The sequence below is a fragment of the Rhipicephalus sanguineus genome, unplaced genomic scaffold, assembly GCF_013339695.2.
Source record: "Rhipicephalus sanguineus isolate Rsan-2018 unplaced genomic scaffold, BIME_Rsan_1.4 Seq965, whole genome shotgun sequence".
Lineage (NCBI taxonomy): Eukaryota > Metazoa > Arthropoda > Arachnida > Ixodida > Ixodidae > Rhipicephalus > Rhipicephalus sanguineus.
In genome coordinates this window covers 82,527-226,705 of record NW_023616392.1, presented here as the reverse complement: position 1 = coordinate 226,705, position 144,179 = coordinate 82,527, and the positions used below count along the sequence as shown (strand labels likewise).

The following is a 144,179-nucleotide window of genomic DNA, read 5'->3' as shown; positions in this document are numbered from 1 at the left end:
ATTCGACATCACATGTATAAATGGCGACGCGCTTCACCGCTTGTCAGTTTTATCGACAGTCGACGCCCTGTTCGCCGCTATCATTGTACAGCGTGTATTGCTGTAGCTTGAGTTTTCATTTCCCGGGCACATGTTTCGCCAAATAACGAGTTTCATCTTGAACACGACGACTACTGTCTTCGTCGACGTCACGACCACGTGACAATATAAACTGTGATTCTGGTTCAGGCATCTCGTTTCTTACCTCCTGTGGCATAAGTCTACAACAGCGAACGCGTTCCCGCTAGCTCGCGCCACCAAGAGCCACAGGACGGTCTTCTTTTTCCCTGGCCGACTGGCCACGAGTGACGCGGCGATAGATGCCCAAAATGGAAAACTAGCATGGGTCGCCAGCGATACGACGCAAACGCAACGTGGGCAACAATGAAACATGGCCCGCACCTCTTCTAATTTATTTTGCCACGTGTGGCGTCCCGTGCGTTTCACCCAACGCTGCGTGCGTTTGTATTGTGCCGTTAGCTGCGGAGTGAGGGGCCCCAGGTTTGAAACACCGGTAGAGCGCTACGCATTTTTTTCTTCTCTATAATCTTTATTTCCAGATTTTTTTTACATTGTAAGGAACCGACACAGAGACAGCACCCTTGCTGTAGGCCGGCTGTTCTATTCCTTCCCTCTTCTTTCTCTACTTCGATCAGCTCCCCGCGCGCCCGAAGCCCGGTGTCTTTCTTCGTCATCACAATATATACATATATGTACATATCCGGGACGTGACGGCGACTGCAAAATCCGCCGAGAGTGTCCATAGAAATGCAAATCGAAATAATATCTAAAAAAAACCAGCGTCACACAAAAACCTATTCAGATTCGTTGCCATTGAAGGAAGGGCCTTTCGTCAAACACAATAAAATACACCTTTCGTCAAGCATATAAAAAAGGCTAGAAGCTTGTCATGCGGCGCAGAATAATACAGATCATCAACATCCACCGTGAAAGCACTCACGTCGCTAGCGCCGCCATGTTGAATTTCGGCAGTGACCTTTCCTTTGTAAATAGCGTCGTACATTGGAGTCTGCACAGTGCGCCACGTCAAGAAAAGCACCAACCAACAGCGTGTTTTTTTTTTTGTTTCCTCTCCCGCTGATTTAACGACCAGCGCCCCTTTTTTCTTTTCTCACCCTATCCTTTTTATTCCCGCGCACATTTTAGAAAGCGGAGCTAATCGCGGAGGCAATGAGCCACCAGAAGAACTTATCCGTGTGTCGCCGGCGCAACTTCTTACTGAAAGGGGTCCTTCAGAGCAACAAAAGGGGCTGACTGCACAGCACCGTACTTTTGCACTTAGTCTGGGGTAGTAGGTAAAAACGCGGCTGTCGCTGTTGAAAACGTCTCGCAGCAGCCTGAACAGAGACAAGAGAAGAAAACGTTCCTGGCCAGCTGTCAGTGATCACCACCTCGTATGTCGCCCTCCACTGCAAGATATATTACTTTCATGTTAAAAAAGTATCTTCTGCAAAGCTGTAATCACAATACTTTCTCTACAACTTAAACTTGAGCGTCCCGTTGGTCAGCAATAGTAACTCCTTCGGAGTAGCAGGGCTCAGCTTGGGAGAGCGGAGCCCGTTAATTAGCGTGTCGGCGCGTCGCAAAATGTACGCCACAACCGCTGTAAGACGCCAAAGCCGTTCGTGCACATGTGGTCTGGGATGTAGTCCTTTTTGTGCAGCTTCAGAGATTGTATGGGTGCTTCCAGCGCACCACGAACTCGCCCTTCTTAAAAATCTGGTGCTTTTCGAGAGAAAAAAAAAACTGGGAAACAAAAATTCGGCAGATCCCACGTACCGTGGGAGTCGATGTTATGCGAAGCATGTGGCGGGTAGATGACTGTGGCGTAAGTGTTTTTACTGAGCGACACGTTACAAAATGACGCTAAAGATTTGTATAAATTTTAGACGCACACATATATATGTTGCAGAGCCGCATATGTGTAATATAACCAGTTGTTTACAGTTGGGTAACGCTGCCAATGACAACGTGGGTATTACCAACACCAGAAGCGGTATGCTGATATGTAGTGCTTATACGTGTCCCAAGAACGCACGCACGTTTCACGAACCCGTGTGCATGTGTGCAAGACGTTCTTGACAGTTCTTGAACAAGGGCATCATCACCGTGATCAGTGAGCACCAGCAGCTGGTCATGACTTGTTATAGGATCCGGTCGTGATGGTGGTGACGAGCGGTCCATGTGTGGTGAAGTATGTGGTATAGTAGAGCTTTGGGAATTCGTGGATGCCTCGGTCATTTCGTCGACAAATTATTTGTCGACAGAGCCGGCGACATGTCGGAACCTGAAGCCACCCTTCGCGTTGATGAGGTATAAGCCGTCGTAGGTGAGGTATAGGTCAGCATGAGGCCATCGCCCAGCCTCGTAAGAAATGAAGTGGACGCTGCGTCGTTCTGGTGGACGAAGTGCACTTTACGGTGCGGTGATGTGGATATCATATGTAACTTTCGTTAATGCATTCCTCCGGGGTCGAGCAATGCTTCAATATAGCTTGCTGAATCGTAGGAATACAAACGTAATGTTTATTAGACTGCTATAAAAGCGGAGCCAACACTGGAACCACAGACGTTAATCTGATATGACGCCTGTATCGTAGAGTACACATCGTAGGAGTATCATGTAGTGTTCATTGCTTTAAGAAACTTAGATAGCCAGCACCACAACGACAATTGACGTGGCACTGATATTACGCCTGCGTAGGCTGTTTTTCCAAACCAATTTATAGACCTGGCGTGGCTCAGTGGTAGAATACCTGATTGCCACGCAGAATGTTTGGGTTCGACTCCTGCTGGGATCGTAATTTTCATTCTTTCCATTCGTTGAGTCAACGCTGCCGAAGTTGGTTTTCCTTAACGCTCTAGCATTTAGGTTACCAATGTTTGTTCTCGCCGTTCCCGGGTAGATATAAACTGTCAATCACCTGTGGCACATACCCGTACACCGCGGCCCGTGGTAAACGGGTATGTGCCTCACGTGTCTAGTGGAAAGGGTTTGACGACGTACGCCACAGGATTTTAACGTTATTCATGTTATGACCCGGCAGTCATGTTCGTCAAATCCTCTTACCCGCCCATGCAAATTTTGGTCTACACCAATTTAAGGAGGAGGTCATGAGAGCACCCAGACGTAGGCGGCTAGATAGATAGATAGATAGATAGATACGTAGATAGAAACGCTCAAAGTGCCAGAGGTTCGCTAAGAAATGCTTCGCATTTAAAAAGGAGCCTAAATCAAAAAGAAGTTCGACAGCAGAAGGAGCATTGGCCTGCCGGGCATACAACGTGGAGAATACATTCTAGTGCGGGAAGGGAGTTCCAATAATAAGTTTTGTGGGCCCTTTCAAGTGATGGCTTGGCAACATGGCCTCTTCGAAATCATCGCGTACCTGGGAGCCTCTCAGCTGACAAAATGCGCCTCGATCAGCGATATCTTTGCCAGGAGGTGTGAACAATAAAGTCCGGGAGAGTGAAACGGTCTGTGCCAGAAGCGTCAAGGGAGCAAGATCACGGTGCAGAAGAAGAAGAGGCCGTGTTTTGGAACAGGAATAATAAATGGCGGACAGTAAGCTCAATAACCGAGTAAAGTGCTTTAGTGGCACGCTACATACCATGAAAAGCAATCTTAAAGGGTACCCACTGTTTCCAAGCTTTTCCGTCGTGTCAGCCAATGAATGAATGTCGTCCCCGCCCAGAAATCTCATGCACATAAGAGCACGCAAACGAATGGGTAGCCCGCCATCTATTCCAACATAATTTTTTATTAAGCATAGCGCAACGATTTACACTTGTGAGCCGTTGCACGTGGGGACTCTGCAGGCTGACACGACGTAACAGATTGAGGGGCCAGGCCGCATGCGTACTGATGTCAGTCCCATTCAAGTGATCTCTAATCCAGCTGCTATCGCTATGCAGCGCTGGCGCAGTGCGCCGACGGCTGCTTGACCACTCTATGCAGAGATGATTTAGTTAGCACTTTATTACAGGGCTCTCGCCCAATGCATCGCTTCAAATGGTAGCTCTGGTGCTGTAAGCCGCCTCTGCCCATGTCACGTTCGAAAGGTGTGCGACGGCTTCACACAAGCGACCGGTCTGATTTGGACGTCCCACACACGTCCCTGCCAGTTTCTACTGCTTAATTAGGAACAAATATTGTTCATAATTGTTGCAACACTTCACAATATGTTGTAAATGAAAATAACAAAAATAATACACAATCACCGTTTACAGCCAGCCTTGACAACTTACGGCGTACAGCGAACTTCTGCTCATTTTGAAGGTGTTTCGTGGTGACATGCATCAGTATGACCTTGTTGATCAGGAATCTTTCTTTTCTGACGCATAAATCGCTCCTGCTGCACATGCCATCAATCTAGTGATTGATGGCATGTGAAGCTGCAGCATTGTGTCCCCGTGCAAGGCAACTGTCTAGCGGAGTCTGTTGAGCGCATCGTAACTGTGAGTGTCGGGCTCTCGTTACCCGATCAATGCCAGAATACACCCGTCTGCGGCTGTATCTTGACCCTGAAAGACACTGCCACAATTACCGTGTTTGCAGTTATCGGTGATCGCTTTACGATAATTTAGTTGGTCTACATACTTGGCGTTTACGCGTTGTCGACGTACTCCAAAATGAAACGGAAGGTACCGGTATCCTCGCGGCACCTGATAGCGCAGAAGACGACCATGCGCTAGAGGGAAGTGTAGCTCAACTCGTCGAGAGCGCTTCCTTTGCCAGCGATAGATGCACGCTTGACAAATAATAAAGGACAAGAGTTGCTGAGGACATTTGTCCGTAGGTACCTTCTTATAAGAAAGTGTGTCGTTTAATTTATGTTGCCAATGATGTCATAGTGCTTCGACCTAAACTCAGAAAATTTTATGGTATTCTTTAGGAAATATCACATTGACAACTGCTGTAGGATTTGGTACATTTTGCGGACCTATATCACCGATAAGAACTTCTTATGGTGAGAACAATTTCTGAAGATATAGGATTTCAGAAAAATTTTGCCGAGACCATTCACATTAAAAGAGTGTGGTCAGATAGTGAAGAAACATATTAATTACTTCTCCGTGGAGTAATACAGACGCTTTGGAATGTTTGCACTTTTCTCAGTTCTAAACAGGACTGCCGCTGAAAAATGCGCATTGCAACATTTAAATAGGGCTGGCATACATGCCATACATTAAGAACAGAGCTTTTCTGCGTATTACTGCTGCTAATATACATTAATAATCTAATGGTATATAATCCTTTATATGCAATATATTCAGTCTGCGAACTTCAATTATGATCTGCTGTATATATTGCCACAAGTTGTTCGACATCCGCAGAAGACGCGTGTCGCACACTGCATTTATAAAAGCCGCCACACAACTGGCAGGCAAAGCACGCGATGAACCGTCGGCCTGCGCGCGCCACCACGCTACGCAGCAGGACCGGCACGAGACTCCAGGTGTGTGAAAGGAGAGACCGACGAAGTTCGGGACAGCGAGCAAGGGACATTCTTGCCGAGGATTCAACTCTTGAGTTTACGGGCACAGGTTCGCCCTAAATAAATAGTTTTTATAGTAGCAGGCGCTGTATTTATTGGTTACTTTCTGGTGGAGGTGCTGGGTATGATTCCAAGCCCACCACAGGCTAGGGAGCGTAGCCCAGATCCCAGAAGAATAGAGCCAGCAGAATTAACGCCTGTCCACCAACGCACGAGTCGTCGCTTACGTGGTGAGCAGCCCGAGTTTGCCCCCCTCTTCGATTCGTCGAGACAAGGGGAGACCGTAAGCACAGACACCACTACGATGGCCGCCCAATCGATGCCACCTCCATCTCACATCGTCGTGGATTCACCCCGGACACCAGAGGTCTTCCACGGAGACACTTTCGAAGATGCCGAAGACTGGCTCGATGGCTTCGAGCGCGTTGCCAGTTTGAATGGTTGGGACGAAGCCCGGAAACATCGTTACGTTTACGTGGCACTGCAAGATTCTGCACGTACGTGGTTTGAAAACCACGAAGCGTCCTTGTCATCGTGGGAGGACTTTCGACGAGAGCTAATTGCTAGCTTCCCGAACACGGATCGCAGAGAGAAGGCAGAGGCCGCTCTTCAAGCGAGGAACCAACGGAACAACGAGAGCGTGGCCATGTACATTGAAGACATGTGGCGGCTCTTCCGCCGAGCCGATTCAAACATGGCCGAGGACAAGAAGTTGCGGCACCTAATGCGCGGAGTGAAGATGAGATTTTTGCGGGCCTGGTGCGTAATCTGCCGCGCACTGTAGCAGAATCCAGGTCAGAGGCAATGACCATGGAGAAGGCACTGCAGCAACGTGTACGACAGTACAACAGGGACCTAAGCGTCTCTTCAGCTAGCGCGGTGTCAGCAACCCTCACCAGCAACATCGACGTTCTGAGGGAAGTGGTGAGGGCTGTCGTAAGGGAGGAGCTGCAGAAACTGCAACTGACTCAAGGTCCTCCAGCGATGCCTTCGCTCGCAGACTTTGTGCGTGAAGAAGTGCGGCAAGCAATTCTTCAACCACAGCCTCAGGTGATGCACTGCTCACAACCGGAACATCAACCACAGTTGTCGTACGCGCAAGTTGTACGACAAGACCTTCGACGCACGAACTATGCTCAGGCTGCCGTTATGCCCCCGACATTTTCTCGCAGTACGCCACCACCCGCGCCGGAAGCAAGACCCCGTAAAAGCGATGTATGGCGCACTGCAGATCGGCGGCCCCTCTGCTACCACTGTGGGGAGGCAGGCCACCTTTATCGGGCATGCCAGTATCGTCGGGTCGGACTACGTGGCTTCCCAGTGAACGCACCCTGCCCTCGGAACGGTGAGCGCCCCTACGAAATTGAAGAGTTTTTAACTCCGCGCTATGCCTATCAGAATAGTCAGTAACGTGAATCACGGTCGACAGCACCAATGCGCAATCGGTCGCCGAGTCCACGTCCTTCATCTGTCTTCCCGAGGCGTCGTTCCCCAAGTCCGCGACGGGAAAACTAGAACCAGCGACCTGTGGAGGCAAGGCCGCTGATTCTCAGAAAACTGAAGACCCTCCATCGCTAAGCGGACCAGACGACGGCAGTGACGCAATAACGGATAAGTGCAGTAATGGTGACGTCACCTCCGAACTGCAAGTCACCATCGATGACTACGAGGCTATTGCTGAAGTAATACTGAAAGACGAGCTAGTTGGTATGAGTGCATCGTAACTTATTTTAGCGCACACTGACACACGGACACAGAAAAGAAGGGTACACCACAAGCGCTATTGCGTTAATAGACACCGGTGCAGACTACTCAGTAATAAGTAGCCTGCTCGCAAAGAAACTGAAGAAAGTGATCACTCATTGGAGCGGACCTCAGATACGTACCGCCGGAGGGCACTTAGTCAACCCTGTAGGACTGTGCACAGCGAGAATAGGAATAAGGGGCCTCGTGTACGTCAGCAGCTTTATTGTTCTCCCCGAGTGTTCCCATGAACTGATTCTAGGCATGGAGTTCTTGCAAGCAAACAGTGCAATCATCGACTTGCAAAAATCTCAAATTTCTTTTTCTACGGAGAATGCGGTCGCCATGTGTCCTACGAAGCAACCAATCGTTTCGCCTCTCCGTATTGTGGACGAAGGTGTGACCGTGCCGCCACGTAGCAGCGTGACAGTTGTTGTGGGAAGCGATGTTTTTCGTGACTATGCTGGACTAGCTGCCGGAAATATCGGACTTCTACTCGAAAAATGAATATGCGTGGCGAGAGGTCTAGTGAATCTGCGTGACGGATTTACGGATGTGCTATTGACCAACTTTAGCAACTAGGTACAGCATGTTGCAAAGGGAACAGCCATAGCATCCCTTCACGACTACGAACAAGTCTCGGATGTTTGCACTATAGATAAAGCACCTTCAGCTTCCTGGACAGTGGACCGTGTCCTTCAGTCAATAGACATTGACCGAGAGCTGTCATCCCCACAGAAAGACCAGATTGTGAATTTAATCAAGGAATTCGTAGATTGTTTTTCCACTTCGTCGAAAGTCAGACGTACTCCCGTCGCAAAGCACCGCATCGTAGTCGAAGGACATGTTAGACCTGTATGTCAACATCCATACCGAGTGGCTCCGAAAGAAAGGGAAGCGATAAAGAAGCAAGTACAAGAGATGCTCGAGGACGACGTGATACAGCCATCCAAAAGCCCGTGGGCATCACCGGTAGTACTTGTCAAGAAAAGGACAACACCCCTGCGGTTCTGTGTTGACATCCAGGAAACTGAACCTCGTCACGAAGCGGGATGTTTACCCACTTCCACGAGTCGACGATACATTGGATAAATTACGTAATGCCCACTTCTTTTCATCGTTGGATTTAAAAAGCGAATACTGGCAAATCGAAGTGGACGAACGAGATCGTGAGAAGACGGCGTTTGTGACACCCGACGGACTCTACGAGTTCAAAGTACTTCCTTTTGGTTGTGTTCTGCTCCCGCTACCTTTCAGAGGATGATGGACACTGTGTTGTCTGGACTCAAATGGCAGTCCTGCCTTGTCTATCTTGATGACGTAGTAGTTTTTTCAACTACTTTCGAGCAACACGTACAGAGATTGAGAACTGTACTGGATGCTATTCGCGCGGCAGCACTGACGATCAAACCCGAAAAATGCCACTTCGGATTTCGCGAGCTTCGGTTCCTCGGGCACATCGTTAGTTCTGAAGGTGTGCGCCCAGACCCCGAAAAGATCACTGCGGTTGAAAACTTCCCAAACCCACGGGACAAAAAGGCCATGAGACGTTTCCTTGGGCTTTGTGCTTACTACAGGCGCTTCGTCGAAAATTTCTCCAAGATCGCCGAACCACTGACACGGCTTACAAAGGAAGGTGTACCGTTCATCTGGCAGAAAGAGCAAGAAGATGCCTTCTCTGAGTTACGACGCCGTTTACAGTCGCCTCCTATACTTGCTCATTTTGGTGAAGACGCCAAAACAGGACATTCACACGGACGCCAGTAACGTAGCCCTCGGTGCTATTCTTATTCAGTGGCAGAACGGAGAAGAAAAAGTTATCGCTTACGCAAGCCCGCACTCTGCAGAAAGCTGAATCAAATTATTCAGCTACAGAAAAGGAATGTCTCGCTGTTATATGGGCCATCAGTAAGTTCCGGCCCTTATTTATACGGAAGACCATTCCGAGCAACTCAGCGACCGTCATTCATTGTGTTGGCTGGCGAATCTGAAGGACACCTTCTGGAAGACTTGCCAGATGGAGCCTGCGTCTGCAGGAATATGACATCACCGTCGTCTACAAGTCCGGCCACAAGCACAATGACGCGGATGCTTGGTCACGTGCACCAGTCGAGACCTCATCTCCTGAACATGAACAAGATTCAGCATTTCTTGGAGCTGTGAACGTGTCAGAGATGGCTCATGATCAGCGAAATGGACCAAGAATTACTCCTTCTCATCCAGTACTTAGAGGGGCAGCAGGTCAAAGTACCACGAGTTTTCGTCCGCGGATTACGTTCCTATGTTCTCCGGAACAACGTTCTCTACAAAGGAACTTTGAACGCAACTGGTGAGACCTTTCTGCTTCTCATTCCATCATCACTGCGAGCTTAGAAGCGTGTCACGATGACCCATCGGCAGGCCACTTGGGCATTAGTAGGACTTGGCAAGAATCCGCCAGAGATATTACTGACCGAAATTATTGGATTCTGTACAACCACTATGTCAGATCATGCGAGAATGCCAAAGGCCGCAAGATACCGCCACAGAACCAGCAGGTCTGTTGAAACCAATAGAGCCACCGAAAGGACCATTTGAACAGGTGGGAATGGACTTGCTAGGACCATTTCCTGTCTCATCGTTGGGAAATCGGTGGATAATCGTAGCAACAGACTACATGACCCGATATGCCAAGACGTCGTCTCTCATAAAAGGAACCGCGAATGAAGTGGCTCAGTTTTTCGTCACCCAGATAGTGCTGCGACATGGCGCTCCTAAGGTTGTCATAACAGACAAAGGAACAGCGTTCACTGCCAGGTTGATGCAGTCTGTCATGAAACTGACGCATACCGACCACAGAAGAACGACAGCGTACCATCCGCAAACAAATGGTTACTGAAAGACTCCACAGAACGCTCGCTGACATGATCGCAATGTACGTGGACGTCGAGCATCGGACATGGGACAGTATTCTACCGTATGCTACATTTGCGTACAATACTGCAGTACAGGAGACGACCCACTTCACACCATTTCAACCTTGTGTACGGTCGGATGGTAACAACGACTTAGACGCGATGTTGCCTGTGAACAATACGAATGAGGATGACCCTGACATCAGCGAATACATAGAATGGGCGGAAGAGGCACGACAGTTGGCAAGGCACCGTATCATTCAACAGCAGGACGTCGACGCACATCGTTATAATCTAAGACGAAGAGATGTACAGTACATACCCCGGAGACCAAGTGTGGGTGTGGACGCCTGTACGTGCACGTGGCCTAACCGAAAAGCTTATGCGGCGCTATTTTGGCCCTTACAGGGTTCTTCGCCGGACTAGGTACCTAAACTACGAGGTGATCCCTGAAAGTCAAGTGTGCTCAACACGACGCAGGAATCTCCCAGAAGTCGTTCATGTAGTACGAATGAAACCGTACTACGAAAGGAACTGAACAACCGAACTGGCACACGTTCTCAAACAACAAGAGCAGCCCTACACTTCGAAAACAGTCGGCCTTCTGTACGCATCGGGACGATGCGTGCTACGAGGGGGACAAATGCCACAAGTTGTTCGACATCCGCAGAAGACGCGTGTCGCACACTGCATTTATAAAAGCCGCCACACAACTGGCAGGCAAAGCACGCGATGAACCGTCGGGCCTGCGCGCGCCACCAGGCTACGCAGCGGGACCGGCACGAGACTCCAGGTGTGTGAAAGGAGAGACTGGACGAAGTTCGGGGACAGCGAGCAAGGGACATTCTTGCAGAGGACTCAACTCTTGAGTTTACGGGCACAGGCTCGCCCTAAATAAATAGTTTTTATAGTAGAAGGCGCTGTATTTATTGGTTACAATATCATACCAAATATCTTAAGGGTCTACCTGTGGAATAAACAGCTTGCCGTACAACAGTGAGGTAAGAACAACGAATGTTCTGTGTCGTCGTCACGTTTTCTGACAAATGTCCTGCGGGGAAACTAAATACATTTAGCCATATAAGCGTCGTCATCGTGCACCTGTCATTACAGAAACCACAACGCCCTCGATCTCACTGCGCATCACATGTAGATAAGTGGTCTAATGTCGTTGCAGCAGGCTTGCGAAGGCAAGAGAAGCCTTAGTCGAAGCGGCAGCGAACGAAAACTAGGAAACCAGCTGGAATTTTTTATCTTTGTAATCGACAGCAGAAACATGTTTGAGACCTGTGAAATCAGAATCGTCTTGCGTGCAATATAAGGAAAGTGAGTATGATATATGATAAAGACGATTCTGATTGCAAATGTTTGTAACAGCTTACATAGTTATGACAATTCAGTTCAGTTCCTGATCCGTGGCGAGGAGGTGTTCCGAGGCATTCCGTTCTAAAAAGAGAGAATAGAAAAAAAGCGAAAGCTAGTTAGAATGGTTGTCCATGTAAGCTAGTGGCTCGAGATTTTAAATGCTTCTGCGACTTTGAATCTATCTATCTATCTATCTATCTATCTATCTATCTATCTATCTATCTATCTATCTATCTATCTATCTATCTATCTATCTATCTATCTATCTATCTATCTATCTATCTATCTATCTATCTATCTATCTATCTATCTACTATCTATCTATCTATCTATCTATCTATCTATCTATCTAGGACTTTGAGCTCTCCTGGCCGTTTCGTTAATAGGATTATTCGAAATTAGTATGGCATAACAGGTTTGTATGACGGACGTCAGTGACAGGTCATAACACAAAATCATGACACGCATCTCATGAACGGCAATGATTTACGTGCCATGCCTTGGTGCTCTTGGGCCGTTTGGTTAACTTGATACATACCAAAATAATATGGCGATTGACAAGAGTGTATTACGACCATACGTAACATGTCGTAACGTGTATTCATGAAAAGCGTGTATGTACAGCATGATCTACATGACCTGGTCTCGCGGCGTCCTGGCTGTTATATAAATGGATATATACCAAAATTCGTATGTGAAAACATTTGTGTATGGCGAACATAACTGACAGGCGGCACAATGAAAATCATGACATGAATGTCATGTACGGCATGCTTTACATGCCACGCTCATGGTGCGCTCGCGGCCATTTCGCTAGCTTGACATGTACCAATTTTGACACTGTGTTACGTTGACTTCATGAACAACATAATTAAACAGGTGGTAACAATGATATGCATGTCATGTAGGGCATGATCTTACACGCCACGCTGTGGTGCGCTCGCGGTCGTTTTGCAAGCTTGGCATATATCCCAACTGGTATTGCGTGATGGGACTGTATGAAGAATGTTAATTACAGGTGGGTGCACCGAAAGTAATGACATGCATCTCATGTAGGACATGACTTACGCCCCACGCTCATGGTGCGCTCGTGGTAAGTTTGGTAGCTTGACATATACCACAATTGGTATTGCGTGACGTGACTGTAGGAAGAATGTAAATGACAGGTTGGTAACATGAAAATAAGGACATGTGTGTCACGTGCGGCATGATTACGCGCCATGGTCATGGTGCGCCTCGCCGCCGGTTCGCTAGCTTGATATGCTTCAAAACTGGTATTGCGTGACGTGACTGTACATCATCATAAAATGATGGTTGTAAGCATTACTATCAGTACACGCATTTCATGAAGAGCATGATTTACATGACCCTATCTTGGTGCTCTTCCGGATATTTTGATAACGGATACATACCCAAATTGGTATGGCTCATGACATGAATGCGTGACCAACGTAAATGAGAGGTCATGCATTGCATGTACCAGATGATACGTTTCATTAGCATGTTATATACCATATTGTTCATGCACGCATGTATGCATGACAAAACATTTGTCATATAGTGGACTAGATGTCATAACGTGAATGACTTTCATTTATTTCGAGAACAAGTCGAGGTATGCAGCTCTTTGCTTGCTGGCATCGCATTACATCAATTCCCACAGTGCGTGGGATCTGCCGGATTCTTAGGGTGACTTCTCGCTGTGAAATTGGCAGCTTTATTTCGCTGCAGCACTTCGCGCTTTCTAGTTAGCGAAAACATTTGAATTTGGCTCCTTCGCAGTGCTTTAAGTATATGAAGTACAAAGCTTGCAGCATTGCGACTGGTACAGGCAACAGACGCTCGTAAAATACCCTTTTCTGACGTTTGTTCCGTAAGCGTGTAGTACTTATTTGAAAGTTAGGTTGAAAATGTTCGGTGTTCTATCCCTTCAGTCAGAATTATGATGCGCTGTCTGCAAATGCATCAAATTTGCATGGCATCATTCCAATGCACTCAGTATTACATTTCAAGACATAAAATGAAGGAATGTTTTGTTTTGTGTGAGTTACAGTAATATGTTAATTAGCGTGTAATTCACCTGTCTATTTATTCTGCAATCAGTAAGCTTCAATCCTTGCATAAAACGAATCAACTATTAGACCCAAAATGCATGCCACAGTTTGTTTTTTGGTTGTATGCTTTTCGAGCGAAGAAAAAAAGTACTCTGATGTCGGTCCTAGAAGTCGCACGTTCGAAACGATCGTCTGAACATGGTAGTGGTATCCGCAAAGTAATCATTTGCAGCAACAAGCAACATAATGAAGTTAAATAACCGCTAGTTGTCACTCAGGAAGCCTGCGCGAATTGCACACTAAGTTCAGGTCATTTGGAAGAAACAGCGTGTGCGTGATGCGACTCCGAAGTTGATGTGTACAATTGTACACACCGTGACTGAAAGGGTTATAATTCAGCGATTATTTCGCTGAGTTCTACTGCATCAGGGAAAAGGGACGTACAATGACGCGGTGAAATGTTTTACAGGTTTTCCGTTGTTCCTTTCTATATAACAAATGTTAATGCTACATTGATAGATTGCTGCCTTTTGAATCGGTTGGCCGTATTCAAGTGTTCATACAGGGGTAGTTCACCATGCTAGCTTAAATAAAAAGTAGCTTTTGTAATAGGTAGTTTCATTGCAAGAAATGTTGCAAAACGTTTTTTTATGCACAGAGGCTAGTGTTACTAGAATACGCGAGAAAGTCGAAATTAGCATAGCAATGTAAATGCGCTGAATGAAGCCCAGACGAGAAACGTAACAAGGAGCAGAACAAGTGGTTACGTTTCTCGTCTGTGCTTCATTCAGCGCATTTACATTGCTATGCCGTACCAACTAGCCCAAATTGAAGCTTTGCCGAAAATTAGCAGTAAATTAAAGTGTCGCTTATTGAATGCGAACTTTTAGGGCGAAAGCACTTTAGGGTCTCGACATGCCGGCGTGCGTCGTCGTCATCGTCTGCTGTCGCGGCGTGCATCGTCATGTGCTTCCATTTTCCTTCAGCGCAAGAGGGCGCCACCGCCTCAGCGCTCGCCGTGTGGCGAGAGACAGCGAACGCCGCGCATTGACTACGAAAACGCTCTTTCGACGATCAACGCTGAGCAGCTCGCAAGGAACGAGAACGCCGCCCTTTTCCTCGAGAGACAACGCCGACGCAGGGTGCGTCTGCTTGCGAGTTTTTTTATTGAAAAAAACCGACTGGTTGCGCTGCACAACCATTCCCGGCCACCCAGTGTATATAGGCACTGGATCATGACCTGCAATGTAGTGCCAGTGGGAGATTTCTCTTGGTGCGTAGATTCGCAGCGTGCACGTTAGCTCAAAGCGGAGTGCGGGTCTCTGTTTCTAATCTGTCTTCTCTCTCTCATGGCCATTAGCAGTGATGTTGCTGCGGAAAACACGGCGCACACTGCATGCTTCGCCTCTTCACAGATTTCACGTAAGTGGAGCTGAACACCCTTCCCTACATGCTTCGCCGCTCCCCAATCTTTTTTTGAAGGCAGTCATTGCTGCAGCAGACGACGTGTTATGGTTTACTTTAAGAGCAACAATCACGTTCTGCACCGAAATATGTTCCTATTCTGTGCGTACCTAAAAAATACCTTTTTCGTATAACCCTTAAATCATGCGTTTTCATCGAAGTCCCGTTCATGGTAGGTCACTTGCTGGGTGCGACATTTGTGCTTTCACGCGAATGCTTCAACGTTAGCCAGCCCGATGAGTTACACTGCTGCGTCTCTGTATCATAGCCCGGCATATTCTAGATAACCAAGCTATGCGCGTTACGGCGTAAGCACGTGAGATAACGTGATCCCCCTTGATGATATCAGCGCAACACACCTGGAGGCGCCGTTCGCAAGCCACCATCGGTGGCGTACTAGGCCAATATCCTATGAGGAAAAAATTACGCACAAGTTCGACGGCCAAAGCCACCCGTTCATTAGGCCACTGTATCTCCCCGCCATCGAAGCATATTGGCTGAGCTAATTGAATATGGCTAGAGTCCCGTGTTTTCGGTTTTATCCGAAAAAAATCCAATAAACATTCGCCGGTAGAATTTTTTACAATTCGCATTCATGCGATAAACTTCGATTTCAAGGGCCAATATGACGTGGACCAACACTAACTCGCCCAACTTTTTTATTATTCTGGTTCCGTTCTTTTAATGAAAGGGCAGGTTCAGAGCGTTCATTGATACATCTTCTGGCTTAACCGATTTAAAGTTTACCGCGCGTATCTGTATTAGGCGACGTAGCTGTATTGTCTCCGACTCTGCTTCCTACATGCAGGAGCTTCACAAGGACTTGCAACTGTCCAACCCCGAATTGAAGGCGCTTCACTTCAAAGATCCGTGCCACCTACTCAACAATGCTCTGGAGGATGTAATCAGGACGAGCTCGTGTAACGTAGTTCAAGATTTTGTTGTGCACTTTCATGCCCTGTTTAAGTTGTGGCGGGAGCTGCGCCGTAAGTTTGGTATTGCGTGCTTGGCCATGGCCATGTCCTTGAAGTCGCTGAAACTGTGTGTCCGTCGAAGTGGTTCTCTTTTCATGAAGCTCTAGAAGGTATTTTGGACAACTGGCGCGCCATTTTTCTTTCTTGAGAAACGACAACGGCCAAGGGAACGAGGTGTGAGAAGCTCAAGAATCTTATTTCATCGCCTGAAGCTGTATATGACTTGCTTGTTAAGATGAGGTTTCTGAAGACCACTTCGTGTACCGTGCTCTCAATCATAGGGACCTTGAGGCAAGAGTACCCTGGCACTGTGGCACGCCAAGTTTTTCCCCTACTGGGGGTTCGTTTACACGCACTCATCAGTCAATGGCGTGATCCGACCGAGGTTTTCGCATGAGATGTCACAAGTCTGTCCGACCTCCTTGACGAGAGTGATCGCTTAATGACTGTCGCAGACATTCACGATACTACGCTGCTGTTGCCCGAAACGTGGAGACAGACATCTGAGAGAAACCTGTGCGAACAACTTCAGTACAGCAAAGAATCGTTTTGGTATGGTATGATTAACTTTATTCGGTTCCTGAAGATCAACCCTAGGTTGACGCAGGCGGCTCCCACGTCGTGGCAGTAAGGCTGTACTTTTGCGCCATAACCGTGGGCCTTCTGGACGGCCTGTACTTGATCTGAAAGAGCTCCACTGTGAAGGACTCTTTGCCACCAGCCTATTTCTTTGTCACAGTCTTTGAAAGCCACAGGACACTCACAAAGCATGTGATCCGGAGTAATGATGCCATTGCACTTCTCGCAATTGATTATAACTCTCTTTCTGGATATATGTTGCTAATAATTTTGGATTCGGGTAAGTGCCTGCCTGTAACAACCTCAAAACCACCGCTTGAGCTCTATTGAGCTTAGCGTGTGGCACTGGGAATTCTCTTCTGTTCATATATTAATGCATCGTCACTTCATTATATGTAAGTAATGGGTCCCTGTTCTCCTCCTGCATATTATCGGGATCCTGGTCCCGTAGTGCACGTATAGTAAGTCCTCGTGCAGCTGCGTTAGCCACCTCGTTTAAATTCCGAGAATCGTTTTGGTACTGTGCTCAAATTGTCAAACCAAATGTGAATCATGAGCTGCCCTGCGCGTTCCCAAACCTATGCGTCTATTTTTGAAGTATTGCTTCTTGAAACTGACCACATGAGCCAGCTCCTGAGTGCTTTGGCGAACTATCAGTCCTATGAAATATGTAACATTGTTGGACCCCTGTCGTTTTTGGAGACTTCACAATGTTCCAGTGGCGAGTGATTTCTCGCTGCGCTCTGCGTCTTCTCGCGCTTCCTGTTTCTAGCGCTAACGTTGAAAGGGCATTTTCAAATGCTGAGGACTCGTCAATCGAAAGGACGCGCGCTTCGATCACTGACAGCAGCCTCGCAAAGTATGCTGCGTGTTTTACAATGAGCTTTAAGCTCAGGTTGCTTACGCACAAATACAGGTGCATTGTGTTCAAGCATTTCGCTTATGCATATATGTTTCGTGCATTCAAACCTTCTAGAAAAAGTTAATAAATGTGCTTCGTGTGTTTGACGTTTTAGTATTCAGATATGAATGGTCTAAATTTCGGAGCTTTCAGAATAATGCAAAACTCCGAATTTCGGAGAATTGGGGATTTACGGGAAATAAACTTCGTTAAACGCCGAATTTCCGCCCAAAATATAAACTCCGATAAACACCCTCCGATTATCAAGAAATATAAGCAGCGAAAAACACGGTGCCCTAAATATAGTCGTTTAGACGAACGTTTCCTTTGAAACAGAGGACGCGCAAGCGGATAAAACAGTATTCGTCCATTAACGTGACAAACAAAGCTAGGCTGACTTTTTGTCCCTGTGATTTCATATTCGACTAAATAGTGCTGCCGTGATCTTCCCCAAAACAAAAATAAATGTCCCACCGATATTCATATTTTATTCTGGAACCCCTCAGGGATGGGCAGTGATACTAGGAAAAGTATTCCGGAATACAGATATCGAAATGCATGGTTTGCAAGCCTAAAATACAGATATTGAACATTTGCCGTTGACCGTAACGGGATATTCGGAGATACTTTTGCAAAAAGACGAAAAGTATTCTGGAAAACAGATACAGTGATACAGATCCTGAAATACTTCTCTGTATTTCGGGGTTGCTCATACTCCGAAAAGACATTATTAAGTGCAGCATAATTTGTAAATAAAGTTGCAGCGCATTCAAACTTGCAGTGTACTTATTCATTTATTACACTACCCTCAGCGCCATTAAGACATTGCAGAGGACGGGGGAGGATTACAAAGTACATAATTGGTGATAATGACATATAAACAGGTATCAATTTCCATAGAAATACATATTTTACCAGCAAACAGTAACAAGCATTGGACACACGAAATCGACATACTTGGTGAACACAAAAGAACTATGCTATAAATAGCATAGTTGAAGCAAATCGCTCGAATGACAAAACGAACACCACTGAATTGAGAAAAAAGTATACCTTCATTTTGCACATTACGATCTGTTTGCTATGAAGGTTGCTGTGTTAGTTGCACCTAAACAACAGGAGCTTCTCAAATAGGCTGTCTTCTAGACAGCGCAGGTTCGGCCTCAACGGAAGAGTTCCAAAAGAAAAAAAAAATCGGCAGATCCCACGTACCGTGGGAATCGATGTTATGCGAAGCATGCGCGGGAAGGAGGACTGAGTTGCAATTTTTCACATTCAGCGACACGTTACGGAATCACGCTAGAGAAATGGGCAAATGGTATACGCACACATATATTTTGAAGAGTCGCACATGTGTAATGGAACCAGTTGTTTACAGTTGCTTAAAGATGCCAACAGCCCATAGTTGTACAACACCAGACGCAGTGCGCTGATATGTAGTGCTTATATTCTTCAATACTGGATAGCCGCGAATTTGAATAGGACAATGAAGGACCCAGATGCACGAGGACAGGTGCTATTCGCACCTAAGCTTTATTCAGAAAAGTTTCCCAGATATATACACAGCCGAGTGTTACGCGCAGGCGCACTGCCCCGTACGTTACCGTCACACTTGCAGTTGTCTAGAGTTGCGTTACATTTGTCTATTATACTTATCCGTAATGCACGGAGAACGCACGCCGTTCACTAACCAGTGTGCATGTGTGTGTAAGGGTTCTTGGCAGTTCTTGAAAAGGTCATCGTCATCCGTGAACAGTGAGCACCAGCAGCTGGACAGGACTTGTTATCGGATCCGTTCGTGACCACGGCTACGAGTGGTGTAAGTGTAGTGAAGTGCAAGGTAGTAGAGTTGGTGGAAACCACGGATGGCTTTTACGAAGAAATAATCTATGATGCCTCCACTCCTGGACGTGGCACCGAGGTCTTGTGATGCCCTATCCACATCCATGCCGTCTTTCATGCTGTCTAAGAACCAGGCGTTGTTGGGTTTTGATAAATCAATGCTGAAGCCACCGGCAATCAAGAGGGATATGGTCCTCTCGGCTAAGTTATTGTAAGGAGCATTGACCCCGGCTTTTGTGTAATCCACGTGGTCGACATTGTGGACCACGTGTACGAGTGGATGGTAGCCCAGCGTCTTCCAGGGGCTGTGTCCTCAGCTCCCTAACTTTCCTTGCGTCGGCCGATGTGGTGTAGTGGTTACGGTGTTCGGCTGCTGACCAGAAGGTCGCGGATTCGATCTCGGCCGCGGCGGTCGCATTTCGATGGAGGCGAAATTCTAGAGGCCCGTGTACTGTGCGATGTCAGCGCACGTTAAAGAATACCAGATGGTCAAAATTTCCGAAGCCCATTATTACGGCGTCTTTTATAATCATATCATGGTTTTGGGACGTAAAACCACAACAATTACTATTACTATCACTATATTCCGTGTCAGTGTGTACGTTCGTGGTTACTGCGTTGATTGAGACCGTTATAACCTGTGGCACATACCTGCATAACATGAACTCTGGTATGCGGGGGAAAGGATTCCATGACGTGCGCGAGAGGTATTTTGCGTTATTCATGTCATCGTCAGTGAACCGTGTTCGTCATACACTCATCCTATGCTATGCAAATTTTGGTATATTACAACCTATGGAGACGGTCGGGAGAGCGCCCAGACGTAGGCGGCTAGATAGATAGATAGATAGATAGATAGATAGATAGATAGATATAGATAGATAGATAGATAGATAGATAGATAGATAGATAGATAGATAGATAGATAGATAGATATGTACTCACAGTGCCTTAGGTTCACTAAGAAATGCTTCGCATTTAAAAAGTCTGCTCTGCTGCAGAAAAGCACAAACTCTCGTTATAGTGAATAAATACCGCCTCATAGCGGGACAGTCCTGCAGCATGGCGATGTCGCTTCTTGCTTATCTAGGTACCGAAACACTTAGCTATCTAGGTACCAAACAAGCCGAAGTCGGTCCCCATCTTCGGAATGCTCAGCCGGCTGGCCCGGTTGGCGGCGCACCAGACAGCTGAGAATTCGCCTGCCTATATAGGATGGCCATAATAACCTACGCTCAATGAAGCCAAATATGCAAAAACCGCACGATTCAAACACCGGCTGCCTAAAATCACTTTATTTGAGGTAGAGAGGTCGCTCCTGTCTGCTCTTTACAAAGACGTGGAAACAGGGTCAGCTACTAACAGCGCATGATCAGATACCACAGCAAGCACTGGTCGCCTGCGCCGAAAGAGTTACTCTTCAATCAAGCTGTCACCACCATCGCCGCTACCACCACCCTTTCAGCAAGCCGTAACAGGCGAAGTCGGCTCAGGCGGTGGGGGTGCCTGGTACCACAAAAGACTGTTTCACGCTTTTAAATCAATTAGGAATTCATCCTGACACGCTGGAGGTGTGGCTGAAAGCGCGATAACGATAGCCATCTTCTACTGTAGTCACTTCCGCCGCGACTACGGGGACTGCTTTTGGAAGTGCCGCCGTTTTGGAGACGAACGCGCGCTAAGCGTTGGAAAGCCTCTGTTTCATGGTGGTATCCGCCGGGGGATCACGAAGCAATGACTTGCCACCCGAAAAACATCAGGCGTGCTGCACTGGCCTTCAGAGACAGCGACTTTCATCGGCAGACGCCGACAGCACTGCCTCCGCGATTCTGCCTTCAGCGGTGTCGCACGCTCTACCACATCGGTCATTTTGTGCTTTTGGGGAAACCATCGCCTTTGCTTATCCTGGTGAAAAAAGAAAAAAAAATAGAACCTTCATTCACCCTTTGGAAACACGCCTCAGCTTATTTCCGACAAAAAGAAAGTAATGAGATACTCGCGTTCTGCATAGTATCGCGTTAATATCGATACACCGTAAAAGTATTTCGCTACTGAGATACAAATAAATTCTTCGAATGTATCTCGATACAGAAATACAGATACTCAAAAGTATCTCCGAAATACTATCGCGATACTCTTGTATCTCGATACTGCCCAGCGCTGGAACCACTGAGACAAAGACAGATGGGTGCGGTGAAGTTATCCGTGCCATTTAAGCAAGAAAGGGCAAAACGCTTCTGACGAAGGTGAGCGACAGGAATCTGGCGGTGCATCTGCAGTTTTTTTATTTGGACGGCTGTACGTGTACCCCCGAGTTCCCAATTTGTCGCAGAACAAAGGTAGCTACTCTGTTAGGCAGCGGTTTTCAAAAAGCACGGCTGGGCATCTATTCCTAGAGTGTTAGAGTGTTAAGGGCCCTCACACTTTTCAAGCCGCTGTTTTTTTTTTCTTGCTGCTGATATAGACTAATATTTGGAGATACCTGTCGCGCAGAATAATTACATCACGGTCACGATGTTTTGTATTTTAATCACGCAGAGAAATCACTAGATTGTTGCTTAACGCATCAGTAGGTAGTGGCGCTCACCGGAAGCATTTCTAACCGACCATACGCTTTTTAAGAAAAGTTTAAGCTTTAATAAAGTGATTTTTAAGAAAAGTTGCAGATAATAATTGTACTGCCACATAAGTCAGTTCAGTTGGTTTCTTATCTTTCATATTAATGGATGCGTATACCGCCGTGAAAAGGAAACACAACATTTGAAGGTACTAGACACAGTAAGGCTGGCTGCTTTTTCAGGTGTGGCCTAGGAGCCTGGAGAACTGCTCAAACGAGGTTTGTTTGTGCGACAGCGTCCATTCTGGCTACCGTCCCGTGAACAACTTCGTTCTGTAGTGCTGTAAACTCGTGAATGCTATCACGCTATTCCGAGGTCATTGTTTCTTACCTCAGCGCATTGTTTCTGTTTCAGAATTTTTCAAGGGGAGCGGCGCCATGTTCTTTGTCAGTACGGTAATGGTATGATTGGTGTGCTGCATGCACCAGACAACGACGAGGTCTAACTTCGACTACGTAGTTGTTTCGAGCTCTTCCATTAGTTACGCTGCATTACGTGGCGGGCAAGTGAAGGCAGGACAGTAATTTCTTACATCGAAGCTTTATAAGGATAGAGTAAACCGTCTGTGCACGAGCGGAACCCTACGCTCCCGGCCGCTGCAAGCGTGGGAAAAGAAAAGCCTCCTTTTCCCCTACATGCTAGAATCCCTGCTATGCTCCCGCAGGGAGCAGAGTAGCGCGTTCAACGGCTGTGCGGTAAAGCCCTTCGGCACCCGCGCAGGAGGCAATGACGGCGCGATTTTCCATTCGCGTTTTTATCATCTGGCCGCGGGCGACATGCCGCGCACTTATTCGCACCCATTGTGCAAGATTGCACATCTACAGCGAAGCTGCATATGGCTATAGGTTCTAGCGGATCGCGCGCTCCCAGGGTCGGCGGAGAGCGTGCTTAGAGCGGGGGCTCATACGCACAAAAAAAAGCGCCAGTTCTAGAGCCCGTTATAAACTCTCTTGTTGCTACTAATACAAGTACACTAGCAACGTACCCACTACACCACAAATCATAATTTTTGTGAGTTCGGAAGAACCCATCACGACCTTATGCGTCATTCTGCGGAGTAGCGTGGTACCATCTGTAGGCAGTATGCGCACTTTGTTGATGCGGCGGCTGATGACGATGAAGAGTTATGGCTGAGCTCTTTGTAATGGGTGGAAGCTCTAAGCGATCCGAAATTTACGTAATTCGCATTCTGTGACGCCCGGTCGTTATTTTACACTCCCACCACGCTATATACATATGATGACCTTAGAAAGAGAGAGAGATATTGAAAGAACTTTATTAAGGCCAGAGGAAATGGATGATGAGGCCTTGTGGGCAACGTTACTAGAACAAACTCAGTTTCAAAGCTCCGTATCTCCGCCACGGGAGGGTGGTCCGAACGGCGGTCGCGAGAACTAGCGGCGCTGCAGTTCCGTCTTGCGCCACTATCGGCGCGTCGTCTGCTGCCACGGCATAACGCTGCGGTCTGCCGCGCAGTTGCTCGCGGCAACTGCTCGGCAACTTTCTTATTGTACTAGTTTGGTGGATACTTAGGTGGATATGCATAGGTTGTCTGTATGCATTGGCCCGCGTGCGTTGTTCATTGATTGGCTAAGAATCGATGTTCGGTCTATATTGCAACGTCCACTTCTTGTTTTATTTTGATGTATTCGGGTTTGACCAGCAAGTACGGTTATCAACGCTCGACGCTGTCCGCGAAGCAGTGTTCGAGAAGCTTCGCGATTGTAGTAGATCGTTTTGGTAAGATTGCGCGCTGCACGCGAATGTTCCAGCTTTGTCGAGAGATAACGCCGCCACCAGCGATATCGCTGGAAAGTTCGATAGCGCCTGTAAAAAGCCGACGCGCTTGACCGCTTGTCAGTTGATCGACGGCCGACGCTCTGTTCGCCGCTATCAGTGTATTGCTGTAGTTTGACTTTCAGTTTCCCGGCTACAAGTTCGGCCAAATAAAGAGTTTCATCTCGGACCTCCTGACTGCTGGCTTCGTCGACGTCACGACCCTGTGACAATATTTGAGCTGTCTACATTGCGCTTAACTTCCAAGCATAGGAGTTTCTAAGCGAATGAGGGTTTTCAGCGTAATTTTTATAACTACCAGCACAATTTTAGCCGCTGCCGTCTTATCTAGACCAAGAACAACCCAACACGTTTGTAAAAGCCTTTATAGTGTACAAAGAAGCGTACTTACTCGAGATACAAAAACGTTCACGAAAAACAGTACTCATGTTCTACAATTTATTAAAAAAAAAAATTCTCGAAAAACATCACCAATGCTTTGCAATGTTTACAAGACAAGTTTTCGCGACGGTTAAAGGGATACTGACCCAAACCGGAAAATTTTACGAGAACTCGCTAAATGAAATCTCACTGTGCGATTACATCGAATGATGTCGTCTCGCAATTTTTTCAGCGGATAGTTGTATTTTCGGTGTCTCATCTTTCTACATCGCATCCTTCTACGATGCCTTAAACAATTCGAAGAGATGGGCCGTGATGTGAGCACCGAGCAGTTATTCGCGAATAGATGTCGTCTCTGAGCAATTTTTTCAGCGGATAGTTGTATTTTCGGTGTCTCATCTTTCTACATCGCATCCTTCTACGATGCCTTAAACAATTCGAAGAGATCGGCCGTGATGTGAGCACCGAGCAGTTTATTCGCGCGTACTCTGTCGCTAGAAGGGTCGTCAGTATTCAACTTCAGTTTTTCAACTTCACCGAGCAGATGTTCCATGCCCGCAGCACTTCTTACACTGTACGACAGCCGTTTGCATTTCGTGCTGTAGCCGTTCACTACGCAGTTCAACTGCTCGTCAACTACAATATCTTTTGCACAAGTAAGCCTCCGTTCCCGAAGCAAAGTGTGGGATTGGGCTAGTTGGTATTCCAACATTAAACTGCTCAGCGCAAAAATTTGACACGGTACACATAGAAAAGAAGTGGACCAGTGCTGGTCCTCGTCTTTTCTATATGTATACCGTGTCAAATTTTTGCGCTGAGCAGCCCGTTCCCGAGCCGGCGTGTGAAATATTCCGCACATCTTGTTCAATACCTCGTCGTAAAATCTCTCGAAAATCCACTGCTTGAAGGCATAGCGACAGCTGACAACTGATCCAATGTCAGTGTGATGCAACTCTCAGTCTCGGTAGCGTATATAGGTAATCGCGTGCCTTCCGTTTTGCTGTTCTGTTTCTGGTAGCTCCTCCAAATCGGGCACTGCGCTTTCGCGGGACGCCGTGCGTTTTGGGGGGGATTTGCGCCTAAACCCCGAACATTTTTTGAAATGTGGCGTGGAAGTGGTGGAACAAGCCGGCACGGCACCGGGCGCGAGTTCCCACTTTCCACGTGGGATCAAAACTTCTTGTCCCGCCACGACACGACAATAGTGGTCTACAATGTCGTCACTCTCAAAATGAACGTCACAGACCTTGCATTGCACAGTAAGCTTTCTATCTTTGCGATGCAAAGCTTCAGGGCGTAGCCAAGGGGGGGGGGTTCATACCCCCCCCCCGAAATTTTTCAATTTTGCATGTGTATATATACACGCACACATACAACACACGCACGAGCATACATAATGTATGGTTGAACCCCCCTGAAAAAAATTTCTGGCTACGCCTCTGCAAAGCTTGAATAGCGTAGGGTCTTTTGGAGGACCGAAGAAGTGTCGTGAAGCGGAGTCGTCGTTGCGGTAGCCGCTCTTGCAGCCCGGCGCAAAGCAGTCGGCATACCGCACTGTGAATATGTTCGCCCTCGTTACGCTTCGTACATCATGCACGTGTCTTCGTACAAGACGCTGAGCCTGGCCAAGAAGTCGCAAAATGACTAGCTAACAAAGCGCAGCCGATGCTGTAACCCACGTGCGCTCGTACATCGGCGGCGCCGATCACAACAAGCGCCAGCCGCGGGAGCTAGACGTGACTGCAGCGCCACTAGTTCTCACGACCGCCACGCGGACCGCCTCTCCGGCGGAGCTATTAAACTGAGTTTGTTTAGTAACGTTGCTTGTGGGCTAATACAGATACACTGTGAGGCACCCACTGCGCTATATATCATCATCATTTTTGTGAAGTAGGGAGCAGCCACTATGCCATTTTTCGTCATTTTGCGGAGAATTGTAGCACCCGCAACACATCTGTAAGGCACTGTGTGCACTTTCTTGATGCTGTGCCCGATGACGATGAAGAAATATGGCTGAGCCCTTTTAATGGGTTGGAACCATTGAACGACCCACACGTCGGACAATTCGCATTCTGTGAGGCCTGGTTACAAAATTCGCGTTAACGACCCCCTCGTTGGGCAATTCGCATTCCGTGACGCCTGCTTAAAATATTCGCGTTGTGTGACACCTTGTTGTTATTTTGCTCTTCTACTACACTATATTATATATGATATGTGGTTCCTTGACATGAAGCCTGTATAGGGTCTTTTGCAAGGGAGGTTCAAGCACAGGCATGGCTCTGAGGTAAAATACTGGGCTCCCCCGCAGAGGGCTCAGGTTCAAAGCCCGTTCCATCCTAAATATTTTTTCGTATTTCGTTTTCTTTTTCTTGTTTCGCTCAATAGCGGTTAGGACACCGGCGGCGGCGGACAGCTAAGGCGCCAAAGCGGCTGTTGTTGCGATCTCATAGCAGCGTTTGCTGTTAAATGAAGAATGAAGAGTTAGCCCAACAAGCGGATATGTGCCACAGAAGTTGTGCGGCCTATCAGAAAACTGTCATGATCATGAACGGTATGTGCCACAGAAAAAGGATTAATCCCACTAATCACCACTGGTCCACTAAAATGGAGAAGGCAACAGTTAGCCCCATACTAGGAACGTGAAAGGCAACGGAGGCTGCGAGAAGAACCCAAGCGATGGAAGGCCTACACCAACGAGGACGCGCCCCTAGATGTATGATAGGTGCGAACGGTTGGTTTCAGCCCGAGTTTCTGTCTGGAATTTGGACATCTGTGTCCTGTCTGTGACTGTGTGTGGTTTAACTCGGGCATATCTGCAATGAGAATTAACGTAGAAATAACCTAGCATCGCCTAGCTAAAGCCTATCTACGACCTAAAAGCACCTAGAAACAATCCCCATCGCTACATAAGGCCTAAAACAACCTAGAAACAGCCATATTAGTTTTCAGATTCGTCCAGTTTCGCTGTTTTAAGGCTTGCGCGGCTTATCCCTTAGTGCAAGCTTCGTCAATTTTTTTTCTATGAACCTGCTCGCCCACTTTCGATGCAAATAAGCACAGCGCCGGCCAGTGGTGGCTCTCCATGGCGACCATGTCACCTTGCAATAAGGATAACTATAGTGCAGCAGTCTCTCTTAGCTCCATGTGAGCACACTGGGCGCCGACATTGCGCTGTGTCTGCTTGATTTTATGTCTTGTAGACTAATCCGAATATAATATTTTGTAGCGGTTTCAAGTGAATACACACGAAACGATATTCACCAAGGCGTCCAGCTCGCGACGCGCGTTTCTTTTTTGAAACTTGCTTTGGCGAACATGACGCTCATTTCGCAAACAACATGTGCATTAGAACAGCAGTCGTAGTGGTCTCGGTACCGCACCATGACTACAGCACAGGTTTAGTACGCCCGATGCCGTACGTGGTTCCGACATCGCTGTTGCATTCGAATGCTTAAGCATAACCTCTGTATCTTCACGTTGATGATGATCTCATGCTGTGGAATGTGTAAAATGTAGGTTCGACATTCCAATATCGGCTGTACAGGGCGCTTGCAGCGATACTTACATCATGAGAGCTGCGGCAACGAAAAACAGGACATGGACAGCAGCGAGACGTGACATTATGAGGTCGTGCCCTGCAATTTTCAAAGCGCCAGTAGCTTCCTAGCTAGCATATAACTTTCAACGGTCGCACATCTTATATATACATAATGGTAACGTATGCATTCGTGGCACTGTTTCAACAACACGATGCACAGTTGAGCATATATCAAAGACGCATTGTTTTGTCACGCGTAAATTTTAGTGCTGAGCTAATATTTTAGATACAATGACTCCCTATTTTGTGCTCAGAAGAATAGATATATTAAAAGCGCATGAGATAACAATAGGCTCTGAAAGCTAAATCGTAAGTTTTCACAACTTTTCGAGCTCTGAGAATATTCACCCAATGCGCAAATATGGGTGATATACGTAAGCATATCTACCCATTACTCTTCTATAGACAATTTTACGTAAGACACGTGGGCACCTCCATCTTGGGCTGTTAAACGAATGTTTTCTTAGTTTTGTATATTGCGACATGAATGAATAAGGTGATGACACGTGAAATCTACCAACCCAACCGTTTCATGCACAATCGTCTGCCGTAGCGTTGTTCATTTACTTGTTAAAGATACAAAGCGGCAAGGTCACCACCCAAAATGGCGTACCAAAACCCTCTGTAAAATAGTCTATATATTAAAGCCAAATGAGTCTCTTGCCACTGTGACCTCGAACGGAAAGCAGGCGTCATCGCGGAATTTTGTAGAAGGTCGCATGACGAACAGCACCGCCACGTGCACCGACGCGCACAAACTGGCGTTCACTTCGTCTTCGCTACGTTGGCGTGATAAAAAAGGAGAGAGAGAGAGACAAAAAAATTGCACCATCTTCCCGAGGGAACCATGGGGTGATGCGGAGCATCGCGGATCGTTATTAACGGGTTCGAAGCTCAGGATGCACTGCTGGATGTTGACGCTTCGAAGCTGCATCGCGCTGACGAAGTTCAGGGTCCGCCACTCGCTTCAAGCGTTTGCGTTCAGCGTCGCGTGTCCTTCGCTTCGCAGCTTTGTTTTGAGTAGACTTAATTGGGCTGATGCTGACGCGTGCTTGCGTCAGCCCACTCACTGACGGGACTGTTGCTTCCATCACACTTCATCGGAAGCATCAACGGAGTCAAGCGGAGTCAACCGAAGCAAGCGCTGCACTGAGCGCGCGCAGCGCTCTACTCGCTTAGAGGAGGAGGGTAGCGCATACGCCGCGAGCAGAAGCGAGAACGCTGGAGAACATGGAGGAAGGAATACTAAGGAGAGGCGCTGACGTCACATTCGTGAAGCCCCCACATCGCAAACACCCGCATCGCCTCCTAGCGAAGGCGCGAAACATTTCGCGATTTCCGTTGCGACGTTTGCAAGCGCATGCGCGCATCGCGAAACTTTGCAGCCTTTCTTTTGTTTGTTTTTCGCCGTGCCAGCGGCGTAGTCGATTCACGCATGCTGCTCTTTGTGTGTGTTCTTTAGGAAAGCTACGCAATGCCCAGCTGTTGCGTATACACGGTGCAAATCGCGTGCACTGCGGACAGTACCGGGTGTCACTTTTCATGTGTACGTATACGTTCGCTTCATTGCTGATCACTAAGGCACGGTATTTGCGTGCGAAGCTCTCGGATGTGCGCTCTGTTGCTTGCTACTCATTCTGTCAACTCAGAACTCACGTGAACTTTTGTTTTTGGCGTCTGACGAGCCGTACACACATGTGCTGAAGGCAGCGTACGTTTTAGAGGCTGTGTCGTTCAACGAAAGGGCAATAACTTTTGTTGTTATTATCAGACTACGTGATGTATGTATCGTGCGGTGTGCGCTCGCTGCGTGCTTTGTTGTGTGCGCACTGGAATTACAAACTTTACGTGCACGATCGCGTATACAATACAGCTGTGTCTTCTTTTCGACGTGAAGTTTGTTAACTATAGGTTGGCGTTGCGCCGAATTGCTACTGCGCTCACTCCATATACACGAGCAAAGAACCGCTAATCGGGCAATAGATCTGGAAATCGGGCTACAAGGAAGGACAAAAAGGCCTAACGCCCAGCAGAACGCGTAAGTCACTGCTAGGTGAGTTCGAATACGATGAGACAGGGGCTGAATGTTTTTGATTACAGCACGTACCGGTACTTTCTGTACTGTTGCACAAAAACGCTCCTCGAAGAACTTCATCACGCAACGCTCGGGCCTGCCGCGCACAAACAGCCTGGTAAACGTCTGCTTGCAACATTTTACTGCGTGCGAACCGCACAATACGCGCTAAGTTCACGCCGGGACTACAAATCCGAACAGAAGCGAACCACCGCAGAGAGCACGCCGCGGGGCGTCTGCTGTTTTGTTTGCCCCATATCGGCTTGTTTGCCCCATGAATCTCACGTCACTTCCGCCACACTTTTCGCATTGGGATACGATAGGGCCTCTCCTTAGTTTTTCCTTCCTCCATGCTGGAGAAGCGCAAGCAGGTGGTAGCAGAGAAGTGGAGAAAGTAACGCGGAGCTGTTGGAGAGAGGGAAGGAGGAGTTGCGCATGCGTAGTGTGAGTGCGGACGCCAAGGCCAATGCCGCGGGACATACCACCGAGCAAGAGATGGGCCGCATCTGAAACGGTGTCCTTCGCGTGACTCGGCCTAAAGTCCATGACCACCCGCGCATGACCACTGGCTCAAGCTGCGACAACGGTACGTGCATTTCATCTTCGGGGCGTTCGTGTGATTTAAAAAAATATAATAAAAAAGCGGTTTCCGTGCGAAAAAGAAGTATACGGTAAAAAAATTACAGCATATCCACGGTGAATGATGAAGCTTGGGCGACGCTCTTGAAGCAATTATGTTCTCGGGATCCACTTCGCTTCTCATTGAGCCTGTTTCGCAGCGGCGTCCTTGGCGCGCACCGACGCGGGATCCGCCTGGCTGCCGCCAAGCGAGGGTCAAGCAAGCGAGTCTCTCGGGATCGAGAGGCTGCCGCCAAGCGAGCGCGGCGCCAGGCGGTTCTCGAGGCGGTGCGCACCCGCGAAGCCACCGCCAAGCGCGCGCGGCGCCAGGCGGCAGCCTCTCGAGCTCGCACCTCGGGATCCTGCCGACGAGCACGAGACGCAGCGGCCTTCCGCACCCGGCGCTCCTCGCTTGCCGGATTGTGCCAAGCAGCACAATCCGGCAAGCGCACTCTTCCAAGTACGGCGACGATCAAGGAGAATAAGATAACGGGCGCAGCAGCCAATCTGAGAGGATGGATGGATGTTATGAGCGTCCCCTCTATAACGGGGCGGTGACAAGTGTGCCACCAGGCTCGACAAAAAAAAATTCTTTACTCTTTTTTTTCTTAGCGTTGGCCTAGTGTCTTTACTTCAATTAAAACTATTTTACTCCAGAAAAAAAAACAAGTTAAGTTTTGGATGGATGCTATGAGCGTCCCCTTTATAACGGGGCGGTGACATGTCTGCCACCAGGCTCGAAGGCGAAAAAAAGAGAAAGAAAAAAAGCTTCCTTGTTTCATGTTGTCCTAATCCTTATCTACATTGATTAAACTATGTTATTATACCAAAAAATATAATTCACGGTCCATCTCTCTGCCTCTTAAGGCAGAATGACCTTATTTTCCCCCATTATTTATTTTTGTACTTTATCTCTACTTTTCTGCCACCAATACTCTAACCGTCTCTTACTTATTTCTATCGCGGACGTGTTCAGCTTTCCATTGTTGTCCCTAAAACCCAAGGCTTCATGTAGACTCGTGCCCACACGTATACCTGGGTGAATATCGCCACATTCAATCAGTACATGTTCCATCGTTTCCTTAGTTCCCCCGCAGCATGTACATGTTCTTCTTCGTTACTGAATCTCGCTTTATAACTACGCGTTCTAAGGCAGCCCGACCTTGCTTCAAACAGTAAAGCGCTTCCCCTTGAATTATCATAAAACCTTTCCCTCCTTATTTCGTTTTTTCCTTTTCGGTAGTTACTCAGAGCCGGCTTCTTTTCCATCGCTGTCATCCAATAAGTCCTCTCCGCCTCTCTGACCTTCCGCTTAATGCTCCTTGTTGCCATATCGCCCTCACTGCCAGCCGTATATTTACTGGTGAGCCTCCTAGTTCTTTTTCTCCACTGCGTGTCAACGCTTTTTCTATACAAATACCTGAAAACCTTCTCTGCCCATCTACTCTCCTTCATTTTCCTCAGCCTCTCTTCGAATCTCATTTTGCTCTGCGCTTCCCTCACTTCAAAGCCTGTCCATCCCATATCACCCTTTACCGCCTCATTTGTCGTCTTCCCGTGAGCGCCCAACGCGAGGCGGCCCACCGTCCTTTGATTTACATCCATTCCTGATTGCACCTCTGACTTCATGCACACCACTGAGTTCCCAATGTAAGCCCCGGAACCATCACACCCTTCCACAGCCCTCGAAGCACCTCGTACCTATTGTATCCCCATAAAGCTCTGTGCTTCATAATTGCAGCATTCCTCTTTCCCTTTGCTACCGATGCTTTCTCTTGTACCTCCATATATCTATCCCCCTCATTTACCCATACTCCGAGGTACTTGTACTCGCTTACCCTCGGTATTTTTTGGCCCTGTATTAACCGTATGGTCTCCGTGATCATTGAATACCATCAATCCACATTTTGTTGCACTAATCCTAGTCCTAGAGCCTCACACTCCCTTCCGCATATATCTGCCAGTCGCTGTATATCATCTTGACTGTCCGCAAATAAGACAATATCATCAGCATAAAATAGACCTGGACTTCTGCTCAACCATCGTCCGACCTGTTTGTGTGACAAATTAAATCCAATGTTGCTACCTTCTAGCGCTTTTTCCATCCTCGCCATGTACAGCATGAATAACAGCGGGGACAAAGGGCATCCCTGTCTCAGCCCCTTGCTAATTTCAACGCTGTCCTTGCTACTTATTCCTTCCCATTCTATACAAACTGTATTTCTCGGTATATTTCCCTCAAAAGCTGTACACAGTCGTCACCTATGCCCACTTCCTTCAATATCCCCACAAAATTTCTGATTAACGTTGTCATACGCCCCGGTGATATCTAGATAAGCTACGTATAAGGGCCTGTTTTCTATTTTAGATATTTCTATACACTGGGTAAGAACAAACAGATTATCGTCTAACCGCCTGTCGATTCGAAATCCATTCTGAAGTTCTCCCAAAATATCATTTTGTTCTACCCACGCTTCTATTTTTAATTTTACTGCCTGCATCGCCAACCTGTATAGCACCGGTGTAATTGTTAGCGGTCTATACGAGCGAATGTTATCCTTTCTCCCTTGCCTTTATAGATTAAGTTCATTCTACTTTTTCGCCAACTGTCTGGTATTTCCCTCTCCTGTAAGCACTTTTCTACGGCTTTCAGCAGTGCTTCTTTAGTGTTATGTCCGAATTCGTTAATGAGGCTGACGGGAACCCCATCTAAGCCCGGAGTAGTGCGCTTAGGAATTTTTCCTTCGGCCTTCTTCCAATTGAAATTCTCTAGTACTACATCTTCATCGGTTGCACTCCTTTGCGTACTTTTACTCACCGGGGGAATCCCCTGGGGGACCTTTTTAAACGAATCGGCTGTTATCTTTCGGATGTAACCTAGCGCTTCATATCCTTCCAATTTATTTCCTCCTTCATCTACCATATGTTGTTGCATTGTGACAGACTTCCTACCCCGCTTTTAGGTGGCTCCAAAATATCCTAGGCGCGGCCTTCTTCTTTTCGCGAATCTCTGTCATCCAGCGTTCACTTTCACCTTTAATTTTTGCCTCGACTATTTCTGCACAATGGATTTTTGCTCTAAATATTTCCCATATTTGGTTGACTTCGTCCTGTGGTCGCTTCTCCTTTTTTGCCTGTCTGTGCTCCCGTGATGCCTGACGTCGCATCTCGATTGCTTCCCGGATTTCTTTGTTCCACCAACTTTTTGGCTTTTTCTTTCCTTTCCAACAAATAGTTTTTCTTCTCTATTTCCATTTCTTTCGTGATTACATGTAGCAGCTCACTATACTTCCAGTTCTTTGCCTGGTAGTTCGTCTACTTTTTCCTCGACTCTTGCGGCTATATTTGTTATTTGTTTGTCATTTAGATACGAGCTGCCAAACTTTGATTCTGTGTTCTTATTTTCAGTTTTATATCCCATTTGTAATATTATGCGTTTATGATCACTACCCAAGCTGTTAATGCCTTCTTCGTCTATTCTCATCTCTCTAAGTTTGTCATATATTCCTTCTGTCATGAGACAGTAATCAATGCTCGATTGCCTGTTTCTGACTTCCCACGTGATCTGCCCCTCACACTTAGGCCCCACGTTAACTATCTCAAGACTATGTTGCTCGCAGAGATCTAGCAATAACTTGCCATTGGTGTCTGAATATCCGTCAAGGTCATGAATGTGAGCGTTCATGTCCCCTAGAAGGATTATCTCGGCATCATGACCAAATTCTTTAATATCGGTGCTTATGCATTTCACTATCTCCAGATTCTTTTCTCTGCAGTTATTCCCTGTCCACAAGTAAGCTACACCTAGCCACGTTTTCTTTCCACCTACTGTGCCCGAAACCCACATGTGCTCTGAACACGTTTGTTTCACTCTCTCCCATTTTGTTCTGCTATGAATTAGCATTCCAACCCCCCCACCTCTCCTTTCTGATGTGATCCTGTTACATCCTTCCCAAACATAATTTTCAATATGTGGTGGCTCTTCCAAGTCTCTAAGGTGTGTTTCTGTAACCGCATAAACACCTATCTGTTCCTTGTTTAACTGTTCCTCAATCTCTAACCATTTTGCCTTTTTTCTGCCACCCTGCATGTTAATGTAACTAATTGCAACACGCGCCTTCTCCCTTCTTTTACCTTTTCTCTGTTTTTTCGCTATACTACCTGTCAAAGAGTCCCCCTGGTTGTTTTCCTCATTACAAGCTACCATGGGCACCGAAGGGCCCGCGTGCCCCCCAAAAAAGCTACTGCGCGTCCTGCAAGACGCCAACCCACCTCATGGCCAAGCCTCCTGTCGAAGTGTATTCCGTCTCTTCGAAAACCACCCCACCTGTGCACCTCTCTGTTTATTTCCACTACCTCGATGCCTTTCTCTCTACTCATCTGCCATATCTCTTTGTTTGCGTCGACAACCGCTCTTTGCAGGTTGCCGTCACGCACCGGTACCTCCGGTATTGTGCATACCACTATCTGCACCTGAGGGGAAATGGCGCGCATGTCATCGACACCTTTCGCCAATGTGGTCGCTAGTTCGGCTGATTCGTTACTCAAGACGTCGTTTAGACCTCCCGCGATTATCACGAGGTTACGTCCATTAGACTTAGTTGCGAGTTTTGCGTTAGCTTGTTTCATCACTGATCCCAGCCTATGGCCGGGAACTTCCCTATTAAAACTCGTTTGTCGCCTCTCACCCTTTCCTTGACTGCTTCTGCGCATGTAGCTAAATTCGAGTCCCCGGCGATTATCACGTGATCCGACTTTTCTGCTGGACTGTCCCGCACCTGGCCACTGCACCTGTTACTAGCGCGTGCTACTGCTGTTGTTTTGTCCCCTCCCGTTCCCAAGACTACTTCGCGGAAGGTGGGTCCTGTGACCCTTGCACCTGTCTTTTCCAAACCTGTTTCCCCCTTCGCGCCTACCACTGTGGGGGTCGATGCCCCATTGTTCCCGCTGCCGCTTGCTTCCTTGTTCCCCGTGGCTACCTTTGCTGGCATGTCTACCATTGCTAATCCCTCCTCGGCTGACTTAAGCCTTTCCGCCATAGCCATCGTTTTTTTCCCGTTCTGTCGCCACCGCTTTCTCCAGCTCGGAGATTCTCACCATGAGCTCATTCTGGGCGGCCATCATTATTTCCATCTTCGCCTCTAACTCGCATTGCTTACACTTGGCGTCAGCTCTCTCTGTCGTCTCATCCTCACAAACCTCTATTTTCCGCCCCATTCCGCATCCTGAACACTTTACGGTCTTTTTGACCATGGCTATAGATCGTTCGCGCGGCGGATTAGATACACTTAAAGCCAAATGATATCACAAAACTCCGCTGATACTCCGCAAGTATGTTACACTTCAAAGCACCCGTGCACCTTTCAGCCACGTGGTGGCCGAACAAACAAATATTAAAAAAAAAAACACCCGAAGCGACTGTCACACCACTTTGTACCAACAGTACAAAGTTGTAAGCTCTATTAAGCTGCAATCTAGTGGCTTAACTAAAAAAACAAGCTCGAATCATGCAAAAAAAAAAAAAAAAATCCACTTATCTGACGCTGTCATTCTGTCATTCCGGAGCCCACGAAAAACACGTCCGTCCTCTAGCAGTACCACCACGCCGGCCAAGATCTGCTGGTAGTGTGGCGGCACCTGTCGGAGCAGATATCAACCACTCCGCGAGCTTCGTCTTTGTTGGGCCTCCGAGATTACGCGCAACCCGTCGAGAAGCTCAAACCGTCGAGTGCGCTCATGAGAGCACTGCGATCGCCGGCGATGTCAGGGTGTCTGTGAGTTGAGGGTGCAAGGCAGCGGTGAGAAGGAGGGTATAGATATAAATTCCGTAGCGGCTTTGGTACACAGTGCGGCGCTTAATTTCTGGTGCGAATGATTTGGGGATGCTCCTGCCTAAACGCTGACAAAACTTCAAAAAACCGTTTCAGGGTCCCTTTAAGTTTGATTTTAAAGTGTTCATCTCCCAGCATCTGCAAGGCAGCTTCACCGCATGGAGAGCCCTATGACGTTTCAAGTCAGCTCACTTGGTTTGCGAAGTCTGGGTTCTGCATGCAGCCTAAATCACAGAAATCGCTGTCGGAGGCACTGGACGACAGTTCACTCATCATGAACCACGTTCGACTGACAGCAAAGGACAGCAGGTGCATATTTCGTGGGTTGCAGTCTGCCCGTGACGTCACGGGCAGACTTGACACGTCACTATGAAGCCGCCCTCTCGAAACCGAAACTGCTGGTTGAAAGAAGCGGTATTAAAGATATATGCAATGCATCCCCACGCACCACGACACTCTTTTTAGGGTTCTCGACACCCGTGCTTTCATTTAGAGCAACAACCCGAAAAATTTTAAGATTCATGTCAGTACTCCTTGAAGGTAGGGATAACACTGCAACACAACACGAGCTGCTTCTAAATAGAAGAGCAGTGTCCCAATGAGCGAGCAGGCTTCACCGAGACCGGCCATACAGGTGCAATGCGCAGCTTTAACCATGCCATCCTGCTTGACTAGAAGCCATGGCTCTAGTGGCTGAGGTGAAATCGCCTGAGAGTGGTTAACCTGCAAAAGGATGAAGTCGTTTATTTAACTGCTGGCTTTACGCACGCAGAAAACACAGGCCACCTAAACGCACACAAAGCAAGGCAAATTGCAGCATCAACTATGAGTGAAACTAATGTAGGTATCACCGCAACCGTACAGAAGCAAAACGCAAGCAAGCATCTTTCATGCATGTAGTCCATTCTAGGCACACTTGCGCGGACACATGCAACATCCGCTACCTCGCTGGCAGCGACAATTTGTAGAACGCAATGCACTTAGGCAGGTGACGAGTATTCGCAAACCAAAAAGAAAAAGATGCCGCAGCAAGGCAATCGCTGGAAAGTGCAGTTACACTGTCACTGTTTCTAAAGCAGCAGCGCTATGGGAAATGACGTGTACAAGCAATTATTTTAGTATCGTTTTTCTTCTCCCTAAACTCCGAAGAGAACTGTGCTACTCGACACTGTGCTGTGCAAAACGGCACTCCTGGAATTTTCGCGTAGCGTCGTAGTGTAACGGTACAGAAGCGAAAATATGTAGGACCTCGCGCAGACACTTGTGAATGTTTCACGAGGTCTCGCTGCGCAGCGAAGCAAACTTCCAACATTAATCACACCACTGTCACACACATCCGCAAGCACTACCCGTTAGCGTTACAATGCGATCCAAAAATACAGTCAGCCTAGTCAAAGATTGTCTTACCTTGGTGCGCGCGATGTTTTGATCGCCGTGTCTTCGCAGCTGGGGCTCTTTGCACGAATCCGCTGGTCAGGTAATTATGCGACTCGAGATTTCTTGGCCTTCAGTTGTTCGTGGGTGATGAAACTCGTCGTGTGCACAAGGTAATCCTTGATGTCCGAAAGTGCTACTTTACGCGCGAGATCGAACGACGTTTCTTTCGAAGTAAGCAAAAGTGGATCGACGCCACCGCAAAGCTCCCTTTCTTAACGTAGCGGTTCTTCGCATTCGCCTCTAAATTCTGCGCGTACGTACTCAACTTTACTGAGGGGCCCGCATTCATGGTTGCAAAGCAATGGTGCTTTACTGCAACTCTTAAAGTAATGAAAAGGCAGAGATCACCAGCAGCGGAGCTGCAGAAACACCGTTTGTTCTCGTTGGCACCGTCCCCCCAAAAATATGGCGCTACCATAGTGGCCAACGCAGGTCGTGCCCTTTCCGCTGCTGCAGCCGCCAGCCTGCTCTGCCGTGACGTCACGTGAATACCAAGTATAGGCGATGCGCAAAGCGCCGACGACGCCATCTGCCGCCACGCCTCGGAAGCGCTCGCGGGGCTCGGCGAGCAGTGTTCCCGCGAGCGTCTATACGCGGGTGCACGGATGGATGTGTTTTTCATCGTGATTTAACGATTCTGGCGGGCTTCAGCGATGTCGAAAAATAACTGCTGCGTTGTCGGCTGCTCAAACACACACACCAAAAATCGCCAGGAACGCACATCTACAGGTTTCCGGTGCTATTTCATGAGCGAAAGCGACGGCGGCGGTGGATTGCGGCTGTACGACGTAGAAGCTAAGCAATCGCGCTTTGTTTACGGCAGTGTTAGAACGATTACCGTGTTTTTATTTCTTCTTTTTTGTCGCTACGTTTTCAGCGAACGCTAATACGTTTACACTTGGTCGCCTCGCCTGCATTGTAGACACTACAATTCTCATGAGGTTGTTATTACTGATAAGACGCGATAACTTGGCTCTCTTGAAAAACGAATGGCGCGAAGCGCAATGCGAAAGAATGTAGGGCAGGTGACGGCTCCTTTAAAAAAGCGCCGTGGAATCACACGTGTGCTGTACGAAATCGGCTGCATTCTACCTATTGATGGCACTGGAATGCGATCATCGGTGCAGAATGTTCGCTGTGCGCTTCTGCACCGATGATGACAAGCTTATCGTTTATTTTTTCACAAGTTTATCGTGCTGGTTTCAAAGTTTTACCAACGCTGACCCTTCACGTGGCCGACCCTGTGAAATCTATACGCCGGTGCGACAGCGCTCCCTCAAAATCTACTATATAAGCACATGGCACGTAAACGAAGCTACTGTGTCGAGAAAAAAACATTGGTTCACGCGTCAACGCATGCAGGCGTTAGTGATCGGGACGTTATAAAGAAAGTGGTGTACTTACGATGAGCTCCACTACGTAGGAGAACCTTGTTGTCGATTGTCTGTGACAAACACTTGTCGCGTATGGGGACATTGTCGTCCCACACAGCTGTGACATCGGACACATGTCCACTATTATAAAGTGCGGCTCCTTTGCGCACACTGTTGCCGCAAAAGTAATTATCTGGGACGCGCACAACCGGCGAATCGCACGCGCGAATGAGGCGTCTGTATACGCGACCCGCGAGCGGTTCCAACGGCCGCCGCTACGCGGCTTTCAGTGGCGCCCCTATAGGCGCTGCGCATCGCGGATAGAGGCCCGTGTACTTAGATTTAGGTGCACGTTAAAGAACAACAGATGGTCGAAATTTCCGGAGCCCTCCACTACGGCGTCTCTCATAATCATATCGTGGCTTTGGGACGTAACACCCCAGATAATATTATTGCGATTAATTGTGTTGAGGCCCTACTTGGCTATAATAAAAGAATGCTCCGCTGGTGGCGCAAATCGTGTTCTACATTTACCTTAATTTCTCTATTACTAAAGCGTTTCTGTACGACTACTATCGACGCTGTAGACGTTCTCAAGCATTGACGGCCCACTGACATAAAATGTTATTTGCCTTTAGTGTCATTTTAAGAGACTCATGCTGTCTTTTCGAAAACTGGAGTTCCCGAATTTCGATAATGTGAGAGGTTCTACTTTTGGTGGAGCGTGTAATTACCGAAAACCTACAAAAATGTTCCTTTACTCTGTGTTCCTTTCCCAATAACAAAAACTAAATATATTCCAAAAACCTCATTTCTCGATTAATAAGGTTACCACATAACCTACGGGCCTCTGGAGATTTCGCGCAAATGAAAGTATAGCGACATAGAGAACTTTGATCAAAGTGCATGGCATTGAAATGAGCATAACCAACTCACAGAAATATTAATTTAGAGACGTACACAGAACAGCATCATGTTTTGTTGAGATCAAGGAGTGTCCAATAAATAGCGCAAAGAACAGAGGAAATGATGATGATGATGATGATGATGATGATGATGATGATGATGATGATGATGCGAACTTTATTGGGGTCCAGAGAAGACAGAGGAAATGATGGGGAGGAAATGACCTTTGTTGAACCAAGGGTTGGGCGAATATCGAGGATCTGCACGCCAAGGGCATCTCAGCCCCGGGCTCCTATGATCGTTGCTTTGCTTGGGGCCTGTTGTATCAGCTGTTGCTGATGGTTCGGATCTGAGCTGACCCGCGCGGCCTCGCTCGCTATGGGAATCCCTTTTAGCGTGATACTATCGCGTCTTCCCCCCAACCCCATCTCATTACGTGTGACCATTCGCACGTCATGAATGAGCCATGCACATTGTTACCAGCCTGAAAGAAAGCGAAAGAAAGACCAAGTATACAGCAGCTCAATCAACGATGATGGCGTGAAAATAACGGAGTGAACATAGCGGAAGGGTAACGACTACTACATGGAAACGCAAGAATGGCAACGAGGGGTGGTCACCCAGTTCAACCACTTCACCTAGCGCGCTGGAAGCGCGATCTTTTGCATCGACCGCTCCTGGATTTCATCCAGGGAACCGAGTTGTAATTCCTACTTAGGACTGCTCAGCGCTCGCAAAAGTGCATGTCGTGTTCACTTCTTTCTTCCTTGTCGTTTTTTGGGAACGCTGCACAGTCCTAAGTCGGAATTCATACCAACTAGCCCAGCCTTTCATTCTAAACCGAGTTGTAACATTTTAGGGTGAAGCTCCTTAAAGCGGCACCCGTTCGTCCCTCGTAGTGCGTAACCAGTCGTAACGCTAGTACCAGATCTTGACCTCCAAGGTGGTGCCGGTGGGAGATTTCTCCTGTGCGTTGTTGAACAATAAAAAATTCGCAGCGTGCGCGTTAACTAAAAGCCGAATTCTTCTGTCTCTCATTCCCCATTAGCAGCCATTGGCATGTTCCAGTAGGAAACGTTAGTAGAAGTAGAAGTGTAAATGTTAGCTAAAAGCCGACTTCTTCTGTCTCTCATTCCCATTACCAGCCATTGTTTACCTCCAAGGTAGTGCCTGGTGAGATTTCTCCTGTGCGTGATTAAACAATAAAAATTTTTTTCAAAACGCCGTTGATTGATGAAATAAACCAACGAAAGACACCAGATGTTTTCTAAAAGCAAAACGAAAAGACGCCAGATGTTTCTAAAGCAAAACGAAAAGACGCCAGCTGCTTAACGAAAGACGCCAGATGTTTTCTAAAGCAATGGTTTTCTAAACAATGAAAATTCACAGCGTACATGTAAAATTAAAGTGAGCTGCAAGTCGCCATAACTCTCATCGAACCTTTAGTATAAACGCGCCCGATCTCACGTCGGTGATGATGTACTGGGCAGAATTCACGGAAGATTCACGGTTTACCGATGAACCTCCGCAGCTTCGCCCACTCATCATCATTCACTCCGTGGATATGCTGTGATTTTTTATTTAATCTATGCCGGAGGGCATACTGGCGCCAATTAAGAAGATCGTATTGTCACAAGGCAGTAGTGGGTCAGTGGCACAAGGCAGTAGTGGGACCCTCCCTGGAAGAGGGACAATGACTAAGTTCTAAAAGGGACAGGTCCGGCATTGTCTCAGCCATTGTTTATGCTTGTAGATATCTCCAAATATACGTTTCCTTGTAACCGTATTACCATGTCCATATTAAGGATAACTTGTATTCTGAGTTTCATGAAGAAAGTTGTTTCCGCTCCTTGAGCAGCGAAATAGCTTGCGCATCGCGTTGCAATAGCAGCGCATTGCGATAGTTGAGAACTCAATTTTAATAAAGAAAACCACTTCTGTATTTGTGCTCTGAGCATGGAAAATGTTTACGCTTTCCATAGCAGGGATTTATGGTCGAGGTAATATTGTCAAAATATGGCGATGGTGAAGAATAATGCAGCCCAAAGTGTCGGTAAATGTAAATCTCATTGTTCGACTAACTTGAGTGTGCCCAGTCAACACCAGCAACGGTAGTCCTAACACAGCGATAGCGCCGAGGACTGTCGTCAGTAGCGGAAGTCAAATTGGCGGCTTTTTGTACATGGGTTATGCACATTGCAGCGCAACCCCTGGAGCTTGCATGTCTTATAGAATCCACACGGCTATGCGCATCGCGCGTTGTCTGACAAGAATCGGCGATGACAGTGGATAAGCCTCACATGAATAGTTATGCGTGGGTATTGCCGATGGAATATTTTGTTAAACTTCATAGACGGGGAGTAACGCTCACCGAAAAAGAAAAAGAGAGTTGGACAGCGTGTTACGCTCTCTAACACTTGAAGGGGAAAGCCTGCTGTGCAATTATTTGGTGATACATTAAGCTACACAATCAGGCACCACACTTCTTAGAAGGCATAACGAGGTGCACTGTGTGAGACACGCATCAAATTACCCTGAAGTTCTCAGTCAGTTGCAAAGTTCCGTCCCTCTGACGCTTTCTGCACTATCTTCGGCATCGGCTCACCTTTGACCAAGCGACAACGCCATGTGATGCTGTCTTCATGCGACGTCGTAATGACGTCACACATATATGCAATATATGGCATCATTGTGACTTCACGCGGCAACTTCACTATACTCGGCGACAAATTAATCTTGACACTGGAGCGAAGGCTACGGAGGCGGGGCTTCCGCCCATTCGTGTTGCTCCGCAAGTAGTCGGCAGCTTGCGGCTGATTTCGGTTTTGCTCGCTCGCCATCGTAACACATGTAGAAAATTATATAGACAAAAAATGTGGAAAGGAAAAACATTTCGATTGCCCAGTGTACATTTTGGTGTCATATTACGAGCGTATTTTTCTTTGAGAACTAAACAGCAAGTTTGTGGCCGCACACTGACCAACAATGTCGTGGACGTCATGTTTACTTTGGTAAACGGGCGTGCTGAAAATATGGTACTGTCTAAGAAATGGAAAGAAAGGAAGGTATCCTTGCAAAGTGAACGATAACTGTATTTTACCTACGACTTCCCACAATAGTCTGAGTCTCATAATATATAAAGCATATTTCAGCAAAGAAAATGAGAAATTTATCAATAAACTTAAGTGCTATTTTTTGGCGCGGTAGCAGGCATGAGTTTCGGTTCTGTATCTTCCACAGTGCCGTCAAGAAAAGTGTCGCCGAGTGTACACACGGTGGCATGTAGCATGACGTCATTTGTGACTTAGGTGACGCGGATTACTGTGCCAGTTCCTTCGCCTACCGTGTTTCGCTCTGTCCGATCGCCGCGTCTTCGTTCGCCGGTGTGTTCCGCGCTGTCCTTGCGGAACGCTATTTGAAAGAATTTTTCATATATCGTAAACAATGATATGGAGTAGACGCAAGGTATTTCGTTAGGCATACGAGCGAGCTGCAGTGAGAATCAGTATTCTCGAAATCAACACTGACTTAGAACTGAGTGACCCTAAGCAGGAACCAGGAACGCCATTTGCTCTCCATGAGTACAAGGCAGCAGGATATGACAGGTGCGATACGGGTGGCCGCCCATTCCAGGATGCTGTAATGTTTTCGACGGTGACGCATTTCGAAGCTCAACGCTCTTTCGTGCGCGTTAGCGTCTTGCGCTAGATTACAAGATTGACATAACCGCACTGCACGCAAGACTGCGTTTTCTTCCTCTGGAGGTGCTGTCTGTCCTCGCAAAATTTTAGCGGGTGGAGCAACGCCCATTTAGGCTTCACTAAAAAGAAAATTACTGTGGCAGTAGCTTATCGTGCATCAATCTTGAACATGTGAGGATGCGACGACTTCCACTCCGTCCACTTAAAGCGCCGCATTGCACGCCTGACGCAGCCGGTCTCGGAGGCCCGCACAGGCTCGCATAGTTAGAGGCGACTGCGGAATATGGCGCAACAATACCTCAGAGCATGGGGCTCCTGGATGCCGGCGAACGAACGCTGGCATCGAGGCGCCTTATCAGAGGACAGATACAACCGCTTGATGGAAACACACGTTTTCGTCCAGCAACCATGGCGCTGAATTCATTGTGTGCGCCCCTTTTGTAGAGTGCTACCAGACTCGCACACCAAAGAGTTTTCGAATTGAGTACCGCAGGGCTGCTGCGGATGCCCAACTAAAATTGTTGAATACGGTGCTTCTCCTCCCGTTCCTTCCCCTCCGCGTTCCTTCACCTCTTCTTAACTTATAATGTTAAACTTCAACTTCGTTTCTATGTCAGCCTCGCCTTCTCTGGCCATTTATGGCAGTTCAGAATTATAGCTTTCTCTCCCCAGTCTGATTGTAAACAAGTAGAAAATGAAGCAAGGGAAGCTATAGGGGACGTTATTCCCTAGTAGCACAAATTGTTGTGGCAATGTTTATGCAACATCTGCTATGTTGCGCAACGTTGCACAACTTTAGACAATATTGCGGCAATATGCGTGGATGTTATATGAAATCGTAAAGCATTTTCAAATGTTGAAGCAACATTGTGAGACAATGTTGGGGCGCGAATGTTGCCGCGATAATGCACCGATGTTCGCACTTCTTTTTTAGTTGTTTCTAGGATGACCCTTTTTAATAGGCCGGAATTTAAAAAAAGCTGCTATACTTTTTTTTGCAACGTCACAACCAACGGCTTTGCGAGGTCATTTCCAGACGCACCTGAGGATAGGTTTCCCCATCTGGGGAAGGGGGCTAAGGTTCAGCACAGCGTCCCCCTACAAGTCAAAGTATGGCGCAGATAACGCGGTGCACGCGGTGGGTAATGCCCCATGCCCCCGATCCCGTGTTCTCTCCCATTTTCTCTATTTTTCCATTCCTCTGCGCGCTCAAGTGCAGCTTTACTTTGATGAAACGTTTGGAATAAACCGAATAAGGCCTCCGAGACTTGGTGCATGAAGCGTACCAAAGCGTACGTCGTACTTCGACTGTCTCAGAGGCCATCTGTAAATTATAAACTCGATATAACAACGTGTAGTTTACGTAAAATATTTATATTACTTAAATTAAACATATATATGCAATTTCTTGAAAGAATAATTTTTTGAGTGTTAGAAAGAAAAGGTAATATTTTCGTGGGAGGAAACCAAGGAAACTCCATCGTCGTCGTCATTAGCTACGGAGCGGACGGGCTGTCTTGGCGGGCTTTCCGTGTTGCGCCGCTTCGCATGTGCTGGCTATAGTATCGTATTCACCATTCCGTGTAGATACGGGTCGCTTCGGCGTTGGAATTCTCGAACCACCGGCAATTATGACAGCGGCTTCCTTGAAAGACGGCGTCGGGAATGTCACTGGCGGTCAGTGCACTTGCATTACTTTCTGTATGTCTTCATGAATTCCTTGTGTGATATTGTCGTGCACATTTCTTTGCATGATGAAGAGAGTGAAGTGCGCTCTCGGTAGCGTTAGCTATCGACAGAAGCAGAGGAGATTAACGGCTTCAGTACGAAGTGAAATTGAAAGTTGCCATTCAGGCTGTGAATCAAGCAACGAAGGTGCTTTCTCGAGTGACGTCGAGCCTGATAGAGCATCTCCGATTTCTGTACTGGTCCCTGATGATGAAAGTAGTTCGTCCTTAGTGGCACCTCTGTCAGTATTGAACAATCATTCCCCATTACTTGACCATCATAGTGACTCGGCGAGCAGCGGTGATTTTTCTGATAGTTCAGTTGGTATAGAAAGTACTTGTGAAGTTGAACACATGCGTTTAGATGGCAACGATGAGACCAACGCGGCTACGCATACGTCCCTTGTAAACAACACAACGTTGTGTCTTCAGGATGATCTGAAAGAATGGGCTCTGAGTACCCAAGTGCCTGCATCACACTTCACTTCTCTGCTCAAGATCTTGAAAGTTTACCATCCCGAGCTACCCGCAGATGCAAGGACGTTGTTGAAGACACAGAGAGATGTTGAGCTGCGGACTATTGGTGGAGGACTGTACTATTATTTTGGAATGACGTCCCAACTGACCACCCACGCTTCAGATTATCTCACCGACGGATGCGGCACTTTGTCTTTGATAGTCAACATCGATGGCCTGCCCATCTCCAAGAGCTCACGGAGGCAGTTTTGGCCCGTGCTCGTAATGGTGAAGGAAAGCAGAGTCCGTTCACCTTTCATAGTCGCCCTTTATGAAGGGGAGCATAAACCACAGGATTAGGTTCATACTTGAAAGATTTTGTCCAGGAGATGAGTATGCTGGTAGGAGAGGGTCTCACACACCATGGAAAAGTGTTCTCTGTGAGACTTCATGCATTAGTTTGTGACGCTCCAGCGAGAGCGTACATTAAGTGCATAAAAGGCCACATGGCGTACTTTGGATGCGACAAGTGCTCTCAGAAAGGAACCTACTCGGAGGTTGACCAGAAGGTGATCTTCCCTGATTGTAATAGCCCACTTCGAACTGACGAGAGTTTCCGAAATCAAGTGCAGAAAGAACATCACCATGGGGAGTCTCCTCTCCTGTGCTTGAATGTCGGACTCGTCACCCAGTTCCCACTGGACTATAATGCATTTGGTATGTCTGGGAGTCATGAAGAAGTTCCTTGTACAGTACTGGGTCAATGGAAAGCCCTGCAGTTCAAGGATGCCTGTTGCTGCAAAGCTTCGTGTGTCTGCAAAGCTTGCGACTTTTAGAGAGTCAGCTCCAAGCGACATGAAGCGGAGGCCTCGTGGGCTGCAGTATTTAGAGCACTGGAAAGCAGTAGAGCTCAGAAATTTCTTGCTGTGTTATGGACCAGTTGCTTTAAAAGGAAACCTAGAAGACAGGTTCTTCAAGCATTTTTTAAAACTGAGCGCTGCTGTGACCATTCTTATCTGTCCTAATTTCACCACCCGCCACATGGACATGGCTGAGCGCATCCTTCAGGAATTTGTTAGTGAAGCTGGTTCGCTTTATGGCAAAGGCATCTACGTGTATAACATGCATTCTCTGCTGCATCTTGCTGGTGATGCTAGAAATTTTGGTCCACTCGATGAGGTTTCAGCGTTTCCTTTCGAGAACTTTTGTATCAAATCAAGAAGCTAATCAAATCGCATTCTCGAGCTCTTCAGCAAGTTGTCAGGCGCCTGAGTGAAAGTGGTCTCACTGGAAATGGTGTGTCGCCTTCGCAGAATCATCGCCCAATGGAACTTTCTGGGCCTCACAATAATGGACCAGTGCCACCTGATTTTCATGGTGACCAGTACTCCACACTTGCAATGGAAGGCACTGTGCTGAAACTGAATAAGCTTGATAACTGCGTGAAGCTCAAGAATGGACATGTTGTGTTAATTACGAACTTTTTGTGCTCGCCATCAGGAATTTTCATCTGTGGTCATTATTTTTCGACGTGAATAATTTGTATGTTTGCCCTCTGCCATCTTCAGAATTGATGATTTTTTCTGCTCAAGGACTATCTGAGGAATTCTCAGTTTGGCGTGTCGAGAATGTTCAGCACAAGTGTGTGTGTCTACCAGATTGACCACAGAGCTATGCAATATTTTCCCCTTCTTCATACTTGCAGTGATGCCTGTTAATGTTTGCTAGTTGGCCATCTTTTACATTTGCTCTAAATCAAAAACAAAACACTGCACACTGACTGAAGTACAGCTGCATCACTCCTTCTTTTACAAGACGTTAACTTGCAAGTTTGTTACTTGAATAGTGCTTTTTTGTGTGTACAAATTTCAGGTACAAGAAAGCTGTTCAGCGTTGTACATTTTGATGAGGGTGACGACGTGTCTGTAGTGCCTTCGAGTTGGGTTATCGGAAACAAAGAAGTCAAATGGCCACCATACAAAGGTGCTCATAAAGTGACGGCTGCCATAAAACATCTCGAGAGGCCATCGTATGACTGGGAAATCTACAAGTGCCGCGTGTTAGGGACGTGTGGTAAGCAGCTGTTGCAGCATTTTAATTCTTTAGCTTATTGAATGTCTACACAAAAATGCACTGCTGCAGAAACAAAATGTTAATTTGTTTTTTATTGTTTATTCGGCTGTGCGTTCAAAAGCTCACCAAAAAAATTGTGGCAGCTTCACACTAGTGGTGCCAAGCCTGAAGGAAGAGTGGAGCTGGTCAGCCTTGCTTGTTTCTCTTTTTCTCCTGCTTCTTTGTTTCTCTTTCTATTGTATCTCTTTTTTTTTGTATCTGTTTCTTCCTATTTCTTTCTTTTTCTTTTTTCTCTGTTTATCGCTTCCTTTTTCATTCAGCGCGATACAACGAGGACAGAGATGAAGGGTGTTCGTGTCCCTTCCCTTTCATTGTTTCCCTCTATTCCTCCTCCTGTCTTGCTCTCTGTTTTTTCTTTCTCGTTTTTGTGTCTGTTTCTTTCTTTTTCTTTCACTGTCTATGTCTTTCTATCATTTTCTTTCAATCGCTTTCTTTCTCACTCTCTGTTCATTTTCACTTAACGCTCACACCTGCTGTACTCAGTAGTGGTGCTTACCCAATTCCTGTGGCGCATAGCCACTCGACGTGTTTTGTTTGCGTAGGACAGATTATGGCCAGCTTGAACAGCTGTACTGTTAAACAAGGAAATTCTTTGTTTTCCTCTTTTAGTTATTCATGGTGATGCATTAAGTGCAAGTCCACATTTCATCTAGAGGACTATTCTGATATTTATATTTATAGACTATACTCTTGAATTTCTTACTGCTGCATTCTGAAGGCATACAAAGCTGGCACAAAAAACTTGCTCAGCTATGAATTGTTCTTTCTCCATTGTTACAGCTCTTGCCTTGAATTTTGTGAGCTATAATTTGTTTCTCTCTCTCTTTTTTTTTCTCTTTCCTCTCTATTTCTCGTCTTTCTATTCCCCTTCCCCGACCCCCCAGTGTAGGGTAGCCAACCGGAAGTGTTTCTGGTTAATCTCCCTGCCTTCTCCTTTTTCTGTTTTCTTCCTCCATAATTTGTTTCTTTGGGCACTGCTTAACAACTCATACTTTTTGACATTCTGATTTGTGACTCGTGTTCATTTTATCTGCTCTTAGACAGCTACAAAGCAGCCCGAGAAAAAGAAAAGCAGGCGACGGTGACCTCCGACTTGGCGTCTGGGGCTGATGAAGAAGCACCAAAAAGGAAGAGAAGGCGGCCGCAGCGTCTCCAATCCTCGGATGAAAGTGCGGAGGACTCGCTTGACAAGGCAGTAAATGAGCGCCCTTCTGTGCCACGCAGTCTGCAATATGTGTCAAGCCCACCCCCTCCCAAGTTGCCCAAGAATTCTTCAGTTTTACTGCCTGCACCAGCGGCCACACATGCACCAAGCACCACATCCACTTCAGTCCTTCCAGAGGACTCCAGATCAGCAATTCAGAGAGGGGGCAGGACCCATGTAGCTTGTAAGTTAACCTTCGATGATCTTGGATAATATATATGTTACACTGACATGGAGTTCGCGCTTTTTCACACATCCTACTATGTATGGCGTGATGTATGCCTCGGCCAGCATGCTGCCACCCCCTATTCACAATTTAACTCGGCGCATGACTTCCGTTGAAAAGTGAATTTTTTCTTGTGTCCATTTGAACGAGCTGTACTAGTTTATTCTTTGCATTTTTTCAGCAATGCTTGAAAAGGTTTTGAAAGCCCTGAAAGAGATCAAAGCTGAGCTGGGCGCTCAAAGTAAAGGTATCCAGCGCCTTGAAAGTGCCATAGACCTTCAGCAAAGACCATCTGCAGGGCCCAGCTTGGACTCCTCCGTGCTGGATTTGCTTCCCCTTACAACACAGTCAAGTCTGGAGGAGCTTGAGCGCCTACTCCAAGATGACGCTAACAGAGCAGGACTGGTGGGTGCTGAAGGAGATAAACGTTGATCCTTTCATATTTGCTGAAGAAGGAGTGTTCATTTTCTTGCTTGCAGTTTTAATTTCGAGCAAGCATGTATGTCATTGCTGGAGATAATAAAATCTGAGGCATTGGTCAGAGCCCTTTTTAAGTTAATATGTGGTTAAGGAGCAGGTTGATATGTAGCTAAGCAGCGCGTGCTTCTGTTTCAGATTTCCCATCTCTCGCACATCGGGGGAGCCTCTCTGCCAGATGCTGTGCGCCACATCCTAAAACGATGCATGAATGACATCCTTGCCCAAGATTTCTCGTTGACAGGGCGAAAGGGAAAGCGGCCGTTAATAGGCCTGCGACTGACGCGAGTAATAAAAGGTGAGGAACTTAATAATTCTTATTTAGTGCTGTCTTCACGGTGCGTTATTGTTAATCTTTGGCTCTGAATACGAGAAAGCAAAAAAAGTGCTCTGGTAAAAATGAAAACGATGATCATATTGTTGCATTGGACTACAAGGTGCTATTTTCTGCACATCGAGTCTGTACTAGTTATACATAGCTTGACACGATCAGGAATATAGCAGCTTAAGGAGTAGTGTATGTTAAGCTTACATGGAAACCATCTAAACAAAGCAACAGCTCGATGAGGTGGGAAACGTATGGCACTGCATTGTAATTGTAAAGAGCCAAATGCTTAAAATTATGAACAGCTTATTTCTTATAAAAGTGGCAAGTACTTCATTATATGGTGAGCATTATGTTTGCACTTTATTGTTTTCATCAGTCATTACGAGTTTAACAAAAAAAAAAGCATGCCTATGGAGTTATCTGGTTTCAGGTCACTAATAGCCCAAATAGTGATGTCTAGCATTTTGTGATGTCATGGACACTACCTGTACCCATTGCAGGTAATTATTATTTGTTTCCGAAGCTTTTAAGCATTATTTCAAAAGTTAATGGTTCACTGGCTAAAAGCTGTCATGGCTTTTGTGAATTTTTGTCCTTCACCTTTTGCTACATTTGGAATCCTTTTGAATGTAAGTTTTGTAGAAATTCAGTCGGACCGTTTGTTCTGCATGCTTTTCAAAACTAGCAACAGCCTGCCAAAAGAAAGAGTGTTCAAGATTTGTGCTTTGAGCAAATAGTTGATGTGAAAATTCTCTTTTTTTTCAGAGGCTCTGCGACCTTCGTTTCCAACAGCAACAGAGTGCCTGGTGAACGCCCGTATTGCGGACTGGCTGCGCTATGCTCCATCCAGGCAGCAAAAACGGTATGGAGCATTAATTTCAAGCTCTTGTTGTTGCATAAAACTTGTTGCTGAGCGCCCAACCTTTCTGCTTCTCTCGTACTTCTTCTCATGCCTTTCTTTCATAGATTGCGCTAAAATGTACCCCTTGTTGCCTCGCTGCTATTTAGAAGCAAAGAAAATGTAATTTCTTTGCATGAGGAGGCATTAAAATTTTTACGATGCCTTGCCAGCCAAACTGGATAGGTAATACATGAGTGACCGAAATATGGAAGAGGTGCAGTATTTACCATTTACAGACGAGAAGTACCTGGGACTGATGTTTCCACTTGAAGACTTGCTTTATATGAATGAATGTCATGTCATGCAAATGGTGCATGTCATTGTAAAAAAAATTATTACTATGTGCTATTTCTTGCTTTATATAGAAATATTATGACTTTTCCTGCCATTGTTTTATCACTGCGCAGTCCTTGGCCACCCTGTAACACTTGAATTCAAGGTCTTTTTTTTTAGAGAAATTGCAGAATGCACCTTGCCATAAAAAGGTGTCACTACGCAAACCTCTCTCCAGCAGCAAAAATTTTAAATTGAGTCCACTAGAAGTGAATTTATCAACCGTACTTGCTTTTACATGCCTTTTCTGCCTTTCCCTTTTCATAATTATCTTAAGCACACTGAAGGCCGCAATATCTGGCCAGTACACAACCACTGAGATAGTGTGGCGTGTTGAGGCAATGCCTTACGATCTCGGAGCCCAAGTGCTATAGGTGTTTGCACGAGTCGGCCACTTTTTCTTGCCGTGGTATCATCACAAAAGGCACAAGAAAGATGTTCCTTGATCAGCTGTGCATGATTGTAGGCTCCCTGCTGCATGTAGTGCAACAATATTTCATTGGCATGTTCCAAGCTGCACAGTACAAGCTTGTTAATTTGACTCCCGTTAATTCGTAAAATCGGATAATCCAGACATGTTCTCTGGCCCCGGCAAGCATGTGTATTGTTTAATAGCATCACTCTTTTTGTTAATTCGGTCACATTTGACCGCAACCCGTTTGATTCGGACGATCCTTGTAGTGGGCCGAGCTCGGTGCCGCAAGCGTGTGATGCAAAGGAGCGAAAACAGCGGACGTAGGCCACACGGGTGCCTTCAGAACTGCGCGGAACGCTATGATTGTGTCTATAGCAACCACGGTTTCGTCCACAGCGGATGCGGCACCCAGTAGGCTTCGTTTTGACTTCAGGCAATGCATGCGCAATATGACAAAAGTCAAACATGGGGAAGGTTGTTGAAGATGAAGATCTTCAGCCGTGACCTGCATGCTGGCATAAAACTCGCTTGCTACATTGTGATGGACGAACTGTCAACCATTTTCCTGGCGAAAATAATTATCGCCACGTGCGCGTGGTGATGTTGATGGTGGCTATACGTAATTGGGGATGAGTTCAGAGCACGTTTCGGCTTAGGGGGTCTTGAGCCACGGTCAAATTGTGAAAGATGTTGTGAATGACAAAAATTTCGGCTTTTATCCTGCTTTTATTACAAAATGAGTACTGGATTCACATATTCATCAAGAAAATGAAAATATATTAATATAATAGACAGTTGTTTATTGTTTTCTTTATACTTTCAATAGTTCGGTTAATCTGGAAATTTTTTTTTCGGTCCTGTGAAATCCGAATTCACAAGCTTTTACTGTATTATCTAGAGATCTGGGGCACTTTCTTACCATATTGAATGTGCAGGCACTGCAAAATTGATGCTTTTAATGCAGCTATCATCGGCAATGAAATAGAAAAATTGGCTCAATTCATCTCATGCACCTTAAGAAATTCTCATCTTTTTCTACTCTTGCTTTTTTTTTTGTTTACATTTTGCAGAGAAGCAGCCACTCTTATCAAGGCAACCGAAGCCAGCCTCGCAGATGCTGAGGATGTGATGTGATGTGGAATGCTGAGGACGGATCTGATGTCTTGTCTTAGGCAGCATCACTTTTGTTTATAATGCAAATGTGAACAGCACTTTTCTACTTTTTTTTCTGTATACATGATGCCATCATGCTGCATTCACCGCCACATTTTCATGGCTCTTGAAAGAAGTGTTCCATTCTTTATGTTCTTTTTCCACTCATGACTTCTAGTACCTCTAAGGGTACCAGTGGGAATCCAGGTTGATTCAGTTCCAATGGTTGCTGCTATATACTGTAGGTGTTTTCATGATGTGCAATTTAGAATGGCTGCTGAGATAGCTGCTCAAGTGTTCCTTTGTTTAATTACTTTATGATTACTTGGGACTGTATAGACTGGAAAGTGGCCATATTCACGGCAATCATTTGTGATACCATGGCGATGCCTATGCATGGGTCACAATGCAGTGGCCTAGAAATGTCACTGTTTCGTCATACACCATCATTTATTTTGTATGTATAGGCAATTCTAGCTCATGATATACTTTAAAGATTTTATATAACTATGCACTTCCAATGCATGAGGGATAATGTAGTCGCCAAGTGGTCATTTAATTATGAAACTACCACTCCTCTGCCTTAGGTAAAAACAACTTTGTTTATTGGTCACGTAATGACAATGATACAGCACGTTGTTTTTTTTTGTGTAACAGGTCTAATGGCAATTAAAATCTTACTGTCATCTGTGGTGATTGCATAGTGTAGTCAAGGCTGATTTTCAACCTATGAAGGCATTTGCAAGTGGCCAAAAATTCTTTGTCTTCTTGAAAGTTGTAAGTTAGAATGATATTCATGTCACGCTCTTTCCTTATAGTCCATTGAATTGCTCTAAAGACTCCTTTGGTTGCATTTGTAACCATCTCGGTTTTGAATAGGTACGTTGCTCACGGAGTGAAACGTGGCAGTTGTGGTGTGCAGCTGCTGCCGCCTTCATTGCCGTCCTTGGACGCCCAGGCAAGCAAAAGTATACCATGAGGTAAAAGCAATCTGTACATACATGTTGCAGATCACAGCACATCACAGTGCAGCAGTTATCCTGCACATGTGTTTACTGACAATTCCACAAGTACCATTGGTTATTTGCAACAAATGTCCCGTTTCAGTCCATGAGCAGTGTAGTTGGGCATTTACAGAGAAGGCAAATGGCAGTTTTAGGCACACTCTGTTTTTATGAAAGTGTTCTCATTTTTCAAGAAGTTATTGGAAAGTTTTTATTGCTTCACGGTGTTTTTGAAGTGCTCTTTTTTGTCAATTGCATATCAGTGTTGCATTAATGAGATTTTCTTGTTTAATGCTTGAAGACAAAGCTTGTTCTACAATGTCGGAAAATGGTTTCGGCTGCTTTATTCTCTTAGCCTGCCCATATTTGACCAATACTCTCGTATCTACCTCATCTAAACGTTGGTTTAAAATGGACAACTCTTGCTTTAAAGTTGTATAAGCATCTCCAAAAGCTGCTGCTAAGCGCTTCATGCTGTTTTCATTCCTGTGATTGTTTCTTGTCACAAAGCAAAGTACTGTAAGTAACTTAAAATGCTACTGTCATTGTGTTCAGGAATAAATATTTTTACACCTTTTCTCCTTTCCTTTGTTAAGTGTGGCAGGATGGCTGCACTTTCATTGTAGTGCTCTAGACTAAATTGGAAGTCTATATGAGTATAGTCTGTGTGGTCAATATAATACTCCTCAGACTTCTAACATGTACACATGTATGATAGTCCATTCTAACAGGGTAAAGAAATCTCTTTACTTGACATAACTTGTGTTTTAAGACAAAATGTAGTTGTGGTTTGCTGATATTATGAATCTTGTTCAGTTATATGATATTAACCTGCCACAGTGGCTCAGCTGGCTAAGGCGATCTCCTGTGGAGCACGACATAGGGAGGTGTGATGCTCCTGGCTGCGGCAGCTGCCTTTTGATGAAGGCGAAATGCAGAAATGCCTGTGTGCTTGCTAAAGAATGCCAGGTTGTCAAAATTAACCTGGAGCCCTCCACAATTGCGCACATTATAACCATATGGTGGTTCTGGCCCGCAAAACTTTAGAATTTAATTATTTTATGCTATTATGCAGTCGCATTAATGAATTCATATCACATACGGATGTGTTGCCAATTGTTGCGTGAATGTTGAGTGAATATGTAGCACATGTTGTTACCATGTAGATTAAAAGTTGCAGCAATGTTTCAGAAATGATGCAGCAATGTTGCACATGTGGTGTTGAGGAAACGTTCCAAAAGTAGGACACTAGCCACGTTGAGGCAACCTCAAAAGGTAATGTTGACTCAATGTTAAGGCAACAATTTGTGCTACAGGGTTGCTTTTTCACGATACGCTGAGTTGGGGAGCACTACAAACCCACCCTCCTATCCGAAACGAGCAATGCGAGGTCATTTGCTTTTAGGTAATTAACCGAATTTCTAAGCGCATTTTCCGGCGCCCTATCATAGCGACAAATGGGAGGCAGGCAATCTACACCCTCAGATACACATCTATTCTGCTCGTCATCCGCAGCACGGCAAGCAATGTTTCTTACAAGCCCGATCAAAGATACAGGTGTAACATTAGGCTCATTGCTGAACTTTGGCCCATATTTTAACACATCATGAACTTTGGCAGGAACCGAGCACTCGAACGTGGTTACAGGCGCAGCAGCTGCAGCTGATTTTCTGTTGCACTTCTTCCAAGCATTCAGTGAAGGGACCCACTTCTCCCAAAGAAAGTTGCAAACGTTCGTTGCCTCACGGCTTCTTCTGCGGAACACGGCCTCCCCGTTACTGCGTCCACTCACTTGAGACTCTGTGAAGACCCGGAGGCAAAGCTGAAAGTGGCGAACTTGACGCCACAGTTCAGACCGCATGATCTTCGTAATTCTTCTGGCATGGCTGGCTGAAGGGGCGCAAGGGGTGAAGAGAGCACGAACTTCCAATGGCACAAGACGGTGGTTGAGGGCAAAGGAGAGAACCCGCGCACGACACGTAGTAATGGCAATGAGGTTGACTAGAGTCACTGAAGGATCAACACAAAGAGAAGGCGGAAGAACAGGGCCCAATGTACTAGAAAGTAGCAGTATTAGAAAGAGAAAACACCGGGCATTAGAAAACACCGGGCATCCGTCAGTGCCGTAGCTGCCGCTGGCCATCTTGCTGACCATTGCCGAAGGTGCGCGTGCAAAGCACAGTTTCACTGCGCTCGTGTGCTCAGGCGGTTGCGAGGGCAATCAGACAGAGAGATCTACGAGGCCTTCTGCATAAAAAAAGCGGGTGATCGGTGTGTAAGCGCACCATCGCTGGCCCTCAGCAACAAGGAGTGCGCATACTTGAACCGTAATCTGCGCATAGAACCGTTGGATTAGTTATCACACGATTCATCAACTTAGGGCATGTGAAAGTAAAAAAAATGTAGTTACGTTTATGGGGGCGTTTTTGGCTGTTTTCTTCCGTGTGGCGCAGCCTCCTGCGCAGCTTGTGATTTCTTGTGTCTTGTGGAAGTAAAAGATCAGTTGAAGTTTAGCGCTGTGTCCTGTCTGCCGTCTTTACCTCGTCCTTTGTGTTTTTCGCGCTAGTAGATATGTCCACAGTTAATTCGCACCAACTAGCCCAACTCACTTCTCTAATATAATTGTTCTCTCACTAAATGCCGGCACTCTTCGCTTGACGGCCGCTCGCGAAATGACACTCGGCAAATACCCGTGCCGGCAAAGTGCTTTTTGCCACAGGATGCCGGCATTAACCACGTGACTACAGCCGGCCAATGAGGAGACACTGCCGGCCAAGTTCCGCTCGCGCAATTCAGCCGGATGCCGGGCGAATATCCACTCCATTCTGTTTATGTCTGGACTTTGGCGGCTACTTAAACAAAGCGATGGCGGAGAATTCCGCTAGAAAGAGGCGAAAAGTATACTTAGAAGGGGACGCCTACTTCGCCGTGCCGAAGTCTACGTTGTACAGGCATGAAAAGGCACACCAAATCGCATCGGCAGCTTCACGAAGTATGAGTGCAGGCACCAGTAGTCAATGCGGAAGCGTGACACCGGGTTCGCCAAACACACCGCAAAGTGGGCCGAATGACGGAGACGGCGATGAAGTTTCCGCGGATGACTACTGCAGCGACATCCCTTCGCTTGATAGCGATGAAGAGTCCAACGCAAGCGATCAATCTCAAAGCGCGACACCTGGCTCACCGAACACAGTGCAAGGTGGGTTCAGCGACGACGACGTCAATGAAACTTACTTTAATGAAAACTGCAGCGACAGTCACTGCGATGAACAGTCCGGCGATGGTGCAAGTGACAGTTCCGACTGTGGGTACAGCTGTGACGACAGCGACGACGGCAGCGGCGACGGCTGTACTCAGGATTCATCTAATGAGGACACGTTGCCGTCGTGGTTTGCACGGTTCGGCAGCGAAAGGTTGCCCCACTCAAACGTTTCAAAGGCTGGCGCCATAGCAGCAGTGATGTCATTCGCAGTTTCCCACGGACTTACTTGGACTGCAATGGGGGACCTAGCCAAGTTAATAAACTTTCTCCTCGGGACAAATGCGTTGCCCCAGAGTAAGTACCTCTTTCGGAAGCTTTGGTCAAGAGACGTCCGTGATGTTGTTCAGCGCCACTTCTATTGTGAGCCGTGCAAGTGTGTAATGATAAAGCATGACAGCACTGCGGAATGTGGCAGGTGCCACATTGTCAGAGGAACACAAGTACTGAAAGATGAAGGCTGCTTCTTCATAATCCTCAACCTGGCAACACAGCTTGGCATTACCATCGATAGGACAAAAGCCGACCTGCATGAAAGCCTTCAAAAACTCCAGGAGCCATCGTTAACCATCAGTGACATAACAAGGGGCAGCTGCTACACAAAGCTGAAGGAAGAACAAAACCTTCACCCTGATGACATTACATTGACACTGAACACTGATGGTAGCCCTGTGTGGAAATCTTCAAAGACTTCGGTGTGGCCCCTGCAATTTATTATTAATGAGTTGCCACCGCATTTGCGATTTCGGCACCCTGTCCTTGCAGGCCTCTGGTTCGGCCGAAAGCACCCAGACATGCAGCTCTTTCTCAACGAATTTGTAACAGAAGTGAACAGCATGGTAGGGGTCAAGTGGAACCACAATGGAGACACTCATATTTCAAGGCCGCATGTATTGTGCATCTCAGTTGATGCGCCTGCAAGGGCAGCAGTGCAAAATATGGTGTCATTCAATGGATACTTTGGCTGCACATGGTGCTTGAATCCAGGAGAGCACCGTGAAGGTGAGTATATTTTCTATTTCTCTCACCCTAAAAGAGGTTAACATGTGTATCTCTTTTTATGTTGGATAAGTAAAGCATTATATATATGCACATAATTTTTTCACTATCGTAATATTTGGCATAAACAATCTCGAAATATGGCACACCGCAAGCATATTTAGGCACTGTAGATGTGACAGATTCTCAGTTTCTCTCTTTTAAGGCTCATTCATACCTGCAACTTGCACTGGTCACGCGACCATTTGTGACTGACAATGACAAAGCGACTCTGCGCGACTGATGTTCACACCTGTGTGCCACTTATACCCATCGACAAACAGCATTTGTTTCTGCTCGCATTGCTCTTGCCCCATAATATATGCTGACGTCCTGTTCCTGCGCATCTGATTGGTTCTGAGGTTTGCAACTGCAGTCGTGCAATTGAAAAATCAAGCAACGAGTGACTGAGCCAAAGGATTCACTTTGTGACTAACTTGGTCGTATGACCGGTGCTAGTCGCAGCTGTGTACGAGCCTTTATTATGGATTGAGGAAGTTGAGTAGTGCTCCATGTTTACCGTAGAAAACAATAACAGCGAATCACTTTCATATTGAACATTAAACAAAGAAGACACAAAGACATCCCAGACAATGTCTAAACTGAGAGCTGTATGTTCCCATCAATAGTAAATCGTGTGTATAGGATAACAAGAAATAAAAGTGTCAGTGCATATACACTGAATAACTAAGTGAATGTTTTAGTTTCTGGCAATGAGAAATTCGCAAACGGGGTGGGTGCTGGAGCCGACGTTTCGACAAGTGGACTTGTCTTTTTCAAGGCTGCTACTGATTTCCTTAGCGCTGGTGTGTGTATGCGTCGTACCCTCTCCTCCAATCTGAACAGCGGAGATGAGGGCAACTGCGAAAGTGAGGGACAATGAGAGGTCGCTGTGGCAAATTGGACGAGTCGGAAGGAAGAAGGTATTCCGTGAAAAAGAAAGAAAAATGGAGTTGGTTGAGGGGGAAGGGGTGGGGTATGCGTGTCGCTGAAATATGGTTGTCGGAAGAAAGCACCACTTAACATTTGAAAGTTAGAAATTCCTAGAAAAAGGACTTAACAATTATTGTTTTCTGTTGAGTATGTGCCATATCACATGGACTCAAGAGCCCCTTTTGAAACGTTTATGTCTGCTGGCTGGAGTGTATTAAACTCATGAATAAGGTATGACTCTATATTTTCTTTCTCCAGCACTCTCCCCGTGTTTACAAATTTCTCATTTTAAGCTTCCATTTTCTCCTTCTTGCCTTTCTTTTGGATTAGCTTCTGGTAGTTTTTTAGCTGTGAGATTTTCTTGTGGGTAAGTGCTGCTTATAAACTGGTAATGCATATGCCAAATGCATTGTATGACATGCTTCATTATATCTGTTTCTCTTGCCAACAGTCTAGTTCAGTCAAAAACACCAATAACCACATCTTGCACTTTGTGAAGCGAGGTTTCTGGATGATCGGCAGTTTATTACACACAACATTATGTTCTTGTAATTTCGCGTTGATATATAGGCCAAAAGGAAGTGGTGTTGGATAGTGAAATGTTGATAATGCACTTTTAGCCGCCTGCAAATTTACATGTATGTTTCACGCAACACATTTTTTTCCCTCTCTCCAAGATTGCTCCCCATGAACCTTCATGAAGGTGGATAAAAGCTTTGGTAGACGCTGAAAATACCTTTCTAAACAAGTGACCACCTGTAATGTTTTTTTTATTTCTGCAAAAATTGTATGCTTTTGGGGAACTGCAGCTCTTGTTAGCACACTACTGGCCTAGCTTTTCTCTAGTTTCTGTACAATAATTTTAATGCGTGTTGCTGCCACAGAAATTAAAACTTTTTTGTGGTATCTACATCTGTTGTGGTGTGCTACCTGTAGTGAAAGTCTGTCATCTGTCTTATGGTGACTGTTTCATGACCACATGCATCACACATAAAGCAATACTCACTGCGATGCACTTGATGTTGGATGGATTGTGTGGAAGAATTTCTTTTGAGCTTACAGTCTTGTACGATGAGATATTGTGGCTAGCACTTAGCGTGGCTTCTGACTAAATGTACACAGCGGTCCACTGTTAAAGGGAACATCGGAGCGTGTGGTGACAGCTCGGCGCCACCGCCGGCCAGCAGCTGCAACGAGTTTCGCGCACACGCACTGAGCCCCGTGCCTGGTGATCCTTCGTTGCGGTAATGGTTCGCTTGACGACGATTCGAAGTGCAGGAACAGATGTCAGCGAACGACAAAAGAGCACGAGTCACATCGCGCACTGCGCCTGCGCAAAACTTGTTGCAGCCGCTGGCCGGCAGTGGCGCCGAGCTGCCGCCACACGCTCCGATGTTCCCTTTAACAGTGGACCACTGTGTACTTGAGGCAACTTTTGAAAGCTTGTTTACAGATGACTCTGCCTGCACATGCTTTTTTACACACAACCATTATACCTTTTCTTTTAAGAGGTGCTGTATTCCTCAAGAGAACGAGATAGTTTTTCAGTCTATGCGTCACCTTACATGCATTCATGTTTTCTTTGCTCATTGTGTTTTGTGTGACAGTCATGCTGCACAACATGGCTTTCTTAATGAAGAACAGCCTACTTGCCTTCACAGAATTGTTGACATACTTGTTGCATTCCTCTGTGTGCATTAAGGAAGTCTGCGCTACACGGTGGTGTCTCCGATTATGATGAGAACTTCAGATCAGGTCAAGAGTGAGATGCGCCTGGCGAGCCAGTTTAAGGACACCATCAATGGCTTGAAGGGACCGTCGGCCTTGATGAACTTGAAAGGTTAGTAAGAAGTGTTTGATCGCAAATTCATTTCCCATTTTAGTTAAGGGTATTTAAAATGTGCGTAAATTAGTATGTATTGTGTAAAAAAATTGATTAGCAAAATGTGAGGAAATTGCCTTTTCTACAACAGCCTCACTACAGTAAAAATCTTTTTCTCTGTGGACTCTATTTGCAATCACTAAACAGCAGTTACATGATGCAGACAAAATACTGGTGCATGTATTGCAAATGGTATGTTTTCAGATGACAAGATGCTGCGTTATTTCCGTACGCAGCTTTTTTTCTGTTTTGCAGACATACAGCATACAAATTCACCAAAAACTGGTCAGATCCATATTCGAACGATGTCGGTCCAACCAGTTTTTTTTGTAGGATTAGAAACAAATATCAAAGCCAGATGCGTGCAGAAATTCAGTAACCTATTATCCAGGCAAGCCTCTAATCCCTAGTTTTGAGGAGTGGGAAATACGACTCACACTCAGTGACAACACAACCAAATGCAATTTGTAGACTATTGCATGTAGTAAGTCAGGCTACTTGTTTTCTGCTTAATTGCTTACTCATGCAAGTTTAATTATCTAACTTCTGAAGCAACAAAGCTGGGCAGAACATTCCAGTCAGAAAGTTGTTGATCTTTTTGCAAAACGTCCGTTTAGACAGTTTCTAACTTTCAATCTATTAAGTGTTATTGTTTTTCTGCTCATCACAGATGCATGCAAAATACCAAAAAATACGACATGACATGCCCGCTTGCATGCCTATGCTCACTGTGATTGCACTGCTCCCTGACGTTCAGTGTTTCATAGCAGTTGGCTTTGGCTGCTGCTGCTTAAGGCAATGGGGCTGCAACAATGGTGGTGGCTGTGTGAAGACACACTTGTTGCTTGCGGCCGCTCAAGAGATCACTGTGTTATTATTGCTATCATGAAGCGCCGGGAGAGAAGCATGTTTGTACGTGGAATGTTAGGGAGTGCTGCAATCACAGCGCGCAAGTGGGCATGTTGCCTGGTATCTTTTTTTTTTTATTTTGCAGGCATCTGTAGCAAGCAGAAAAACACTAATACTTGGCACAGGCACGTAGGCAAGGGGGTAGGGCCAGGCCCCCCCCCCCCCCGCCTGAAATTCGTCCAGCCTTTTATATTCCCGGGCAACTTTTTTCTCTTTTGTGCCATGGAAAGACTTTCTTTCGCACAATCAGGCCTTGCCCCCCCCCCCCCCCCCGAAAAAAATCCTGGCTACGTGCCTGACTTGGCAGATATAAAATCAGTAACTGTCTTAATCGGACGTTTTGCAAACTGATCTAAAAGTTTGACATTGGCATTTTTTGGCTGGCTTCATTGCTTCTAAAGTAGGTGACTAAACATGCCATATTAGGCAACTAAGTGGAAAACAAAAATAGTACAACTTACTCCATGCAGTAGTCGGCAAAATACATTTAGTCGCATCGTCCCAGAGTGCATCAGCATATTTGTAAACAGAGTCTAAGGATAACTGGGCACCCTGTACACACATGCACGCGTGCACACACACACATACACACATGCACACACACACACACACTGAAAAGGCTTTTTTAATGGGCCGAACATACTTCGGAAGCAGTTATTTCAATTTCTCTTGTCAACGGTTTTTGACTGGAACACTAGCCCACGGGCCGAAGCAATTGGCAAATAAAATTAAGATAACTGCTAAGTTATGTTTTTCTCTTATGCGTACATATAGCTTGGGTGCTTGAAAAACAAGAATGGAGAACGGGTATTGCGAACATGGATTCATGCTGCAGCTTAGGCGCTACAGTTTCTTAGCGCTGGTATAGACGAGGACACATAGGAAGAGACACTAGACACATGGGCGCTACTCACAACAATAAAGTTTATTCCTTGATCGCTTCGAACAAAAGTGCCTTCACTTACACGTCACAAAACCATGTGACATTCGTGAGATACAGGAACCAGACAAAATCGGATGAATGAACAAAAAACACTGCAGCGGAATCACAACATAGATAAATGTTTACGGTTTGCGCAGGAAACTAATTTCTTTCTCAGACAGCGTTAGCGAAGTCTTGCTGATACATGAGCTACCGTAATAGTCGATCTGCTCACTTTCTACTATCAATCGGGTGACTTCGCAGTTGCTATTTCTAACAATGACAGTTTTGTCAAACAGTGGCACACACGCGCATTCTTGGCAATGTATTGCCAGAAAACCATCTGCGGGCGTCTTATTGCATTTATAGCGGTGCTCTCGAAGACGATCGTTCACGCACCTTCCCGTTTGTCCGATATAAAAACGCTGGCAGGATAACGGAATGCAATAAACAACACCTGACTTGCACTCAACAAACTTTCTCTTGTGGTTCTTACCGCACTTGTCTTTAGTCTTCGTTGGATTAGTTTTTTTACACAAACTTAAGAGTTTCTCAGGCGCTGTGAAAACAACCTGAACATTGTCCCGAGCGGCTATTTTCTTTAAGTTGTGCGATATCTGGTGGATGTACGGAATTACAGCTACATTGCGTTTGTCAACAGCAGGATTTCCGTTGGTGCTACTTATGGCGCGACTAGCTTTTAGGTGCCGCAGTACACCTTCAGCTACCGACACTAACAAATCAGTGGGATAACCGGATGTCAAAAGTCGTGACACTTGCTCATTGAAGCTGCTTTGCATCAGATGGCAACATGACTTGTCGAGTGCATTATTAAAACATAACTTGGTGATACCACGCTTTATCAGTTTAGAATGGCAGAAATGAAATGGTAAAAGCGCCTTATTAGCCCTGGGTGCGTAACTCCAACAGGTGCGCTGATCCTTGAACAAAAAAGATACATCTAGGAACCTTAGGGTTCCGTCAACAGGCGTTTCGACAGTCAAAAGAAAGGGTTGAAAACATTTATGCATAATCGATACGATGTCATCGCATTCATGCTGGAAAAGCTCCACAGGGCAGTCAACAAACACAATAAAATCATCTACATATCTGAAGATTTGCAAGCAGGTTCTACGTGACGCTAAGCGTAGGGACAAGGCACGATCAAACTTTGCTAAAAACAGGTCACTTAAAACAGCAGCCAGACAGGAGCCAATGCAAACTCCTTTCTTTTGTTTTTATTTTGCCAGCGTTTTTATATCGGACAAACGGGGAGGTGCGTGAACGATCGTCTTCGAGAGCACCGCTATAAATGCAATAAGACGCCCGCAGATGGTTTTCTGGCAATACATTGCCAAGAATGCGCGTGTGTGCCACTGTTTGACAAAACTGTCATTGTTAGAAATAGCAACTGCGAAGTCACCCGATTGATAGTAGAAAGTGAGCAGATTGACTATTACGGTAGCTCGTGTATCAGCAAGACTTCGCTAACGCTGTCTCAGAAAGAAATTAGTTTCCTGCGCAAACCGTAAACATTTATCTATTTTGTGATTCCGCTGCAGTGTTTTTTGTTCATTCATCCGATTTTGTCTGGTTCCTGTATCTCACGAATGTCACATGGTTTTGTGACGTGTAAGTGAAGGCACTTTTGTTCGAAGCGATCAAGGAATAAACTTTATTGTTGTGAGTAGCGCCCATGTGTCTAGTGTCTCTTCCTATGTGTCCTCGTCTATACCAGCGCTAAGAAACTGTCTTTCCATTATGCACCAACAAGCCCACATCGCTACGCTCTTAGGCGCTACGGCATAGTTACAACTGTCTTGCAGTGCACGGGCACTGCAAGGCAGTGCAACTGTCTAACCTTGAAGAGTGCTTCACTACAAACTTCCATGTTATACCTCGCACTCAAGTTGATGGTAAAAAGTATGCTCTGACACATGATGCATACCTTCTTACAGGTCTGGACCTTGTGAACGGCTACAGCGTCGAGTATATGCACTGTGTTCTGCTAGGCGTTGCGAAGCAGATAACAGAAACGATTCTGGCAACTTCAAACTCTCATCAGCGCTTCTATTCTGGTAATGTAATACTTGCCATTCCTATTAATTTTATACTGTTTTTCCTACATATGTTGTGAAATTATGATATTAGCGATTTTTTCTTCTAAGATTGATTCATACAGCTAACAAGATCACCTATTGAAAATTCATGACCTTGTTCCGCGGCATTTTTCAGCATGAGATAAGTGCTTCTGCACTTTGTTCACAAATAGTCCAGACATGCTCTGAGCGTGAAAGAAACACGGGGACGAAGCAGAGAACACACACAGTGCCCGTGTTTTTATAGCTTCTTAGAGCATGAATCGATTCCAACTAGGCCAAATAGCTCTATTGCTATAGTCCAGTCAGATAATTCTCGGTTGCCTTTCATTGGGGGATATTGCTGCAGAATAGCCCTCTAGTCCTGGCAACAAGCATTATTTTGGTATTTGAAGAGTCGTCACAGTCATCATTGCCTTTGTAAAAGGCTATCAATAGGAGTGCAGTATTTGTGAGGCATGAAGTGAGTGGTATGACATACACTGAAGCTGTTTCAAAATGAGCTTTTATTTCACACGTTATAGAGACCAGCGTCTTATATTCTATACTGTTTGCCATTTTCCTCTATTGTGCGAATTCTTTATGTTAGAAGATAGGTCACCGAACAATCATTTTAAGTGCCTTTTTTGGTATGCGTTAGGTTATATCATTAACTTTTCCTTCACACTGTGTGCATTGTTTGAAAACCTACGCCTGCAGACATGGTCACTGTAGAAGGGAATGCAGAATGCATGTCCATTGTCCTTTAATTGTGTTTTGTCTTCGTGCATAATCTTCGTGACACAGTTGTCATCGCAACCAACTAGCCAAACTTTTTTCCATTCAAACCTGTGTTTCCGTCAAAGAAACAACCTTTAAGTGGGTGTCTTAGCTGCATTTAGTCAGCAAATAACAGATAGATTTTAGCTTGCGCAACCAGTAAATAAGCTTTAAACAATTTTATATTACAATGAAAGCACTCTATGCACAAGGAACTTTCTAGCATGATAGTTATGCATTCTGTTCATTTACTCTTGTGAAAGACATTATGCATCGAAGTTTATTCTTGCATATGCAGCAATGGCATAATGACTACTGGAAGTGAAAGATTGTTGCAATAGCAGGAAATGTTTGTGGTAGGAAGTGATCTCTGGCCTGCTATGAAAAAGACAGCAACCATATGCAGTGACAGCAGTAGCTCAGATTTACATGCACGCATATGCAAAATAGTGTCTCATACAATGCTGTTTACCCTCTGCAGGATTTCTTATTTGACTGATTATCTGAATGACATAATCGCAATGCAGCTAAGGCACATGGCTGCAGCAGTGTCATTCCTTTCAAGAATCAATGATGACAGACTGGCTGTACATGTCTCAAATTTACACAATTTCTTTCTAAGAAATTCCGTTCTGTTGCAAGATAAGCAAAGGAGTAGTGTTCTGACTTACACATGTTTTAGTGGTTTGTCAAAATTACTGTATAGCTAAAGTAGGGACAGTTGAGGCTAGCTAGTGTGATAGCATAATTACCGCATTTACACGCACAATGAACCCACTACCATGATAAACCCATCCCCCACTTTTGTCTAGCAAATTATGAAATCACAACAATGGTCGTTTTTTGGCGCTGTAGTTGTCCACCGCTGCCGCTGGTAGTGGCCATAACCGCTATTGCACGAAATAAGAAAGAAAAAAAAATGAAATAAAAAATATCTAGGATGGAACAGAGTTCGAACCTTGGCCGTCTCAATGGCAGCCCAGTATTCTACCATAGAGCCATGCCAGTGATTGAAACTTTTGCAAAAAAGGCCTTATACAGGCTTCTTGTAGGGTAAGGAATGATGTTAACGTGTGTAATATAGCGTGGTAGAAGAGTAAATAACAACCAGGCATCACGCAGTATGAATTGTGTTACCATGCGTCACACAATGTGAATTGAATAACTAGTGGATCGTTCAATGCTTCCAACCCATTACAAAAAGGTTCAGCCACTGGCAAGGATTGAACCTGCAACCTTCAAATAATGCGTCTGATGCTCTACCAATTGAGCTATGGTGATTGTTATCTTCCCATACACTGTATGGGGTATATCTGTGCCTAAACCTGGGAGTGTTAGTCAGCACCGCTCGTAGCCGTGACAGCGAATGTGGAACACTCTTCATTTGCCTGCCGGCATCACGAAGCATGTCATGTAGCTCGCGAAAATGCACAGTAATTTGAAGGCTCGCTTTTTTTTTTCTTTGTCTAAAAAAAAAGACAAGCCCTTTAACTCCACTTCTTTCATTCAAGTCCTGGTGCAACGTCTTTCAGCAAAATGTGGGCAAAATATCTCTTTTCTAGGTCTTCACTCAAATTTTAGCCAAAGGAAACTGAGCACGAGACTCACAAAGATCGGGTACACATAATATGAGGCACAAACAGGCACATGTGTCGTTTTCTGTTCATGTTGTCTCAGGTTTTCTAGCTAAGTACAAGAGCTTAGGGAAGTTCTCGGTTGCTGACATAATGGTGACCATGTAATGGGCATGAACAGCATATTGTTGACAACATGGAAGTGTTTTATATTTTGTGTTTGCAGTGTCAAAGGAAGGCAGGACATTAGGCACCTAAAGAAAACGTGGTTGATTCCTCTGTCAAAGGAGAGAGAAAGTACTTAGAGCATGCGACAAATCCCTGTAGCTCCGCTTGTGCTTTACGGATTCGAAGAATATTTTGCAGAAGTCGATTCGTGAGGCAATAAACTTCTTGAAGAAGCCATTCAATGGTTACTTGAAAAAGTATTGCAGGGCTTCTTTGAGACAGTTTTTTGCCTTTTAATGCTTTTTTTTTGTGTAGAAAATTTACTCCTTCACAGAGATATAAATCTGGCAAAAACGCTGAAATTATGTGGCATTGTTTTTTGTAGGTTCACCATCAGCACTTTCCCAAATAGATGCACGGCTTTTGTCCATCAAGCCACCCCATTGCATCACAAGGCTGCCACGGTCCATTCAGGAAAGGAGCTACTGGAAGGCATCGGAATGGAGACACTGGCTCCTTTTCTATTCCCTGCCTTGCCTTAGTGGCATTCTCATTGAAGAATACTGGAGGCACCTTTCCAAACTTTCCGGAGGTGTATATATCCTGCTTAAGGATGAACTCACTGCTCAAGAAATTGACAAAGCCGGTAAGTTTCTAAAAACTTGAAACCTAATGTCAGGTTATGCCATTATGGTAATAATGCCTGCATTATGCAGATACCACATGCAGTGCAATTAACTATCTGTTCATAATTTGCACTACACTAAGCTTTAGCATTGGTGTGGTTACAAGACTGTGCACATAGATCTTGATGAGCATAACAGACAAAATAAGACACCGCTTTATTCAACATGCATTTGCAAGCCTGTTATCTGTTTTATAAAAAAACCTACAGCATACTCCGTACCCTCGTCTTCTGTCTATTCTGAAAGGGGCCTTGCACCAAAATTTTGCCAGCCGAGTTTTGAATTACGACGCATTTCTTGTATTCGCCTCAAAAGAACGCATATTAAAAACAGACAATCGAAACTGGCCTACCCTTTCAAACTTCACTCACCCAGAACATGGCACGATGGATCCAGTCAAAACATTGCTTACATCTCGTGATACCGAAACCTTGCTGCATGTTGTGGATTTCTTGCTGCCCAAATTTTGACGGCATCAATACCACCGCATAGGCCATTGCACCGACAACTGAGCATGTGTTTGACAGCTAAGCAAAGCATGGACTGTATATTTTTTTATTCCCAAGCAATCTACAGCTCCCACATAATGTGTCACATTGGTTCCTATTAAATTGTTCAAATTTAAATTAACTGATTTTTCCACTTAGAAAATGTGTCACAGGATGGGAGCCACCAGTGCTAGTGCAACTGATGCCATTGTAAAATTGTTATAACAGAATTGAACCTTTCAAAGAGCTCAAAAAATCACTGAAACATGTATCAGCTTAATTCATTAGGAAAATTGCTCTATTGTTACTGCAATTCAGAGTGGTAAATGTACTACATAAAAAAAAAACATGGTTGATCCCTCCGTCATAGGAATCGGTATAACACGAAAGTAAAACATGTCCTTACAGAAATAGTTGAATGTTTACTGTACAAATATATAAGAAAGCTTGCACAATGTCTATTGGTGTTTTGATGAGGCTGTAACCACGTTGACGCTTGGTGGTACATCTCTGTCCTGACTACTAATGTCCATAATCAATGATTAAACAAACCTTTTGTGGTAGCGGTACAAGTTAACAATGAGAGCCTAATCAGAGAAAGCGGTGTAAGAGCCAGAAGAGTGTCGCTGACTGGGCGCAGAACTTGGGCTAATGTCGGCATCCCGCGGCATGTTAAAGAGTTGAACACCACGTCAGGACTAGACGAAACACAACACGCGTCCTGACTCCCCTGTAGCCCGGCCGCAATTTTCTTGGGGCGAGCGTAAGCGTGGAACGCAGTGTTAAAGCCAGGAGGGGCAGGTGTGCGTCAAAGAGCTACTTTTGGTGTGGATGGATGCTATGAGCAAGGCCGATGCTTGGGCTAAGGTCGCCACCTCGCGGTGTGTTAAAGCGTTGAAGAAATTGCATTTTCCTCTGGAAACGTACCGAATTGGATGGACGCGTAGCAACGACGCCTTGCAAGAGGTAATCGCGGTAGCCACGTACGGTCATGAATAATTACTTAACCGCCAACCAAGAGCACTGAGAGGAAAATGTGAGATATAAAAGGCACATTTGTACAGCCTCTGGAGTATGTGACCGTGGCGAAGTGGATAGCATGCCCGGCTGCTGCTGTCGCGGACCGAGAGGTCATGGATTCGGCTCCCGGTGACGGAACTTTTTTTTTTTGTGTGATCTGGATCGTGTGCATTTTTTCGAGGTCATTTCCCCAACGGAAATGCGTCACTGAAGCCTTGGTGGACCCCGGCATAAAACACTTTCGTGTTTAAACAAAATCATTGCCCAAGCACTCCGTACAGATGGTTAACCAGTGAAGCTGACACGTGCTGCCACAGGCAGTCACAGACGTCGCAGCCGATGCCAAAGAGCCACTCGAGAATTTCCTGCTGAAAGCGGGCATTGGCCTCGGTGAACGCATTCCCGCCATTGCCACGTTGACTGTGCTCTGCCAGCAGTGTCACTTCCTCAGCTGGCTGTTGTCACTTGTATTCAATCTCTCGAGTTAGCTCAGCATGTGATTAGCAGAATGCGCGCGCCATAGACGCTTGCATTCCCGCCATTGCCACGTCGACTGTGCTCTGCCCGCAGTGTCACTTCCTCGGCTGGCTGTTGTCACTTGCATTCAATCTCTCGAGTTAGCTCAGCATGTGATTAGCAGAATCCGTGCGCCATAGGCGCTTGTATTCCGCTTCATGATTTAGCGCAGCTTCGAAGGCTGCCGGATCTTCGGTACGCAGTTGCTGCTTGCGCTTTGACAACCGGGTCTGTACTTGTGCCCAGACTGCAGTATCGGCCCGGCGAACAAGAATTCTCTCACGGTTCTGCTGTCGGCATTGTCCCTCGAAAGTTGTCTGCTGTTCTGGAGTTCGTACAATCTGTGGGCTACCCATGTAGTGGTTGTAAGTTGAAACTGTTGCGCGTGAGCTCTGTGGCACGGCTGCGATGGGATGAATGACGTCACTGACAGAGCAGCCAATGGCGTGTGCTTGGGTACGACGTAGAGAATGATGTCACTGAAGATGAAGCCAAAGGCGCGTGCATTTGGGTATGACTTAGAGAACAGTGTCACTGACGGAGCAGCCAATGGCGTGTGCTTGGGTACGACATAGAGAACGACGTAACTGACGGTGCAGCTAATGGACGGTGCAGCATGGCGAGGACGAACGGATTTTTGTTTCACCTAGCCATATACAGCTTTCGCTGTAAAGGTCTGGCAGGCCCATGCGTTATAGAAATCAATTTCGTTTGAAGTAGACGGCAAGTATAGTAGCCTACGTAAAATTTTTAGCTTCGAGCCATGTATTACGACGTGAATCGATGTCTTTGTGCAAATTGAGTAGCTGTGCGCATATCGTGTACTTGCCAGGCACATCAACTACACTGGCGTGTAAAAAAGTCGCTCATGGTACGGTGTAACAGCGTCAGAGCAGACACATCAGTTTTATCGCAACAAAGTGCACGCTGCGATGTGATGTCCATGTCATTAGTAGCAGTCGTCGGCGCATTTGAGCAACACTTGACATCAGCTCGTGTAGTCATAGGTGGGCATATGTAAAGGACCTTTCCGTCCACAAATGCATTATTTTTGAACAAGCACGAAAAAAAGAGCAGTGTATTCTGGAATGAGTGCACATTCATTTGAAGAAGTCCGTGGTGTTTGCCTGGTGGGTGCAGCTCAACTGCTGCAAGGCATTCGCGTTGGGTCATGCGCACTGTTTCACCATTGTCTTCACTCTCATAGACGTTGTCGCTGTTTTCATGACTACAAGGAACAGTGTCGATGATCTAATCAGGTCTGAGTTCTGTCTTGCACACTTTCTAAAAAAATTCAGATGGCATCAGAAGCAGGCCTGTTCTAGCAGTTCTGAATGGTAGTTGCTATCACTACTCCACCAGGCCCTGATTAACATTTCTGTGGTGTGTTGTAAATTGATTGCGGTTGAGAGCTTAATTCAAACGTTAATCAGCAGTCGCTGAATGTAGAGTTTCAAAGCCGCGGCAATTACTGGAGGTAAATTTTTTTGAAGGAAAAAATTGTAGCGCAAAGCAACACACGGACAGACAGAGAGGACGGGACTGGCGCTAATTAGCGCCAGTCCCGTCCTCTCTGTCTGTCCGTGTGTTGCTTTGCACTACAATCGTGAACCAACTAGCCCAACAAAACGTATTGCTAAGCCAAATTTTTTTGTGCTGGTTCAGGAGCTCATTGCAATTTTCAAAAACAAACACCAAGATAAAAATGAGCAATACAGCCGTGCTACACGTGCAAATGTGAAGGAAGAAAAGCAACAACTCAAGGCCTCACAAGGAAAACAAGTACACACGATGGGAATAGAGCTGTTGCACATCTAGAGTATGGCAGGCAGATAGAAAAATTAGCAGGTGTTCATAAGATGCAAAAGTGATAAAATTCGATATGCTATGTTGAAACAGGTGTTCTGAAATTCATAGTAGTCAAATATTTCTAAATTAAAGCAATGGGAATTTGAAAGGGGATTTTTTAGATATTCGTTATTCTGAAAAAATCATTGATCTGAAGATCACTATAACAGGAATTGACTGTAGCTGAGAGATTGTGCTCCTGTTGTTTCTTTGTCATCTTCATCCTCGTGTAGTGTTGTGCATTCAGATATGTATTTTAAAACATTTCAAACTAACAAATTGGGTTGTGCCTTATCGTTAATGTATTTTCCTTTTCAGAGTTTCTTCTGAAGAAGTTCGTGTCACGTTGCGAAGCCTTATACGGTGCGTCATTTATGACGTACAATGTCCATGCTCTCCTCCACCTTGCAAGCTGTGCTCGTTCCCTTGGGCCTCTTTGGGCACATGCTGCCTTCGTGTTTGAAGGAGGAAATGGCACCATTGTGCGCCAAATTCTTGCAGCAAAGGGCCTCCCCGACCAAATTATGGAAAGGGTTGTGATGTATCAGCAGCTGCAGCGTGTTCTTGAAAGCCCAGCTCTACCTTCAGAAGAAAAAAGCTTGTGCAATCACTTCTTTGCATATTCACCTGTACAAAAGTTTTTGTGTGTTGATGGTGTGTCACTTTTGGGCATAGGTAAGAACACAGTGCTAACTGTTGAAGAGCAGGAGGCAGTGAATTGTCGATGTAGAGTAGCTACATCCACTGCTGTGGAATATGAGCGGTTTGTGAAGGAGAAACAAATTTTTCATAGCACTGGATTTAGAAAGCCATCGAAATCGGATACTACTTTTGTGAGGATTGATGTGGGGAACTATGCACGAATTGAAAAGATAATAGTGCTCAAGGAGACTGGCAGCTGTGTTGTCATCTGCAGGCCCGTGATCATAGCGGACGTTCGTGCGATTCCTCCTTATTTAAAGGAATGTTTCCTTTCGTGTGATGGAACACGCAATGCCTTCTTGCCTGATGAAATTGTTGACAGCTGCTTGTGCATAGATTTTGTCCAAGAAGATAAGATGTTCATTTGTGATCTCCCAAATAAGATAGAAAGAGATTGAAGGGACAGTAAAAAGAAGATTGATGCTATTTATGTTAGTATGGCAGTTTCGTTTCAAGTTCACCACTTACATGTATAAGGAAACTGAGACAAAGAAGGAAGGGAAAGACGACGTTGTATAAAAGAGAGAGCAGGTACCTCTGTGACTTAGGGTTATAATTTTGCCAGTGGTTTTTTGGGTGCATACCTTGCTCCTCTTTTTTTATTTTACCTTAGAACCTTTTTTGTAGTACTTGGAGAATGATAGAGACAGGAGAACTTTTATTAATAGAAGGATAAGCTGTCTTCATGACAGAAGCATTTTGGGCAAGTTGGTGATTCATAACTGGAGTACAACTGTGCGACAAAAAAAGACACGGACAATAGTGAAGAACGCTGGGTGTTGCACTGGGTGTGTCTTCTTCTCTGTTGTCCGTGTCTTTTTGATGCGCACTCATACTGAAGCTGTCTTCCGCATTATTACATTTGTGATATAGTACTGTTTGTATTAGTTGAGCATATACCACTGCACAGCATTGTAGCAATCATCTTGTCATTGTATCAGCAGCTGTGTTTTGCATTTTGATGTGCCCTTCTTTGAATTGTAATTCAACTCCATGTTCAGATGTGTTTTTTTGCAAATGAGTTTCATTACCTTTTTATTGTACATTACTCCGATCATAACACTCCCGTGTGTTTACTTGTACGTAACTTCTCATTTAATGTTTCTGCCACTGCTTGCCATGCATGTAGGCACAAACTTCCTTCAGCTTGAGCATTGCTTTTACAGTAAAAGCAGTTACGAGATCACAACAGCTGATTTTATTAGTGTAGTTGTCCACCGCCGCTGCCAGCGGTGTCCATAACAGCTATCGTGCATAATGTGGAAGAAAAAAAAAACATGGTTTCAGTTTGATTTAAACCCAGGCATTCTGCATGGCAGCTGAGTAGTGTACTATAGAGATACTTGTGCATGAAATGCCTTCGCAAAAAGGCCCTATACATGCTTCATGTCTAGCTACAAATCTCAATGACAGATGTAATATAGCGTGGTAGAAGAGTAAAATTATGCCAGGCATCACACAATGTGAAATGCGTTACGAGTAGGTGGTTTAAAGCTTCCCACCCATTACAAAGGGCCCAGCCATAAGTCATCATCATCCGCCACAGCTCCAACTAACTTGAAATCTCGAGCAACCACCTCCTTCCCCTTCTTTGGAGATGTAAAATATGCGCGAATGACCAAGCAAGCCCCCCCCTCCTCCCTTCCCGCCATATTTTTTTCAACGTACGTGTTCTCTGCTATAGGATTCTGCAGCAGCGGTTTTTTGGAATCCAAATTCTGAGAGTCTTTAGATATGTGCATGATTTCTTTGTACATTTGCATCGCTGCAGTGCCTTGGGGTTGCACTCTAAGTTGTCACAAATTGTTGTTCCTTTTGAAGAGCGCCAAACACATGAAATTCCACACGATGATTCTCTCCGGTTCAGTAAAAACAGTTAAATACATGGGTGATAAGCATTTTAAGTAGAAGCACAGGTGCGCATTCTTCTAAGAGGCTCTTTTACTGCCATCGTGAATTTTGGTCTGCTGTCGAGCAATGCCCCCACCCCCCCAAATTTGTCCGATATCTTTCACCGTAGGGGGGGGGGGGGGGCACTTGCTTGGGATTAGATGGTAAGTGCATAAATGCCTTGCTGACCTGTTGTGGCCATAGGTCGGCAAACTCAGTCGACTCGCTCATTCACCCAGACTCAGATAAGGCCGTGAGTCTGAGCGAGTCTGGGTGAGTAATATTTTGATGAGTTTGAGTTCGAGTCAGTCCGGTTGAGGAAAATTTCAGTGAGTCTGAGCCCGAGCAAATCCACTTGAGGAAAATATCGGTGAGTCCAAGTCCGAGTGAGCCCTAAGCGCAAAATATATTTCTTGAGCGAGTCCGAGTGAGCTCCACCTTTTGTTGCAGACTTATGGTCCTATCTACTTGTCTTCATCATTAGTATCAGCCTTATATCGGCTTATATGTTTATACTCAAGTCCGTTCACACATATCTCAGCACACTAGCATTCTTGTGCCACTTCAGAATTTGTTGATCAGAGGCATGAGTTGGGGGAAGCGGTGCCATGACCTTCCCCCCCCCCCCCCCCTCCCGTAAACTCTTTATTGGGAAGTGCTTGATAAAAATATCTCGTGTGAGTCGCGTATTTCATAAAAGTCCTTACTGGATTGATATATGATATTGATGATATATGATGATAACTTGTATTTCAAGATACAAGGTTGAAAGGCACCAATTAACAATTATGTGAGATATTGGCTGTAAAATGGATTGAGACCATGATCGAAAAAGCTAATTTTATACCAACGTACGGGCTCATGAGTCGACTCACTCAGACTTGGGTGAAGCCGTGAGTCTGAGTGTGTCCGGCTGAGTAATATGTTGGAGAGTTTGAGTCTCAGCAAGTCCGGTTGAGAAAAAGTTGAGTGAGTCCAAGCGAGTCCGGTTGAGGAAAACTTTGGTCAGTCTGAGTCCGAGTGAGCCCTCAGAGCAAAATATATTTCTTGAGTGAGTCTGAGTGAGCTCCAATTTTTTTGCCGACCTATGGTTGTGGCTGCCTAGCTTCTCTGCAGAATGAATAATGTCCTAATTGGTACTTCTCTACTTCGCAAAATTATAATGATTCATGGCATAGTGGGTACCTTGCAACTGTACCTGTGTTAGTTGCCCCTACAGCAGGGTCTAGAAAGGCCATTCCTCTTACTTTCGTTGTGAATGTGCTGGGTGTTCTGCATGCATGGTGTTTTTATGTTAGGCATGGTGTTTTTATGTTTGCATTTACTCCATGCAGTGTATAGGTTCATTGATTGAATCTAATGAAATGTGGAAGTAAAAGATATCGAGTACAACAATTTCTGCCAGTGCAACTGTAACAAGCGTGTACTTGTAGTTGCAGTTGCTCAATCTTCAGCATGCAGTTATTTTTGAAAAGCTGCCTTTCAATAAAAAAAATTCACCAATGTAAGTGTAATCTTTTGTGCCATTCAGCGACAACAAAATTTGTGCCATAATGTCTATAGGAAGGCGAGGTGCCGGACCCTTGGGTATCATGCCAGCTTGCCCCTTAGTAGAGGAAAAAACAGGAGAGAAAAAAAAGGCAGTGATGTTAACCTGTCTAGAAGGACTGCATGGTTGACCCTACAGAAACATATAGGCTGTTGACAGCTATTGTGCACACTATTAGACATGTCGAATAATTTGCCTTCAGCACTATTGCCAATGTGGGGTGGTGGACGTGCTGGTGAAACTTGTGGTAGTTAATCATCAAAATATGGTGTCCTAAGTTACAGAATTTCATGTGAAGCTTGTAGCATTCCACTGGATGTTTTTCTTTGTGCTTGAACACAGTAAAAAAAAACCTGCAGTCGTGAGGTTCAGCAGTATTATTCAAGAGGAGGGGGTGGGTGCCTAATTTTATACTTAAGCCGAGTTTTGATTGGTTCTCTGTAGCAGCAAGTTATTTGGTATTTCATGAACTACTTGTTTTAGCTATAAACCTGGGAGAGAGTAGGAATAAATAGAGCATAAAACGATTGTCATAAACATTCCACTAGAGAAGAAAGTACTATTTTGCACAGTGCGCACCATGTCGTTGTGATGACTCTTGATCTAACTGCAGAGTGCAATTTTCAAGATTGTGAAAGAAAACGTGGAACAGCTACTAACAAACAAAAGTGTGTTCTTGATCACGGAAATGGGACTTTTGGTACACTTCAATGATCGACAGGTTACTATTTGCACTTGATTTGAGCGTATATCACAACAATTTGGACGTTTTCTCAGATGAGTACTTCTATGCATCATAAATGCAGCTGATCACGAAGCATCCATAATCAGCAACGCACGTGTCCATCGACACAGGCTCCTCATCATGTTTTTATTATCACATCTACTGCACCCAGCATCCACCCGGCACATCTCCACGTATGCCACCACCCACCCACTTTGCCCACCGGGTCTCCCACCAAACACGAAGCATCCCTGCATCCACCCAGCACACCCACCAATTGTTCCACCACCCACCAACTTTGTGTCTCCACCACCCACCCATTATGCCCACCGAGTGTCCACCAAACCACCAACGTTCCCAGCATCCACCCAGCACGCCCACCAAGGGTCCCACGATGTCCACCATTACTCCCATCATGTACACCACGTTTCCCATCATACCCACCAGAATTCCCACCATTCCCATCATAAATTTTATGATGGGCAATGCTGGGATTTTCAATAGGGAACCTAATCTTTATCGGGAACGCTTGGGAGTGTGTTCCCATTGCTCACAGGCACCTTATCATCCATCATGTGGTTTTGACGCTTGTTTTGTGGTTTTCTTCATTGAAACGAATACTGAGCTCTATGCTGTATGCCTGATTGCAAAGAAAGATATGCCGTTTGCCTTCAGTTGTTAAAGGGCCCCCAAAACACGCAGAGGTTGAAATTTAGATGTGGCGTTGCAGTTGTGCACGAGTCTACAGCGAACGCTACCGGAGTTACGCGCGTTTGCTCGTTTCGCTCTTTCCTTCGCTGCGCTGCGCACGTCGGCTCGCCTGTCCACCTCTCCGAATGCATCCGGGGTAAAAACGCAAGGACCGCGCGCACCGGCCCAGAGGAGCACGTGAGCGTCTGTGGTGAGTAGTGTCCAATTTCTGTGGCACATACGCTCTATAGAAGTTTTGTGCCGACGCCACGAAATTTTCAGACCAACGAGAGGTACACAGCTTCGCTGCAAAAAATGTCTACATCATGCATGGCTATGCCAGGAGACATACTTGCATTCTGTGGCGCATACCCGCCGAGTTTTCTGCATTGCCGACCTGACTTAAACAGCTCCGCTGTTCAAATGCTTCGTAAATGGCAACCAGACCTTAGAATCCATGCAACAGTATGTGTATTTAGTTCACTTGCTAACAGGGGAGCCTACTAAAAGACAAGGCTTGCAAACACGGACACAAGAACTTCTTGTGTCCGTGTTTGTAGGCCCTGTCTTTTTAGAATGAATGCTTAACAACTCACCAGAAATGAAATCGGTAGCTTTAGTAGAGCTATAATAGATGGACTCTGCAGGTGTGACTTCCTGAAATGTTCACGCTTAGCCGCTCCCACGCTTTATTTCAAACACTTATTGCAGCCTCCTTAAAAACGCCACCCTTGCTTCATCCTCAACAGTTCTGCAAGAAGACCACCAGCGGAAATCCACAAATTTAACTATACTCCTCTTTCCGCGCAAAATCTCGTCCGTCTTGGGAGCAAAGCAGCCAACACTTTACTGCTGATAGTGTACGATAACAGGCCGGTCTTCCCCTTTCAGTTTTCAGTCATTGTCACTTGATCATAGGGATTAACAAAAATCGGTGGATTAAGCTTTTCTCCCACTCGGTATGACTATAACAAAGGAGGGAGTAAAGCGAAACGTATTTTTTATTTCTACCATCTTTTTAATGCAGTACATGGCATTTAAGCCTGCTGATGCGCTTGCAGGCAAATCGTCACGGCTTCTTTAACGCCATGGTCACCATGGTCGCTCAAACGCGATTGGTTGGTAAACATTACAACATATCCACCATCCTACGCGAGCGATGCTTTTCATGACGACGGCGTATTTCCCTATTACTAATCCAATCGCAGGTAACGGCCTATTGAAAACAACAGTGTCGCTTGACTGAGGTGCGCGAGAACGCTATGCACGCTGTCAGCGGACATTGACATCCCATCAAATACATTCTAGTAGTGTCCGCGTCCCTAATACTGGCTAATAAATCTCTTCAATAAATACGTAGAAAAGCTCACTATGTTGCCTACATGTACGCCCATCAGCGCAGGAAGGCTCACACCCGCGCAAGCCGTAGTTACTGCTCGGAAGCTTTCCTGCGAGGACAAAATATATACAAGGGCAGACACAAGTGGGAGTCAACTTCAAAAATTTTTTTCTTGCTTAAAACAAAAAAAGTAGTTTGATAAAACTTTTTCATTTTGTGGGGAGTGCACGTTGCTAATAAATGCGCTATTTGGAGCATTTTTACTAGGACCACCTTAATGTTCAATTTACGACTGAACATTGACCAAAACTAACTTTTTTGAAAGTTTGCCGCGGGCTGTACGCAATGTATAGCGATATATGCGGCTAAAACTATTTTTCGCGCATTGTACAACGTCATGACCATCGTCTAACGCAAAGTTTCCCAATTCACTAAATGTAATCTTTCCAAAAAAAAAAATTCCAACATAGACCATATTTCTCATAATTAAGCCCATTTAAAAAAAGCACGGTAGCGTCAAAATTGACGAAACATTTTTAAGTGTAAAGTCTATCATCGTTCTGCAGAAAAATACGTGCCCCGGCCTAATTCAGAAAGAACGAAATTTTAATAAATTCTTTTCCGAGCCATAGTTTCGAGCTATTCCAAATAATGGACATGAGCATTACGCTACTGAAAATATTTTTTCGGAAAAAATATCTTGGTGGAAGACTTCTCTCTTTCGATAGATAGTCATTCAATTTTTTTCAAGCAAATCGCAGGTTGTCGAGTGCCAAGGTTGGGACAGTTGGCATGGAATGACCCATATAGGAATCACGTTGTTTCTTAAAATAAACATCTAGTTGTGAGTTCATGCACTGTAAACTATATTAACCCCATATAGGTGTTTTTTGGTGTCTATAACAAGGACTCTGCTATAACTCACACCCATACACCCCACGGAAAGGGCGTAACATGCACGATTACACCCTTTTTATGGGCATACTTCACGGACTTACACCCTTTATGTATCAATTTTCAAGGGTGTAGTATGAAAACTACACCCTTATGGCAAAAGTGGAATAGGGTGTTTAAGCAAACATACACCCTAACACCCTTCCAAAAATATATAATAATAGTGATTGTTGGGGTTTAACGTCCCAAAACCACCATATGATTATGAGAGGCGCCGTAGTGAAGGGCTCCGGAAATTGGGCCACCTAGGGTTCTTTAAGTGCACCTAAATCTAAGTACACGGGCCTGAAGCATTCTCGCCTCTATCGAAAATTCCTCTCCCGCGAGTACCATAACTACTAGACCACCGTGGCGGGTCGCTTTCAAAAATATAAATAAAGCGGTTACCCCCCCCCCCCCTCTTTCATCCCTTCCTTCTGAAGCACTATAAATCAAATCCCATAGCTAGTTCTCCCAGGCGAGAAGTATAGCTATAATTCACACTAAAAATTGGCCGCGTATCTGCGTGCTTCGCTGCAAATGTCGTCGAAAGACGATAGTCTTGTGCCGGCCGTACTACATGAGTCCTCTTCCTCTATGTTGAACCGCCGCATCTGGCTCATAGCGTCGCATTTTCAGCGCAGCCTAAGAAGCATTAGGGTCTTTAGAATTATCTATGTATTTTCTAGTAAAGGAGCACACCTTCTAATACTTGTATTGTAGTATTGATGGTGCGCCTCAGATATGCGTAATATTTGCTTTTTGATCGACAATGTTCACAAGTATGAACGGCCGTACCAGTTCAAGATGGCTGGGCATGGAGCAAGTGGTTAAACTTTGGCCAGGTGGCTGAATCGGGTGACAGACAGACAAACAGAAAGACAGACAGACAGACCGAAATTTCTGCGTTTAAGTTCCCCAAGAAAGACTATCGTCTTTAAAAAAAAATGGGGTGACCCTCGTTCAATTAAGGAAGAAGCGGCGACAACGGAAGGCCGATGCAGATGATTTACATGCATTTTATTGATAGCGCACGTTAACTGGTATGCGAGACACATAGTACACACTTCATTCAATATACATTTCATTCATACGTGCACAACCCACACAACACATTCACTCAATTCAATACACAATTCACTCATACGTATACAACCCATACCATGAACAAGTCACTACAGCGGAGTATATATACAGACGTGCTAACACATACCCTAATCCAAAGCGCAGGCGCTTATATAGTTACTGAATTACGACCGACCCTGGTGAGTCAAGTGATGCGTCATTTTTCTTCAACTCTTTACATTTATGGCTGCATCACAAGGTACGCATTCATTATCATATTGTAGCTATCATTCGGCCGAGCAGATCTTATAATCTAAAGTTGCATAATAATGAATGTTATAATTACAGATTAGATGAAGTTTATGTGAAAACGACCACCTCCAGAACCGTTCATACCATTCTAACGGCATTTGGAAAGTAGCGCCATCTCTCGACGGCGGCCACAGAAAAAATTTCCCTCTCTGATTTCTTTATTTTTTATTGTTACTGTGGGAGGGCCAGCATCCAGGCCAGATTATGGCTCTGGACAGATTCAGTCGTGTCGACTGCGTTGAGTGGTTTGGCGTTAACATCTGTTAACATTCTATTTTAAGCGTTGACCACAAGCATGACGAGCCATGGATCCGTTCAACTGCTATCCCTTCAATGATGCGGTAACGGCCGTCTCAGTTGTGTATACGTACGTTACAATGCGGGTCGTGCGAAGCAACAAGCAAGATGGCCTCGCACCGGACAGTGTTCTTTCGTGGGCGATGTCAGTGGCTCTTGGCGTCGCGGCAGATCGATTACATGAGTAGAGGAACTAGCGCTACACCGTGCGAATTATAGAAAAGAACGCTACCCATAATACGTGTTCTATAATATTTAAGTACGCTATACCTACAGGCTACTCTGCTACAGTTACGTCACAGTATTCGCCTGCCGTGTCAACTTGATGACCGTGTGCGACAACCGTGTCGTTATCGTTGTGTGGAATACTCTTTTCACAAAGGTGAGTGAGAGTGTTAGTAATTACCTACTGTGCATATCTGTCACTAGAAGTGCATTTTGTGTAGAGTTTCGCACGCCAAAGCAGAATCCTGTGGACGAGCGATACATATTACACGCGTGTATAATTTCGTCTTAATTCTCAATAATGGCATGCGTAATTCAAGATGCGTGTGATTGAAAATTTTGGGTTAATTGACAGAAGTCATACGCTTATTTTTCAGAAATGTGCAATTATGATGCCATGTAACGTTTCTGATGATTGTAATCCAGTCTGGGAAATCGGCAATGGAGAAATAAACGCTCGGTGAAACCTTGCTGCCCATTTCCCTTTGTGCTTTCACCCACCGCGGTAGCTTAACCGGGGGGTGTCGAGTTACTAAGCTCGTGTGCGTGGGTTTGCCTTCCGGCCACGGCGGCCGCATTTCGATGGGGGCGAAATGCAAAGAACACCCGTGTGCTTATGTTTGAGTGCACGTTTAAGAGCCACAGTTGGTCAAAATTAATCCGTAGTCCCACACTAGGGCGTGCCTCATGATCATGTGGTGGTTTTGACAGGTAAAACTCCACATGTGAAGAGGTTTATTGGTCGTTGAAAGACGTAATGGTCGTCAGCGGCAAGCGAGCGAGAAGAAGCGTTCAGAGGCACAGCGGCGATCCGAAACACGAGCCGAGCGAGCCGAGCGTTGGCGATGCTGCTGGATGGAGGCGCATCTTCTTCTTCACAATCGCCCCCGCTGAAAAAGGAGCCATCCTGGCGACCTAAGAAGTTTCAGGTAGAGGCTCATGGTACGGCTTGAGGCGGGAAACATGGACGATGTCACGTCCACGCCGGCGCATGTCATCCGATCGAGAAACTGGCTCGATAAGAAAATTAACTGGAGAGGTTTCTCCAAGTCAGGGCGGTGAGTAGGGGCATCGCGCGGTGATGGGCCAGGAACGTATTGGGGGAAGGGCTGGCTTCCGGCTTGCGACGACCGGGCACGGTCGCCGAAAGTTTGGGGGCGACGGCGGCAATAGCGGGCGACGTGTCCAGGAGCGTAGCAGGCGTAGCAAATCGGTCGATTATCAGGCGTCCTCCATGGATTGGCGATTGTCGGTGCTGCCCAAGTGGAAGGATTGACAGGCGGTTGCGTGGGCTGCGAGTGCGTAGTGTAAGGTGGTTGCGGAAGCCTACGCAGAACGTCAGCATACGTGAGGGGCGCGGCTACAGGCTGCACGGCTTGCGCATAGGCGACAGGAGCGGCCACAGGCTCCGATGCACGCGCGTAGTGAACAGGGTTGGATGGAGGCGGCTCGCGGCGCGCAAGGGGAACAGCGTGGGCAACCTCCTCCGAAATAACAGTGCGGAGCGGGGTGGGCAGACGGGTGGTAGGCTCGTGAGTAAAAGGCATTAAGGAAAGTTGGCGGGCAACTTCCTCGCGGACGAAGTCTCGAACCTGCTGAAGCAACGTCGAATGGTCAGGCATGGTGTCGAGACTGCACAGCGACTCGCCACCCCGTGGAGGCTGCCGAGTCAGAGCGCGCTGCTTCTTCAACTCGTCGTAGCTCTGACACAAGCTGACGACTTCTGAAACTGTGCCCGGATTCCTAGCCAAGAGCATTTGGAATGCGCCATCGTCAATGCCCTTCAGGATTTGTTTGATCCTGTCAGCTTCGGGCATGGTGTCGTTGACACGGTCGACAAAGGTCGACGACGTCCTCAATATAGCTTGTGAAGCTTTCTCCAGTCTGCTGTGAGCGGACGCGCAAGCGTTGCTCTGCGCGCTGCTTGCGGACAGCTGGTCGACCGAAAACTTCAGAGCAGGACGTCTTGAAGACGGTCCATGTGGGGATGTTCTGTTTGTGGTTGTTGTACCACAATTCGGCGACGCCAGTCAGATAAAATATGACGTAGCCTAGCTTGTCGGGGTCATCCCACTTATTATGCGCGCTCACCAGTTCGTAGTGGTCAAGCCAGTCTTCCACGTCGGTCTCATCTGCACCGCTGAAGACCTTTGGGTCCCGGAGCCGAGGAAGCCCGGTGCAGGTGACGGACAGGGACGAAGGCGCCGGTGGGTTTGCGTGGTCAGTCATGATCGGTGGTAGCGTCCGGCTACGCAGCTCCAGGGTGTAGCGACGGGGACGAACAGCACCCTCCACCAAATGTGAAGAGGTTTATTGGTCGTTGAAAGACGTAATGGTCGTCAGCGGCAAGCGAGCGAGAAGAAGCGTTCAGAGGCACAGCGGCGATCCGAAACACGAGCCGAGCGAGCCGAGCGTTGGCGATGCTGCTGGATGGAGGCGCATCTTCTTCTTCACACACAAATTATATATTATCATACTTTTATGCATGCAGTATGCAGAGGTATCATGTTGGCTAATATGTTCAAGAAATTAACTTTAATAATAATAATAATATCCGGGGTTTAACGTCCCAAAACCACGATGTGATTATGAGGGACGCCCGTAGTGGAGGGCTCCGGAAATTTTGACCACCTGGGGTTCTTTAACGTGCACCCAAATCTAAGTACACGGGCCTCAAACATTCCCGCCTCCATCGAAAATGCAGCTTCCGCGGCCAAGAAATTAACCTTGGTGCTTCTTTATATTGCTTGTTGTACTGATAACTGCTGTAAGTGCCGTGCAAAACTAAACACGCGTGCGCTTGCCAAGTATGTTAAAGCCGAAAAAATATATTAATTGGCGTACAGTCTAAGGTGTTCAATAAAACAAGACTGTTTTGTGAAGCAGGACTTATTGTATTTATGAGAAACTGATAGTGCACAAACGTATAGAAACAACACGGGACACACGAAAGTATGCTGTGCATCGCGCACACGCCGAGAGACAAAAAATAAAAGAAGAAAAACGACACAGACGTTCTGCACAAAATAAAACAAAACAATAAACGTCACTCGTGCATTGCTCGCATCATTCCTAGTGCAAGTAGTCGCAAGCGACTGGCGGAGCTCGGGTAGTGCTGATAGTCTGAGACTGGCGACTGAGCGCAAGATCACGAAAGGATGCGGAATATAACACCCGTGGCGCAGATGGCGGTAGCTCTCGGAATCACGACGTAACTCGGCGTGCGCATGTGCGTGCCCGCAAGACCACGTGGCTAAGGAGAAACGTTTCTCCTCTGGCGCTTGCCGCAAGAGGGCGCGACGGGTAAAGCGTCCGCAAAGGAGCAAGTCGTTGCTCGGAAGGGGCAACGCAGCCCGTTGTTCCATTCTCGCTCCTTTTTTTTTTTAGAGTGCACCACCCACTCTGGGAAAATACCAGGTGCAACTGCGCTTATTTCGTGCATGCATGCTATATCGTAAAATGTTGTAGCAGTGGCTGGGTGCACACAACGTTTAGAATCGAGAAAAAAAAAAAAAAAAACGGAATGTCGCTGCTCGGAGCTGTAAATTGTAAGTGAGGCTTAACATCTTAAAACGTTCGCCAGGGTAACATAGCGAAACTTTTTCACAAAAATGTATAGGTGTAACATTTCAAGAAACACCCCCACAGCCTACCAGTTATTAGGGTGCTATATTTGAACATATGCCCTTCATGCGCCCTTATTTCGAATAAGGGTGCGCAAAGGGTGTTTGTGTTGCATTTACACCCTTTGAAACAAAAAAATTGTCAGAAATAGGGGTGTACCAAGGGTGTTTCAGTGATCTAAACATGCTTATGGGTGGGAAAAGGTTTACAGTATGTCATGACTCCTTATTTCACCCCTGTCTTCGTGTGTTTAACGCAGTAGCCTGTCAATTAAGAGTTACCACTAACTCACCAAGTTCCTCTTCTAGTGACATGTCCTCCTTCCGCAGCGCACGATATGTAGCAGTTTTATCCCGCGTCAAAATATCATAGGAGCCTAGATGGCAAATATACAACTTCCGTGAGCTTTTCTTTTTTAAACGTGCTTTGTTTAAATATTCATATGCTACTGCATTTTCTCTTAGTTTGTACAGTGCGCATTGTTTACGGTCTCGCGCGTATATGGATTTCGTTTTCCGTTTTCATTCCTCGAGCTTGGGTCCAACCTTACGAGGCACTTCAGGAAGGGATCGCTTTTTTTTTTTCACGTGCGTCACCTACGTGGTTGAGTGCGCCTCAATCTGTACTGCAAATGCTGTGCAGGAGCTCAAGTTGGCCTACTTCTTTGTGGAATTTCCGTCACGCTATTTGTTTTTGTAGTTTATTACATTTTTGCGCGTTACTTATGTATACAGATGACTTGCACTACCACGAGTCCTCCGTATCTCGCCAGAGAGAATCTGCATGCCTCGCACAGGCACTCCAACATGCATACAGACGCAAGAACGCAAATGTACATATAGCCAAACAAACATGAATGCATTCCTGGACCAATATGCAGCGTTCCCACCACGGAAAGCCGGCCACCGTCAGCTGTGTGCCGCATATGTGGCTAGGAAGAAAAGGGTGCATGCATCGACCGACTGACGGATTCAATCATCTCGTTCGACGTAGAGACTCGTACCACGTGCGAGCTTCCAGGAAGACTGAAAAAAATGGCTAGCGATTATGTAAAACCCAAGACAAAATTATGGCATGACTAGAGAAAGTGCCCCTCTAGGATCGAAGCTCTTCGTACAATGCATACGACGTTGCCTGCGCGTTGAATTCCGACGTCTTTTGATACTTATCGCCGATAACTGCAGGAGAGAAGGGGTAGAAGGGTAACAGCGCCTGTGCCCCATTTCGACGTAATGTTTCGTCCCAAGATGCATTAATGAGAGCTAACAGACAATAATGCCAAGGAAAGTATAGGGGGTGTTATTTGTAGTAATTAGAATGTAAATGTGAAGAAAGTAACTTGCAGCCGGCAGGGACCGAACCTGCGACCTTGGAATAACGCGTCCGATGCACTACCACTGAGCTACGGTGGTGGTCATCTTCTCGTCCACCTTATGGGGTATATATGTGCATTTAAACTTAGGAGTGTTGGTCAGCCTAGGAGTGGCAGAGTATCGGACACGTTATTCGAAGGTCGCAGGTTCGGTCCCTGCCGGCGGCAAGTTATCTTTTTGTCCACTTTCCTTTCTTCACATTTACATTCTAATTGCTACAAATAACACCCCCTATACTTTCCTTGGCATTATTGTCTGTTAGCTCTCATTAATACTGTGTTTAACAAAGAAACCCGAGCCCTTAGAAGGTCACCTTCTTTTCTTCGTCCCAAGATGCAGAGAGATTGACGTAAAGAAGCAGGAACATCGTACGCTGCAACGTTACAAATGAAATGGCTGGCTTCGCTCGTGTTACTCTCTCGCCATTTTATTGCGCACGGCACTCAAGTTGAGCCCCAAAAGTCTAAATCGTTTATGATGAAATATTAGTTTGAAGCGTCTCAAAGACGCGGGCAATGAAAGTAGACAGGACAGCGCTTACACTCACAACTGATTTTTTATTGATTAGAAGAACGCTTGTTAGGCAAAGACAGAAAACTTTGCACATGCGTAACGGAGGATGTCGCGCCAGAACGAAAAAAAAGAAAGAAAAAAATTAAGGTAGATCCCACGCATTGTCGGAGACGATGTCATGAGAAGCACGAAGGGAGTAGCAACCTGTGCCGCATTTTGCTTCTTCTTCTTTTTTTTTGTTGCTTTGAGCCCAGGCCCAGCGTTGCGAGGTGGATCAACGTCGCTTTGCACTTTGATTAGTTGCGCGCATATCGTGGGCTTACCAAACACATCGACTACACTAATGCCCAGAGGGTAGCTTACAGTCCGACGTCACGTCGGCACTCATGTTAGAGCATAGACGTCAGTTTTGTTTAAACGCAGTGCACGCTACGGTGGGATTATGCGCATATCCTAAGTAGCGGTTGTCGGCGTACACCTCAGGAACCGACCAACGGTTGACTATAGCTTGCGAAGTCATAGCAGTAAACATACGCAATGCTTATTAAAATGTTATGAAAGCAGATAGCGAACACTACAGCCACGTCTGACGATGCCCCAAAATGACGCCTGCACAGGGTCTTTCCCCGAAGCAGTTCGAGCAGTGGCGTGGCTCTGCGGTAGAATACTCGACTGCCACGCAGAATGCCTGGGTCTGATTCCATCTCGAGCCGTGATCTTTGTTCTTTTCGGCCGTCAGATTTTTCGCTCAGCGACAACGTTCCCGGCGCAGGCACCACATTTTCTGCGACATGGGCTCCTTGACGCTATCGCGTTAAAATTTTCCAAAGTCTGTTCACGCTGTTCCTGAGTCATTCGCGTGTGGCGCATACCAGCATTGCAAGGGCCATGGTAAGCGGGCATGTGCCACACGTGACTGACGAAAAGGATTTCATGACGTATGCGACAGTCAAGGTTCATAGCATGGTTAAGGAGACGAGAACGAGAGCGTCCAGAAGTAGATAGATAGATAGATAGATAGATAGATAGATAGATAGATAGATAGATAGATAGATAGATAGATATAGATCTAGAGCCCGCGGGCCGGGCTCGGGCTTTCGGGCTACCCGGAGCCCGTGCACACCTCTAGTGTGCGTGCTGGATCCCACCAGCTGGAAACTTTTTTTGGCCGTTTGAATTTAGTCCACCTCATAATTGCTACATTTAAATGAAAGTTACAAACAATTTCTCTCACGCTTGCCTCGGTTTTATTATATTTTGGCTTTATACGATTTCTGTTCCAGTGTATTTCAGGCCTTTCATGTCTAGTTGACACTCTCTGGCTTTCTCTTGCCTCTTTCTTCTTTCCCGAGTAGTGTGTTTTGGATAGGAAGTTTTGCAGAGGCTTTGTCATTTTTCTACTTTAAGACATGGTGCGCTGCGTTGATTCCACATGCAAAGCGTACACAATTCCTTCCTCAGCCTATGAAGAAGGTGAGCTTTCCCGAGTCTTCCAAAAGATTCTGCAGCGACATGCACATATGTGATTCTTGAATTACCATTCATCGACAAATATACCGCACTTCAGGGTGCCAAGCTCAAGAGAAAAGACCCTTCTTTCCCGAAAGGCGCTGAGAGCAACAAAAAAGAAAAAGTGGATCCCAATTTCGCGGATCGCATATAGAGCGGCGCGCGGGGGAAGAGAAATTGCGCGCATTGTCCCAGGACGAGCTCCAGTGACGTGCTTTCGGTCAAGAGGAGAGAGAAGAAATAACGAGGGTGGTCCAGGCGGCATCCTTCACAAACTCTGGCTCCACGTCGAAGCGGTTGTGCGACAGCGGTAGGGTAATCAGCCACTCGACACGCCAGTCGATACGCCATCTCGCCCATCGACCGTGCGGGGACAGCACGAGGCGGAAGCAGCAAACCGCGGAAACAGAAAGCTTCCGTTTCTTCATTTGTTGCTTTTGCGTGCACATATGACGGCGATGTCAGGAAAACCGAAGAAAAAACACGTACGTAACTCGATCGCCGCGTTCCTGCGAATGCAAGCTATAGGATCGGTTGCAGTCAGTGTATTTATCCTTGCTTCGTGTTTGTTCTAGGAATGACCTTCACCGCTGCTCTCTGTGTTGTGTACTCAGTGGGCAAATCAGCACCTGGGCGCTTTGAAAGAACCGAAGAATTGTTCCGCAAGACCATTCCAGCTATAACGCTGTCAACGCCCCTAACCACCTGGTTCAGTTCATCGTTATATAGCATGATGTGTGTCATTTATAAACCAGGCACCATCAATAATTAATAACATCAGTCGACAACGTTAGCATGCTCGCTGCAATTGCTCAGCCATTACATGTTCTCTCTCTTCAACGAGAGAGGACGTCCTCACGTGTTAGGTTCTCGGCTTCTCTTGAAGTGAGAGAAGCACAGATTGAAACCAGTATTGCTGAAACACTCAAGACTCTGGATAACAAAAAAGGTGGCTCTAGTGAGCAAGCAGCACAACTATCTGTATGCCTCAAAAGCATGGCCAGGGAATGCGATTGCAAGAAGGTTGGACAGCAGATGCAAGATAATTGAAAGTGTGAAAAAGAAAGTAGAAAGTGAGAAAAGCACAAGTGGTGTATCAAATGCGAACAACATAGGCAACCATAAAAGGACGCTTGAGCTGAGCCTTTAAGAGTAGAACGCGATAGCGTAATCGGGCCCCGTGCGCATCAATAGGGGACATTCAAAATGTACACCGCCACCTGTCGACAATCCCATCAGCCGCCCCGCCACGGTGGTGTAGTGGTTATGGCGCTCGACTGCGGCCCCGAAGTTCGCGGGCTCGAATCCCGGCCGCGGCGGCTGCATTTTGGATGGAGGCGAAAATGTTTGAGGCCCGTGTACTTAGATTTAGCTGCACGTTAAACAACCACAGGTGGTCGAAATTCCCGGAGCCCTCCACTACGGCGTCTCTCATAATCATATTGTTACGGGGAATATAAACAGACTCGAAGGACTAGCAACAGATGTATTTACAAGTAGTTCACCGAGCAGCGCTGCCGATAGGAACAGCTCGCGCCAGTCTATCCTATTGTCGTCCTTTTCTTCGTCTTGTGGACCACGATGCCACTGGCACGTAGCATGACCCCCGGCGGCGGAAGCACCGTCACGGAGCTTTAAAGGTCGTTTTCGGAAGCCGTGTTGTAGGGCTTGAGCCGTGAGACGTGAACAACATCACTGGACCGAACAACAGATGACGAGGAACAGATGGGGGCAATCTCATAGGTGACAGGTGTTACTTGACGCACTACACGGTAAGGTCCCGTGTAACGTGACAAAAGTTTTTCAGATAGGCCCACTCGACGATTAGGGGACCAGAGTAGCACAAGGGTACCGGGAACGAAATGTGCGTCTCGATGTGAGGCATCGTACCGACGTCGTTGGTTGCTCTGCGACGCCGTCAGGCGAGCGCGAGCGAGCTGACGGGCATGATCGGCTCGCGCGATAGCGTCATGAGCATACTCACTGGTGGACGAGGTACTGGATGAAATGATGGTGTCCAGTGGTAATGTCGGCTCTCTTCCGTACAATAGGTAGAAAGGTGAAAAGCCTGCGGTGTCGTGGCGCGATGAGTTATACGCGAAAGTTGCGTAGGGTAGGGCAATATCCCAGTCTCGGTGGTCCGGCGACACATACATAGCGAGCATGTCTGTAAGCGTGCGATTGAACCGTTCCGCGAGGCCATTGGTTTGAGGGTGGTAAGCAGTGGTCACTTTGTGCTGCGTGGAACAGGAACGCAGGATGTCGGCGATGACTTGAGAGAGAAACGAACGGCCACGGTCGGTGAGCAGTTGTCTTGGGGCACCGTGAACCAGTATAACGTCCCGTAACAGGAAGTCAGCAACGTCGGTTGCACAACTCGTTGGTAGAGCTCGCGTAATAGCGTAGCGTGTAGCATAATCAGTAGCCACTGCTATCCACTTGTTTCCCAATGTTGATGCGGGAAAAGGACCAAGCAGGTCTAACCCAACGCGGTGAAACGGTTCCGTGGGTATGTCTACTGGTTGTAGATGGCCAGCAGGTAGCAGCGACGGTGTTTTGCGACGTTGACATAACTCACACGCAGCGACGTATCGGCGTACCGAGCGAGCAAGGCCTGGCCAGAAGAAACGTCGCCGTACGCGCTCATACGTACGAGATACGCCAAGGTGTCCAGCTGTGGGCGCATCGTGAAGTTCAGCGAGGACACTGCGCCGTAAATGCTTAGGCACGACAAGAAGAAGGTCAGGCCCGTCAGCTGGGAAATTGCGGCGGTATAGGACGCCCTCTTGAAATACAAAGCGACGGACGGAGGCGTCGTTTGGGGAAGATTCCGCGCGGCTGATGATGTCAAGCAACAGTGGGTCCCGTTTCTGTTCTTCCCCAATGTGAATGAAGGCGGACAGGGAGAGGATGGAGGGCACCGTGTTGGCGTCACTGTCATCAGGATCGTCGACAGGGTACCGGGAGAGGCAATCGGCGTCCTGGTGCAGGCGACCAGATTTGTACACGACCGAGTAAGAAAATTCCTGCAGACGCAAAGCCCAGCGACCAAGGCGCCCTGAGGGATCTTTGAGGGAGTTAAGCCAGCAGAGCGCGTGGTGGTCGGTAACTACCGAAAATGGGCGTCCATAGAGGTATGGCCTGAATTTCGCGACCGCCCAAACGAGAGCCAAGCACTCGCGCTCTGTGATGGAATAATTGCGTTCAGGGGCTGATAGCAGGCGGCTGGCGTATGCAATAACGCAGTCATGGCCACGTTGGCGTTGAGCTAGCACTGCGCCGATGCCATGGCCATTTGCATCCGTACGGATCTTAGTAGGGGCAGCAGGGTCAAAGTGGGCCAAAATCGGAGAATCGGAGGGCCAAAATCGGATACCCCGCACCTCCACCAAATATGTTACGGGGAATATAAACAGAGACTCGAAGGACTAGCAACAGATGTATTTACAAGTAGTTCACCGAGCAGCGCTGCCGATAGGAACAGCTCGCGCCAGTCTATCCTATTGTCGTCCTTTTCTTCGTCTTGTGGACCACGATACCACTGGCACGTAGCAATATCGTGGTTTCGGGAGGTTAAGCCCCAGATGCCATTAATTCCATAGGCTCAATCCGCCATGTTTTGTTGGGCGCAAAAACGAAACCAGTCGCATATTGCAGCCTTTCAGGTGCTAGCTACTGTTTTTTTATTTATCTTCGTTCTGCGATGACTTCCTAATGCTTCCTGCGCTGTCAGGCAACGAGGGAGTCCTGACAATGCCGGGAACAAGGTAACCCTATTATAAATCGAATTTATCAGTTACCTGAACGAACAAAAAGAACGTACTACCGACGCGAACTTGTTTAGTTTTCTCAACAAGATCGACACTGTGCTTTGGATCGCAAACGATCGGTGCGCGCAAAAGCGCTCTTCAACCTCAGTTCTTATTTCTCTATGCAATTTAGTTCCTCGCCTGCAACGTAAGGTAGACTTACAGAACAATAATATGATATGGGAATTTTAAAAGAGACGGCTTACGACGCACGCGCGCGATACAGCATGAGTGATCAGCATTAGCTTGTCGGTGTTGTACATTGAGGAAAGCAATAATTTACTTATATAAACGTGCCTAGGCAGTGCCACAGACGCTGCTCTGTGTAAAGCAGTGCCGTCACACGAGACTCAATCGGCACAAATATTCCTACAGGCATCGCTTTGCAAGCTTCGCAAGGCAGTGTGCGCCGAAGTACATAGTCCTCATGCCTACCCTTTTATTTTTCTCTTGCTTTCTCACGGAGCTAAGAGTTACGTAGCCGTGCAGTAGATGGAGCTGTTTGTTCGGTGGATCTAGAGTACTGTATATTAGCATATACAGTAACTCTAGGTAGATCATCGCACTCATTTTTCTGCTCAGCGTGGGCCCGGGCATGCTGTTCGCAATAGCGGGCGGTTATGCTGGCCTCCATGGCATGCGAAAGCAAAGAGCGCAATACTTTAAAAAGATATGTCAGTCAACGCACACGTATAGCGTTCAAGAAACAAAAACGACAATGCTAAATCCGCGCGATAGATTACGACCATAAACATCATTAGCAACCAGTGAGCAGTAAAAGAGCATTACTCGGGCCGCTCTCTTTGTGTACAATTAAAACGCGCGATCAGTATTTTTGTTTGGATTGCGGCCCACCGCTCATGTTTTATTTATTTCGAAAAAAACTACGACACACGCTACTGCGGAGGCTGTAGAGATACTTGTGGTTAAAGAAATGAGACAAGGAAAGCGGCACAGCGTCGCACAGGCCGCGCAGAAACAACGTGGTGTCGATATCTGACGAGTGTTTATGACGCGTGTATAAAATTCCAGTGGGAAATACAATCGCAGTGCAAGGTTAACTTAGATGTTTGACAGTCACACCTTCTCTGCAACGAACACTTTTCTTGAACGCCTACCTCAGATAGGGAGCGCACGCCACTAGAGAACAGCAGTTCGGCTTTGCAAAACCGTGCGCCTCTTGCAGCTGCCGTCCGGATGAGTTTTTAAGCGTGCAGAGCTCCGATATTGAGTTTCTCGTCGATTTGTGGCAGCACAGTGAGGTCCAATAGCCGTTCGGCCTAGGATGACGAATGAAACAGCCGCATTTTCTTGGTTCGAAAGCTCCCCCAGCGACTGCGACTCAGCCCTTCTGTGGCCTCTCCTTATGGAGACGCTAGCAGACGATTCCACAATGGCGCCCAACTAAAAATGGGTACGCGTCCAGTGTTGCCGGAGCACCAAGCATTATGAATATCTCCTATCGCTAGCCTGGCTTCGGTTCTCGGTGCATGCCTCAACCGTGCTGTAAAGAAACGAACGACTGTGCGCGTAACATTGGCCGTTTCAAACTATCCTAGAATGCCTCCTGCAAGTACAGTTATGTGCCCTCTACGCCATAAAGGCCTAGATATAGTCCGGCGCGCTCAGCGCACAATGTCGCACGCGACGAGGTCCGCTACGCGACGCCGGCTACGCCAGCCAGCTCCGTGATTTTGCACTCTACAGTCGCGCGCACGCGCCGCCTAGAGTTACTGTATATGCTATGCTACCTAAAGGTAGCATATACAGTAACTCTAGCGCCGCCACGAAGCCAGCACCATCTGCTTCAAAAGTTGCTAACTTTGACAGCTGCGGCAATCAGCTGATTCAGTGGCGCATGCGCAGCTTCCACCGGCGGGGCCGCGGCCCCACCTGCCCGCTATTTTTGGTTTTCGCGCACGCTTTTCCGCGCTCACTGCATTGTTCGAGTGTTCTGCAAAAACGGCTCCCTACTGGCATGGCATTAACTCGTCCTCAGAGCCAGAAGATAGCAATAGTCCTACTAGTGCATGCGCACTCCCTTCGTCAAACGTGTCCGCGGCTCTGCGTTCTTCGGTTGACCGCGTACACACTTTTCTCGCTCTCTGCTTCCCTACCCGCGCTTTTTGGTTGACACGCGTGTTTTTTCCTCGCTATGTGCACTGTTTGACTTTGCATCGGAAACAAATTTCCTCACAAGCATTGCATTCAACATTCTGGGAGCCAGAAAATAGCTACATTGGTTGCATCAAAAACGGAAGCGGATCATGTATGTACTATCGTGAGCAATATGAGCTCGAACGCGCGAGCGCGTGGCGAATAGCCTCGAACCCTGCATCGGCTGATTCCGGCGGCAGTGCCGGAAACAAAGTGGAAAGGGCGCCCCGTGCTTCCGCTAGCTGTTGACACTTCCGCCTCAATATCGTTGCTGCAAAAACGGCAGCTTATAAACGCGTCAGTGAGCGCTAGCGGTTGATACGAATTCACACCAACGCGCACAGCCACACCCAATGACTCATCAGCTATGTAGCTCCTGAGGAGGAGGATACAACGTTTAATAATGAGAATAAGAATGAAAATAATAAAATAAAAGGAGGGAAAGTTTCAAGGGTGGGTTCCCCACATTCCAGAACACCAGTGGCCGCGCTGCTCGCCCGGCTTGATCCAGGAGACCCTTCGGGTCTTCAGGTCAGTTCGGGCAAGGACGGCCTCCCGAGGCCGTCCTTGCGGTGACGTAGCCTGCCGTGATGCACAGGCCATGCTTGTATTATATCTAGATGGTGTTGGCTGAGCATTACTGATACGCCTCTTTTACTTATTAATGTTTTCGTGCAATATTTTTTTTTTGCGTTTTCATTGCTAGCAGCCGATAGCGCGCAGTCAGCTGCCGTTTCGCACCAACGCTATCGAAGCGGGTGTGCCACAGTGAGCGGAAGAGCGCCCCTGCTTTCCCCTCCGGTTTCGGCAGCGCCATCCACGTATCGCGCTATCTCGGTTTGAGGCTATCCGCCACGCGCTCGCGTGTTCGAGCTCATATTGCTCACGATAATACGTACTGCATACGAGAGCGAATTCAGCAGGCTTCCCAGGCGTTCCCTTTCCCCTCCGTGTCGCAGCAGTCCATGCTGTTGGAGGTCTACACACACATGTGATTTATAATCCTTCGAGTAGGCGCTCAATCGTGTCATCGTCGATCAATGTGGAGGTAAAGCACGGCCGCACTTTCCGGAACGCGGTCTGCACGCCGCCATTTTGCCGACCGCCGCTGCCGCGCGCAGTGCATTGTGGTCTGACGCCAGCCGCGTGGAGCGCGTGAAATAGGAACATGCTCTATTTACGCGCCGGCCACGCGGAGCGCGCCGAATGTCGCCGGGCGCGCCAGCTACGCCGTGACGCCAGACTATAAGTTCTCCGGTTTCGGCCGGTGTATAGCTTAACCGCGTCGCGCGTGGTCGCGCGTGCACGCTACGCCGGACTATATCTAGGCCTTAATTCTTGGTTTTGCGAATCAGCGAGGGGTCCTACGCGTCCGTAATGCAACACGCGATCCTACGCAGCTGCTCACCTTGCTGGTCTTTTTGCAGCTCATAATGAATAATATGCCTGAGCGCTTTGTAATGGGTGGGCCTTTAAAACACCCACTCATTGCGTAATTCACATGTTTTGACGCCTTGCGCGATTATACGCTTCTGCCACGCAATATTACATGCGTTTAAGGGACCGACAACTGGCCAGAACGTGTGATTAGATCCTGGTTGGAATGGAAAGACCGTAATGTATTGATAGATTCCAGCATCCTTTTCGCGTATTTTTTAAATCGTGTTTAAAAGTAACAAAAAAAAACGGTATGTCGCGTAGCCTGACGGAAGAGCCTTGAAGCTAGATTATGGAGTCGATCACTTTGCTGTACGTAGTGACGTAGTCTGATGCTGTTATGTGCGCCATAATTAGTCCTGAAAAATAGAGTATTATATATTATCTATCCCCGCTATATTGTGTGCGGCAAACGAGGTAAAGTGAGTTGCATGGTGAGTAGCGGCGCTGCCTTCGCGGTAGCCAGTGGACAATGTCGAGCCACGGCGCATGCGCGCGGAGTGCCCGCATGCTCAGCAAACTGCGCGCTCGAAAACGAACCGCTCTCGCGCTCACTCTTTGCAGCATGTTGTCACTTTTGTATACGACTTCATATTCGCCGCAGATAGAAAAATTCTGATTACAAATGTTTCACGGTGTTTTCCAGGTTACCATTCCGTGATTATACACTGCGACCGATAAGCTTTCCGATGAGCTAAAGAGAATAGGCACCATAAAAATTCGTTGACGGTCCCTTTAAGGAGACTCCTTCCACTACACGACATTCATATAGTAGTGTTTTTTGCGAAGCACTTTCAAGCAATAGCGTCGCTCTGCGGTAGAACACCTGCTTGCCACGCAGATGGTCCGTGGTTCGATTCTCACTCAAACCGAAGATTTTTATTATTTACGTTATTTCGATCTTTCTAGACTTTTTCGGTCACGGACAAGATGATGATTTTTCGCTCAGAACCAACGACACCGACACCAGAATTTCTGCGAAAATAGCACTTTAACGTTATCGCGTTAATAAGAGACCGTAGGAGGTGGAGGAAAACATTTTTTGGCACCATATTTCACGTGGTTGTGACAGCGAAGAAACTGCCGCAAGACTGGGAAATACAGAACTAGTATTTATTCGGCACACTTGTGCCCGGAAAATGAAAAGTCAATGTGCAAGCAATTCACGTTGTACACTGATAGCGGCGAAAACTGTCGTCGGCCGTCGAGTAATTTGATCATCGGTGGAACCCGTCGTCTTTTATACATCAGTCATCGAACCTTCCAGCGTTATCGCTGGTGCTCGCGTATAAGTTCTCGAATGAACTTGACTATTCGCGTCATGTGCGTAATCTTAACAGAAGGATCTCAAACAATCGCGAAGCTTCACAAACATTGCAGCGCGGTTTGTGACAGTTTTTTGTGGGTGAAACCTCAAGACATCGAAATAAAGCAAAATTACACCATTTCCCGCTAAAGGGGACCATGAGGCGATACGAAGCCGGAGCACTTGCACGATCGCGTTCCGTTGGCGTTCTTTGGGCATGCTACCGACCTCGCGTCGTGGAACGCGAAGAGGAACGCTACGCGCGTCTTGTCTTCCCTCTTAATTCTCACAGGGCGAGCGGGGAACGCAGTCAGCAGGCGTGCGAGAGGGGGCAGCGTAGAGAGAGAGGGGGAGGGGACGCGCTTGCGCAGGTGCTCATCGCGGCGTTGCGCAGGAGAGAATTTCGGCATGTCTAGCTCGCGTTTCAGAGGAAGAGTGGAAAGGGGGAGGGGAGAGGGAAAGTGGAGAGGGGAAAGGGGAGAGAAGTGGTGAATGGGAGGGGAGAGGGTGAGTGGAGAGGGTATGCGCATGCGCAGTAAGGGTGGTCACGCCGCACACCACCACCACCACCGGATTGAACTCCGCCATAAGATACTTCGCATCTAATAAACGCGCGTGTTTATATATACATGGAGCTGAAGTTGAGCGTGCGAGAGTCCACTGTTGGTCAGGCGGCCAGGCGCCTTGGCCTGCCTCTGCCCGCTCCGTGACCCAGACCTCTGAGTCGGAGCTTACCAGCGTGGCTTCCCACTGCCGAGGGGTAGCGATATGCGCAACCTGAGCATTATTAAGTTGCTGCGCTTAAGGGAAGCCCAAGAGGATGTCGTAGAGATTTGCGTCCTCTCTTTGGCAGAGTTTACAATAGCTGGAGTAAACTGAGGGCTTAATGCGCGACAGAATAAAGAGGGTTGCGAAGGTATTCGTTTGCAGTTGCCTCCAAATGATTTCCCGTCTCTTATTTAGAGTCTTGTGTGCTGGGGGATAGAGTAATTTGGATAGACGGTAATGTTGCGTTACCATGCAGACCATGCGGACATTTCCAATTACGGACCCACGAAATGCGTCCAACTTTCAGAGGTGCTGGTATTCAAATCGTAAGAAAGTGATCAGCGGTTGGGATAATAGAGTACGTGTACAGTATCAGTGAAAAAAAGAAAAAGAAAAAAAAACATCGCTGATCCCTCCGTCGTAGGAATCGGTATAACACGAAATGAAACGCGTCTTCACAGAGCTAGTTGCGCGTTTATTGTGCATTTCGCCGCAACGGCGAAGCAATGAATGCGATAACAAATTGGAATGCCACGCGAAGAACGGCAAGCAGCTCGGAACTTGCAGCCTGCTCGAGCCCAAAGGACGCACGAAAATAACATACACAGGACGAGCGCGAACTAACAACTGTCACAGTTTGCTTCTTTGTGTTTGAGCAGCGCGCTTCTTTAGCAAACGCGGCCTCTGTAGCGAGCGAAGTGACCTTCGTGCACTCTGTAACATCAACGTAAACTTGTCGTGAAAGCACAAGACGTACAAACCGCTCCCATCATGAGATAAGCAGGCGCGCACGGGCGACCACGCCCTTTAGGGCAAAGCACAGGTGGGGCGCGCGCGCATCGCAACGAATGGGCGAAGACCTTTAAAGCGCGCCCTTCGCGTCCTTCGCGCCTTCTCACTGGTGATAACGAAAACAAGTGCCTCCGAGCTCTGCGTACGCCAGCGGTAAATGGTGTATATAAATAGCTCCCCGTTAGTACGCTGAAGAACGTGGGCTTTGTGGCAGAGTCGTTTCGCGCCGCGCGCTGCGGAACGTGGATCGTGGGTTCGATTCCCGGTGGGAACTTTTTCTTCTAGTTCTCTCTTTGTCATGTGCTTGTGTATATTTTACAACGTCATATCTGTGACGGAAATACGTCAGTGAGTCGTGGTGGACCCCGGCATAAAACACTTTCGTATAAACAGAAGAACACGGTTGATATTGATACGCGGTAAACAAAAATAACTCGAAAAATAAACCGCTTGTCCTCTAGCTCATTCCCGTTTCTGTTTCTTTTACTCTCATGCTGACCAAGCTTTTGTTAGAAATGTAGTAGTTTTTTGCGCTGTGTTAGGTTTTTAGTTAGTATAGTAAGCATAATTTCTTTTACTGCCTTTACAAAGTTCTTCGGTGATTTCTGAAGCTCATTCGCGAGTTCCTTGTGGCTGAAGTAGTCAGTACTCATTTGCTCCTTTAAATCAGTTTTCGCGGCTATTTCTGATGGGTTAAAAAAATTACACTATCTCCGCTAAAGGAGACCATGAGGCGATGCGAAGCCGGGGCACTTGCCCGATCGCGTACCGTTGCGTTCGTTGGGCATGCTACCGACCTTGGGCATGCTCCGACCTCGCGTCGTGGAATGCGAAGAGGAACGCTACGCGCGTCGTGTCTTCCCTCTAGCCTGGCCGTTAATATACCGTTTTCAAGCAATCCCAGAGCGCCCCGCGGTGCGCAGAGCACTATGGGAAAAGTGTGTACGCCGAGCGAGCCGGCTGTTCGCTCGCCTGCTGCTCGTTGGCGCCGTGATATCGGTGAGACCACGAAACTAAAAGAGCACGTCGCCGCTTCTTGACTATTTTTACGCTGTAAATACTGCACACATCCGGACGCATCTGCATGTATCTCTACGCATGAAATGAGAAAGGATTAACACAGTTGCAGTGTCGGTATTACCGAGCGGATATGCGTCGGATGTAGCAGTTAAGCAGCATGCGTATTATCGCATGCCGATATCATCAAGATGCATTAAATATAAGCTGGAACACCGAATTCATTCTAAAGACAGGTGTACAACACGGACACAAGGAAGAAGTCAAGACACCACAGACGCCGACTAACAACAGCAAAGGGGCACAACGGCGAAAAAAAAAAATAAACGAAATTTTATCTGCGCATGCCCGGCAATAGGCGAACCTATCAATCCGGCACGCGTGGGAGTCTACATGACAGAAACTGTTAAGGCATTTGATTTCTTATGCAAGTTCATCAACGATTAACTCAGCATGTGCTATCACTGCTATCGCTATCCATGCCTCAATCATTGAACGCGTTTCTTCATTCTTGTGCCGGTACAAACTGCGCATGCATCCAACTTTGACGTGCACTTACATTCTGGGCAATGTATATAAGTGTAAGAAAAAGGTGAGCCTCCGGTTAGCGATCTCTTATGTTCCAATAATCTCTTAACACAGCGGCCCGTCTGTCCTACGTGGAAGCGGCCGCAGCTTATACACCACACTTGTACACGGCAATCAATGAACTTGATGTGATTTACGAAACAAATGTCGGTCCGCATCTTGTCTATTACTCGCTCATTCTTTCTCTGCACAGCGGCACAAATCTTACCTAGCCTGTGAGATACGCAATGAATGTAAGGAATACTTATACGACACGTTTTTTTCTATCGGTTTCTGCAACCATGCTCGGACTTAACAAACCGACTTCTTTAAACGTTCAGTGACAGTGGCCACTGCAACGCGAGGATAACTTACATCTAGAAGATGTAGGTTAAAGATGTAGGTGTCGGCCATCTCACCGAACTCATGCTTATTCAACGATTACTTGTAATGTACTGATATCAGTGAGACGCATTGTATTGTCAGAGACAGTTTTTCGCTTGAGCATTTATGAACACTCTTGCGCTTGCCGACTGCACTTAATCACTATGGCCTTAAAAAGGTAATTTCGTATTGGTCCTGAGCACGATTATACATATCCACAGTGTGATCACATGTGAGGCAACAGGCGAAAACACAACTGGCGTTTGTAAAATAAAACATTTGCCGTAAGTGTCAACGAATGGTGATAAAAGCGTATCTTTTGTTATCTGCGGTACAAGCGACGCGCACGTTGTCTAATCAATGTATACTTTGCTAAGTGCATACTGTCTCGCGCAATCTTTAAATATTAGAGCCTGACCTTGTGCTCTCAACAGTGTCGGTGGGCGTTGATTTCGAATGGATCCACGATTCACGAATTGTAATGACCACCCGCGGAATTCGTCTAGGAAACAGAGTTGTATATTTTTGTTCAATTTATGACGTAGGGCATGCTGGCGCCAAAAAAAAATGACGCTTCGGAACCACTCAGGTGGTCCGACAGTGGCACGCGGGAACACTAGACAGATGGAAATCGTAGAGAGGCCGTCGTAGGTAAACACGGAAGAAGTTCACGACTGATTTACGCAGTAATATGTTACACCTTGTCGCATTCGCTTGATCTGACAAGTGTTGGCACGGCGTAAGCGGAAAGCTAAAGCGTGAGGCCCGCGCGCTCGGTGCGGCGACTGCTCCGGCGTACACACTTTTCCCATGAGCGCTTGCGCGCCCGTTGGTGGCGCTCGTGTGCTTGAAAAAGGTCTACAGGGCGAGCGGGGAACGTGGTCGACAGGCGCGCGAGAGGGGGGGGGGCAGCGTAGGAGAGGAGAGAGAGGGGGTGGGGACGCGCATGCGCTGGCACTTATCGCGGCGTTGTGACACAAAATTTTGATGGAACGTACAGAAAGGCAGGGCGTTTTCATGAAAAGTACGGAGAGGTACAGAAAGTCCCTTCTGAATGTAGCGTATGCTCACTTAAAGTTTTCCGTTTGCGCAGCACGCGTATTTATGCCACGGCATGCGTTGTCTTTTCTGGCTTGCCGCACGAACTTGCGTTTCGGGCACGTTCCTAATTGGTGTTTGCCCGCGGCCGTGTGTTGCTTTTCTCCCCTGTAGCGGATCAGCGGCGCGTAAGGGCGTTTGACCAACTTCTGTGGCCGCTGTTGTCTGCTGTAATCGTGGTGCTAGGATTCTATAGAGGCGTGTATAGGCACGCCTTTCGCTCCGGCACCATGAGAATTCGTGTCTCACTTCAAACTTGAAACATACGCCAGGGTCTTTCTGTTCGCTGGATTTACGACTAGTCTATAGTTATATACAGCTTTGCTGTGAAAAATCAGAAAGAGATAGCCGGCATGCGACGCTGCAATAAAAAGCAGATTAGACCAAACAGGCTAGGTAGCTATTTCTCGCTGCCACAACGATCATCATCACCATCACTAGGGATGCTACACGAGACATTGCTACCATGACAGCTGCCCCATTTTTGTGGTGGCTGCACGATATGACAGGATGTACACAACGCGATCCCATGCATACAGGGTTGAGAAGAAAGCCCAGTGTCTGGCAAAGGTGCGTATTAAGTGCCAGTGTCTCTCTGAACCATATCTTCAACCTTATGGGTTGGACCCGTTAACAACCGATTGCAGAGTCCAGCAGGCGCATGCACACTTCAGGTATAGTGCTTGCACATGGATATTCGAATGAGTTTTCAGAAATCTGCGAGCTGTTGATAGACTGAAGGAATGTTATTTCTGTAGACCATACTGACAAAATTTTACAGGTGATCTTAACGATGCTTAGCGAAAAGTGGAAAATATTTACAATTTTTTCATGAAATAGAGGAACACTATGGAAAAAACGCGCATCAGATGCAAGAGAGGAGTTTCGTGCCCGAGGGTGTCATATAATGATGCTCACTCGGCCCAGCCGATATGCCCGCTTCTGCCCCGATGCGCGAAATTCTAGCACTGGACGCTGCATCTATATATTTGAAGAGAGCGAATTCCTAAAAGTTGTGGTCGTCTTCGGTCTCTGTCACACGATATGCAGAGTGGCAACACAGAGCTGGCTGCTGTTTTCATCAAGTGCGTGATAGGAGTGCGTATTGCACAGCATTCCAAACCTAATGGTTTCCCGCGCTTCTAGCGTCATCCGACGCGCATTCCGACGAGGTCCGGAACTGTGCGCTGCGTGCTCGGGCGGCGTAATTGAAGAGGCGCGAGGCGAAACGCTGTCCGCCACAATTATGTGGTCCTTCACTACAGCCACTACTTTGCATAGGTGCATTTTCTTTTTCAGTGTGTTTTTCGTTTCACGGGTGATGAAAACCTGTAGCAGGTATACATCTCTCAACAGACGCCATCGGAATTATCCTTCTCGAAGCAAACGTACATCAGTTACCTGACGGACAAAAACTGGCCGCTTGGAACGTGCCGTTCGAGGAAGGGCATCTCCTATGCCATTACCCAAGTTTAGCACTTTCGAGGTCGTGACAGCGAACTTATTATTACTAAATAAACTTCAAGTAAGTATAAGACAACTGTCTTTAAGTAAAGACGGCTGTCTAGCGTTCGTGCACAGTGGAACAATCTTCCTGTCGAAATAAAACGCAGTAAGCATTTCCTGTTCACCTAAAATACTATACTAAGACCTGCATCAACGTTTGAATCTAATTCAAATACGTTCTCAATGACCTGCATAAAGAAAGCTGTTAAAATTGGATCCAAACTAGCTTGATTAATGATCCAGATATTTCTCATGTATTTATCGACTCTTTAATCCTTTTGGCAAATAAGATTCAATTCAGTTCAAGTACCCGAACGACTCGTTTGGTCTATCGGGATTTCCTGGGACTATGTAGGAAAAGTACGCTGCAGTATTTAAAGGTAGTTTGTTTTCTAAACTCTCAATCTTAATTATGCTTAATTTTTGCGGGCTTAATACAACAAATATAGCAAAATCGACAGCACAAACCGCTGAAAAAATAAATAATCAATCAATCATTTATTTAACGGCCCAGGAACAACCGTAAGGTCTTTGTGCAGCGCACGCAAAAATAAAACAATAAAAATAAACAATACAATTCAGACAGTCTTCAGAAATAACGAGAGCAAAAACACGTAGACAAAGAGAAATGAACACAAAAGGGAGGAGTAAAATAAGACAACAGAAATATTGAAGGGGAATGAAAAATAATATTGCATATATATACAACTATGCGGAAAGACGGAGAAGGGAAGACTTTGTACATTGTGCCATACTATGTCAAGACAGTGAAAAGCTCGGATAAAACAATGACTGTGGACTATGAAAAACGTCAAGATCAAGAAAATTAACATTATAGAGACATTGCATTCTGTGAACAGTAGAGAGAGAGAGAAGAGGGAGAAAGGAAAGACAGGGAGGTTAACCAGAAGCAGTCTCCGTTTGCTACCCTGCACGTGGGGAGGGGAAAGGGGATGTAAAAGAATGAAAGAGAAGAAGAAGAAGAGTTGTGACGACAGCACGCGACAAAATACAACAAAACAAAACGAAACAAACAAAACGAAGTCATAACCGCAGTCCAAGTACTACACAGCACCATTTTCTTCCAGCAGTCACAGTTTGATGTTGAGTCCGGTTGCGTGGAGAAACCTCAACAACGCCCTCAGAGCGGCTTGCGCTGAAGACCGGGTAGGCCAGGGCCCTAGGATTTTGTTCTCCGTGAGAGGGCGGTTGTCCAGCTGGCCTAATGCGGCTGAGAGGGCCGTTCTTTCGGAGCTGAAGCGGGTGCACTCACAGAGAAGGTGCGCGACTGTTTCGCTGCACCCGCAGACTTCACACGACGGGCTCTCAGCCATTCCAATAATATACGAATAGGCATTGAGAAGGCCACTCCAAGCCATAGACGGACCAGCAGGGTAGAGTCACGTCGTGATCAGTAGAGTGTTGGAAGAAGCAGGCGGGTACATGAAACGGTCTGTTCTCTCTGGTTAACTACGCGGAATTCAAAATTAACACAATTGAGAAGTACAGGGCATGATATGATGCCATGAACTAGCTTGTAAAGAAATAACAGATCAGAACGATTTCGTCGGCAGTGAAGTGATGGCAATCATAATAATCCAGCACTATTTGAACGAGATACACAGTGATTTCTAGCAAAGCGATGATAATATATGCTGAGGATTTTTTCTGTACACGTTCAATGGTGTTACCGCTGGATTGAGCAATGCCATTCCATATCACGACGCATACACAAGTGTGGAAGACATATTGCGGTGTAAATTGTGGAGGGCTATACGAGAACTGAATTCTCGAGCTATTCTGCAACACATCCGAGAGACGAAGGCCCCGCATAGCAGCACGCTTAATGTGAGCAGAAAAGTTTAGCGTGCTATCAACAACAACGCCAAGATCAATGATTTCATAAACCTTGCATAACGACACAGAATTGACAGAGTATTGAAATGACACGCTAGATGTTTCGCGAGTGATAGACATGAATTTTGTCTTAGAGGTATCAGAGAAAGGTTATTGCCGTTGCACCATTTGGAAAAAGTGAACATAAATCTGACTGCAAGCGACAGTCATTAACTGAATAAATTTCCTTAAATATCTTGATGTCATCGGCATACAAGAGGAAAGAAGAATTACGAATGGCAAGAGAACATCATTAACGTAAATTAAAAATCTGAGTGGGCCTGATACACCCTTGAGGGACCCCACTGGTCACTTTATACAAAGAAGAGGTTTGGCCATTTACGGCAACATAACAAGATCTATTGAGCAGATAGCTGGCAAGAGATTTACAGTCTACAAGTCAACGTCAAAGTGCGCAGTTAACATAATCAGTGTGTAGCTGACTACGTCAAAAGCCTGCTCAGGTCACAGTAGATTACGTCAACCTGTCCTCTCTGAGAAATAGGTGTGGAGATCTGCGTCATGAAACTAGCAAGATTTGTGGTTAGGCAGCGGCCAGCAAGAAAACCATGTGATTTGGAATCAATGAGTTTTTCACACTAAAAGACAATATTTTGTGAAGAGCCAGTTCGAAGATCTTTGTGGCACATAGTAGAGAAATCGGGCGATAATAAGAAACATCTGTTTTAGAGCTCAACTTAAATACTGGGAAAACACGAGCAGTTTTCCACATGCTAGGAAATGTGGAAGTGTCCAGGCAGTTATTAAATATCGTAGTCAGTATGGGACAAATATACTACCATAAGCTTTTAGTATTGCGGAGGGGATGCCATCTGGGCCACATGATAAGGATGGTTTAAGCGCTTAATGCATTCGCAGATAAGATTTTCATCCAGGACAAAGCACTGGATGAGCTAACTGCTTGAGCTGGTTGAGTCAGTGCTAGAGTCTGAGGCCTTATAAACGGATGATAAATGCGTGGCAAAAACAATCAGCGACGGCATGCACTTCTACCTCATTTGAGTCCAGTAGTCTGAAGGACTCTCCGCTTTTGCTAGACCGTTTACGTACACACTTCCAAAACTCAGCCGGCCTGTCAGAGGCGCTTTTTTAAGAATTCAATATACGAACTATGATCCCGTTTGTATAGGCGTTTAGAGAGAGTTCGAAAAAAGCTGAACTCTTTCTTCCGCTCGCTGGATGGAGAACATTTAGATTTCTGTGTGCGTGATCTTTGCTTCAGTGCACTGATAAGTTCAGATGAGAACCAGTGGGAATATTTACGTTGTTTAGGTGTATATGGGGAATAAAATTACGCATGCTGCTCAGTACAGCTCCGTAAACCGATCAAACCTGGTCATAACATTTGGTTCGTCAGTAACCTGTGACCACTCAACGGTGGACAAGGGATGATAGAGGCCCGTGTAATCACCTCGCTTGAACGCAAATCTTGGAGATTTGTTTACGTAACTGCTGTAGCTCGTTGTTTCGGCTGATGCAGATAATTTTACGTTAAGTGGTGGGTCGAATTTGTCCGGACATACAAGAGAGATGTTGGAGCGGAAACTTCAAGGGGTTGATCGTTTGACACACACAGGTCTAAGACGTTGCCACTGGAATTGACGACTGAGTTATGTTGCAGTAGGGAATTAAACGGCAGAAATTCCAAGAGCAGGCTGCACTTTTTCTCTGTGAAATGATTGCAATGAGAAAAGGTAAGCGTGCTCCAGTCAATTCAGGTGCATTGAAATCCCCAAGAACAATAATTCTGTGTCCACTATGAGAAGATATCCCAAGTTCAATAGAAGACATGAAATCATGAAACGAGGCAGGGAAAATGCTGGGCGGTAAATAGAAACACCCAATCAACAATTTTCACGGCGCTCAAGGTTGATTTGTAGCCAGATCGATTCTTCGATAGTTTCTAGGTCTTTCGCCTGACGGATTTCAGTGAATTGTCAATGGCAATCAACATGCCACCGCCTTGCTGTTTGGTTTCACTGATATCTCGGTCACGGCGGAAGGTGGTGTAGGTCGGGGGAAAAAGTCCGATGAGGAAATTTCAGTGCCGAGCCAGATTCAGAAATAGCAATAATAGGAAAAGAAGAGGAAAGAACATTAGATAATAATAATAATAATAATCAATCAATCAATCAATCAATCAATCAATCATTTATTTAACGTGCCCAGGAACAACCGTGAGGTCTTTGTGCAGGCGCACGCAAAAATAAAATCAATAAAAATAAACAATACAATACAGACAGTCTTCAGAATAAAAAGAGCAAAAACACGTAGACAAAGAGAAATGAACACTAAAGGGGAGGAGTAAAATAAGACAATATGAGAAATATTGAAGGGGAATAAAAAATTAGATTGCACACATACAACTATGCGGAAAGACGGAGAAGGGAAGACTTTGTACACTGTGCCATACTATGTCAAAACAGTGCAAAGCTCGGATAAAAACAGTGATTGTGGACTATGAAAAACGTCAAGATCAAGAAAATTAATATTATAAAGACTTTGTATTCTGTGAACGGTAGAGTGTTGGAAGAAGCAGGCGGGTACATGAAACGGTCTGTTCTCTCTGGTTAACTTACGCGGAATTCGAAAATTAACACAATTGAGAAGTACAGGGCAGGATATGAAACCGTGGACTAGTGTATTGTAGAGAAATAAGAGATCAGAACGATTTCGTCGGCAGTGAAGTGATGGCAGTGATAATGACTCAGCAGTATTTGAACGAGATCCAGAGTCATTTTTAGCAAAGCGATGGTTATATATGCTGAGGAATTTTTTCTGGACTCGTTCAATGGTGTTACCGCTGGATTGAGCAATGCCATTCCATATCACGGACGCATACTCAAGTTGCGGAAGACATATTGCCGTGTACAATTTGTGTAGGGCCATGGGAGACCTGAATTCTCGAGATATTCTACAAACACATCCGAGAGAACGAAGGCCCCGCATAGCAGCACGCTTAACGTGAGAAGAAAAGTTTAACGCGCTGTCAACAACAACACCAAGATCACTGATTTCATAAACCTTGCATAACGGCACAGAATTGACAAAGTATTGAAATGACACGCTAGATGTTTTGCGAGTGATAGACATGAATTTTGTCTTTGCGGTATTTAGAGAAAGGTTATTGCCGTTGCACCATTCGGAAAAAGAACACAAATCTGACTGCAACAAGCGACAGTCGTTAACTGAATGAATTTCCTTAAATATCTTGATGTCATCGGCATACAAGAGGAAAGAAGAATTACGAATGGCAAAAGAAACATCATTAACGTAAATTAAAAATAGGAGTGGGCCTAATACCGACCCTTGAGGGACCCCACTAGTCACTTTATACAAAGAAGAGGTTTGGCCATTTACGGCAACATAACAAGATCTATTGAGCAGATAGCTGTGCAAGAGATTCACAATCGACAAGTCAACGTCAAAGTTCGCAAGTTTAACCATAATCAGTGTGTGGCTGACTACGTCAAAAGCCTTGCTCAGGTCACAGTAGATTACGTCAACCTGTCCTCTCTGAGAAATAGGTGTGGAGATCTGCGTCATGAAACTAGCAAGATTTGTGGTAGTTGAGCGGCCAGCAAGAAAACCATGTTGATTTGGAATCAGTGAGTTTTTCACACTAAAAGACAATATTTTGTGAAGAGCCAGTTCGAAGATCTTTGATGTGGCACATAGTAGAGAAATCGGGCGATAATTAGAAACATCTGTCTTAGAGCCCGACTTAAATACTGGGAAAACACGAGCAGTTTTCCACATGCTAGGAAATGTGGAAGTGTCCAGGCAGTTATTAAATATCGTAGTCAGTACTGGGACAAATATAGTACCATATGCTTTAGTATGGCGGAGGGGATGCCATCTGGGCCACATGATAAGGATGGTTTTAAGCGCTTAATGCATTCGCTGATAAGATTTTCATCCAGCGACAAAGCACTGGATGAGCTAACTGCCTTGGGCTGTTGTCTGATATCAGTGCTGGAGTCTGAGGCCTTATAAACGGATGAGAAATGTGTGGCAAAACAGTCAGCGACGGCATGCACTTCTACCCCATTTGAGTCTAGTAGTCTGAAGGACTCTCCGCTTTTGCTAGACCGTTTACGCACATACTTCCAAAACTCAGCCGGCCTGTCAGAGGCGCTTTTTTCTAAGAATTGAATGTACGAACTATGATCCCGTTTATATAGGCGTTTAGAGAGAGTTCGAAAAAAGCTGAACTCTTCCTTCCACTCGCTGGATGGAGAACATTTAGATTTCCTGTGTGCGTGATCTTTATGCTTCAGTGCACTGATAAGTTCAGATGAGAACCAGTGGGGATATTTACGTTGTTTAGGTGTATACTGGGGAATAAAATTAAGCATGCTGCTCAGTACAAGCTCCGTAAACCGATCAACCTGGTCATCAACATTAGGTTTGTCAGTAACCTGTGACCACTCAACGGTGGACAAGTGATGATAGAGGCCCGTGTAATCACCTCGCTTGAACGCAAATCTTGGAGATTTGTTTACGTAACTGCTGTAGCTCGTTGTTTCGGCTGATGCAGATAATCTTACGTTAAGTGGTGGGTGGAATTTGTCCGGACGTACAAGAGAGATGTTGGAGCGGGAAACTTCAAGGGGTTGATCGTTTGACACACACAGGTCTAAGACGTTGCCACTGGAATTGACGACTGAATTATGTTGCACTAGGGAATTAAACGCCAGAAAGTCCAAGAGCAGGCTGCACTTTTTCTCTGTGAAATGATTGTAATGAGAAAAGGTAAGCGTGCTCCAGTCAATTCCAGGTGCATTGAAATCCCCAAGAACAATAATTCTGTGCCCACTATGAGAAGATATCACAAGTTCAATAGAAGACATGACATCGTGAAACGAGGCAGGGGAAATGCTGGGCGGTAAATAGAAGCATCCAATCAACAATTTTTCACGGCGCTCAAGGTTGATTTCTAGCCAGATCGATTCTTCGATAGTTTCTAGGTCTTTCCGTCTAACGGATTTCAGTGAATTGTCAATGGCAATCAGCACGCCACCGCCTTTCTGTTTGGTTTCACTGAAATCTCGGTCACGGCGGAAGGTGGTGTAAGTCGGGGGAAAAAAGTCCGATGAGAGAATTTCAGTGCCGAGCCAGGTTTCAGAAATAGCGATAATAGGAAAACAAGACGAAAGAACATTAGAGAAAAACTCCAGTGTCTTGGTACGCAGACCCCGAGCATTTTGGTAGAATAGTCTACGTTACACGGCACTTTCGTTTCCAGTCACTGCTCAGAGGGATGAAGCATGTCATCGCGCAGCTCCCCACGAAATGGCTTGAAGAGGCATCCGAGGGGCCACATCGAAGGGTCCATTCAGGCGTTGTAGCGTTTCCTCGTCAACTTCGATATAGAATGAAGAATATGACTGGAATCTTGTTTGAAGTCGCCGGCGGAAATGGGAGACATATAATGAAGCAATATGTTTTTTGATGTCAGCAGCAGTGGTGTCGGGCTCAGCTTCGTAACAAAAATGCCTTTGGCCGTTGTGGCCGTTGTGGCCGCTGAGCTACAGATATAGTGGATGTCTTCAATGCTCCAAACGAGGCGGGTTCTTCTTTCTTACACCCTCAGTTACCGCTGCAGAAGAGGCTGTCGCAGGCATCACACTGACACGCTCGGGACGTGTCTACGTCACATGGCGGCGAATTCGAAGATGAAAGAATTTTGGACAGAGGTTGTTCAGAGTACGCAGGTTGCTTGGAGTCACAGATCGGCCAACGGTCACCTGCTCTGGAGGGATCACAGGCGCCTTCACTGACACGGCGGCCGTGCGGCGCGTCAGCTCCTCACGCAGGAAGCGGACCTCTGCACGAAGGGAGGCGACCACACGGGATTGTTGTTCAACACCGCGGGAATGATCCTTGAGAGGCGCTCGTTTTCTTCGCGTAGTTGGGATACCTCGTCGCTGAGGAACGAGATTCCCTCCAACGCGTCGAGGAGGAGGCGGCGCAGCCCGGCGAGCTCACCACCCGTAGGGGCACACGTTGGAGAGGGAAACCGGTTTGAGAGCAGCTGCAGGGCTCATCGCTGCACGCCGCCGAGTTGTCTTCGTTAGGCTACCAGAAGAACTGCTCAGATCACATAAATTGCAGCAAAAATGAGCGCGATCCAGACTTCAGAAGTTGCAGCTCTTCATCAGGCCAGGTTACACACTTCGCATGAACACGTTTAGAACAACTTTCACAGCGGAAAAACTGCTGCTTACCGAAAAACGGGCAGGAGCATAGCAAGCATGCATCCGACTGGGAGCCATGGAGCCATAATAATAATAATAATAATAATAATAATATAATAATATAATAATAAATAATAATAATATAATAATAATATAATAATAATAATAATAATAATCATTCATTTAACGTGCCTAGGAATAATCGTCAGGTCTGAAATTATACCATAATACACAATACAATACAGACGGTCTAAAGAGAAAATACAGAAAAACAGCAAAAATGTTCAAACAAAAAGCCGGGGCAACAGGGCAACTGTAGAAGGACAATGACAAATACTGTCGCACACAACAACACGCAAGGTTTGCTGAAAGACGAAGGAGAAAAGGATATGCGCGGCACTATGTTCAAGCAGTGGAAAGTTCGGGGAAAAACAGCTATGAAAACATCGAGACAACAATATAACCATTATAAAAACTTGTATCCTGTGGACGGTTGAGGTTGGCAGAGGCAGGCAGGTCCATGAAATGAATTGTTGTGGTTTAACGTCCCAAAACACGATATAATTATGAGAGACGCCGTAGTGGAGGGCTCCGGAAATTTTGACCACCTGGGGTTCTTTAACGTGCACCTAAGTGTAAGTACACGGGCCTCAAACATTTCACCCCATCGAAAATGCAGCCGCCGAGGGCGGGATTCGATCCCGCGACCCTCGGGTCAGCAGTCGAGCGCCATAACCACTAGACCACCGTGGCGGGCAGAGAATGAAGCGGTAGGTTTTGTAGAATACTTCTTTTTTTAACATACGGAATAGATCAAGATGGCTGCTACACTAAAGAAATTCAGCGAAGCAGGGCGTTAGGAATGAGATCAACGGGTGGACAATCAAAGGTTATGTAAGACACTTGTGTTAGCCTTAAGATAAAAAAGCAACTGCAAAAATTTTCAGGTGTGATATCGTTACTATGCCTCATTTACAGAAGCTTCTATAAGCTCAGTCTGTTCTCTGTACGTCACTAGATTGTAATAATAATAATTGTTGGGGTTTAACGTCCCAAAACCACGATATGATTATGAGAGACGCCGGAGTGGAGGGCTCCAGAAATTTCGACCACATGAGGTTCTTTAACGTGCACCTAAACCTAAGCACACGGGCCTCAAGCATTTTCGAAGTCACAAGCGGCCGCAAAAAAAAAAAAAAAAATACTGGAGGCGTCGAGCCCGGCGTTTGACCCACTCGGCCATACTCGCCGACGTTTCATTTGTGATACGCAAGGGTTTATCATATACCACATGCATTTGAAGGACTGTGTTTCAGAAAACGAGTTCGGGAACAATGTAACCCCCATTACGGCAAGTTGGGCATGGCTTCAAACGAAAGCTTAGTTTGAAGCTTAGTTTGAGCTTAGAAGCTGTCTTAGTTTGATCCCAGTGAGCGTTTTTGTCTCGAAAAACAAGGCCGAAATTTTCGTAGTTTCCATAGACTCCCACTGTACGATCTTTAACTGCTCGGTAACAAAATTGAAGCGTACTACAACATGATCGCTGCAGTCTTCTCGACCGCTTCGGTTCCCAGAAGCGCTCTGTGGTCTGCGTTTTTCAACATTCGCCCTTTACGCTTAATTATTCGCGAAAAACTTAGTTGTTCCATTGAAATCGCGCCGCGGCCGCCAGGGCACGGTGTTTGTGTGTCCACAACATATGATGACACCGTGAACAAGTCTGAATAGAAACGGCAGAGCGTGATTTCGTCGGCACTGAAGTGATGGCAAGACAATAATCTAACAGTGTGAGAACAAGATCCGGAGTCATTTCTGACGAAGCGATGGTTATATGTATTAGGACATTTTTTTTCTGGACCCGCTCAGTGGTGTTACTGCTGGATTAGAAGAGCTATTCCCGATAACAGACGCATATTTAAGGTGAGGAAAACATATTGCGATGTACTGTTTGCGTAATGGTATAGCCGAATTGAATTTTTTAGATATTCTGCAAACAGAGCCGAGAGAACGAAGACCCCGCTAGCAGTGCATTAATGTGAGCAAAAAGTCTAAAGTGCTATGGAAGATAATTTATCTCATAAACCTTACATAACGAGACAATTAACAGAATATGAAGATGACACGTTACAAGTTTTGCGGGTTGCTCATGATTTTTGGCCTTCACAGCGCTGTAGACTAATGTGAAGCTAGATTGAATAAAATATAGCCTCAATGTCCTTTCCTCTTATGGATCTCATTGAACAGTCAATAACCACCAATACGCCACCCCTTTTTGTTTAGTTTACTCCCCAGTCATTGCGAAAGGTGTTCGGGGGAAGATAGTCCGATGAGAGAATTTCACTGCCTAGCCAAGTTTCGGAAATCACAATAGGAAAGGAAGACGAAATAGCATTCTAGAATAATTCAGGTGCCTTAGTGGGAAGAACACGAGAATTCTGGCAAAAGATATACAAATAACACATCACTGTGAATCTCGGGTGCTAACTCAGAAGGATGGAACATGTCGTGCAGAATCGCACGTAAGGCTTGAAAATGCAGCCGAGTGGCCACATTAACGAGTCATTCAGGCGTTTCGGGGTCTCTGCGTCAACTATGACGTAGAAAGAAGTACGACAGCTATGTTGTTTTAAGTTGCCGACAGCAAAGGGCGGACAAATCCAAAGTTCCGTTGAGCTTCCTGAGGTCAGCAACAGTTGTGTCGGGGCTCAACTTAGAAACAAAAATAGCCTTCGCTGATTGTCTCCGTTGAGCTACTAATCTAGAAGGCCTCACCATGGCTCCAGTCTATGTGGGCCTTTTGCTGCTTTACCGTCTTTCACTCACAGTGACATTTGTCGAAGTGTGCATGGGAGCTGCAGCGCATTGCTTCGAAGTATGCTGATGAGCTGGCGATGGGGTAGCAAGTGGAGGCGTTTTGCTGATATGAGGCGAATAATAATTAGGGGCTTTTAGCTTGTGCGTATACTTCTTTACGTTACCGTGTTACCGGATACCGGAAGGAGTCTGCGCATGCGCGGGCCTTTACGGAACGTGAACTACTCGCCGGATAGGCATTACGTTTACGGCCCTATCTCGCAAATCCACCTTCGTTCGTGGCAACTCGCGATATCCGCTTTGCGGAGGCTCCATCCTCCGAAGTGCGAGCGCCAATTGCGATCACCTTGTTTCAGCCGGATTACCGAAGCTAGAGCGACCTAAACTATCGAAGCCGTAAAGACGAGAAACCTAAAACCCCCGAGAAGCTGGATAGGTGGCGCCATCTAGAAGAGTCAAGATGAACCAGGCAAGCACAAAATTGTTATTGCAGAAACATCGTGCATTCTACTTCTAGTGTAAATGTCTTGCCGCGGCACAATACGAATGAGTGGTCTTTTTAAAATTTTTCCCTCAAGAACACCAGGCGAAAACAAACGTGTCCATGACGGTGGTTGCACGAAGCGTCACAAGATGTCGACACCATCGTCGGATAACCCGGTATTCCTACACCCTTTTGCGTATACCGGGATACTGTACACGCTAAAAACCTCTCTTGTGATTTTGCCACAGCGATGATAATCTTATCTAAATTAAGTATAATTTAAATGCAATTATCATCACGATTTAGTGGTTTGCGCAAACGTAAAGGTATGCGTTTACGTACATATGTAAACGTTTACGTATCGGTAGCTAAAACTTTTCTAAAACATGCGTTCCGGTAAGACGGTAACGTTAAAAAGTATACGTACAAGCTAAAAGTCCCTAATAATAATGATAACAAAGTTATTCAGCATCTTCTGTCTGCCGCGCATGTTTCAGGCCTGCTGACGCCTCATAGGGCGTGTATGGCCGTGCCTAGACAGCTTAGCCATGCTATTTACACATTAGAACATTTGAACACTGCGAAGCTTTGACAATCATAAGTTGAAGCCCTTTAATGTGTCATCACGATTCCTCTGAGAATCCCAGTGAGTTTTAGCAAAGCCGTGACAATCGAATTTGCTCGCACTGGCAAAACTTTCTTGTTTCAAAGAAGGCTCAGCATAAAGCGATTTTAAGCAGGCTAAACTAAGTTGTACTTAATGTGGTCTAGTAATAATGCACAGTGCGAACAAGCTCGAGGAGGAAGAGTGCTATTAATGAAGAGCACCGGAAAGCGCCGTGATTGGCAGTTAGCGATAGTGATTACTTGCTGCTCAGACGCAAAACAAACAAGTACTTGAAATGTTAAAATTCCGCTCAAGCGACTTATGCAATCGCGTTGTCACCTCACTGCCTCCTATAATCGGTATGTGCGCTTTAACCGCGCGCAGGCAGAACGCTCAACAAGTGGGCGCAATTGGCAAAACAACAGCGGCAAAATAGGCGCCATTATCCGCCTGTATCTGTCGGCAGCGTTTATCGACCGGGTCTCCGAGTGGGGCGACGCGCAATCTCGCCACATCGTGACGTGAATCGCATGCCAGTGGCGACGGACGGCTGCATCCGGCTTCCCGGCCCGATTGCAACCGCAGGAGATGAGGTTGAAGCGAGGGCCAACTATATGACAGCACGAGCGTAGTCGTGCACAGTAACAACAAGAGAATGAGCAACCGGATACGTACAGCTGGATTCTCGCTGCAAAAACAGTCAAGTTCACAAGTGGAGCTATAAGGTGGCTTTCCCGCCAGGGACGTAGCCAGGATTTTATTAATTTCTTTTTTTGGGGCGAGGAGGTCTAAACCCCGTCCCCCCCCCAACATAGTGGGGGGGGGGGGGTGACGGGATCCCTCTGTGCGTATATATATGTATACACACACACACACACACACACACATACACACATACACACACACCCACACACACACACACACCACACACACACACACCACACCCCACACACACCACACACACACACCCACACACAGTGTGTCTACTAAGTTTTGAGACTGACAACACTGTCAGGTAGCCAATGGAGCCACCAAACAGTTATGGCCTGTAGCGTTTAGTGGCGAGTGTGTTGTGCATTGTGTGAAGAATAAACGAAGTTGTGGTGCAGATTTTGTGAGTTACAGTGATTTCAGTGAATAGCGTTTCGCTTTTACGTCATGGATAGCAAAGTGGAGGAGAGCGTAGCCATCAAGTTTTGCGCGAAAATTAGCAAAACAGCCACGGAGACCACGGACATGACTGAAAGTGCTTACAGAACTGATGCTATTCCTCGAGCGAACATTTCTGCATGGCATCGAAGGTTTCGTGAGAATCTGGAGGCGGTCACGGACGACCTTAGACCTGGCCGTCCGGTGACCGTTAGAACTGTTTAAATGTTAAAAAGCGTGGGAAAATATGTCTGAAAACCGCTGTCAGCTCTCAGGATGATAGCGCAGGACCTAAACACCAGCAAGGACACTGCCAGGAAATTGTGGAACAAGATCTAGAAAAGAGGAAAATTTGTTCCAAATTTGTGCCCCACAGTCTGACAACACAGTAAAAAGACGACCGGGTATCTTCCTGTCAGGAGAGAGTTCAATTGGCAGAAAATGATTCAAAGTGGTTAAAAAAATTATAAGTGGCGATGAATCACTCTTCCGAGCGTACGATCCTGCTACCAAGAGACAATCAACGGCATGGGCCCGCAAGAATTCCCCACGACCAAAAAAACCTCGCACCCAGAAGTCGTGTGTGAAGAAAATGCTTGTGGTGCTTTTTTGACTGGTAAAGTTTTATGCATAAAGAACTCCTTGCAGGAGGACAAAATGTGAATGCTACGCTGTACAGAGAGACATTTGACACGCTCACTGCAGATAATGCAACGGGTCCTGGCGGCAATGGTTCATTCGCGTGACTGGTCCTTGTTGCACGACAATGCACCGTGCCACATAGCAAGTGATCAGAGATATTTCTGGCAAAGAAACAGGTGACGTGCTTCAATCATCCGCCCTATTCGCCTGACCTGGCCACAGCGGATTATTTTCTTCTTCCAAAAAGCCAAAATGACGATGAAAGGAAAATATTTCGACTCAATTTCGCACATCCAGAGGGCTGTGATGAAGGAACTGAACACTGTCGGGCAAGAGGACTTGCAGACAGGAATCCAGAAACTGCGCAGCCGTGCAGTTGCTTGTATACAAGGAGGATTTATTGTATAAAACAAGGATTTATTGAAGATTAACAGCCAACCAGGGCAAATCTCTTCTGCATTATTTTTGATGACGACAGTCTCGAAATTTAGCAGACACACTGTGTGTATATAATAATATTCACGGGACGGTTGCTCGCTATTCCGTTAGGGATATAATAAAAGCCATAGTGACAATTCGATAACATTCTTTCTGACGCATAGTCTGGCGACTAGAGGTGAAATTGGTGCACTGCAATCGAGTTTAAATACATATTTAATGCATACACACATCTGTGTATGTGCCCAACTCTCTCACCCGATTCTTCTAGTATGCACCACCCAGTCTAAGTTGACACTGCATTGCCTAAAGGCCGTTTCACATGACGCGAAAACACGGCGATTAGCACGGCTGCGTCAGCGCGTACTTCGCAGCCAGCGAAGAAAAGGCGGGCCGCAACGGTCAGCACCGCTGAGAAGCACGCTGAGCCACCGCGCCGGACAAGGTCGGTCTTCCGAGAAGAAGCTGCTAAAAAGAGCAGGGGGGTTTTCGGCACTTCCGGAGTGGCCTGTACTTCTGCACGGTTGTGTTCATTTACCTGACTTTTAAAGATTCCTTGGACTGTTTAAAACAATGTGTGTTAACGCGACAGCGTTAAATAGCCGATGTTGCAGAAAATGCGGTGTCGGTGTCGGCGGCGTTGTTTGTGAGCGAAAAATTTTCGATGGAATAAAAGGATAAAAACCAAAGTTCAAGCCGGGATCGAACCCAGGTACTCTGGGTGAGAGTCATGTGTCCAAGTAGCCAAGTCAGAGCCACGCCAGCGCTTGAAATTGCTTCGAAAAATACTCTGTGCAATCGTCATGTTGGGCAAGGGTCATGTTAACAGATGTAACATTGCATGGTAGATGCGTGGGATCGCACCAGGCATCATGTCAACTGTGAAACGAGTGGGTGGTTGAAAGCTGCTAAACCATTAGAGAGTTCCTCCTCATCACCATCCACACAATGTGCAGCTACGTAGGTTTACAGACGCGTAGTGGTGGTAGATGGGCACCATAGGAGAGTTTATGTCACGCGCACAGACGCTGCTTCCCTCACAGCCCAGTCAGAGTGTCCACCGAGAGGCGAAGCATCGCACGCGAATGAGTAGGCGGGCCTGATAATGCTAATACTTAAAAGCGAATCTTAAGCGCCCTCCAAGTTTTTCTGTGCATGTGAGCAGTAGCGTAGCCAGAAATTTTTTTCGGGAGGTTCAATCATACTTAAGGTATGTTCGTGCGTGCGTCTGTATATATGTGTGGGTGTATATATGCACATGCAAAAGTGAAAAAATTCAACCCCCCCTGGTTACGCCAGTGCACGTGAGTGCAATTCTAATGTGATGAATTCTATTGTAAACAGTTGACAAAAGTTACCAGCAAGATTTCCACGCTATAAAGACAAACAGTGCAGCCTATTCGGTAAGACACTCGCCTGCGGAGCGTGGGGCCCTGGGTTCGAAACCCAGCACCGCCGAGAAATTTTGCATTTGTTTCATTATCGTCTGAGATGACGGACGGACGGACGGACACACAGTTTTCTCGTCTAGTCGGCATAGAAATACTTGCAGTGCATAAAAAAAAAAAAAAAAAACAAACCGCACATCAGTTTTGGTTCTGCCGCATAGCAGCGTAAATGAATTGTGTAATTGAAGGGCAGAATAGTTTGTTCTTGCTTTGGTTTTCTTGTTTGTATAAACACAGGTGGTTGAATGAGTGTGTTGCGGAGGCGAATAAGTATCATTGCATAGTCAGCGCTTGTGTTCGCGTGTTCACTGCAAACCGTTTCACACCCTCATAGGTGTATTTGCGATAAAACACCTATCGTACACCCTTTTTTCTGTCAATATTATCCGAAAGGGTGTAATGTCTTCTTCGCACACCCTTCGCACACCCTTTTTTCATTTTTGGGTGTACAATGGGTGTATGTTCATTCATTCATTCATTCTCTTTATTTTCCAGAATAAAACGAAAACATTACATTCTGGATGGTCTCCTGGGCTAAAAGCTGTAATGAAACAGCTTGACTAGGGCCCAGAAGACCAATGACATGGCAACAAGTGACCGGTGAAAATATTTGCACCAAATTTACAAGATATATCACACATTGTACAAAAAATATTTACAAAAACAAAGCATATAACAACCCTGTAAGCGTAACAGGGAATGATTTTTGAATAAACACATCTCTAACAACACAACACTAACAGAATACTCAATTTATTTACAGAAAAGAAATTATACTACAAGTACAAGGAAAAAAAACAGCAATAGTACACCTGTAATTCTGGCAGTAAACTACACGAAGCAATAATATCAACACAATATAATAACAGAAAAACATGGTAGCTAATCATATACAACAATATACAGTGAAATGTAGTACAACATTAAGAAATAATTGAAATGTATGAATACATTAGTAATTCAGAAATATTTCACGTAAGGTATTTAGCGCAGGTTTATGTAAATGTTTATGCTTATTAAGAATACATGGGAGGTTATATTTCAATGACTGCAGTTTATAGTCAGTGCGAAAGCGCGGTATGAGCCATCCTCCTACATTACGAGTATTGATAGCATGACTGTTGCGTTGCAGTGCAGCAGTTAACTCGATAAATTGTTTAAATGAAAAGAACATATGTAAAATGATCGCAGGATGCGGAACTCGTACATATAGTGGATTTTAATTATACTGTACTTGCGAAAATATGTCAATGTCGGTGATAAATAACCAGTGTTGGCAATGTGGACAGCTTTCTTCTGCAAAAGAACACCCATGGGTGTTCTTTGGATTTTACACCTATGGGTCAATTCACGCAGTAATTGACCCATAGGTGTAAACAGGTATCGTTGTACTGCTGAATGCAATTAACTGAGACATTGAACACCACGGGCAACGCCTCCTGAAACCACGGGCCCCCCTGTTCGACAGAGCGTCTTGGCACAGGATACTGTTTCGCGAGGCACCTGAGTGTGAAGCTACCTGCTCGTGAATCAGTAATGGTTCACCTTGGTCTGCTAAGCTTGCCACTCAATTTTCATTCTTTTAGTTGTGCATCACAAGTCTGCTGTAATTGCAAAGACGCATGTACTTTATTAGGCAAGTGGTAGTGAAAATAAAATATATTGTCGTGCCTGAGGTTCTGAATGCAGTGAGTCAACTGATGTTACTTATTTTGAGCTCACATATATTTAAGCCTTTACATCCAGATTTATTTTTGAGAAATCATTTCCAAAATAATTTCATTTATTGCTTGATTGGATTGACACGTTGAATGAATGCCCGAAATACATTCGGAATAATATATGTATTTGTTTAGCATTCATAAGCATTTGTTCAGTTTAGAGACAGTTGGCTTCACTGCTCTGTGATCATCGCAAACACCTCTCCTAACGCTTAATCTATAGCATACATATACAGTGAAATCTCGTTGACACGATTCTGCATAATACGTTTTTTAGCCTAATACGTTTTCGTTTTTATTTCCTGCCAACATCCCTTGAAAATAATGCATTTTCATGAGTTTAATACCATCACATTTTTGCCAAAACTGGATAATACGACCGCGAAAGTGGATCTTGACCGATATATCGAGAAATCCTGCGTTTATTCTTCGCTATGACAGCTCTCACCGCGTTCCAACAAGCCACGATCTGCGCGTAGCAGAGCCGCTGAGACCACAGCAGCACCAGTTTAGCGGCGAAAAGATCGCTGCTAGGCGATCTTTTCTTTGAGATTATATATATACATATATATTGCCGCTTTGTGAGGGCCTCCCCTCCAGTGAAGGGAGACTTTAAGCCTTGCTTGTAGTCAAGCAGCCCTTACTGTGTCGTCGCAATGCTTACTGCGATTCGAATACACTGTGTAAAGCATAACAAAACATAACACTGCCGCAGAAAGAAAGCTGCGCCCACGCGACCCAACAACGGCCGGGGCGCCACGGCGCCACCGCCGGCGCCACCTCCTGCCGGCGCAGCCGCCGCGCGTGCGCAGCGCGCGGAACAGCTCTATCACCACGTGACTTAAGCAACGCGCTCAGACACGCCGCCGGACCAGCCGGACTCCATCGTTTTCTGCGTGTGTTGTGCATTGCCTCCCGATCGGTCGAGTTTTGCAATCGGTGTGTTTCGGTTGTTTGAAGTGTGCGTGCGCTGTGTGCTCGTCCTTTACCTTCTGCCAGTGCTGCTTATTACGAAGATGCACTATACTCAAAGGGAGACCTGCAGCTTCATATCGTGGAGCACTCGAACTGAAACGGTATGTACCACTATCACGTTGCTACGGCCAGCGCTTTGTTAACTCCGAGAGCGCGATCTAATGCCGTTAACTAAGCTTTTCTTAACTGGTTGACGATCGGTGAGCATTTGTTAACGTAGCGAGCATATGTGAGTGTATTGTTTCATCGGGATGAAGGCAAAGTTGTGTGACATTAGGCGCGGGCAAGCTTTGCTTTGTTTGGTGTTGAAAGCAGTGTGCGCATGCGCGGCTGTGATTCGGAGGGGGATTTGAACGCAGTTGTGGCGGTGCCCTCCTGTCGGCGGTGGTGTTGGAAGGGGGCCCCGCTCTCGATGAACCACTATTTTGATTTAAGAATAGTTGGGTTGTGACGGCACCTGTTACCTCTAAGCGTCAAGCGTGTCTAAGGCGCGTATGCTTCGGCCTGTTGGTAATTCAAGTGCATTTTTTTCGCACAAGAAAAAAAAAACAGGACAGAAAACAACGACGTGGTGTCCGCGTCGTTCTTTTCCGTCCGTGTTCGTTTTGTGCGCTAAAACTACCGTGATGCTCGGGTTGATGCGTGTGGGTCATTTTAACGCAGCATGTTGCTTCGTTTTAGGTACGCCGCGCGAAGCTCGCCTAAGTGCTAATACATTCCGTTTCGTTAAATTCGTACCGACGTTTTAATTCATCCGTAACATAGGTTTCCTGATAATGCCGGCACCCGTGCACGGGGAGCCGTTCGTTAAACTTGACTTGTGTTCGAATGAATTTTTCATGTCTGTGTGTGGCCGAATCGCCTTAACTACCTGAACTGTGCAAGCGCTAGTTCGAGCATCAGTGTGCACTTAGACGTGCGCAGGGTTTCCCATCAGGGGGAGGGAAGTAGGAAGGTTAATCGCTGCCCCCTCCCCCCCTTACTAAAAAGTCAAAGTATGGGGCAGACTTTGCGCCCCCCCCCCTCTGTCTGAATTGACTAGGGGGCACCCCCCCCCCTTCGTGCGTACGCCTGAGTGCCCGCGTTCGAGCACAATTTATTTTATTCTATTTGGTTCCATTATGTCTAGCTTTCATTATTTTGTTGTGGTTATTAAGAGTTATATGCGCCTCGCCTCGCTTTGGCGTTGTAACTTCGCTAAATACTTTTACGTGTACAAACATTAAAAAACGCAGTTTGTACGACCACCTCCAATGATATTATTTGGTAAAAGACAAGCCTAATGATTTATAAGACATTTGATTATAAGATTTATAAGACATTCAAGGCTGCAACTTGCAGCCTTGAAGAGAAGTCCTTGTGCAGAGTTTTGTTTTATATGCTTTTTATCGCTGTGCAGGAATCCTTCATGCCACTAAAGAATGCTCCTTTTTCTTTAAAAATGCGGATGATATTTGTCAAATGTACTTTCTCTTTCCCAAACAAGCTAATTGCCACGTAGAAAAGCTGCTAATTCTCTCCAGTTCCATATGGGCCATGTTATGAGCTTCATTTTTGGATGGTACTATCGTGAACAATATGAGCTCGAACATGCCGAGCGCGTGGCGAACAGCCTGAACCTTACGTCGGCTGATTCGAAGCGGCGGTTGTCGGAAACAAAGCGGAAAGGGCGCCGCGCTTCCACTAGCTGTTGACCCTCCCGCTTCGATATTGTTGATGCGAAACAGCATCTTAGAGAGTTGTCAGTGGCCGCTAGCGGTGATATGAATTCCCATCAACGCGAACAGCCACATCAGACTAGGTAGCTGCTGAGATATCGGCTGTGACGTAGCCTGCCACGATGCGCAGGCCATGCTTGCGCATCGGTATCGGTGGTGTCGGCTGAGGATTTTGCTGCGCCTCATTATTATTTTGTTATCATTGCTAGCGTCCTTGGCACGCATCAGCCGCCGACACCTCGCAGCAAAACGCTAGCGAGGCGGAGAGTACCAAACAGTCAGCGGAACAGCGCCCCCCCCTCTCCCCTCCAAGTTTCCGGCAGCGCCATCCAGTATCACCCTATCTCAGTTTTAAGGCTATTTTCCACGTGCTCTCATGTTCGAGCTCATATTACTCACGATAGTCCACGGTACAGAAACTGTTATTTACTGAAACAAATAATTGAAGTCTGCGTAGCGCTTCAGACAATGATCTTTTTATTTTTTTATCATGCAGGGAGCGAGCGTTCCAATAACACCTTGCATTGTGTACGATGGCCCCGTCTTCCCTATGAGCAAGCCTTTTCCTCCATGTGGACAAAGAACTGCTCTTCAGGGGTCCAATGCCGAAGAATGAGTAGCTGCACTCATGGCAGCACATTGGCTGTTAAATATCGACTGCCATCACAAGGCGTTCAACGTTCTCGTCGCTGTTGAATGGCTCCTTCTTGGCCAGTGGGTAATGACTCCGAGGACACAAGTAGTAAAGCTCCTGAACATTTTCAAGAAAGCCTAGAAAATAGGCCTTAGCTTCTGCTTAAAGTATGTCGCCACCTGTGATTAACTCGAGCTTAAGCCATAAAGTTATATTTTCATATGGTAACGAGTAGTTATTTGTTTTACATTATACAGAAACGAATACTATGGCGGTACTAGTATTTCATTTCAATTTCTTGCTCATTTTCTTGTGACATTTTAATACAAGCCATATTGTCTCTGCCGATTTCAACATGTTCTCACAGGTCATTCCACTTTGTGGTTATTGGCTTAGTTTTTATATTCAAAGGAATTTGTGACTTTTTTGCAGTAGTTTTAATAATTGGATCTTTTGCTATTGAAACTTTTGCTTAACAAAACTGCCAGTACTTGTCAGTGAAATCATTGCATCGAATATTGTTTTAAAATTTATATTTGGCTATATGACAAGCTTTAAGTTTTGTCAATATTTTTAAAGGAAATAAATACTCGTTTTATTCAATTACCAATGATTCTGTTGTCTTTGCTTGAAAGGGATAATCTTTAAATTTCTCTGAACATGCCCGTGTAAAATTTGATTGAATGTTGTTATGTAGGTAATGCTTCTGCAGGGCTGTCGTGGTCATAACGTCTCTATTCCATGCATTTCCTGCATATACCGCATTCAGCATGCGCTGCACGTGCGCGTCATGGCCCAATTGCTCACTTTTTTGTGTTGGAGCCACAATCCATTGCTTTGAGAAAGTGGGAAATATTTCATAATTCCAGCAATGTGCACAGTTTTTCTACTTCACTCATGTACTTTCCCAGAAAAGAGATAATATGGAGGCCTGCTGTGGAAACGACATTCTGAGTCCTTAAAATGTTGCGTGAGTTGTCACGGAGCATGATACCCTGCTCGTGTATAGCTACAGCGTGTGATGACAGTGTTTACCCTACTAAGAAAGTCGACAACAGGCACAATGGTGTGGCACTGCTGGAATTTTGAAACTTTAATCAATCCATTTCTAATCAAGGAATTGCACATTTCTGAACTATCTCCTTAACAGGAGAACGACCAGACCGTACCTTGTGTGTTCCAGTTGTTTCAAACAATACACTGATGTTATGCAGCCCATTTAAGACGATGGCACCTTATTTTATCAACTGCATAAGTGCAGGTATAAGAAGTGGCACCAATATTTCCCTTCTTGGGAAGGGCAACTACAGCGGGAAAATTCATTCTGGGGTGCGCCCGAAGGGACCAGGTGTCTGTAGTGCCCCAAGGGGGCTGACAGGGAAGAAGGTTCATTTGTGCTTCTCCCTGTAACTGCTACCTTTTCGAGGGCGGTTTCATCTATTACACCCCACTCGCACGGGTGTAGCTTGTTCTAAGACCCATACTGCACTATACGCCTGTGTTACAATGAAGCATGTTAAATTGAATTCCTCATTATGAAGTGGAAATAACGCCCTTGCTTCATATTTTGACACAAACGCCTTGGTCATTTGTGCTCCATGTCATTTGTGCTCCTTGTTTGGCGGCATACGCGATGCCGCTCCGCACACTCGAGAAAGGTCATTGAATACCGTAGAATTTGTCTCGGATGTACGAGCTTTGTGTTTATAAAAGCTTGACTTTATTTTGTACTATTGGATAACTGTGTGAACATCTTGCAATGTGTGTCAACACATTTTAGGTAATGACTTTGTATTCAGTCACGATTGCACTGTATGTAAGGGCCATATATGCCGTGCTTCATATGCACCATAAAATCAGTGCTGCTGCCAGCATTTTCCTTCTGTGGCAGGAGCCACTATAATAGGTCATGCGCCCTTGAAAGGACTGGCTAAAGGGTAAGCTTTCTAGCGTTTCAATGGGAGCCAACTGGGAGGGGGGAACCACTCGAATTATGGAAATTTTTGCCTGGGTGTTTGGGTGTAATTGTGCATAAACACCCTACACCCTTTTTTTCATTTGGGTGTAATATGCTTTTACACCCAACCACACCCATTGGGTGAAAGTTTGAAATTACACCCATTGTATAGGTGTAATCCTGCTTGGTACACCTATTTTTTAGGGTGTAGGGGTGTGAGTTATAGACACCAAGTTACACCCATACGGGTGTAAAGTGGTTTACAGTGTTGTCCCACGTTTTCGCCTGATCCGCACCATTTCAAGGAAATAAACTGGTAGCTGTTCACGGGAAAGAAAAGTCTTGTCGACATGGAGACTGGTCATTTGTGCTTTCTTCTCAATTTTTCCTCCATTTCCCAGGATTGTACAGTACGCCCGCGCATATAGGTGCGTGTGCGTGCGTGTGTGTTCAATTTGAATCTAATGCCACTTTTAGGACCACGAGAAGTATCTATGTGTACCGAACCCTTGAATCCTATTCAAGGGGCACTGTGTATAGGTTAGCTCATGATAAAATGGCATATTCAGAATATAGACTCTCTCATAAGTACGCCACTTGGCGGTGGGCTTTTCGTCACTTTCGCTTTGCAAGGGAGTGTGGGACAGCCGACGCCATCATGAAGCATGGCTGAGGAGAGGGAAAGTGCGTGTGTGTGTGTGTTGGCAGCTGGTTCTCCTCGGTGCAATGTCATCCTTTCTGTTCGTGCTTTTGGCGCAATCTGAGCAGCTTGGCCGCGGTGCGGGCCGCGACCTCAACCTGCTCGCTGCGCTCTGGAAAGGGCTCTCGCGAGAGCCCCTCCAGTCCTCTTGCTGTGACGTGCACTTGCAGTGCTGCTTTTTGGAGAGACAGTTTGTAAAGAGTCTTGAGATGATCGCGGTGACCGACCAGACTATGCAGCTCGTTGTGCTGAAACATTTCTAGGCGGAATCTCCACGTGCCTCGTTTGCCTTTGATAGCTTACTTTTCAGCTCGGACATGTGAGCGTAAAAAAAAAATCCTTCCTGTGCTTTTCACATCAGCGTGGGACGGTACCATGATTTATTTTTTTTTGTTGGGGCGGGGGCGGGGGGGTGCAGAGGACGAGGAACTTACAATGCGATTCGTTTTGACTATGTTTGCTTTTGGGGGACAAGGGTGGGCAGTCCGTGCGCGTGCGAGTCCATTCTTGCTTTCTTGGAATGTCGGTGCAGTCGGGAAGTTCTTTGCATCATTTTGCAATTTATCAAGTTTTACACTGGTTTGCAACTTGATCTTCTCTGTGCAAGTTCATTAATGCAATCTGAAAATTCGCACTGAAGCTCACCGGCGCTTTTCAGTTTCTGTTCAGTTATAATAAGCTCTTGCTGACAGGTGTGGTATCTTTATGCTCCCAGAACAGGTGCAGCCATCGGTTTTTCTAAAAGGCGTGTCATCAGACTGTGCCCCCATTTACTGGTGAGCTTTACTCGCGAGCGGGGTACGAAGTTTGCTGATGTCGTGCGCGATTCCACTGGCCGCTAGTCGTGATTTTCAAATATTTCGATGGAAGAGACCGATCGAGAATCGACTTGTTTTGCAAGAGGACGACTGGCCGCGCTGTTTTTCCAAGGGCCTCACCCACTTGCCACAACAAAAACTCTTCGTCACTGAATACTCGAGAATACTTGGTATGCAATGTGCAGTGTCTTTGCAACTTGAATGAATGCAGTTTATGTTTAATCTTAGTGATGAACTCTCAACATATTTCGATATAATCCTGTTTTCCGTGAGCCTACTGTGTACAATTTTCCGGAAGCAAATTGTTACATTTTGTGTGATTTTCCACAACACGCCAGCACTTTCACTACTATTGTATAATTATGTATGAACATCATGTACAAATTATCTTTGAAGTAAACCTTTGTTCCAGCTGTACTAGCGTAATGTCACGGCATCTCCGAGAAATTTAACGCAATCCTCCGCATGCGGGCACTTGACAAAAATGTAAATAAGCTATTCATTCCCAAGAAAAAAAAAGCTGCGCTTGCGGCAGTGAATAAGGCACCTGCGTATCCCCAGCACGTCTACAAATCAGAGCCTGTGGAAGGTCCGTTTTCGCATACGATAGCGCACGGAGAAAAAATGCGTTTGTTTACAACCTTCGTTTCGCTGTTCTCGTCAGGATGTCATTGATACTGGCCATTTGAGCACAGCGCATTCTAACATTTTGATCCCTCCATCATAGGAATGGGTATAACGCGAAAGTGAACGCGTCTTTACAAAAGTAGTTCGATGTTCATGGTACATTGATAAATGAAAGCTTGCAGATGTCTGCTGCTGCCTGGTGGCTATAGCACCGTTTCATGTGGACGCACCTACGTTGACGCCGGGTGGAACATCTCCACCGCGACGACTAACGTCAGTGATGAAGATTACACTTTTGTGGTGGCAAAAGTAGTTAACATAACCCGGACACAGCGTACGGTGATCCCCGCGCAAAGGTGACACCAACAAGCACATCATAAATACTAGTACTCGATAGGCGCTCATGGAAAGCATCGTCATTTGAGGAGAGAAACGGCAAGGTGTGCGCTCTCCAGTAATTGGCTAACCTACACCTCTGCGCATGCATACGCTACCGCACGGCGCTTCAGGAACGCGAGAGGCAGAGCTCGTATATCCTGAGCAGTGAACGCGCGAAGACGTGCCGCTGCCCGCTGACGTGCCTCACTGCAATAAAGCACTCTCTCAATCTGTATTAAAACGAAATGGAGCGGAAATCAGGAAACCAGGAAATCGAGGAGTAAGGCGCCTTGTAGCCGGCGTTGAACGAAGCAACGCTGGCTTGTCTGCGGTGGGAATCGTTGCGCATTCAATCAGACCAGGCTGGGCAGTATCGCGATACAAGAGTATCGCGATAGTATTTCAGAGATACTTGAGTATCTGTATTTCTGTATCAAGATACATTTGAAAATGTATTTGTATCTCAGTAGTGAAATACTTTTACGATGTATCGTTCGTATCGCGATAATATGCAGGACACGAGTATCCCGTTACATTTTTTTTTGTCAGGAGGGAGTTGAGGCGTGTTTCCAAGGAGGAATGACTTTTTTTGTTTTTGTGCCAAAACAAGCAAAGGCGCGCCGCCGGTCGCCGACAGAAAGGGCGGCGATGGTTTCCTTCATGCGCAGAATGGCCCATGTGGTAAAGCGCGCGACGCCACAGATCGCAGAATCGCGGAGACAATGTTGTCGGCCTCTGCCGACGAAAGTCGCGGTCTTTCAAAGCCAGTGCAGGATGCCTACTTTTTTTCGGGTGGCAAGCCATTACTCGTGACCCCCTCGCGCGGATACCGCCTTGGAACAGAGGCTTTGCAATGCTTCGAGTGCGCTCAGTTCTCTAAGCGGCGGCACTTCGAAAAGCAGTTCCCGTTGTCGCGGCGGAAGTGATTAGAAGATGGCTATCTTTGTCGCGCTTTCAGCACCGCTCCAGCGTGTTGGGGTGCGTTCCTAATTGATCACAAACTGAAAGGGTCTTTTGTGGTACCAGGCGCCCCCACCGTCGAAGCCGACATGGCCTGTTGCGGCTTGCCGAAATGGGTGCTGGTAGCGTCGGTGGTGGTAACAGCTTTATTGAAGGGTGACTCTTTCGGCTTAGGCGACGAGTGCTTGCTGTAGTTTCTGGCACTCTGAGCAGCTGTCGCTATTTCCACGTCTGTTTAGAGAGCTGGCAGGAGCGACTTGGGAGGGCTTAAACCCTCTCACCCCTAAGCAACGTGATTTTAGGAAGCCAATGTATGAATTGTGCAGTTTTGACGCATTGGGTTCCATTGCGCTTAGGTAATTATGGCCGGCCTATGTGGGCAGTGGAATCCTCAGCCGTCTGACCTGGTGCCGACCGGGCCAGACGGCTGAAGATTCCGAAGATGGGGACCGACTTCGGCTTATGAATGGTCAGAACAACTCACGTGAGGGCGGAAGTGTTTCGGTATCTCGATTACCCGAGAAGAGATATCGCCACGCTGCAGGGCTATCGGCTATGAAGGCGGTATTTATTCATTATAACGCGATTTTGTGATCGTCTGCAGCAGTAGAGAGACTTTTCTTCTGTCGCGAGTCTTGTGTTGAGGCCGAACCGACGCTGTCTAGAAGAGCCTATTTGAGATGCTCACACGGCAATTTTCTCAACAAAGCAGATTTATGTGCAAATAAATGTATGCTTTGTCTCAGTTCACTGGTGTTCATTAGTGATTTGAGTGATTTGCTTAAACTGTGCTATTTCTAGCTTAGTTCATTTTGTTGTCACCAAGTATGCCGATTTCAGTGTCCAATGCTTGTTACTCTTGCTGTGAAACAGCGTACTTTTTTTTGCAATTGATACGTGCATTTTGTAATTATTACTAATTATGTCTTTGTGACACCCCCCCCCCCGTCTGTAATGTCTTAATGGCGTTGAGGGTGCTGTAATAAATAAATAAATGAACTGAAAGTATCAATGTATCAGTGAGCTGCAACTTTAATTACAATTAACATTATGGTGCACTTATAAATGTCTTTGCGGAGTCTGAGCATCCTTGAAATAAAAAAGAACGTATTCCAGTCCATGTATTTCGATATCTGTATTCCGGAATACTTTTCCGAGTATCTCTGCCCAGCCCTGAATCAGCAAACACAGCAAGGAAAGGACAGAGTAAACGAAAAGAGCGCAAACTATCAACTGGTTTTATTCATTTGGTCGCTGCATCTATATGCACTTTTTTTCTTTTTTAACACGAAAGTGTTTATGCCGGGGTCCACCAAGTACATCCGTCACGGATATGACGTTGATAAAATGGACGCCAACGGGTGAGAAAGAAAAAAAAATAAAAGATACCCCGCTGGAATCGAACCCACGACGTTGCGGCCGCGACGGCAAGCGCCCGACGCCCTGCCGACTAAGCTGACTCGGGAGATGCTAGACAAGGCGCGAACGCGCATTATATCTTTCACACATTCTCTTTCGCGGCGGGCGGAGCGGGGCGGTGCCGCCGTCTGTGAGATGTGAAAAGAAGTAATGCTTCAAGATCGACACTTACTAGCGCTTACTCCGAGATTGCGAGCGATATCGGAGGTCATGGTTAAAGCGTCTCGATACCAGCGAGGTACACTGGCCGCGCTGGCGTCGCCGAGGCACCCTTGACGCAGTTACGTTCTTTGCCTTTGGCTTCGTGTTAGCGTGCGTCGGCTCATCGGAGTAGTGCAGCTTCCACGTGCACCAACGGGATTTCTCCGCCGCCGACTGCTTCAATTGCGAGAGACCGACTAACAAAACTGCTGCAATACGCGTTGCAGAAAGGACGCGATTTCGACGGGCGAATGTCGTGCCTTGGTGGAGCGAGAGCCGCGCCTGCGAGACAGAGGCCAGCGGGACGCACGCGTTTGCGGCTCAGGCTACCAACCTCTACCTCCCGGGTTGCTGAAGCGCAGTGTGTGTTAGTGTATGCATGAGCGCAGGCGTCGGATACCCATTACTAGAAGGCGCACACCGTGCCGTTTCTCTCCTTAATTGACGACGCTTTGAAGAAGTGCATACCGGGTACCAGTGTTGATTATGAGATTGTTCATGTCATCCTTACGCGGGATTCACGATTCGCTGTGTCCAAATATATGTTCACAACGTCAGCTACTACAACGGTTTAATCATGATCATGGGCGTTAGTCGTTGCGATAGAGACATGCCGTCAACATGGGTGCATCCATGTCAGACGGTGCTATAGCTGCCAAACACGAATAGACATTACAAGCTGTCATATATCACTACACAATAAGCACTACTTCTGTGAAGACACGTGTCACTTTGTGTGTGTGCGTGTTTGTATTGCGTGTGTATGTGTGCGCATGTGTATGTGCGTTCGTCATGTCTGTACTGCGCGTGTGTACGTGTCTGTATCGCGTGCGTATGTGTGTGCGTGCGTGTCTGTATCTCGTGTGTACGTGCGTGGTTATGTATGTGCGTGTTTGTTTCGCGTGTGCGCGCGCGTGTATATTGCGTGTGTGTGTATCGCGTGTGTATGTGCGTTTGAGCGTGTATGTGTGTATGTGCGTGCGTGCGTGCCTGTATCGCGTGTGTATGTGCGTGCGTACGTGTCTGACAGCGGCATTGGCACAAAAAAGCTTCGCGCCCACTCATTTCGACCAATTCAATATAAGTAAACCACCACATTTTCTTCTTGGCTACCTTCTTTGAGCTCATCATGACAACAATTAGGAATGAAATTCTGGACTATACTTTATGCTGCTTACATTATATGCGCTTAATACACCTCCGCGTTACGAGCGGTCGAATTGGCGACGGTGAAGTAAACTGCTCTGCCGCCAGTCGGTATACTCATTTTTTTTTTCGAAGCGCATCCGCTTCTATTTATCGCAGCGTCTTAAAAAAATATATTCGTCATTATGTTCTATCGGAAGCACACTTTCGTCACGACGGTTTTGAAGGGACAGATTCTCATTTAATGCTTCAAGGGCCCGAATAACAAGCGCGCGCAGTGATTCTAATGCGGCTGCGGCGAGCCAGTGGAGGGTTCAGCGTGCCGTGCGCACCGCGCCGGCCAGGGGAGGGGAGAAATCCGAGGAGAATTGAGGAGGAAAACGCGCGCGCGAAGGAGAGTGTCGCTCCTTTCTAGATCAAGGGGCTTTAATTACTGGGGAGGGGGGCGCCCCTACTTCCCTCGCGCGCACGCCCATCGTGGTAGAGTGACCTAGAATAGGGGGAGTGTCCAAAGCGCCGGCTCCCGCGTGGCCCTTTTGCCGTGAACTCCCGCGCCGCGCCGCTGCTGCGCCGGACCCGTGGGCTTTCCGCGCTCGGCAAGCGCGCGGAAAGCGAGGGGCGTCTGCTACGCGCTGTAGTTTTTTGCGCCGCGTTTCCACACAGGGCACTTGAAGTCTACTTAACTTTAGTAATGCGGTCAGGAATGAAGCTTATCCATCTTTAAGCGTTGTGTTAGTGCTGGGGCAACAACAGAATGCCAAAAAATCATGTGTCAAGCGGCATCAGCGTGGCGCCTAGTTCCGGTCACAGAGTTCGAGAACGTTGGTGCATGTGTAAAAACGCGCAAAACGGACACGCACAAGCAAAGAACGAAAAAAAAAACCCTATTCGCACGAGTAATCGGGCAATAGCATCACGCATGCACGAATTAAGAGTAATAAAAAAGTAAATTGCACGCGCAGTCAGCTGAAATACTTGGGCGCAGTGACTTCACAAGCTTTTTACTCATATTTGCTGAACATATCATGTCATATCATAGTCGCCACTGGTTTGCTAGCCATATGCACACCGCTTTATTTGACAATTCATTAGTCTCCACAAGCTCTTTATTATGTACGGAGCACACCGGGAAGACGCAAGGGTAACAAAAAAAAGGTAAAAAAGAGTAGAGACGGCCATACGACCGCAATGCTGTTGGCTTATTTTTATTTCTGAGGTAGCTAACAACAAGGCACACCGTGCGCAAACATTTGAAAGAAAAACAATGCAAGGTAAACTAACCTTATTCCACAAGTTTTTGCATAAAGGCGTTAATATAGAAAATGCTTTACAAATATCCAGATATCATGAAACAAAGTTGCAAATGCCCCATTCTTGCTGTACAAGCTGCCTGAACGTAAATACGGTAAGAATATATTATTATATATATATATATATATATATATATATTATATATATATATATATATATATATATATATATATATTATATATATATATAATAGATTGTTGCATTGGATCGCTGAACGTCAGTATGAAACGTTCGCGCGAGATGCGTGCATTGCTTCAAGCCTTCACCATACGAAATGAAAACAGTTTCAAACAGCTCATTCTCAACTTCAGATGTTTTCACGGGACTCGGAGGTTAGCGTTCACCCGGTTCAGAGACTTTACGAAAAGATGTGGACGAGTAGTTACATAAAATACGATTGTTTCTGCTGCAGTTGAGTGCGCGCCAACAGGGCACCCGACCGCAATTTCCCGCTTTTTCCTGATGACCTCAATATAGCGTCCGCCACAATTTCGTGCTGAAGCTCAGAGAGTACTTAAATAGCGAGTCTGCTCATCTCTTGAATAAATATAAAGAGATGACCAGACGGGTAAAGCAAGCCTCTTTTGTCCCGCAGACGCGTGCAATCAGCTGCTCTGAACGGAGAATCACGTTTGTTTTCGGGCGATCGCTCGTAACATGAAATGAGGCATACACGATGTTGCACTGTTATCGTTTCATTTTCTTTGGTTTGTCTTTTTTTAATGCTAAAGCCTTAGATGCCTCATCAAACACGAAAATTTACCGTCGGCGTCCCGCGTAGCTAACACGAGTGATGCACAAAATCATCACGCGATGACGTCGACCGAACTTATCACGTCACTGTGACGTCATTCAACGTGACGTAATATGATGACGCCATCACATGACATGGTCGCTTTCCATTGCCTCCGTGATCGGCCCCCGATGTAGGCAATGTAAAAGCAGGTGAGGTGCAGAAAGCTTGCAATGCCTTCGATCCTGTGCGCAGTCCGAAACCACGTTATGTGCAGAAAGCTTTCGGAGAGGGGCGAGGGAGGATCAATGCATCGACTGACAAAAAAGATGGCTTTCGTTTTCGAGTCATCTCCGGCGAATGCATAAGGAACCATGTTTTTTTTTCATGTAATTTTTTCGCACACATTTTACCTACGCGGTCAGCTCTTCAATATGTATGGGTAAGTCTAACATGTTGACATCCATATTGGTGACCACCACGTTTTTATAACCTGACGGAAACAAATCGTCAGACCACACATCGTCAGAATTATTTCTGGCTGAAAGCGGGTTGCCCGCCATACACCATATTATATTGTTATAACGTCGAGGTCTGGGTCAGTTGGTACATGACGCTGAGGCAAAAACCAGTCAAAAAAAGACGCCGGACAAGGGGACACACACACAACGACTGGAAGTCGTGGTGTGTGTCACTTCTTCCCCTTGTCCGGCGTCTTTTTTGACTGGTTTTTGCCTCAGTATTATTGTTAGTCGTTACGCAAACGGCAAGCATGTCACGTAAGTGATGTATCGGTCGGGTTGGGCATACGTACATTCGTGCCCCTCCGTGTCAATTTTCGTGTATACGAAGTGAACGAGACGCGAGTTACACGAGTAATTTTTTACTTTTGGTAGCGCGGCCACGCCGACTGACACATTCGTCTTCGCATGAAATGGCTTGAAACAGAAGAGTGCCGGAGGCAGCCTTGTAAAACAAATCGAATGCACAAAATAAAAGATAGGATATGAAGGTGCCAACAACGCCGTTAGCATGCATGAGCTGTTACTACAGCATAGTGCTACGTTCGCCTGGTTATCTCCAGTTTATTGTCTCCTGCAGCAAGTTTACGTTCGTCATTCCACACGAAGTAAGCTAAGCGCCTTTTCTCACGATGAAGTGTGCGCAGGATGCGTCCTCAAACAGCCGCGGAGTGTGGACCAATGCGGTGACAAATCTGCTGCAAGGTATATACAAAAACCCATTTCAAAACACACAAGCGCGTTCTCTGTGTGATGAGTCGCTGCAGTATTATGTTACAGTGACGCAGTATTAAAGTTTGCCAAATTTCCACTTTTAGTTAATAGCGGCCAAAATATCACGCGCGTAGCAGACGCTCGCCGCTTGGCGCGGCTTCCGCCGCGGAGAAAGCCCACGGGTCCGGCACGGCAGCGCCGCGGCGCGGAAGTTCACCGCAAAAGGCCCTCGCTCCTCCCATGTATTTGCGCGGCGCTTTGGACACCCCCTATTCTAGGTCACTCTAATCGTGGTAGCTGGCTGTAGTTCGCGTCCGCGGCACTGGGGGCGTCCCTTTACGGAAAGGGTCCATATACGGCGAACATGATGCATACCGTCGAATCGTGGCCTCGATAAGTGCTCCCAGTGAATGCAAGCTAATTTCATATGCTTAATTCTTGGCAGACTTGCCCCCCCCCCCCCATCTACAGCTTTACAGCTTACGACCTACGGCGGTCATAAGCTCTGAAATACAACGTAAGCTGTTTCCAGGGATTATAAATCAGGAGGAAAGCCAAGAACACAGTGCGGTGGTCACGTGGGATGAAACTACATATATGCGGAGCACTAGCATTTATTTGTGCGTTTCTTTGTTATCTCAAGAAGCAGCTAAGCGGCTGAAGAAAACGGGAGTTGCGATTATCATATATTGCACCGGTGCTATTTCAAAAATTACGCACAGCGATCTTTTCTGTTTTCATTGCAAACAAGACTTATTTATTCAGGCGCCAGCTTTCCGCTGCTCGTTTTCATTACACAAAGCTGAGAAGATGGATCTGTAAACTGATAAAAAATGCGATTCACGCGTTATTTGCACAAAAGAGCTTTTGAAAATGCCGCAATGATCGCAAGGTTACCACAACGGCCGTAGGGCACATTTGTGCATTCTCAAGCCTAATGAAAAGGCGTCTTTTTTTCAAGTGTGCATAAATAGTTTGCTACAAAGAAAGCTTTATGTTATTTATCTGATGGCATCGCTCTATAACAATAAGTAAATACAAGCGACAGCCGCAAGAGAATGTTTATGTTAAAATCGATTGTTCGCAAACGAGCACAGAAAACAACAGCTCTGGTTCCTTGCACCTCTCGGGAAAATATATTACTTATAACTTTGAGAACTTCAGATGCCTTCGTAGTTGCGCTGAATATACGAAAAAAAAAAGACTATTTGCCTCCATATCCCATTTGTACAGAATACTTTGAATGCCATATAAACGCTGTTGACAGAACACAAACGAGCCAGACATGTATGTGAGCTTCATAGATGCTGCGCCACCGGAGAAAGTACCGTGTGTCCAGACTGGTGGCAACAAATTACAGCAACAAATACGAGGGGAACAAATTAAGCGCGTAAATGGTTTGAAAAAAAAAAAAGACAGAATGCACAGCAAGTGTGCTCTCCCTTAGAGTGTCGATCTAATCAGGGTTAGGAGGCGCTCTTCTACAATGTAAACGAAAATACGCCCATATGGGAGGTTTTAGGGAATGATGCTCCCTTTAAACTCCGGTGACCTCACCCAAACTCGAACACATCGAATGAGCCGGAATATATGTAGGCATTTGACGTTGTCATGTCCCAGTGGGTGACAAACCGACGAAAACAGCGCACATTCCCTGGTTATACTCTGGTGCCCTATAGGGTCAGAAACTTGGTGTTCCCTTCCCTGTTCGCTTCGGAACCATCGCTTCAAAAAGCAAAAACGAAAGCGCGATTACAGATAATTTCATTTTGTGTTAATTAATTTACAACTTAAATATTTCGCGCACACTTTTTAATCTTCGGAGTAGTCTGCTACGGCAAACTGAAAGCCTTAAGTGAAAAAAAAAAGAGAAATGCGTCATATACATTGAATATCGGGTCCTGTGCTTATGTTTCAGCCATATTCAAAAGAAGTGAATGTTGCGAAGCAGCCACAACAGCGCGTCGTTTCTTAACGCAAGTGGAAACGCAAAGCGCACTTTCTTTCACAATTCACAGTGTAACCTTCCACCAAGCCAGCCTTCGCAAATTTCGGAACGCTATTCACCGCGAGATCGAGCTACAAGTGGCAGCACCGTCGCCGCGTTAGTGTGGATAGGCGGTCGGCCGCGTGTACAAATGCACACAGCGGCGCTTCGCTGTGAGCAGTTTGAGCACATTGTCAGCAACCAAAACGCGTTTACTGCAGCCTATTGGTAACATATACGCTCTCCATTGCTGCCTTATTGCACGAAGCCTGCCTAGCGCTCCTGTTAGGTGTGAGAAAAGCGCAACCTCCCAATGAGTGGGGTGCTGGCTTTCGGCGACAGCCCCGTGTTTCGCACTGTGCTCGATTTTGTTTGATTTATTTTTACGTACAATACGACAGCAATGCTGTCGAGCGACTAAACCAACTAAGTATTTATCTCTTGCTCGTGCGGCTGCAAAAGAAAAAAAACATGGCTGATCCCTCCGTCATAGGAATCGGTATAACACGAAAGTGAAACTTGTCTTCACAGAAGTAGTGCTTATTGTGTAGCGATATATGAGAGCTTGTACAATGTCTATTCGTGTTTGGTCTTCACAGAAGTAGTGCTTATTGTGTAGCGATATATGAGAGCTTGTACAATGTCTAGTGTTTGGCAGCTATAACACCGTTTGACGTGGATGCACCATGTTGACAGCATGTCTCTATCGCGACGACTAACGCCCATGATCATGATTAAACCGTTGTGGTAGCTGACGGTGTGAACATATATTTGGACACAGCGAATCGTGAATCCCGCGTAAGGATGACATGAACAATCTCATAATCAACAACTGGTACCCGGTATGCACTTCTTCAAAGCGTCGTCAATTAAGGAGAGAAACGGCACGGTGTGCGCTTTCTAGCAGCGGGTGACTGACGCCTGCGCTCATGCATACACTAACACACACTGCGCTTCAGCAACCCGGGAGGTAGAGGTTGGTAGCCTGAGCCGCAAACGCGTGCGTCCCGCTGGCCTCTGTCTCGCAGGCGCGGCTCTCGCTCCACCAAGGCACGACATTCGCCCTTCGAAATCGCGTCCTTTCTGCAACGCGTATTGCAGCAGTTTGTTAGTCGGTGCTCTCGCAATTGAAGCAGTCGCGGCGGAGAAATCCCGTTGGTGCGTGGAAGCTGCACTACTCCGTGAGCCGACGCACGCTAACACGAAGCCAAAGGCAAGACCGTAACTGCTGCGGCAATGCCTCGCGACGCCAGCGCGGCCAGTGTACCTCGCTGGTATCGGACGCTTTAACCATGACCTCCGATAGCGCTCGCAATCTCGAGTAAGCGCTAGTAAGTGTCGATCTTGAAGCATTACTTCTTTTCACATCTCAAGACGGCGGCACCGCCCCGCTCCGCCCGCCGCGAAAGAGAATGTGTGAAAGATATAATGCGCGTTCGCGCCTTGTCTCATCTTCCGAGTCAGCTTAGTCGGCAGGGCGTCGGGCGCTTGCCGTCGCGGCCGCAACGTCGTGGGTTCGATTCCCAGCGGGGTATCTTTTTATTGGTTTTTTTCTTTCTCACCCGTTGGCGTCTATTCTATCAACGTCATATCCATGACGGATGTACTTGGTGGACCCCGGCATAAAACACTTTCGTGTTAAAAAAAAACAAGCAAGCCTGCACTTCTGCGTAATTAGTTGAAGTAAATCTTTGTGCACTCCGCTGTGTGCGGCATGAAATCTGTTTTTTGTTTTAGTTTTTTTTTGTTTACCGCCAACCGGCCTTTGCAGACGCTAGTTCATGTTTTGCGATACCACAAGGATTTCGAAATCGGCAACACTTCGCGAGATGGTGTCGCTAAATTCTGCATTCACACCTCGAAGTTAGCACTTGTTTTGTTTAGAATGCCGCCAAGTGCACTATGTGGCGCGCTTCAACGACTTAGTGGCACCCACATTGAAAATTTTCGCGAATGGACGGTACGAGAAAGAGAGGTTTATTTACAGAAAGGCAGAGAGGTCAGCCGGAGCGATAGTATGCTCTAGCCTGCTACTCTACGCCGGGGGAGGGGAAAGGGAAGAAAAAGAGTGATGGATGACGATGGTAAGTTAGGGAGGTGAGTATGACGGGACGGTACGAGGATCACACCTAGTGCTATGGAGACGTGGATGCACTCACTTATCTTATTAGAGCGCGTATAAGCCTCGGAAGACAAAATGTTTGTGTATATCGTGTAGGCATACGTGCAAGCATTTTACACTGTGCTAACACAACGGAATAAGCTGCCATCTGAGGACCTGCATAACCTTCGCACACATGCGAACACTCAGTGGCTAGCAGACGACGCAAGGAGCCATCCACACTACGGGGTTTCATCCGCTCGCCGCTAGGTGCCGACTCTGTTCGATCTCGAAGCTAATAGATGTTATGTAGCAGTGCAACGAGACTTCCTCATCCTATTTCGCTTCTAGTAAGTTCACTGCAAAGCTTTCCCGAGATTTCTAGACGCAACTATGCGCATTGCAACCAATACTATTTACGGGGGGGGGGGGTAAATTCATTGTCAAAGCCAGACTTCCGGCTTCATGTTGCGCTTGCGAAATCGACTTCAAGAAAGACTTCTATATGTAAAAATATTGTAAAGGAGAAAGTGTGAGAGTACGACATAGGGCAAATATTAGAAATAGAGCCCTTGCAAGAAAAGAAATTGCGATGTTATTCGCTTTATACCCTCTGGCGGGAACAAAAGGCCCCAACCACAAGAGCGGTACTTGCCATGAGCAAGATTATTCTGTGTAGTAACTCAACCGGCAGAATCGCAACAGCAAAATATTCAAAACGTCTCTCTCTTCTCAGAACAACGTACCATTACTTGTCTAGTTCCGCCGTTCCAAATTGCTGCTGTTTGTGTGCGACGTCTAAAGGTTGTTCTTAAGGTGAAAACCTAATATGCCTCATCAAACGGGAAAAGTGACCGTCCTCGTAGTCAACAAGGATGCACCAAAAATGCACCGCCCGTAGGACATAACGGTGTAGAACACGCCAAAAATTCGGTGAACCACCTGCAATGTAACGGACTTGTCCAGCGGACCAACCGCACTCTTTGCGAAATTATCGCGTGTTATGTCAACGCTTCGCATACTAACTGGACCGCTACCTTGCCGATGCCTTCTTTGCCATCAACACGGCCAAACAAGAAACGACACAGGCGACTACGTTTTCCCTCGTGTACGGGAGAACTCCTTCAATTCCTTTGGACTCCAAGCTCGTCGTGTCGAAGAGTCGGGGTGCTGATCCTCCCGAAGTCATGAAGCAGCGGTGTCTCGACGCTAGGCAACGTTTGCTCGACTCCAACGCACGGACTCAAGCGGTGAACGCGAAGAACTCTCGCTGTTCACTGTCTTATAATCAAGGCGACCTTGTTTTAGTTAGGCGCGTAGTTCGCCTCCATGGCCGTGCTGCAAAGTTTATGCCGCGCTTTCGCGGACACTTTTCCGCGTCGTCCATCGTTTGGGACCAGTTACCTACCAACTAGAGAATTTGAAATTGCGTCATTAATCATAATAGCGCTTGAAATTTGTCGGTTATCCGTATTTCATTATCAAAAATGTAAGTGAAACTCTTCTACAGAAAAAATCGCGCCAGTTCCACACCGCGAAAATTGTACGAACTGCGGAGCATTGCTGAAAATTCATCTGCCTCTGTCGACGCTTGGCTTGTGTTTGCCTGAGTCGAAGCTGCGGGTTCGCCCGTGTTTTTCGGCACTCGGCTTGCGTCTGTGTCTTCCAAAGCTGAGGGTTGCCTCCGCTTCTCTCTTCCGTAGACGTGCGTCTAACTCCCAGCACTGGCGTTTCGCTTCGCAGAATCGGACAGACGAATTAGCCCTTCGGCGACGCTGGCGTTCACGGGCAAGGAAGCGCTGGTGTTCCAACGTGCAGCCCGCTCGGCGTCCATGGCGCGAAAGAAAACCTTCATTTGTGATGCAGTGGCGCCCTCTGTTGACACATTCTGGTATTGACTTGACCTGTAGCGCCCTCTTTTGATACATCTTCGTATGGACTTGACGTGTAGTGCCCTCTTTTGACCTATTTTGGTACTTTAAGCGTGACGCCAAGCGACGAAATGAGACGACAGCCCGGGCCCGTAAAGTGCTCCGCACCTAAAAACTCACAGGGTCCCTTGTGCATTCGCCTAAGACGACTCGAAGGCCAAGGCCGTCGTCTTCTAGGTCGATGCACTGACCCTTTGCCGCCCCCTCCGAAAGCTTTCTGCAACTGACGCGACCTCCAGGATCGGAGGCATTCCAAGCCTTCTTCACCTCACCTGGTTTTGCACTGCCTCCGTGATCAGCCCACCTTTGACGATGCGACGGCGTCATGCGATGACGTCATCATGGGACGTCACGTTATGTGACGCAAAGGTGACGTTGTGATGAGGTCACGAATTTTGGCGATCTGCGACGTCATGATTAAGGCATACGGTGACGTCATCACGTGGTGATTTTTCTTTTGTATCACTCGTGTTGATACTGACGCCGCGGGGCGCCTGACCCCGACGGTCAATTTTCGCGTTTGTTGAGGCATCTAAGGCTTTCTCCATTGTAAAATGTTCAGGACCAGGGCACGCCATGTCGTATGCTTCCACAATCTAAAGAAAGTAGACAGTAGACGCCAAGTTTGTTTAGTGCATTCCACTCCTTGCGAATTTTCAAGGTTGCGTAATGCAGTAAAATTCGGGAAACGCCCGCAGTGCACCCGAGACAAATTCACTAAGAGAATCTCGGACGTCGTCTAAATGTAGCAAGGCAGCACAGAAGCAATGCATAAAGCGAGTGCGCTGGTCTTTTAGCCGCTCATTTCAACAAAGGCGCGTGCGCACCCGTGCACTGTTGGATAATTCCAGGTTCTGAAACACTGAACAAGCAAAAAAAAAAAGAGACAGAGAGAGAGAGAGAGAATGTGGAAGCACAGCCGAGTTTGCCAGCGCAGCGTGACTTGGCCGACCGCAGCGAGAGATGATGTTTATGGATAGACGTATATACTGTTTCTAGAGAAACAGTGCGAACGCCAGTGAATTGTTGCTTCTTGTTGTGTTTTCCACAGAGTTTCCCAATATTTCTAGTGGGAACTCTGGTGCTGCGATCGTTCGGCCACCATGGGAACGATGGTTAGTACACAAATTTGACTAATCTTCGTGCTTGCGGGCTTCGAACGCGCTTGTGGCTTTGTTTACTGTTGTGTTTTGGTTTTCTTTCGGATAAAGAATGGATCGTTGTGAACTTCATGAGCCGATTTGAACTGGTGAGCCTAAAAGGCTAAGGTGGTGAGGGGAACTTCTGAACATTTGCTAAACTTCATCTTGCGACAACAGCTGCAGGCCACACGGAGCCAAACGGAGCCGAAAGAACGAAGCTTAGACAAATCTGTGTACTACCCATGATTCTCATGCTGACTGAAACGCCAAGCGTTGCCGCTCACAGACACTAGTGCCAGAGTTCCCTCTAGTAAGTATTGTAGGAAACTATGATTTTTTCGACAAAGCACGAGCGCTTTTTCAAATAAAACTCATTTGGCAGTCAGCGTTCCTGCTGTTGTTTTCTGCCGCTGCGCTCGTCTCTTTGTGCTGCTGCAAGTTTCATTCACGCACTTGGATCTAAAAAGGCGCCTTTCAACAAATCATTTAGGTCACAGGTGATAATGAGCGTGATAATTCCACGCAGCGTATATTTCTATGCCGATATAAAAAAATACCTAACCTCTTGCTCTTTAAAGTTTCGCCTTTGCAGGCAGTAAGGTTTACGTCAAGCCATAATAAATTGTCTGGCGTGGCGGACAGTGCCCCGATTTCTTTGATATCTGTGGTAACTGTGAATTCCGGAACGGCTGGCTCATGTTTTGAGAGGAATTCTGAACTTACGCATATTCCAGTCGTCCACGAACGTTCCTCACAAAGATCGTTTTGCTTACCAACAAAGAACGCCTTTGTTGGTAAGCACCAAGTTCTAACTCCGAAACAGCCAGACCACACCTTCGCGTGAGAGGCGAGGATGTAGGCCTTGATAAATCAAAGAGAGCCACTGTAAATGCTTAATCGTGACCACACTGAAAGGCGCGAGCGAGAGCCGGCACCAGAATTTGAATGCGTTGAAGCTTTGATAGAAACAATGCAGTGTTGTACAACCTACAGGGCGTCCTGGCAGAGAAACGGTGCGAAAATGGCTAAGGCATCT

General features: G+C 46.3%; 1 protein-coding gene across 1 annotated transcript; it reads left to right on the top strand.

The window, feature by feature from the left end:
- Positions 1–57,561: 57,561 nt before the first annotated feature.
- Positions 57,562–127,417, top strand: LOC125756850 (uncharacterized). The gene is made up of 7 exons (XM_049411813.1): positions 57,562–57,619; positions 58,088–58,324; positions 60,996–61,133; positions 64,965–65,084; positions 67,992–68,252; positions 72,483–72,646; positions 127,223–127,417. Exons 1-7 carry the CDS (start codon positions 57,562–57,564, stop codon positions 127,415–127,417), a joined length of 1,173 nt encoding a protein of 390 aa, XP_049267770.1.
- The last annotated feature ends 16,762 nt before the right edge of the window (positions 127,418–144,179 follow it).

What these genes read in the sequence shown, in the direction of transcription:
- LOC125756850 (XM_049411813.1), top strand. Translation starts at nt 57,562, where the DNA reads ATGGGGGACCTAGCCAAGTTAATAAACTTTCTCCTCGGGACAAATGCG. An exon ending in GACAAATGCGTTGCCCCAGA is followed by an intron (nt 57,620 to 58,087) that starts GTAAGTACCTCT and finishes CTGTCCTTGCAG; the next exon opens with GCCTCTGGTTCGGCCGAAAG. An exon ending in TCAAGAAATTGACAAAGCCG is followed by an intron (nt 68,253 to 72,482) that starts GTAAGTTTCTAA and finishes TTTCCTTTTCAG; the next exon opens with AGTTTCTTCTGAAGAAGTTC.